Here is a 143,100-nt window from a genome sequence, read left to right on the forward strand (position 1 = left end):
GACATCTCATACACTTTTCGGTTCTTGCCTGGGAATCCGAGGCTGACAACAGGAGGAAGGATGATCCAGTCTGCGGCCAAGGTGTCCTTAGCCACGGGAACTTGAAACCCGAAGGCTTCTCAGTATCTAGATCCGTCCCATTGTTCGAACGCTGTCCTTGATCGGTAGCCGTGGAAGGTTTTTCGAAGGACTGCACGGGTGGGGGAGTTCGGCAAGCTACCACAGCTGCCATAAATCTCTGTGCAGAAGGAGACAGGCGGCCACCGTTGGCAGCAGTCAAAATCCGGTCTTGGTTTTGCTTTGATGTTCGGTTGATGAATGTCTTGAGCTTCTTCGAGTCCACCTTGTTGCCACTGATGTAGATTCTTGAGGCCTTTTGGGCGGCGTCGCGCTCTGCCTTCTGATGAAGCAGCACTTGGACTTGCTTAACTCTGAAATGCTTTTGCAATCCCCATTTGTCGAAGTGAGACTTGTACATCCTGACACTTGAATGTAGGTTAGCGAATATTCTCGACCTTCAATGGCTCTCAGGGACACTGACGTTGCAAAGAACTTGTGCTCGTCCGCCATGATTTTCATCACTTCTTTGAGCGTGTGGCTCTGGTATAGCTCAACCATGGTTCCTCGATGAGACTGCCACATCTCTGGCGTTGCCCATTGACGTTGACCACTACTAGTGGTAGGAATGCCCGGGGGAACCTCCATGGCAAAAAGAGGATCAATCCAGTCAATCAGAGGTTACAAAATCGATGACTTCAGGGGAAAGTGTATCAATAAGAAAAGAACAGAAGGTCAGGAAGCGAAAAGAAGAGCAAAATTGAAGTCTGCGCAGTCCCAATGTGAATGAGGCGACGAGGGGTAAGGCTATGAGGATTGATGTTGCAACGGTTGGGAAAAGTACCAAGATAAATGCCTTGGCCACCGAGGAGGCTTGCATTCTAAAAGAGGGCGGGGTGTAAGGTGTGCTTATTGACCAACAAAAGACCCTCGCATATGTCATGTGTTGGTGTTGCATCTTGGCGACTAGTGACGCCCAAGCAAAATTGGGCACCAGGGTTGGCACAGCTATGGATATTATTCGCCCAGTGTTCTGGTCATGAACTGGCTGCCTGGCTGCCTGGCCCATTGCAATATGTTCAAGGGGGACCACGAGCCCTACGCCATCTATACCGCAATCACTCCAAGGCTAGTGATTGGCTCCTACTGGTGTCCAACATGGTCAGATGCACCGAAAATGGCAATAAAAGGCACTGCAATAGCTGGCTCAAAAGACCCTCGCACACAAAAAGAGAGGGTGGTGTAGCTGGCGAGAAGAAATGGTCATGATGAAAGTGATATTCTAGGAGGTTGGCTACATTGACAGATGTGTATCTCTCAGCAGAGGCCTTTCCTTCATAGTTCGATTGTGAGCCATCCCGCGAATGTTTGCGCACCAGAGGGATGACAACCCGTTGCGTCATCCCACAACATTGCTGGATATAAATTGAACCCATTGTTCATTGCTATCCTCTTTTCTCTTCTCAATACACTCATTATCTTCAAATTACCTTGTTTCATTCATATATCACTCTCATCTACCACTTGTTTGCGATATTAAACTTTATGGTCATTGTGTTGGCCTCATCTCCTGTCATGGATCCCTCCCCTGCTCACACCCACACCCAGTTGTCTACTACCCATGAACAAGAGTACGCTTGTGTTTTACCATCATCTAACATAGGGAGAAACCGATTAGCTTAATATCTATCTAGTCTCAAGACTAGATGCTCCATGCTCGAACTATATATACATAATACAACCTCTTTCCAAGACCGCTTAGTTCAAATCTCGATAGGCATCACCAAGTCCACCACCGAATCCAGCAGCGCCAATATCTATAAAAAGACCTCAAACTCTTAAGCTAGGGCAATGGGAGCTTCATAAGGAGCTTGTAAATCTCACGTTACTTTTCCGAAGTTGGTGACCCAAAGATAGTTTTGGCCTAGCAATCGTTAAAGTCAGACTTTACCAAATGAGTCACGATGGGAGGCTCAATTCCTTCCATTAGTAGTAGCGGTCTCTGGCCATCTACTATCTAGAATTCAATTTGCGTTTCAAGAACAGGTGGCATCTTGTTAATAGCATCATTGATATGTTCCCATCCCACTCCTTGTTCCTTCAAGATCTAGGTGAATGACGTGCCACAGAATCTGTCATTATTGTAAGAGTAATAAACACACATAAACACTCACAATTCTAATCATTATCATACAATGCTCTTTCCAATCGACTCTCTCGACATTCGTCCAAACAACTTCTGATACACTCCAAACATTCCATCCATCCCAAGCCATCTCTCTCCGCACCATGACAACAAGATCAAGCACAAGCTAGACCCGTCCAAGAAAGCACATCGATCCCGTCTTATCAAGGTACAATTCCTCCTCCATAATTCGAACAGTACTCTGCTATGCTAAACTTCTCGCCCGTTCCCCGCTATTCTCCCTTAAGGGTATTTCCCGGACATGATAGGGGTAGCCCATTAGCCTCGCAGGAGACCAACCAATAGTGGCTAAGATCCTTCACCATTTCTTGCCTAACCTTTCCCTTTTAAAGGTTTCACATCATGCTTTCTTCCGTCATCGATGCAGACATGTAGCCCCCGCGATACTTGCTCTTTGTGCGCCATGACAGGCCACACCAATAGAGAACGAAGGGGAACGTGCCCATGATGGCGGAGAGAATGCCAAATGTGATGAATGTCCAGTCTCCATCAAGATCCTTCAGCATATCAAGAATGAAGAGAGGAACGATCCCCGCGAAAGCAACCCGGAAACAAGCTGCTGTCGTAAGTGCGGACAACGTTCCAGCAGGAGGGTAAGCATCGAAGAGATAGGAGATAAAAGAGATGAGAACCATGGCGTTACCCCAGACATAGAAAGCTGTGCCACAGATGGGGACCAAGTAATGAAAGGTGGGTTTGGCCGTGAACGCGACCCAGAAGAGAGAGCCAGCAACAAAGAACGACCCAACCATTGCGGGGATAAGGCGCTTTTCGATGGATTCCACGCCGTGCTTCGCAGATTTCGGGAATAGAGCCTCCAGAGAGCTAGACGATACCAGCGCGAGTACAACGCCGACAAGCGCCGAGAGGAAGGCAAGCCCGGCCTGCTTGACGTCGAACCCGTAAGCTGCATTCAATGCGGCAGGTACTGAAATGAACCATTGGAACAGCACGCCAAAGTTGAGTCCAAGGTAGAGGGTGATAAGAATCACCAAGGGCTCTGTGAAGAGCATCTTGAGGGGGGTAAAGAAGGTGATGTGAGCCATCTCGGAAATAGTGACTCCGCTCTGTGCACATGGCAACCTGATGCCGCTCTTGTTATAGCGAATGCGAGTCCTCAGAATTTCTCGGTTGTAGGTTTCAGGCATGAAAGCACCAAATGCCATTGCGCTCATGGCAAATAGCAGAGTGACCCAAGACAACCAAGCTGGACCTTTGGCCGCAAAAACGAAGCCGCCAACAAGGGGACCTTCAATCATCGATGTCAGCGTGAAATATGGGCAAAGGGGTTGAGATGGGCCATACCTAGCGCGGCTCCCGAATACGATGCGAGCGTAAGGAAGGAATAATATGTCACGGTTTTGTGTGCAGGCCAGACATCAGCGAATGTCCCCTCGATCAGAACCAGGCATGGACCACCGAAAAGTCCAGCGAGGAAACGGAAGGCAAGCAAGGTGGAAATGTTTGAGGCCAGACCGATGACGACGACGCAAAGCGCGAAGAGAGGGAAACTGGTAAAGTAGATGGGTCGACGTCCGTATCTTTCCGAGAGATGTGGTGTGTAGATGGGTGCGAAGAAGACACCATAAAAGGGCATGGTGAAGCCGAGGAGGGCAGTGCGCTGGGAAACACCAAACGCGGCCGGGACGGCGTTGACAGCGGCAGTATATGTTGTTGTTCCGTACATGCTACTTGGATGAGTGGTGTCCGTATCCATAGTAAGTTGAGTGCTACTTACATAACAAACACAAAAGCGAAAGACACGGCAGATACGTAGACCTTTCTGAGGAATGGCCAGGTCATGGGACTATCTGGGTCGGTTGGCGACAAATTATGGCCCGACGACCCAGGCTCGGCCTTGAGGCAGGATTCGAATTCATCGTCGGACATGTTTCGACTTGTGGCGGTATCCATGGCTTAGGTGGAAGATAGATGGTGTTGAGTGAAGATGAGGCTGGATTCAGTGATGAAATACTGTGGACGAGTGTGCAGTGAGAGTTTGTTGATGGTGGATGTGTAATGAGCGAAGCGATAATCTGGGCTTTTATATGCCGAAAAGTTCTCCAATTACAAAAATTCAGGGGCGGTGTAGTCTGCCTCCCAAGCCATCATCAAACGAAGAGAAAGCCAATACTTAGAATCAAGTTGTAGATCATAGTCTTCTGTGGTTTCAGATAGGGATACTACCCCGAGAATAGCTGCGCCTCTCAGCAAGACGGTTTGTTTCGCTTCTGCGAGTTAATGAGGTGAATCATCAGGATTACCCGATTCGGTGTTGTTGCTCAGCCACGTCCTAGCTTGGTAGGGTTAGACCGACCAGTTCCAGTGTAACTGTTCTGCAGCAGACACAACCAGGGAGTGGCTGACTGTTTTGTGGCTTTGTTCAGGTCAGTCATCAAAATCACCAGATACGGCTAGTCGATTATCACCAGCTGAACTTGATTGGCATGGACCCCAGGCACTAAATTAATTCGATGTAAAAGCTAGGCGTGTCTTTCAAGCCACATCCGCCGCCACGCAATTTGGGCTTGATAAGTGGCCTCTTGATTCCAAATGCCACATGCAACGAGTGTCAAAGATTCCGTCTACGTGTGATGAAGATAGGCAATGGATCAGCCTTATCTCTTCTCTTCTCAAGTGCAAACATTGCATCGTTACCGCCCGATTCCAGAGCCTACGTAGTCAGACCATGGCCGAGTCCAGATACCTAGGACGTGTTGAAAAAGCACTAGCACGATCACCACAAGATCAACACTCTAAATCGTATTGCGCTTACGAGGCGAGTCTCAGAACACCGAGCATCTCCTATCAGGTTCGTGGTGTCTGGGTTAATCGCGGGCCTATCCTCCAATCACTTCGCAGCGACGCTGGCCTTCGGCCAACCCAAGAAGCGAGCAATTCCCATGTCTCTCAGATGCAAAGATCCATACAATCGCTCGCCGTAAGATCATAACCCAAAACAACTTTTTCTATCACCATCCTATCCAATGCCTCATATACCGGCTGGCCGACTGGACTTTTCGAGGAAACCAGCTCATCTCACTCGCGACCACAGCAAGCCGCCTTTTGGTCACTCTTTCGTCACCATGCGATAAGGAAACGAAGCACCATCTCAGCCTACCATCCTGAAACTGGTTTCCTGCCTTCTGCCAAGCACCTCCAAAGCACAACCGGGCTATCACATTTGCAGACAAACCTCGGAAGAAGAATGGACCAAGTTGAAGTAGTGGTCCTCTTCATATATCCCCTCCTGATAGCCCATCTCGGCTGTCTCACTCCTCTTCTAGATATAGAACAAGGTTGCTTGAGTCCAGGATCCTTTGGCGTCTATCATGTGGATCCGATGCCATGGGTGATGGTTCTTCCATGCCCAGCTTGAGTAGGTCCTGCGATGTGGCCGGGGACGCAGACGATGTCGAGCCTGCTAGCCCGGATGGCTCTTCCGAACTTGAGTCCCACTCCACACACCGTCTACGGTGTCTTCCGCGGGGTGGATAGTCTTCTTCTCCAGACGACACATCGTCGTCGGTGGACCATCCCATCTCAGCATCGCCGTTGCCTTTGGGTATCTCATCGTTGGTCCGCTTGCGGGGGCTGGGGTTCCGACTCTGAGGATAGGATTGAAACAATACAGCTGCATCCCGGATCTTGCCCGCTTTGAGTGAGGTCTTTGGTAGAGTACTGAGATGTTGAAAGATCATAGACGAGGACTTTGTAGTTCTCCAGGTCCTGGAGGAAGGGGAAGGTTTTGTTATCGAATAGAGACCATGCGAACCGTGCAAACAAGAGTTCTGTTGATATTCCCGAGAGTGGCTGAGGCAAGCGGTTGTGATATAAACTGATAAGCTCGGTCGAGCCTTGCGCGCAGAGGACATGGGTTGCAACCTATAGCGAGTCGCTCTCACGTGGCTATTTGACAACAAAGGTGAAGCGGCGTTGGTCAAAGAGATAGCGAAGATCTCTACGAAGCGTGATCAGGTTCCGGTCGTCGTCAACCTGTTGCGGAACGTCACTGAGACGAGTGTATCTGGTGTAAAGGTGAGCATCCAGATTTTCTCCCGGACAGGGGAACATTTTGTCTTCGGTGTTGTACCTTGCCATCGAGTTGTACTCAAACCAGTAGCCCGATGCACGTGGGACGATGTGGGCGACTTCGGCAGCATCAAGATACCCCGAGATTCGGCATGTCCCGTCCCGACTTAGAGTGGCTGTTTCCTGCTGAAGATTGACACTCAAGCCAGCGGAAGGGATTTTCAAGGAAGACCATGGCGCGGGAATAATGTCATGAGGGAATCGCCAATGGTCAAAGGACGGGACAACGGGATACTTATCTAGAAGCAAGAGCTTGTTGTTCCCAGCTATAAGAGGGGCTAAGGGGCTGAAGTTCATGCGATAAGATATGTCAAAGCGATTAGGAGTACTGTACTTACGTTCTGCGGGGTGCAGGCCAAGGCTGAAGTAGTAAGTAAGTCAGATGACCGGGAACCCGCCACCCCCGCTTTTCCCTTTAACACTATAACCCTTATTAAATTAATCACTTATATAATAAACTTTATATCAAATTAAAGCCAAACTCACGATCCGGTGGCCGCTGTCACACGCAAATGACAACCTCCACATGTGCTCTATCACGACTATGACAGGGACAGCTATCAGGACCTGTAGCGCACTAACTTCACTTGATGGCCGCCTCGCATGTAGTAGCTGATGCATTCGGAAGTTCCAGGACGCTGTCCATATTCCGAGCTGCGACCTGGCCTCTTGGGGACCTCCCGATCCAGTCTTCGTTCCGATCGATACAACATTGGCCGCATACTTTATTGGGTCATAGGCTGCTTGGTTTATATATTGCTTCGAGCTGGGCAGTGACCGCAGAGCACAGCGAATCGACTGGCCAAGGGGGCTGTCCTCGTCCGGGTGAAGGGCAATATCATAATCGACCATCTTAGACCCGACTTTGTCGTAAAAAGAGCCCTCTTTCATCGGGGGGACAAACTCGGAGTTGATGGGGGTAGAGATCAATACGTGTCGACGAATCAGTGGTTCTTTATAGGGGCTTAGGGCAAGCCTGAGGAGGGGCGAATGGATATCAGAGTTCTATGCAGCCTCAGATGCATTGGTTGATCGGCATAGCAGTGCCTCATCCTTGATCTCGAGCAGAGCTTCGAGCTCTCGCTTACCTCCGTCTGGTTCCCAATGCCCATTTGGTGAAAAGTGATGGGGCCGAGTGCGAGGGAGATGCTTAGAAAGCGGCGCCTTGAGTGATGCTGGTATAAAGCCCTCCCGCTCAACAGCTAGGTCGTAAATGTCGCGATAGAGCTGTCTTACTGCGGCGGGAAGCTGAGCGCCCGAGTTGTCGGTACACTCGATATACTCAACTGGCTTCTGGAGCTCTTTGAAAGTCCCGGGCTTGACTGGGACGATGCAATAGATCGGGATTACTGAGAGTTGGAACGAGACGGATGGTGAAGGGGGTATGGAGCGAGAGGGAGCTTGAAAGAGGATGGCGGCATGATGGAGGATGCCGATGACGCGCTTGGTGTCTTTTCGGGGTCATCTGGCCCAAAGATGTCGTCGTCTTTCGGGGCTCATCTTGACGAACACCTCTTCGTCTCTTCCGTGGAGTGGCGATACCAGATGACTGATCCATCGAAGGTGGGAATGTGTTGCCTATGTTGAAAGGCCTCTTTGTTGATCTTCTGGCTTAGTTAACCCATCAAGGGCTAGGCTTTTGGCTTGTTGGGTTCATCATTACGGGAGAAGATGAGATTGAAATTAAAACAAAAATTAGACTCTCATGCTCATAGAATCACACAAGGCCGCCCATGGCCTTCTACCTAAACGCGCCAATGATTTACATGTGTGGGCTAAAACGTGGATTCAATCAACTTCCAAACCTCGGGCGGGAAGCAACCATTGATCCAGTAATCACCCTCTGGCGTGCCCACGATAAATGCTCCATTCCTTTCCAGCATGTTGTTCGGACTGACCCCCTGAACGTGATAGTAGACAGGACGACCTCTAGTCACTGATCTAGGCTGCTCTTCGTTTGCCGAAGAACTCTGGCTGCCACTCCTTTTCGAACCGGCCACGATTGCTGGTTTGAAATCAAGGAATTCAAAGAGGCGAGCTTTTGTCCAGTTGGTCAGATTGATCACAAAGGAGCTGGTGTCTCCAAAAAGCGGGGGCACACCGCAGAATTCCAGAGACTCTCGCGAGAGACGAGCTAGAGTATGGATTGAAGCTTCCGTTGCCTGCTCATCGATAGCCTTCCGCATAGCCTGTGCGACAGGCCCTATAGCATTCTGCTTGTTGCTGGCCATGTAACCAGCGGGGAATAAAGCCCAGTAGACAAATAGGGCGTTCTGCACATAAGAACCTTCGCTTGGCCCAGCAGGGAAAAGTGATGGTGCACGCGTCCGGAGATCAAAGGCATTGCCGATGCTGATTGTTCGAGTCGAACTTGGTGGGAACATGGCCGCTGTCGCCATCACTGACAACCAAGCTCCAATGACATCGCCATCACTAATAAATGGGGTTGGGGACGAATTTGTCGAAATAGAAGATGAAGCCAGAGTCTTTAGTTCCTGAACAGTTTTGCGCGGCAGAAAGAGTGTCCTTGTTTCCATCTTGCGCCATAATAATAGATCCAGAATGAAGCGGAATGCCCAAAAGAAAGCCCACAAGCCTATGACCCAACGTTTTTGAAGTACATGTGGCTCGTTGAATGCAGGATCAAAACCCGCTCGAGCCATGGGATCTTCATCGGCGGATAGCATGGGGGGAACGTCAAATTCCCGCCCCGCAAGCACAAGACTCCAGGCGGCACTGATATCGCGAAGGCTCATCGCATCGACAGCGATATGAGGCCAACAGAGAGAGACCAGAGTTGCATCGGTGAAGGACACGATATGGAGCGTCAGTTGTGGATTATCGGACTTGAGGTAGTCCTCGAGACAGACTGGAGTCCCTGGAGGAACTCCTAAAATCCTGAATGCCGAAGGTCCAATTTGCACTGACGGTCGATCCGGAGTGGCTTGGGGAAGTGTAGATGCCAAGGGGTGTTCATCTATACTGACGTCAAATGAATCATGATGGAAATTCACCGCTGGGCGTTGTGCAGTAAAGGGTTCTGGAACATGAATCTCCAGCTTATCTTTATCCTGCGGTATATCAGCGACCATTATCAACCAAAAGTTCGGGTTGTGGAAACCAACGGTCATCCGAATGCGTCCTCCTAGTTTCTTCCATCCAGGTCGTGCCAGGACTTTAGCCAACGACGCATGGAGCACGTCCGCGTCAAGCACGTCATTGAATCTGAGCGTCCAGCAATGAATGCTGTTCTGGTACAGTGGCGTGCCATCAAAGTAATGGACGGGAAACACTGTGTCGGTTGGGACTGTTGGATAATTTGGTGGCCGACAGGTCTGCCCGAGGACAAGTTTCCGAAGCGTCTGCATTGCTACTCTTGGACAAGAGTCTCCAGGGACGTCTTGGAATTAGGTGAGATTTCACGCAATCAAACAAAAGCTTCCCTGATACTGTAGATGACTTGAGTTGAGTCGTCAGCTCAAGATTCACGCTGCGTGAAAAGATGGAATGCTGACAGGCAAATCTGACTAAGATTTGGCGAGCACCCAAGATCTCCTTGGGTTTAGCGTTGGTCATGCTTACTTCTCGGCTCACTCGACGCCAGCCACCTCGGACGTGTACGTCAGGACCTACTTTTCTTATAATTCTGAGGATGAGACACTCCTATTTTCATGACGCAGATGAAAAGACAAGGGGTTGAGGCCTGAATTTCTTGGTCGGCAAAGAGAGATCTATCTTTGACTTCTTTGTAAGGTTGATCATGAGGCTAATTGCCCAATCTCTGACAAGACTTGCCTGAAATGTTGGTAGAGTTGAAGAACAAGCCCCAGGAGGCAACACTGATGTGGAGTGGAAATATTGACATGGCTAGCGCCTAGACGTAATAAAAAGGATCAGTAAGATAAAATATGTGGCACTGCTCGAAGAGCGAAAAATCTGACTTCGATAATGCTACTTCCTATCGATATCCTTTTGGCCCTTGTCTACACCCTTAAAAAAAAAGGTCACTGTGTTAGCATTGGGATATACTGCTATGATGCGTTGATAATGTGTTCTTGGTAATAGTTGAAGCCCGGCCCTCGATGGGATAACTGAGCCCGAAGACCACCCACACTCTCGTCCGACCATGGACTCGTCAGTTAATATTGCCAGTCAAGTTGTCAACTGTCTGATTATGCATCCTCTTCTTTGGATATTACGATGAAGTCTAACCATCGTTTCACACTACCAACGCTGGACTGACCGGCACCTTGTTTCCTCGGGTCGGTTTGGCATACGCCTGGTAAGCCTGGGGCCGGTCGATGTGGATGAACATGCTGAGGCGGATGGGCTAGCCCAGTTCATGATCCTGACATGTGTCAACATGTCTTCTCAAGTAGGGTCATGACTCATGGAATGCCACATTCTTGCGCCTGGATCGTTGCTTGTTGATCAAGTGTGTTGGTGATTACTTTGAAGAAACCGTCTCCATCTCATGTCGGCATGGGAAGAATTATTCGTCGAAAGGCAGGCCAGTAAGAATTTCTCGCCCATCTACGAATGATTTGAAGGCCGCAGATGATTTGGTAGACACCTATAACGCTGTCGGTAGAACCAATGTTGATTTTGTTCCAGCATACCGTCTTCATGTTTTCCCTCGTTGCGATGACGAGATACCAGCCATGGCCCTGGATGATGACTCCGGGCAAAAATACTGGCAAGGGTGCAGGCTCATCTTCCCGGTCACTGTTGAGTAGGTCCAAGAGCCTCCAGTGTGCTGCTTGCCACACGCTCAGCTGCAGCGTGGCACCATCCCAGCCCTCGCCAGTTCTCTTAGTTTCGATGCTTAGTGCAATAGGTCGATCGCGGAGGGGGTAGTAGTCGGTATGATTGATGACTCCATCAGGTAGCTGGTCTCGACTATTCAGGACAGCTGACTGCGACTCCGCAGGTGGGTTGTCGTCGTCGTGGGCAGGGTCGATGTAGATACAGAAGTCAACCTTCTTGGACACGCTAGACGAGGGCAGATACGCATCGATGAGGCCAGCAGTAGAGCTTCCCGAGGCAAGTCAGTTTTCAATTTTGAGAAGCAGGCCCTCAGAACTTACCAAGGCATGAAGTTCACCATGTGCTCGAACTTTGGCAGGCCAGCTGGTCTAAAAGCAAGCCGCAGGACTTCACTGTGAACCAACATGTTCCAGCCCGGCTCTGCATGGAAGTTTCCCTGGCACTCTGCAGCAGCCTGAAGTATGTCGTTGACGTCCTCTAGACTAGGGGTAGACCCGAGCTGATCTCTGTCTTGAGAGAAGTAGAAATCCGAGTCGAGCTCGGTGACGCTGTCTTCCTGACTCTGCCCGATAAGCGTTCTCATGGACAGCGGCAATATTCCCTGGCCACGAGCCACCCGGCGCATAGTATTCAAAAAATCTTTGAGATCAGGAGCCAAATTCCGAAGAAGGGAAAGTTCGCGAATTTCGATGCCTCTGTCAAGGCGGCCAAGAGCGTTGAATTGTTTCTGTGGTGATTGGCTGCCGGACTTGCGGGAGACTGAGGAGCGAGTGCTGAGGGAATATTCTGACTCAGACCCTACAGTCTGCAGCTTCTTTGCTTTCGGTGTTTGGTCCAAATCTTCGTGACGTTTCTTTTTGGATCCCCCAGCCATCTCTTCGTCATCGGTTGACTCGGGAGTCAGAGGGCGGCGTCGCTTGAGTGTTGAGCGCGAATGGTGCCTGGAGACGGATTGATCAGAGGGAATGCCACGTAGCCACTCTATAACATCGTAGTTTGACATTATCTGGGCATTTCAAGCTGGACAAGGTCAATTGCATTGGTATTGTCGTGGTAGCATCAGCGATTGATGACGTGCATTGGGAGATGTTTTGATAGGATTGGCGGGGTAACGCGAAACGCCGACGTTATTCCGACCACGTCAACCCCAATTCGGTAATCTTCCGAAAAAGGCAGCTTTACCGATACTAACCAGATCGTGAAACCAGCGGTTTTTTGGGGGGCTTAGGTGACATCTTTCCTTCACGAGGTTTTGGAGCTTGTAGTATGTTATTCTGACCACACGGCCTGGACACGGTATATAAGTTGTGAAAAAAAAAATATAGTGCCATTACTGGTAGCGATTAATATCATAGAAAATAGTAAATAATAACACAGGGTTAGAGCCTTGGAGTAATGCTAGGGTTATGCATATATTGCAGACAAATAAGTGCTTATTCTACAAGCCATTATTCTACACTCTTCATTCTTCCTATATATTGTGTCTTTCGCTCAGCAAATGCTCGGAACTATACGTTTAGGTTTTGCTTTATATTCACTCTCTCTGTGTTCCCAGTGAAAGAACCAAACAAGGGACGCTCGACGGTGGATCAGACGCCAACAGACTCACACACGGCGACTATACCATCGGATGGGTCTGCGCTCTTCCTAAAGAACAGACCGCAGCAATGGCTATGCTCGATGAGATACACCCTGACCCCCCCAAGCACCAGAATGATCACAATAATTACATTCTTGGGTCTATTGGCTCTCATAATATTGTCATAGCCTGCTTGCCTCTGGGTAAGATTGGAACCAACCCAGCAGCCACCGTTGCAGCAAGAATGATGAGCACTTTTCCGGCTATCAAGGTTGGCCACATGGTCGGCATAGGAGGCGGTATACCATCCTCAGGTGTCAGATTGGGCGACGTCGTGGTTGGAACCCCTGATGGCATCTACCCTGGTGTAGTTCAATGGGATTCGGGGAAGGCGGAGACCGAAGGCTTCAAGAGAACCGGTGCATTGAACAATCCGCCAACCGTTCTCTCAACCGCTGCGACACGATTGTACACAAAGCATGAGATGCAAGGCTCCAAGATACCTCAGTATCTCGATGATCTCAAGCGGAATTGGCCGAAATTGGCGTCCAGATATTATTGGTCGGCGAGCTTCACTGACCCCCTAGTGCCTGATGGACGACCTGGCAAGCCCGAAGATCTGAGGGTGCATTATGGGCTCATTGCTTCTGGCAATCAAGTCATCAGAGATGAGAAGTTTCGTGACCGCCTTAACCAACAGCTTGGCGGAAGGCTCCTGTGTGTGGAAATGGAGGCTGCAGGGTTGATGAACGATTTCCCCTGCCTTGTCATTCGGGGTATATGCGACTATGCAGACTCTGAAAAGAGTAAAGAATGGCAGGAATATGCTGCAGCTGTGGCCGCAGCTTATGCACGGGAGCTTCTAGAGACTCTACAGCCCGGCGAAGTGATCAGAGAACGTTTTATGGAAGACATACTGAACCAGAGTATGTCACGCGTAATCTCTCTCAAGCCCAAACAAGAATAATCCGCTAACCCGGTTCTAGTCGGCGAAAGTGCATCCAAACTCGAGGCAAAGATGGATAGAGAGCAGAACAGCAAGAGCCTCAATTGGCTTACTTCTGTTGACTACAGTCCTCAGTATAACAACTTCTTGACAAGGGTCCAAAGCGGGACCGGCCAGTGGTTAGTACAATCTCCAGAGTATCAAGCTTGGCTTGGGTCTTCCGGGAAGACTCTGTTCTGCTCAGGGATTCCTGGCGCAGGAAAAACAATGCTTGCCACAATCATCATCAGCGACATCCTTGAGAGGTTCAGACATGACACTTCGGTCGGTATAGCCTTCATCTATGGCGACTTTCAACGGATAGCACAGCAAACACCTGTAGAGCTCCTCTCAAGCCTGCTTGAACAACTAGGAAATGGCGGATTTGGGTTGAAAACCATCCAAGACCTCCATGATCGACACGAATACAGGAGAACACGGCCAGAGCACGACGAAATCCACAGACTTCTCCATTCAGTAGCAAAACACCATGCGAAAGTGTTCATTATCGTTGATGCTCTGGATGAATTACAAGTCTCTGATGGCAGCCTCGCCGTCTTCTTAGATGACCTTTTCAGCCTTCAACAAATGGACAATGTCTTTCTCTTTGCAACTTCAAGAAATAAGCCGTCCATAACGAGAAGGTTCGACAATGGCCTCCGTCTTGAGATTCAAGCTAGGAAGGAGGATGTGGAGAAATATCTTGACGGCCGGATGGAGAAACTACTCCCCTGGGCTCATGAGGATAAGGAGATGGGGAAGCTAGTCAAGAACAAGATCGTCCAATCGACACAGGGAATGTACGAGAAGTCCATTCGAATTCGTGGCGAATCACTAACTTTCATCAAGGTTTCTGCTTGCTCAGCTTCACTTGAATGCGCTTGTTGGAAAGACGACTCTGAAAGGCATTAAAACCTATCTCAACAGTCTGCCAACTGGCTCCGGCCCTCAAGTCTATCAGCACGTGTACGATGATGCTATGAGGCGGATTTCTGATCAGCCGAGCGAGCGGGAAAAGCTCGCCATAGAAGTCCTGTCGTGGCTCACCCTCGCCCAAAGGCCGATGACAACAACAGAGATTCAACTCTTCCTAGCCGTTGAACACAACCAGACTCATATTGACCCCGAAAATCTGCCGGGATCTGATGATATGGTGGCTGTATGCGCTGGATTGGTCACAGTCGACGCTGAAAGCGACGCCATTCGGCTAGTTCATTATACAGCTCAGGAATATTTCGAGACGAGGCTCGATTGGATTGCCACTGCGGAGGCATATATCACGAAGGTTTGCCTGGCATACCTGTCCTTGGATTACTTCGAGGACGAGTTCTGGGACAAACGGGACAGCGAGCTTGTGTCATGGTGGCGGCAGAAGTATTGGGGTGGCTACAAGGACGAAGCCAAAGATTTTGAGCACGACCTAACCCCACCCAGGAATGGCCTCAAGCCAGCGGGCAAAGTCATGGAAGCTTATGAGTACGCCTCGAAATTCTGGGGTCATCATGCTTACAGAGCTAGTGAAGTTGACCAAGACGTCCTTCTTTTCCTTGAGAAGCAGAGTGAAGTAAAGGCATCATGGCGTCTGCTGCACAACCATGGATTATTCACTCCTGCCTTTATTTACGGCGAGGAGGACGTCGGAATACTGGCGGCTACCTACTTTGGACTGGATCGTATACTCAATCTACTCCTCAGAGACTTGAGCAATGGTGATACACCAGCTATCAGTCACGCTACACCTTTAGCCTTCGCTACTTATCATGGCCATGAGAAAGCTGCCCTGGTTCTCATTGAAAACGGCGCCGGCGTCAACGGAATGTCATTCGGTCAACCGGTGCTGGTTTACGCTGTCCAAGGTGGTCACATGGAAGTTATAGTGCTACTTCTTAACAACGGCGCTGACGTTGATGCGGAGACTCCAAGCGGTCGCACACCGCTGACCTTTGCCGTGGAGCAAGGCGACAAAGAAATCGTTCAGGTACTGTTGGAACATAGTGCTAAGCTCAACTACAGTGATAAGGGAGGTCGTTACCCGATGTATTGGACCGACAATCGAGACATGATAGATTTTCTTTTCAAGAAGGGAGCTTGTGGTGTCTCCTTTTTCAAAACGAAGTCACGCAACATCTGCGATCAGTTTTCTATGTGAGGGCATTACTGTCGCGGGTTTCGGCCGATGGCAGAGAATGATGTCTGTTGAGGTCACGATAATAGTCATTGAACCAAGAGAGAAAAGATCAAACTGAGGGCGAATAGCCAGACACCGATAATCGCCAAAGACCAATCAAGGTGCCAAGTCCTCGGACTACGCATAAAGAGCTATCGTCAAAAGCGAGGCCGACGAATGGCGCTCCCACGGTTGACAGAGGGTTCAATAGAAATGCCAGCTGCCGATAGGCGTCTTCTTGTGCAAATGCCGGATACCAGATGCAATAACGACGTGTCTCAGTGTCCGATTCGGGCATCTCATCTGGCTCAGGCAACTGGTTGCTCATGATGAGATGCGCATTCCGGGCGCGAGGAAACCAGGTTCATCTCTCACTTGGTCTGGCAACGGCCTTGGCGAAAACCGGTGAAGCGATGTAGTGGGCAAAAAGTCAGTGGGAGGGGTTTCCGACCAGAGAAGTATTGCATACCAGTTGCCAGTGAAATTCTTGCAGAACTGGTTCGCGTGCTCTAGTTACGAGCCGTTTATCCAAGGGGAAGCGGCGACAGCCCCAAGAACAAGAAGAGCAGGACAGCACGGATTACAAGCAACCAAATTTATTTTTGGGCGTTAGCTTAATAGCTGATACCTCATTGTACCCCCACTGTGTTAGCATTGGGATACGATGCTATGATGGTTCAAGTCCGGCCCTTGATGGGATGACTGAGCCAGAAGACCGACCCTAATTATAGCCGCGGCGAGAGTGACACGTGGTGCACCAACGTCTGTTGGGGCACCTGTCCTGGGTGATCACCTCAGACACAACGACCTGACCTGTTGTGTGGCCGGTGCCGTCCGGAAAGGCGCATGGTTCAAAGCCGATTTCTATGGTTTGCTTGACTCTCCCACACCGGTACTTTCGGACCTCGAGTTTAATATCACACATAGTGTTGTTGCTTGTTTAAATAAGTCTCCAAGTGTCTTGTCGTAATTACCTATGAATGCTATAGAAACTCGGCGCTCACGTAGCGATATAAATATTTAATTTCTTTAAATGATGGCCGTGAATTCTGTGGATAGTCTGTCGGTCGTTCACGCCCTTTTGTCAGTGAGACCGCCGCCGAAAGGCTCGGCCATTATTCACCGCAACTAGCTAACTGTAGCCTGAATGACCAACTCGGCCGCCTACATGGAGCCTGACTAACAGCGTGATTTGACTCGTATCAGAGTCACAGAAAGCTCTAAAGAGAGCCGTGTCTAATTGCCGAGACGCGTTGGTTGGTATCGGATTCACTCTTTTCGAACTCAAGATTGCAGCGGATGGCGCGGATAACACACACACAAATGACTGGGCTTTCAAGGTCCTCGGGGAGCTTGTATTCATCGAGAACAACTTTGCCAGCATCTTGTAGTTGCGTGCGGTGATCATTACTCCGGACTGGGATCGAGGCTTGGAGACGGGAATCGATGGCACGACAAAGACAAGAGACAGGTGCAATGCGATTCCAAGTTTAATATGAAGAGAGTGGCCCTTTGTTTGCCAATACAAGGGAGCATCAAGCCGAAAGAGAGAAATGAGGTGGCACGGGTGATGCTGCGGTTTTAAGGTTATGTAGTGCCACCAACAATGGAGTTCCGTGGGCCCATAGGCGACTACTGGCCATTCAAGAGGCCGAAAACAAGAATGGAAAGACAAGAGGAAAGCAAACAGTGCTCAGGCTAATTGTAGGGGGTAGCTTTAAAGCAGGTAGCTTGAAAGAATGTGTCATTCTACATGACAACCTTCTCCTTTTGAACCGCGGTAGTTTGTTTACCATGTCGGAACCAACAGTCGACAACTTCTACTCCATTCAGACGCTCAGGGGTATGCCATTCCCTACTCGAGTTGCCACGACTGAAATGTGCCAAGACCGTTCAATGACACAGCTGCTCTGCATTCTTATCGGGTAACTGCCAAAGAGATGGGACAACCCACATGGGGAGACAATCTGTGTACATAGGGCTGCATCAATGAGCCGGCAAATGGTAGCTCCGAGGCGTGCAGATGGTGCGCGAATGAGGAACATGAGAAGCTCCCGAGCTGAAGGCAAAAATTGAGGAGGCAAGGCCGAATCTGAGCCTGGAAACATCTCGCTAGCTCCATTACATTCATTTCCAAATGACTTCTTTTCACCATGGAGAGACTTTGCTCTCTTTCACTCTTTTTTTTCTTTCTTTAGCTGGGCTGAGTCTTTCTCAAGCCATCAAGAACGATGACACAAGTTCTACTGACACCGGGCTCGATGGGTTCAACAGCACCGAGCTTGAACTCGGTATCATGCGGTTGGGGCACACCGGCGACCTCCAATCCAATGATTCATGGTCTTCGCCACTCGTAGATGGACGCCCCAAGCTCTATGGTGTCGTTGGCCTTCATCCTTCCAACCTGACCTAAGTACGCGCCCATGGCGAGTTGGCCCGGTGTGAGGAAGCTTTCCTCCTTAATCTCAACATCGATAACCTCGACGATGAGCACCCGACTATTCGCACCTGCGCTGTCACCACCGGAAAGGCATAGTCCAAGCGTGTCCCCTCGAGGAGCAGATAGCCTCTTCCGATAGTTGCGGAGCTGAGAAGACGTCCAAGAAGACCAAGGTGTCTGTTAGCCCATCGAGCCAGCTCAAAGACGTGCCGAGCATCTAAGACAACGTGCAAGACTTTGCCAAGTTGAAGGCCGCCATCAAGACATGTTTAATGGAGGTTGCGTCGATATCCCTCATGTTTCCAACGTTGATGTCAAGCTCAGCGTCTTGACCTCTTCGGTGGGCTAAGACGAGACCACCACCGAGGAGACAAAGCGTCAGATCAACCACGTCTTTCACCAAACCCGCGCCCTGTTTACCAGAGATGAATGCAAGGCCATCCAAACGAGTAACGGAGACAGTTGGACTGCTCTGTCCATCCGGTGCGGCATCCGTTGCGCAGACTTCTTCAAGTACAACAAGAAGAACCTTTTCTCCAACCTTATGCCCAAGCAATGGGTATGTTGCTCTGCTGGCGACCTCCCCGACAAGAAGCCAAAGCCGACCTGGAAACCTTCAACTGGCCCAAGTTTGTGAGTATCCGTGTATATTCAAACCGTAACACAACCAAGCGCCTTTCAGTTGGTCCGCTCAACTGTAAACCTGACCAACCGCCCAGTCTTCTAGGCGCAATTTGAAAAGACGATGAATCTCAGTCGAGCCATCTGATCGAATGCCATGCTCATCAGCATCACTCAGTATCTTATCGATGTATTCACCCGCCGCAGAAAGGCGTAAAATATGCGCGATGGCACGATGAATAGCAAGAAGTCTCAGCGACGGCGGGTCAATGCTTCTGTCCTCAGTAAGATAAAGCTTTTGAGTAACAGGGACATCTTCTTCTAAGCTAGGAGGAAGAAAAGTATCTATACGATACGTATGTCACTAAACGATGTATTCAGATTTTGAGTAAGCGCCAAAGCATTACCAGGTCGGTCAATGTCGACTCCCTTAATCAAGTAAGCAGCTCCGCTATCAAATATATTAAGTATCGCTAGCGCAACTACCTTTGAGGGATTATGTAGAGTTAATCAGCAGGCGACATATTCCAGGCCCAACGACTCTTACCAGCTCCCCAGAAGAACTAAGCCGGGTGAGTGAATGCGGTAGAATGTGTGCCACCTCAAGCCAGGCAAAGCTTTGACCCTTGGTCATGAGGCTCGGTTTCATCATGATGGCGGTAGCGCTGTAAAGCCTCAGCCTTATCGCACTTGCATGATATCACACAGCGATAGCGATCTCTTATGAGACAGGCACCTCTCGGGCTGGCTATCCGCTCTGGTGTCCCAGAAAAGATATGACCCTGGCGCTGGGTTCTCATAACGGCTAAATGAGATGCTACGTAGGCTGCGACAACGGCGTTACATGATCTCTTCATGGGTATCCCTGTCACGAGCCTGCAAAATCATGAAGAGACGAGACTAAAGCCATCAAACGGAAACATCGGTGTCAACATGCTTCTAGTGAAAAAGAATAAAGAAATTGGTGCTTCCGGTAACCGATCACTTTAAGACTAGAAAGAGCCCTCCCGTTCTCCTCGCAGGAACCTCACATCTGGTGAACGTTGCTGCTCTTTGTCCATCGCCTGAAAGTCTTGCCATAGAAGTAGAAGATAGCTCCTAAGCCACACCATAGAACCGTCAGTGCCATGTTAGTCATGAATGCGGGCATGAACCTGCACAACCTGTTAGCTTTAATCATTGTTCTGTGAGTGCAAGTATTGCCTTACCCTGCCTCGATTGTCCATGGAGTGATGAATCTACCCATCCCATAGCCCCAGAGACTCTTGTTTACAGTGATAGCAACAAAGAGTGATCCTGTGACTGGCTTGTAGCAGTCCACTGCATAGGTACTGGCAATACTGGGCAGGGCCGCAACCTGTATGCCCGCCGACGAATAGCCCAGTACAACAATGACTGGCCACGGCCACTGGTTCTCGTATCCAATTGATGTGATGATATTGCCAAAGATCATAATGATCACGTAGGGAATCATGGCCGGCAAGCGCATCTCGGGTTCACGAATACCGCCGTTCCTGGTGGTTGCTTTTGCGGATACCCAGTCGCTGAATGGTCCCGCAGTGACCAGGCCAATCAGAGCGCCGACAAGAATAGCAAAATTGAGGAATCCTATCTCTTGTTAACCGCTACCCCAATGCTTAGAACTTTTTGAGTTTTGAAGCATACCTATGGACTGGGAGCTCATGTTGTATGGAGGAGCCGCAAAAACCTGGGACTGGGTGAGGTTGAGAATCAGGAAGTTGCTGCAACTCCAGCTAACAACAAAAGAAGCGAAAAGGACAATGGGATACACGAAAAGTCTCCACGGAGTCCAGAGGTCGAGCAGAATGCTTCGCAGGGGTGATGAGTTGGGCTGGAACAACAACCATTGCTGCTTCGACGGGCTCCCCTTACCCAGATTCGGATCTAAAACAGATTCCACATGACACTGGTCGGGTACAGTCGTCGACTTTTCAATATCGCCTTCGGGAGCCGAGTGCTTGCCGTCTTGAGTAGGAACGCCCACCCGTACATCGGTGTCCAGCTCAGCCTCGATCGAATCGATGCGATTCCACTTGGTTTCGGGGAACCCAAAGACACCAAGGATGATTGAGAGTGCAGTGACGGCAACATTTAGCCACCAGAAATTTTGCCAGCCTGTACGGTCCGCCATGGGGCCGGCAATGATCGGTGCCACCATCAGTGACCCCATGTAAACAACCCAGTACAGCGCGTTCCATGTTCCTCGATCGTGAAGGAAAAAGATGTCGGCAATAACAGCAGGTTGGAGGATCTCGGACGGACCTGCCCCAATTCCGTTAAGCCTGTAGGGAACTGCTGTCAGCATTCGTCTAGAAACATGTCCTTGGGGATACCCTTACACGCAAGCTACCATAAACGTCCCGTATGTTGAAGCCTTTGCTCGGATTATATGACAAGCCATGCAAATAAGTTGAGATGCAAGGTATACAGGTCGACGACCGAAAGAAGTAGAAATAGGTGCCCTATTCCTTCGTTAGTAACTTATCGTCGTAATGGGCATCGTCATAGAACGGACCAGACGAAGTTGCTGAATCCGAGGATCAAGATAGTCACACCTGTGAATTGGATGACATCTTCAAGGTTGCTGTTATAATCTCTGATCAGGTCAGGAAACATCGGGGCCAAAGCCAGTGGAGCAAATCCCTGCGTGAAAGTCATAGTTGATACACAAACAATTGCAGAGAACTTCCACAAAGGCTTCCAGTTGAGAGGGTCGTGGGGATCCTGAGACGGCTGTGGAACGAGAACTTGATTTGTCTGCTCCGTCTTGACAAATCGGTGTTTGCCAATGTCTGTCATGATCTCGGTTCCTGGAAGAACCTCAATCTGGAGTTCATCTTGAACATTTTCACGTTCCTGGTGTCATTAGGGTCGGGATTAGTCTTCAGTGCTTCTTGCAAGGGACAAACATTCACTAACCGCTTGGCTCTGCATCTTGATTAAATTGAGCAAGGAAATTTCAGCTTAGTCGCAAGTCAAACTGTCAACTTCTGTTGCTAAGGCTACTGGCATGAAATGCAAATGCTGTTGATTTATCTACAGGCTCATCCTATCGTCTTCTTGCCGTATCTTCATGTCGTGAGGGCACTCCGAGGCAGACATGATGCCTCGGATGACTGGAATCAGTCAAGAGGCTTCTTACTATGTCGATAGCGGGGAAACTTCAAGCTATTTCAGTTTCGGTACAGCCTGTCGGCAAGTAGGTCGGCGGTCTGGGGCACCCGTTTGTAAAGAAGCTGTCATCAGGGGAAATGCCTAACCAGGATTGCTGTGTCTGGGGTTGCGGGGTAATAGAGTTTCCCAGCGTCGGCAGTTCATGTCCTTCTGGTCTAGACTTGGACATGATGGGCTATTACGGGCTAGTGTGCCCGAAAATTATTGGTCTGGTTCGGGCTGGCCTCGAATCTAAGTCGTCGTTGGCCAACTGAGTTGCTTATATCTGATTAGCAATCTTCGGCTGAATGATGGACTGCAGAGGGGATCAATTCATGGATTCGGTTAAGTCGGCACTGCTCCCGAGTGAGCCTGGACAAGTGCCGAGATAAGGGATCGATTTTGACGAGCCATTATTTTGTTGAAGTCTTTCTCTTGTCTACAAGGTCAGAGAGACCGGCCGCAACAGCCACCGAAGAACGTCGGCTTCCAAACGACGACGGAAATGCCTGCATCGTCCGCGATGCCATATTGCGGGGAGTATGGAGGAAATTTTGTGACCCATGATCAGCCTGCTCCCTCAGATTATTTCAAGCCTTACTCTGTGTCTCTGGCCGCCTCACAACGCTGCGATGCTTCTCAGGCAGCAGTTGGGCATCCGAAAGCGATGTTTCTCCCCACGAGGCCTCCAATAGAGGTTCAACCAATGGTATTAATGCTGCAGCGGCTGACCAATGTCCAATCTGCCACCTTAGCTCGGCCAAAACACTGTGCATCTAGTTCCGTGCCCATTTGAACGCCCCTCGGTTTGCTCTCACACTTGTAGCAAGAATACCTAGCGCAACCACAAGTCAATGCTATTGTCATCAACCCTTCAGGCGAAGAGCTGTGAGAGTTAATTGCTATTTGATGCGAGATGGATGCGAAATGTGATAAGATGAGCTTGGCTATTCACCAGTCAGTGTACAGGCGACAGGGTTGATATCTGTAAGGTATAGTCGTCTAGATGAGACAAGTTGAGCTGGTTCACATCAGGGAGGTTCGATGAATTTTAAAGATCTTGAGAGTAACAACCTTGCCCATCTCTTTGGCGTCTCGCTACGTTGAGATTGTCCTTTGTAGCGCCTAAACCTCAAACTCAACGGTTAATTAAACTGGTTGATCCACGCTAGATATTCGCTTTCGGTCGCCACATTGCTAGATCATGTAGATCCAAAACCTTCGATTGGTAACGATCATTTTCTACGCAAGTTTCTCTATTCATTTGGGGTGGCATGTTTCAGAGATGACATGTCCCATTATGTGAACACGCTTGTAATTTCCTCTCGTTGGCTTGCTGGCCAAGTCGGAGAAGCAATATGTGACCTGAATTGGGAAATTTGTTCCATCAACGTACAGAGAGATCGCCAAAACTCATTTAAGGCATAAACTAGGTGTTAAAAAATTTAACGGCCATGGTGTGTGTGTGTGTGTGTGTGTTATATTTATCGTCCGACAGGCCGACCACCTCTTTTTAGGCGTCAAAGGACGCGGTAGTGATTCAGGACCTGAAGGACCCACCTGATGCGACGCGTCGTAGCCGCAAGGGGGCTCAGCACGGTCCTGGCTTCTCTCACCCGCTTCCTCCATCCTGCACCCATTCCTGCTAGCTTGTGAGTGTAGGGTAGCATAGGTGAGGAGGCATCGGGAGAGACAGAAGACAGAGGGCATTTGAGGGCAAACCCGCGAATAAATCTGAATATGGTTCTCTTTCTTTGTTCACAGGGAGTTTCGACGGAATCTAACCAACGAAGAAACACTGTATTGCCCCGAGCATGACCCGTGAGCTGACATTTTGTCTACTATTGTGAATGATGAACAACTCTTATAATTCAGTACCAATTGCGCTACTTCCGTAGCACTTCTTGGGCTGGCTGGCCAGTAAGCTAAGAACCATTTGCATGGCTGGTCACTAGGTCTCTACTTAATGCCTGTGTGTTGATACCAGCGAAGCACCTGGAGGGATGATAGCTTCAGTCAGCAGAACAATGCCCATAGCCAGCAATCAAATACTGGTCTCCAATCATGTGCTTACTTTACACTCTATGGCCACTGCAACATGTTCCATAGTGAGCCCCAACGCCACCGCTTCTATCCAAGATGGCACAAATGACGAATCAGGCTGACGGCATTTAACAAGGGTCATATTCGCTAAGCACTGAGGCCCATACTTGGCTAGCCTGACAGAGCCTGACAATAACTTCAGCCAATAAAAGTCATATATTCAAGCCCCCAGCGCTTCCCTTGAGGTCTTGCAGAAGGGCGACTACATTTATTGGATGATTGAGCCTAGGGCCAAGCACTGAACATCTGCCTCGCCCCAAAGTCGGCCTCACATTTTCTAACCCTCGTTCTACGTGATCAACCTCTTCACAATAGCATAGCAGGTACGGTCGATACTCTAGACTGTCGCTGTTTGCCTATTCATTGAGTCTTCCCAGCCTGGTGTCTCGGCTTGTTGCCAAGCATGGGCCGCGACTTGAGTCGCATCCCCACCCGCATCAAGAGACGACTGAACAAATATGGTAGAACGGCCATGGACGAAGGTAATGCGGTAAGGAATGGTTTAATATCTGGCTTTCGATCACCGTTTACTTACACTTTTATCAGCCGAATTCCGTTGATGAGCATCGTGCGCCGACGAATCAAGTCCAGGGAGAGTCAACAAGCCAACTGACGTCCGAATCCTCAAACCAACCAACGCCTGAGTTGACGGAGGAGGTGCTTGAACAATCTGAGTCTGGTTCTAAAGGCCAAGATGCTTCTAACCCCCTTGCCGTCGCTTCGACCGATGCAAATGTGCAGTCTTCAAATCCAGACCCCAAGAGCTCCGATGCTAGCTCGAGGCGCAGTCTATGGCAACAGGTGTATGAAAAACTGTGCACAGAAGAGGACTTTGGGAGTAAACTGCTCCAGTATGAGAAATACGTCCTTGCCCACGCGAAGGTTTCTGCGAGTGGTACGTCGGTATAATTATCAAGCTGATCCAACAAGCTAACAAGGTAGCCGGGACAGGAATCGAACAAACACCACCTGCTTCATACCTCGAAAAAGCCAAAGCCAATCAGAGCCTTCTTCAGGAATGGGTCAGAAAAGAGCTTGAAAACCTTTTGGAGCAACGAATCGTCATTTTCAGACAGGGGAAACAAGTTGTTGATAGAGACAAGATTTACGGAGTCATCAAATTCATTGTCAAGTACAAAGACCTTGTCAAAGCTGGCGTGTCCGCGGACCCGACAGCTGTTTTGGCCTGGGGTGGTGCTATGGCGATAATACCGGTATGTAATATCGCCCATCAAGCTTGGATTGCCCTGTTGGTCGTTGTCTAGTTTCTCCAAAACGTGTTCCAGCAAGATGAAGATGCAGCCACTGGATTCGAGGATATTTGCTTCCTTATCCTGCAGAGCAACGTGGTTGAGCACAGACTGAACGAGCTGCGCCAAAGTGAACAGTGCGTATCCTCTTCCCAGTCTACAGAAATACAGTTCACTTACCGCGTATTAGACACGACTCAACGACCTCCTCTCTTATAGAAAGAATGGAGCAGGATATTGTCAACCTTTATGCAGCCGCTCTCCGTTACCAGATCAGACTTCTGGTGCACTATCGGCATGGTTCCCTTGTTCGTACTGGTCGTGATGCCGTGCAAGCAGACGCCTAGAGTGAAATGTTGAAAGATGCACAAAATGTCAATGCAAAGATCGCGGGCCGCTTCACCACCCTCGGAAGCGACATGACCTTGTCCGAACTTCCGGCCATTTCACAGGGTGTCAAGGCTCTTCGTGAGCAGATGACGGTGCTGATTCTCCCGTGAATGTTGTAGGGAAGTCTACTAAACTCCAGTAGGAAAACGCAGACGATACTCGGCTTGAAAAGCTAACGTGCGTTGGTGCCGCCCTCTTCGACTCTCGAGGGGTGGAAGAACATGGTGGGTGCCTCGAGGGCACCCAGATCAAAGGCCTGAATACAATTCAAGGCTGGGTAGAAGATCCAGATGCTCCCTTCGTATTCTGGCTTCATGGTTTGGCTGGTACAGACAAGTCCAGTATCGCCCTGACCGTTGCTCAACGCCTTCACCAGCGGAAGCCTTTTGCCACTTCAGAACCTCCGCATACATCTCTCGTGCTTGGAGCCAGTTGGTTCTTCAATAACAACGATAAGAATCGAACCTCGGGGACGAATCTTGTCACTACTGTCGCGCGATGCTTGGCATCTGGTGTACCCAGACTCAGGAGTCACATTTCGAAGGCGATCCAAGACAATCTCAATGTCGACAACAAGTCACCTTGTGAGCAGCTTCGCTTGCTCGTCCGCGATCCTTTCTTATCTCTTGATGAGGAGTTGTTTTCGCCCATCTGGTTCCTTATCGTTATAAACGCTCTTAATAAGTGTTCAAACGCCAAAGACATTCTTCAACTTCTTCAAAACCTCAACCTCGAAAAGCCAAAGGTCCAAATCCGGATCCTGGTCACTAGCCAGAAGGAGATTTACATCTCCAAGTCTTTCGAGGCAGTTCTTCGGGGCCTCTATCGTTCGGCCGAACTCGAAAAGATTGGGAGTCAGAGTCATGTCAATGATGGGGACGGCGCATTCGCTGTAGATGGAGCCGAGGTGGTCGGCATTGACGACATTTCCACGTTTCTCAAACACACGCTTTCACGAATTGCCAATACTCAAGAGTGGCCTAAGGAATGGTTAAACAACGATAAGATTGAGAGGCTGAGAAAGATGGCAGGGGGTTTATTCCTGTGTGCCTTTGTAGCTTGTCGATTTCTTGACCATGAGCTGGACGACGAAGATCTCGACGGTTGACTGCAGCTTATTCCAGAGAGTAATGATGAGTTCCAAGAGATCGATGGGCACCAAGTTAATGTCTTCAAGAAGATTCTGGAGTACCCTCACGTTGGACGAAATGCAAAAGAGTAAAGAGGGAGAAGCAGAAGGCAGCGGACGAGATCAAGTTGATTTTAGGAACCCTCGCCGTTCTGCTCAGGCCGGTATCCATGGCCACACTCGGTCACTTCATCTCGAAAGGAGAAAAAGACTTTAAACAGAAAGTCGCTGCATTCGGTGCCGTGGTCAACATTCCCGAGCACGAGAACGGGTCATTGACCCTCATTCATTTCTCTTTCAACGAATTTCTTCTGAGCGAGCAGTGCCCGTCTGAGTTCCGGGTGTGTCCGGAAGAGGTCCATGAAATGATGTTGATAAAGTGCGTCGACTTGATGAAGGATGGTCTCTGCCAAGACACGTGCGGCCTTCAACATCCGGGCGGCCTCGTTGAAGATCTGGCACCCGCTACTGTCGACAGCCGCATCCCGCAACACTTGCAGTACTCTTGCCATCATTGGATTAACCATCTGGAGAATATGGTTGAGGAGAGACGCAGCAGCTTTCTGGGAGAAGCTGGCACTCAGCCTGATGAGGCAGATGCATGCGGCGATCCTGGTGATGAATCGGCTCAATGAAATGACGGGGGTATGTGGTTCCCCGCGAATATATACATACGGGAAAGAACTATTATTAACACTTCACAACGCAGAAAGCGGATTGTCCTGATCTCCATGCGTTTGTCGAAGACGCAAGGCCTCTCTTACGCGAGAACCGTTGGATCATGGAAAGGGCTCCGATGCAAATTTACTTATCGGCACTTCTCTTCAGTCCTGGGCAAAGCATCATACGCAGGGAGTTCTCACAGTTTATCCCTCCATGGATCAAAGTCGTGAGCCCACCGCGGCAGGTGTGGAACCCAGAACTGATGGCTTTTCAAGGCTCCGTTGCGAGCCTTCAAGGCCTGGCTTTTTCTCAAGATAGCACGGTGCTTGCGTCAGGGTTGTATGATGGAACCGTGAGGCTATGGGACGTAGCTACAGGCATCGAACTGCAGAGACTTTCGCCTCACCAATCGATTACCCGCATCAGGTTTTCGAAAGATGGCAAGAGGCTTGCACTTGGAGGACTATCCGGAGATTACTCCCAATGGCGATATGATCGCAGCAGCGACTTCTGATGGGCATGTTGAATTGTGGTCAACTAGAGACGGCTCTCAAAAACGCACGCTCGACCTCGAGGGGGGCCGCACTCGCACATTACAATTCGCCCCAGATGGGCAGATCTTGGTCATTGTCGTCACTACGAACTCCAAACAACATTGCGTCCGATTGTGGGACGTTGCCACGCATGAGTTGAAAGTGCTGCATGTCGGTGGGGATAAGATCTGGGACGTCGTATTTTTGGATGAGGGAAAGACCTTGGCTTCAGCAATCAGCGGGACTGTTGTGATGTGGGATACACAGACATGGGGAGAATCATTCCGATTCTCTCTGGCTCACCAAAAGGAACTGGCTGATATCGAGTCAGTTGTTTTCTCCCCAAATGATGTTCGATACATTGCTATTCAGCTGAAAGATAGGGCCATCGGATTATACCTTACGGCGACAGGCAAGCAGGCTGGTCTTTTCAACATTAACAGCGGTTCTGAACCATTATGTCTTTCCCCGGATGGCCGATACATCGCATCAGCCCCCAAATGGGGGGCGTCTGATTCACATGTGGGGTGTGACACTCGGCATCGCTTCCGAGGACGTTGGCGACCAGGAAGTGCCTTTAGAAAGCCGTCATGAATTTATCTCTGGCATTGATTTTATTCCCGGAGCTGATTATCTACCACATGCCAACCTTGGAAACGGGAAAGAGACCTGGAATTGGACCACCGGTGGGGGGCTGTCCAAACGAGTCTTGCCACCCGTGCACTCGTTCTCCCCAGATGGCCGGTTTTTGGTGACCTGGGATAAACATCAAATTCATTTCTGGGGCACTACTATGGAGGGACAGCCATTCAAAGTATCCGAGATGCCAATCAAGGACAACATCTGGAAGGGTGTTGTTTTTTCGGCAGACGGCGAGTTAGTTGCAATGGCCGGTTCGTCCCAGACCTCGATTGTCAGGACAAGCACATGGCAGAGTGTGTCTCTTTTTCAAGGAGAGGCCTCTGGGCTCGTCTTCTCGCCTGTCAAAGACCGGGTGGGTTGGTATTCCAGGAGCAACAAAACCCTTCACGTATGGGACATTTCCAAAGGCACCCATCTTTTCCAGGGGATAGAAGCCGAAGACTTTACACATGATATCCTTTTCTCGCCTAATGGCGAGTTCCTCTCATACATCTCACGCTTGAATCAGCATCAATGTCGGCTACATCTCGTCAAAGTGGCAACAGGACAAGAAATATGCGCCTTCACAACCACAATGTGGTGGGAAAATCAAGAGTGTTTACAGGTAAACTTTGCTGCAAATAGTGGGTAGATTACAGCCTTTGGATACAGCCGTTGGGGACGAACCTGGGAATATATCGTCCGAAGAACTTCTGATGGGGAAGTGATTGGGCCTCTGGAGATACATGATGAAAACGCCCACAGTGGATTCATAGCAGCTATCTCACCTACTCAAATTTTGGTGCTCTACGTTATATCCGGGTGTGAAAGCCACCTGCAGCTCTGGAATCTGAAAGGGGGAAAACTGTCAGCACTCAATTGCTTCTTGCCGTACGAAAATTTCGATTTTCAGATGATGGCGCTTGTATTGAGACGCGACTCGGGAACCTACTTGTTCCTCGTTTGTCGCTTGACGACAAAAGCTCGTCACTGTCAACACAGCAAGGAATACCTCACGAGTGCATCTTTGCCAATCTAAGGTTGATCGCGTGGGGTTGGGACAATCTTCTTTGGCTTCCCTTGGGCTATCAGACCCACAGATTGACGATCAAGGGTGGAAGGGTTGCTTGTGGGACGGAGAAACATGGTGTTGTTTTGATTGAACTTGATCTCGACAAGTTATCGATCGGAAAGCGATGGAGGAAGTTAAGGTTTGAGGGATGAAAGAGACAGGTGATAGAAGTAAAATTGTTTCAACCAGTGGTGCCTTCAGAGTGAGAGTTTGCACTTACTTATAGGTGGTGGCCGCGGGTCTTCCTAAAATTTCCATTGCCTTGGACACACCAGTTTAATCTGCTTAAGTGAGTGTCATAATGCCACTTAGAGCTATCATCTATGATCTAACCTTGGCCCGCTGTGATGATATTCTCAAGTACACGAGAGAGCGCCTGCTACTGGCGACAGTTTATAGTTCCCGCTAATTTTCTTCCACAGTGATCGGCCATCACAGCGGTTGATAATGTGTTCGTTGTTAGAGTTGAAGCACGGCCCTCGATGGGATAACTGAGCCAGAAGGCCGTACTGCAGGTTGGAAAGTAGAATAAAGCTATTATATCTATTTGGGTTATTGACTCTAAATAGAACATTTCCAAGGAACTTTCCCTAAAAAGTGTTCTGATGTTGAGATATAGTTAAGGTTCAGTTTAGGGAAACATTTTTACCCGTTAGATACCGCTGAACATAACCGATTGAATACAAGTATCTCCCAAGAAGATAATCCATTTGAGTCTCCCAAGTTGATAGCCGCGTCGCGCTAGAAGAGCGCAAGAAATCCGCCTCAAGCTGTTCATGTCTATCAGCATAGTATTCATCAAAGGCGGCCTGAAGAGCCGCTGCATCTGGCTTGGCCTTTACGCGTATCAGTGCCTGTAATCTGTTACACAACGAGACCACATCCTGGACTCCATTGTTAAAGCCCAGACCAGAGTTTGGGGTAAACTTGTGCCATGCGTCCCCGATAAGCACGATACGATGGATGACATCGCCGCTTCCCACGAGAAGACCTCCCGCGAGGCTGCGTCCGCAGAGGAAGAGATCGTTGGCCGTATCGAGAATGTCTCAAAGCCGGAGCATAACTGGATGCTATACCACGATGTAAGGCGGAAACCTCCCTAGCTGTCTTTCTTTGTTCTAATCAGCCCTGAGCAGGTCGACCAGGCGTTGGAAGATGCAATCTCGGCAAATAAGGAGGCAATTGGTATTATCGGAGCTATTATGATGCTTTTCCGCATGACTGAGGAGTTGCAAAGGCCTAATTTTGCTGATGGTCAGGGTGTTACCAGAGCACAGGCATTTCGGGAGCTCGCCACTGCGTCTTCTTACGTCAATGCAGGAGTCGTAGCGCAGAATGTTGGTCTCCTTGTGGGAGCACTGTTCTGGGGCTTTGGCGCCGATATTCTAGGAAGACGGCTGGCGTTCAACCTGACGCTCTGGATCACTTCTGTGGCCATGGTCGTGGCGGGCGCAGCGCCCAATTTTCCGTTTTTGGGCGCCTTTCTCGCATTGTCTACCTTCGGGTCCGGTGGAAACTTGATCCTTGATCCGACAGTCTTGCTCGAGTTTCTTCCAGGCGACAAGCAATGGGTTGTCACCACCCTGGCCGGGTGGTGGGGTTTTGGGCAATCCATCACAGGATTTGTCGCCTGGGGCTTCATGAGTATGGCCATACCCTTGCTGCAGATTGGCACGAATGCTAACTCTCTTGGAAAGCACAAAGTCGCTGGAACTGCTCCGACAGCGATGACTGTGGGTGGTCTAACAATGCTGGTTGGCGATACACTATGTTTACCTGTGGCGCACTTGTTTTTGTTCTCTCGATACTCCGTGTCACGGTAGTTCGCCTCGTGGAGACGCCCAAGTTCCTCCTCACTGCTGGGCGAGATGCGGACTTGGTGAAGTACTACCAAGATCAGGCTCGCAAGTACAATAGGCCCTGCTCACTCACATTGGAGAAACTTGAATCATGCGGGCAGGTTCGCTTGACGCAAAGGGAAGGAAAGACATTTATCCTCAGCGATATCAGGGGACATGTGGAGGGCCTCTTTGTCTCGCGCAAGATAACTTTGAGCACCATTTTGATCTGGTTGTCCTGGGCCATCACCAGACTGGCTTATCCGTTGTTTTACGTGTTCTTACCGTGAGTAAATCTCGCTCTCTTGCATAGGGGACAATGCTAACCGAGTAACAGGGCGTATCTGACAACTCGAGTGCCCGGTAAGCCTGTCTCGCAGTTCGAGACGTACCGAAATCTGACACTGACAACAATTTCTGGAATTCCCGGGTCCCTTATTGCCGGCTACCTCGTTTCGACAAGACTGGGACGTAAGTACACTATGTTCATTGGCGCCCTTGCCAGTATGGCTCTCTTTTTTGGCATCACTGGGATTAAGACTGACGCCTAGAATGTGGGAATATTATGTGCTATTTGTAAGTTAATAATCTTTACTCGCGAAACATAAGTTGTTCATGCAAAGTTTGTATTCTAACTTGCGGCATAAACATCTACTACAGCACTTTCTACGCTTATACCGCCGAGGTCTTCCCCTCGGCACATCGCGCGACAGGGAGCGGGATCGCAGTGGCCTTCAATCGGCTCATGGGCATCGTGTCAGCCTTTGTGGCTTCATCTGGCAACACTGCTACAGCTGTGCCGCTTTACGTGTGTGCAGCTTTATTCGGTAGCTTGGCTTTGATCGCAGCTGTGTTCGCCTTCGAGCCGAATGGGCGCCGCAGCTCTTGATCTGTGCCTTGTTAGCAATACAGGGAATATTTGGCTAGATGGAATATATCCTAAGGGTGGTAGATAATGGAGATAAGAGTTTTCTTAATAATATAAATTGAAGGGCTTGGAATTTTATGAGAGTAATTCTCTGCTATGTTTGACTACCAGCTAGGAAATAGTTTAAAAGAAAGAAAACACTAACTGCTAATGTATAGACTGCTGATCTATGAGTCTCCGTCCTCGCTTCTCTTGCTCCACCAATCCTTAACGCCCCCGAGGCTGAAATAGACGCACCCATACTCACCATTATCGCAATATCTACCACCATAAGTCTCGTCCTCTGTTTTTCCCCAGTCGCAGCTCGTGATTCTCGCAAAGCCCTCCCTGCAATAGTCACCCAGTTGCATGTCTTTCTCGGGCTGACACCCCTCCGTATCGTTGCTGAAACCTGCCGAAAGGATCAGCTGAGCCCCGTCGCTTAGCGACGTGTTCTAGGACTTCCACGTGTTGTTTCCAGCCTCTATCACTGAGTCGTCGCAAAATGCATCTATCGCCGCTTTCTCTTCGTCTCTGGAAAAGGACGGAAAGATATTCCAAGCTCCATCGTGGCAGACGTAGTCTTCCAACTCTCCTTTACCGGCCACCAGAGTTGGGCTAAGATCGTTGCCCATCCCGAAATAGTAGCTGCTCTAGTTTATGGTAGTGGAAGGCGTGACTGGCGCTGTGGTGGACGGCGCAGTGGTTGTTGATGGAGGGGCCGTAGTGGTTATGCTGCTAAACACGGCGTCGATCCTGGACTGGGCAATCTCGGCTGCTTCTTCGTAGTCCTCGTCTGTTCCGTCGCTGCCCTAGTATTCCCAATCAGCCATCACTCCTGTGGCTTCTGCGGTACTCTCGGTTGTTGCGCTGGTGATGGTTACGGTGGCATCAGAATCTTGAATGTCGCATCCGTAAATGGTCCCGTATGTGGCAGTGGTGCTGGTCGTTATCGTCTCGGTCGTAGATTCACCGATGGAGATGCCAAAAGAAGTGCTCGTCAAATACATCTCGGCGCTTTTTGTCTTATATTCGTCATCAGGCTTTGACGAGAAGGTAGGGATGAGGTCAGGGCCGATATTGTGAAAGGAAGTTAACAATTGTAACTATATGGCGGCAGGGCAATGAGACTCTTACGTGTACTCTGGCCAGTCTGGAATCTTTCCATTAATGTCAATGTTGATGTGAAACTTTGGATCGATGGAAAGCATAGGAGGCCCCCTAAATGTTATTAGATATTTGTTCTTGAACGTAGACGTGATGTAGTAGCTTACGGTGGGACAATTCGGCCAGGGGGCCCAGTGATTCCCCATCCTTGGATGATATCGATGCAGGCGAAGAAGAACCATATCTTGCATGAGATCTTTGACGGTCCTGGTTCTGAGACCGGAGTAGTTATGGGATAGATAACAATATTATCTTTAGTTATCGTAGATGCAGGTGGCTTGGTGACCGAAGGTGATTGCCCCGTAGCGTCAGTTGGATTTTGTGTGGGTGTTGGGCCGTTGGGATTGGTAGTTACGCCTTCGCTCGGGATAGCTGTGGTGGAGCCAACTTGGCCATTGCTGCTCGTCACTTTAGACGGCATTGTGATAGTCTCGGCATCAGTTGAGGGGATTGAAGGCGTTTGTTCAGCACTTGAAGTAGTTGATTGCTTAGCGTCTGAAGGAGCTGACTGTTCGGCATCCGAGGAGGTGGTCTCCTTAACAGGTGCTGTGGACTCTTTGGTGTCGGTGGGCTGAGTTGATGACATACCACCAGAGTTCTCGGTCTCAGAAGTCGCTACATTAGAAGTCGGTGTGCCCGTAGAAGAGCCCTCTGTAATAAAAGTAGAGCTAGTAGACGCATCTATGGAAGCATCCGTGGACTAACCATCATTAGATGACACGCCATCGGTGGTGCTAGTCAGGGTAGTCTTAGTACCGGTAGAGGTCGAGCTAACCTGTGTTCTGGTGGACTGACCGCTGACGGTTGTCTCTGTCCGAGGTAGTTTGGTTTTAGAAAGACTCTGGGTTCTAGTTTCGGTTTCGGTCAAGATGCCAGAAGTAATATCCGCTGATGATCTAGTTTTAGTACTAGTGGAGATACCTGTATCTGTGCCAGATGAGAACACGACGTCGGTTGGTACGATGGTAGTCTGCTGTCCGCCTGGTCCTGTTGTCACAATCGCGGTCCCTTCACTTGCGGTAACTTGAGTTGGTATAAGTGTCGATACCTCACCGTCTGAGCCAGTGATGACCGTTGGAGTGCCTTGACTTGTCGGAGCGTCGGTTGGTGTCAGAGTTGTCACCTCTCTATCCGAGTTGGTAACGGTGCTCACGGCGTCGGTTGGTTCAAGGGTAGACACCTTACCACCCGAATTGGTGATGATGGTCACACCGCTGGTTGGCTCTAGCGTGGATCCCTCTTCGCCCGAGCTGGTAACGTCGGTTGCTCCTGATTCAGTGCCCGTCGGGTTCCCATTATCCGCCCAGGAACTTGAATCAGACAACGTAGCCTCGGGAGGAAGGATCGTTGACTCCAAACTATCTGAGTTGGTGATGGCAGTGGGGACACTGATATTGGACTTGATGTTCTGGGATGTATGAGGGTCGCTGACTCCGGTCGAACCTCCCTTAGAGGAACCAGTCTGAGTTGGGATGATTGTTGTGACTTGCCCGTCTGAGTCGGTGACGGTCGTTGGGCTGCCAGGGTTTGTGTCGGTAAATGCAGAGCTTGCGTTAGAGGAAATGGGCTTGGTAGGGAATATGGTGGAAACGTCGCCGTCTGAGTTGGTGATGATGATGAAATCTGAGCTGGTATTGGCTGTCGTATCCGGGTCTCCTAGCGCCTCAGAGCTACGTGTTAAAACAGAAGTCTCGCCAGTGGTTCCCTCTCTTGGAATAATTGTTGAAACCTGACCGTCAAAGTTGGTCACCTCAATGATAGAAGTTGCCCGGGATACGGTTTCGGAGCCTGGATTAGTATGGTCGCCAGACTCAGTCTAGTCAGAAAGAGTCAGAGTCGATGTTATTTCAATCTATTCAAGCAGAGATTAGATAAGCCCATCGTGATATATCCCGGATCTACTCACTAGCGTTTGGCTAGTTGGAATGACCGTGTAATCCGTGCGAGTACCTGAAATTTCGATATCCGTGGTAGGGGATATGGGAACCGGTTTCGCGATGGTGATGATGGTTGTGAAGTAATTGTCCTGTTTGGACGAAGTAGCCCGAGGTGGAGGATAGCATATTTCGTTTGACCCGCACTTCCAACCTTGGCGGCAGCAGCTAAGGCCACAGCACTCCTTATCTGGGTCGCATTGTTAGAGGCTATGTTACAGGGAAGTGTAGGCTATGGGCTAAGGGAGGCATACCAGGACCACAGATGTGTTCCTCATTCCCATTCTTGGCTAGGCAACAAGTTTGGTCATCCTGTATAGAAAGGCATTCACCCCTACAGAGGCAAGACCCAGGGCGACACTCCCATTCTGAAGGGTATGAGGCTGCGGCACCCAAGGATGTGCTCAGCAGTAAAAGCAGAGAGGGAGATACGGGAAACCGCATTGCAGTAAAGAGGAAAACGTGAAATCGTAGACAGTAGAGGCAGACTAAGGGTGGTGACCATGATCAAGGAGCAGAAGAGATAGCAAACAGGAAAGAACTTGAACTGGGAGAAAAGACTTAAAAGGATACGACCAGGGCTGGGAGTGGCGGCGTTCTTGAAGAGACGCAAGTATGGGGCCGTAGGTCTTGATAAGTTATGTTCCTCCCTAGGCAGCCTTTGATAAACCAACTTGGCTCAAAACTGCGTGTACTATTCCAAGGTTACTTCTCAGGCTCATGAAAGTGGTGCGTATTGTAATATCGCAGGTCAGCTCACAGCCTGCAGGGGACGGCCAACATCGTATCACGATGCACAATAGGACATGGCAAATGCCGCACTGCCCGTCTGAGCCATATCTCTGAAACACGGTGTGTGGACGCTGACCAGCCCAAGCTTCCTGCAAGCACAGGAAGATCAGCAGGTCACGTATTGAGAGAGAAAAGCTGGGTCAAGGTTCTTCAATGGGCGAAAAGAAGCGCGAAGGATCAATCCGGCACGCTATGTTGTCTGGTAGACCTGGTAATTAAGATTACAATTGAAAGGGTTCCATGCGTTGGCCAACATACAGGTTTCACGATCAGCATTTTATGCAGTTCCAGAACCAACAGGTAAACCGGACAATACTTTCGGTCGTGTTGGGTGGGTCTCAAGCCTATGTCGATTGGAGATTAGCTCGTTTGAGATCAATGAATGACAGTGCATCTGCATCGCCCTGGTCTCATACTTGACCATTGTTCCCCGCTATCGATCCTTTACCCCTCTTCTTTTATCTACGATTGGATGTGATACACACTATATCTCGAGCCGAGCCGTGCGAGTCAACAAGGGTCCCCGTCGATCATGAGCCATAGCCTCGAAATATCGGAGGGTTAGCGTCATCCTGAATAATCAATCTACTGCCGAGTCTTGTATATCATTTCCCTTGCTGCAAGCTTTCAAGAGCTGCGTCTGACCACTCGCCTCGTATTGCGTAGGCTTGGAGTACTCGCCTCTCATCCTGCAATTTATTATGCATGTAGCTTCTTTTTGACAGAGCCAACCAGCATGGAAGGGCCCGATGGGACAAAAGGCCTCTCTCGTGTTATCCCTTGGCCAATCCTGGAGGATCAGAGCACCGCCCGTTAAGTGACGGGCTGTCTGAAGCGGCATTTATTATATGCTAACGTCCGGCAAATATGTATTGTAGGTAGTTACCTAGTACCTCTTTTGTTCCTCGCTTAGTCTCTGTCCTCCTCGGAACACTTTCTTGAGTGATCAAGGGCCGTTAGCATGCTGTCTTAGCTACCCTCCTTATTCTCCATCACTTCGTTAATCTTGAGCCTCGTCTTCTTTGGCCAGGCTGAATGCACTACTAATAAAGACTCTAAAATCACCGATATCTTCTCGGTAAAAGCAGGCGAAGCTGGAGGTGGATGTGATGGATTCCCAATGGAACAGTGGTTTCAAGACGCAAAGCTCCTAACCAACCGCGCATCAGAGGCCCTGTACCTTGCGATGGGTCTCAAAAAGCCCGAGGAGGTTAGGGTCAAGATTAGCAAACAGGAGGCCCAAGAGCTCGTCTTGGTCTTTTTCAACATCAAGCCGGGAGATGACACAATAGACGTTCAATGTAATTTTTCCCTATACAACTATCTCAAGGAAGCCGTGGAGCTTTTACTAACCGACAAATATAGATGTCATCAATGAGTTGAATCTCTTCTTGGTTGAGGTTGGCCGCCTAGGTCAAGATCCATGGCCAGAAAATGTCAAGCCGCGCATCTTTTGCAATAGTGGCTGGCTCGAAAGTAGGCAAACCCCAGCTTATTCTTGTCGTTTCTCAGACTTACCACGTTGATACAGAGAAAGATTGGGATTCAATCGTGCTCAACGAGGACGGAAATGAAGACGAGGCCGGGACGACCGTCAAGGAGCACTTCCTTAAGCAGTATACCGAGAAGCGACTGGCTCGTCTTAGTATGTGGCCCCCTCTTGATGAAGTCTCTTTGTATTTATTTGAAGCCTAACTCATTTCTTAGCCCCGTTCTGGGCGCCGGATTTCGGAGAGTATCTTCTCGATGAGCAGAGCACCAACTACTGCTCGCGGCGGGGTGCCGCGGCGACCACTCAAGACTAGATGTCGGTGCAGACTATCACCCTCTGCGCGAGGTCTACTAGGTGGAAGGCTTCGGAGCCGCAGACTTTATCAGAGGTTGCAGCCGTGACAGAAGAGGGAGAGTCTATTGCTAAGCGCCAGAGTCACTCCCTCTACCTATTCCACGAGGCATTCTACGTTGCTCTTGGGAATGACGATACGCCCGATCACACATGTACCGTAACCCATCATCCTTCTTTTTAGATCATGGCTAATCTTGCTCTAGACGCCCTGAAGGTCATGCTCGCGGATAAGGACCACCCGGCTCGTATATTCGGAGGCAATAGTGTTGAGAAACGGGGGTACTTGCAGGCGAAGGAGGCTGCTTAAAATCCTGAGTCGTGGACCTTCTTTGCGATGGCCGTTTATCTTACACATGAGAATCCAGGTTTCTCCTTTACTAGCACTATCTCAAAGAAGAGAGAGAGCTGATCGGCCAATGACTCTTCACTATGTAGATGGTTGGGATAACTGAATTTGGGGATCCATGTTGGTTAGAGGAGTTGTGTTTCGTATTGTTTTTGAACATATAATGGCTATGGCTGTATTGATATCTTATTGATGATTTGATGGCGTCTCGTAACTCTTACCCATCAATGTGCTCTTTGTTATAGTTAAATCCCGGCCCTTGATGGGTTAACTGAGCCACAAGATCGTAACTCTCACCCACATCTTGACTTGCCACAATAGACTGTCGTCAAGCAAGTAAGATTCAATTGATACTAGTAAACTGTAGGTTGGGGTCGTAATGCATCGCCTTTTGAATACGGAAAGGATCTAATCCAACGTCATTCGTTGTTTCATGGTGTACGGCCAAATCTGTCAGTGCCTGAGGCATCTAACAATCCATGCCATCCATATATAGTTCCTCTCGCCTACTCCCGGTCCCACTATGTCATCTCATCTCATCTCTCACGCCTCGGTCACCTCAACTTGGACCACACATCAAAATGAGCAGTCCAATATGTACATGGACCACATTCGAATTCCCCGCTTCCGAGCCTCTTGACAATTCCACCTTTGAACCCCTCGTCACAAGAAAGAGAAACTATCGCTGCTTCTATCACGGTCGCATGGCAGAGTCGACGGGAGAATGCGTACTGATGGTAATCTGGCATACATCTAAAGCCTATGACGCGTTCAAAAGGTCGGCCGAGTACCATGAATTGGTTGTCAACTTGACAAAAGGCAACCAAGCAGGTGAACCAACCACGCATATCATCAATTTCCAGACCAGCATGTTTTGGAAGAATATGGGAGCACCGAGGAACGAAGTCCGAACCGTCTACTTTCCTGCATCTACGTCACCAGAGACCAGGCAAGAGGTGACTCGCGTCAAAGGCCTGGTTTCTTCCGTTCACTGGGGTATCGATGGGAGTATGGATTACATGTATCACCACCAAGGGACCCCGGACTATGGTTGGGTAGAGGGGACTCAGCTCTACAAGGGGAAAGAGTCAATGGCTTGTGTATGGGTGAATCACTGGAAAAGTGAAGAGGCCGAGGCGAAGTTCAAGACTACTGAGAGAAGGCGGCTGGAGAGCGGGGGACCTGACCCGCCGCCGTTGGCTTTGGAGGATTTTGAGCAGAGGTTGAAGGGCCTGGGAGCGATTGGGTGGCAAGACTATTATGTTGCATTTCAAAGGGTATTTGGATCGGGACATATGATGATGTCTGAGGATTAAGAGGCTGCCATGGGTGTTCTTGATTCTCTTTAGACGTTCATCTATATCGAGCTCTAGTAATCCGCTCTATAGGGTACTATTCTTGTTTAATAGACATAGCGAAATGTCTTTCTCTTCTCCCAGTCGGTCAAGTCATCCATACTCTCCTCCATAGCGAGGTCAATAGCATAATCCTCTCCAACTCCTTATCTCGCCTCTTGTTCTCCCACTTCACTCCGCAATAGTATACTGCCATCAAGGCCATAGCACTGGTTTCAAAGCCCAAGATACTGTTGTATCCGCTCGCGTATCCTGGGGCCTCGCTGGCTCGGAAAGTCTGAGGGGCGAGAATATTAGCCACACAGTAGGCGAGGAAGACCATAGCATTGACCGTGATCTTCTTCGTGTGGCCGCTAGTATTAGCCATGGGTAGACTAAGCGCGATAGCATAAGGGCCCCAGAAGAAGTAAAAGAAGTAGTACGCTATGAGTAGGCCGCCCTGATTGGAGTCAGGCAACTTCCGAATGACAATGCTACAGACGAGAGGAATAATGCAGCAAAACGCAGCACAAATGCACCGCGTATCCTTGATGTAGCGTGGAGGGCGGCCAAGATGGAAGCAAGGGCCTATATGACACCCGTGGGCATGCCAAGAAGCATCGTGTTCAGACGGCTGAAGCTAAAGCCAGAAACTATTTGGGCCGAGAAGGTGTTAAGGCCGCCATTGGACATGTTCATACACAGGAAGAAGAGGCAGATGACCCACGACTTCCAGTCGATGAGGGCCTCCTTGACCTGGTACCATTTGAAAACTTGCACGTGGTGCCGTTAGCTTATCCAGAGTGCGAATCTGGGTGGAAAGATGATTTGAAGACTCACGTTATTCTAGATGCCGGTATTATCGTCCTTCTTGCGGTGAACCGCAATAAAGGCTTCCTTCTTAGAGAGGAACCGACCCTCGACAGGCTGATCAGGGAAGAAAAACCAGACCAAACAGGCGAAGATGCAGCTAACGCCGCCCAGAACAATAAAGAGGAGCCTCCAAGAAGCGATGGCCAGCTTACTATTGCCGAGACCGTAGGAGATAAGTCCGACGTAGACCTATTAGGAAAAACGTAAGTACATCAGTCAAGATCTAGAATAAGGCAACCGAAGAGATAGCAGTCACTTACGGAGGCAACTATAGAGCTCCATATAGCAACGCGCATGGGCTGCTCGCGGATCCGATACCACATGGTGGTAGCGAGGGTCAAGCCCGGCAGGGCAGGGGCCTCGAGGGCACCCATGAGAAAACGTAGAGCCATGAGGCCGGCAGCATTATGAGTCACGGCCATGAGAAGTGTCGTAGCCGCCCATCCGAAAGCAGTGACAGCAAGAAATTTGCCGAGGGGGAAATGAGACATGAGCTTCACCGAAGGAAACTGGGCAACGAGGTATCCAAAATAAAAAATGGATCCGACTGCAAAGAAACCATTAGATCGAATGCATGTCAAGGGTGGTAAATCCACTTACCCCAGCTATACTCCTAACCTTTCAGTTTATTATCATCCAGCATTCCGTAAAGAGCCGCATTAGAAATAATAATTTTCTACACATTACAGTTAGGGGAGGGTCAGACGATGCAAGAAAGAGGTCTTGGAAACACACATCGACGGCTGACAGGACCGCATAACCCCACAGGAAGGGCATCAGCCGCCAGTCGATCTTGCGGAGGAGCTTTTTCATTTCATCATCGGTATAGTCGATATACTCCTCCGATGTTATGGCAATGTCGCCATTGGCACCTTTCTGTTCCAAGTCGTTGTCTGTTTCTTTGTTGCCTGAGTGCATTTCGACGGGTTGCGAAGCCATGCCGCACGTTTTGTCGAGAAAAGAGGAAAATGCCGTTATTGTCGTGGGCGTATGTCATTAGTGGAGGGGTGGAGAATAAATCGTAGGGAGGTCCAATGCTATTATTTACCCTGGCTATTGCTAATGATCGCTATCACCGATAGGGTAGATAAGATATGAAAACTGCCAAGAAAATGGAGTCGGCCTTGTCGGTGCAATGTCCGACAATGATGCACTGGCCCATCGTCCGCACCTTAGAGGCTGTCGGTCTTGGAACACCCTGTTCTAGAACGGCTACTCGAGTCAGGGCATCGCACAATCTAGTTCGGACTCCGTGCGAGTTGTGTCCGTCGCTTCCAGTCAGACAAGTCCTCTTCCGATGGGCTAGACAAAATTAGGCAAGCGGCCTTGATCAAGACGGTCAGGCCTTGCCAAGGCCGCAGGCTCTCAGCCCTTTATTTTCTACTCCTAGTTGGCTATAGTAATGAACCTGGACCCTGGATGCTTTGAATAGTCGATATTTTCCCATTCATCCCCAATACGCAGCCAGTACGGCAGGGCATCGTGGTTTGAGAAGGAATGGTCATACTCGAGACTTAGGCAAGGCAGATATTGTTAATGACAAAAGCGTTTGTATGGCATGATTTCGGCTTCTTCTCACCATATTCCATCATGAGCTCCGCGCCCACCTTAGGGGTCTCCCACCAGGGAACGACAGAGCCTCTGGGCGGTTTACCACAGAATTCAGTCAAGAGCCTATAGGTCTTGTCCAAGACCGCTCTCTGCTGTTCGACCGTCATCTGGCATGGGTTCTCGTGGGGGTACCCATGTAGACCTATTTCATGTCCTGCGTCCCTAATCATGGCGCATTCCTCTGGAAACGTCTCCGGACTGTGGCCGGGGATGAACCAACTGGTCTTGATATTGTATTTTCCGAAAAGCTGTAACAGACGACGGACACCAACAGCGCCGGCAAAGTAACCTGGAATATAGTTGTGTGAGTCTAGCAAGTTTATTGATCTCTCGACCATAACCACTTTCCCACGGTTTGGACCGATACGCACCTCGGGAAATGTCTGAAACAGACTCTTCGCCACCATATGATCCGATCCAACCACACACGGCGTCAATATCGACAGAAAAGCAGCACAGAGCCTTGGGCGGCATGATGTCCAAAGATGAAATGTTGCTGGACTCGAAGAAGGTCAATGTTGTCTTTTGATCGGCTAAGTTCGATAGTAAGCAGGCACAATAGTCCAATGAGACATCACCATCGAACATCGTCGCACCAATAATTATTTATACAACAGTATTATGCTTTCGGTTAATTCTTATCACCCAGCTTCCCTCCAGTCTTATCGGGTGGGGCGATCCTGTCGGAGTTTGTGATGGTTGTCCGACAACTGTTTCTCCAGTCACTCTGGGTGTGCTGCCGTCCATGCTCAGGGCCGAAGACGGGCTCGGAATGCAGATGTCTGCTGAGGAAAGAACTTTGTAAACCGCGATATGTTATAAACGACATGGCCAGGACTACGTTGCATTGTAAGTTTGCTTAATATTGGCCGATATGTCTGTGAATGCCAGAGACATTGTGAATCATTGGAAATGGGACCTACAGCTGAGGCTCTCGCCGCTCACCAATTCATGTACGACCATGCAAGATGCAAGTCTCGACAAGCCGCTTGTCGACTTCTTGCAGAGGTTCTATACACTTTCAGACGACCGCGATAACGCCGACGCCTGGGCAATGTGCTTCACAGAGGTTGGCGTGATGAAGAAAGCCGCGACCAACGTTCAAGGACGCGCCAGTACGTCTTAAAAGGTTTCCTGCTCCGATGAGCGCTCCTCGTCCAAATACAATCATGGCTAAACAGTTCGCCCGCCGCCAGCAATTTCCGAGGTCAACAAGAATTCGTGGAATGGCCAGGCTTCTAGAAAACATACAGTCTTCAAGGTCTTCTCGTTCAACCCCGGAGAGCCCGATGAAGTCATGCTGCATGGCTAGAGCGACTACATTTACGAGAACGGCGCCACAGGTGGCATGGGCTGGGCAGCAAGATTGTATTTCACCCGGTTCCCTGACGGAAATATTCTGATCGACGAGTACCACATCTTCCCGGTGAGTATCAGGACTGTTTGCGTCTTAAAGATGACTTTGCGACTGATAATTTATAAGAGTGCTCCCCCAAGGGCCACGTGAATTTTATGCGCTTGATTGGAACAAGATTGGGTTAGGCTACCAAGAAGAAGAACAATATGATTGTATCGATATGTTTGGCCTTGATTTTGCCCCGTATAATGCCGCAAACCGCTAGTTAACACCTACCCATCCGCGAATTGACACACCGTACCAGCATGAAGGCGGGTTTGTTTAGATAAAGAATCGTGTTTAAAGACTTTTTGAGGTGCAGCAGAGCCATTGGATGAGCCTCTTCGTAGTTGTCCCATGGATATATAACATTTCAAGATGTGGCTCTCGCCCTACGGCTGGTCGACGCTTTGCAGGGGAGGTTCCATGGCTCCATTGTACCTCGGTCTTGTAGCTCAGGTATCTCATCAAGGGACAGGATTCAGTTATAACAAAGAACGCATAATCAACACATCATGGCACCATATCCCAATGCGAACACAGGGGCCTTTCTATTGCACCTCTCACCATGGACAAGTCTTCTCAACCCCCATCCTTGCCACACCGTTTACCCTCTCTCTCCAATTAAACGACTTTTCGTACGCATAGCCTAATTGCAGGAGCGTTGCCTCCGAAAAGTGCCTCCCAACGAGCTGCACGCCGACCGGCAGCAACACACTCGCATCGTGTCTGCTCATGTCGGTTCTCAACCCTGTGGGGATCGACATTGCCGGGTGGCCTGTCAAGTTGAATTGCATGGTATTCAATGTTTTCCCAAAGGTAGCTGAGATCTTCTCATAAGATGAAGCTATGTTCCGGTCAAAGAGCGGAGGCGCGGTGAAAGGCACTGTGGGTAGCAGTAGCGCATCGAACCTCTCCAAGATCGCATCGTACTCTTGGCGAACTGTCGAGGCTGTCAGTTTCTTGATCGTGTAGGGAAAGGCCCAGAACTTACGTTTCAGGCTCAAGTTCATACATTTGGCGTACAGCACTGGGTAGTGACCCTGTTCGTATACGCCATTGATGAACTCATTTCTCATGGCGGCTGGGAGGCGATCCCATTTCTCCTGGTCCCATGGCAACATGCTTCGCAACAATCCGAGTGGGTAGTAACATCGTCGACCGATTGGATTTCCCAGGGCACCGCTGAGCAAGGAATGTCGGCACATGCCCATTCAGAGCGACGCGCCTGTGCTGTGCCAAGGGATGGAAACCACTTCAATCTCGGCACCTAACTTGCGAAGCTGCTCGGAAACACCGTAAACCTCGTCCTTCATCTCGGCCTTCATGTATACCGTGTCCATCGCCTCCTGAACGATAGCGACCTTCTTGCCCTGCAAGAGTTGGCTTCCATGTTGGGCGACTGCCTCTGAATACTAGTCCAGGAGGGCAGAAGAAAATGAGAACTCTTTGTGACGGCTGGCTCCGACCTGGCGGTCGTCGATCGAGTCAGTCCCCGCAATTGCCTCAAGCAGCAGTGCCGTATCCCAGACAGTTCGGCAAATCGGACCGACATGATCCAAAACGGCACCCCGTCAATCAAAACCATATATAACTCGCAAAAATGGCGCAAATCACGCTTTTACTCTGACTTCGCTGATCCAGTGGTGTACCATCTCTCTTTTACGAGACCAGGCCAGAGCGTGCTCAAACGCTACGTCGGGCCTTCTTGCAGGCCTTCTCTCGAGCGAATCTCGTTGTCATGATGCCTAACATCTTCAGCCGTATCGATAAGTTTCTCCACAATCTGGATGAGTTTGAGGGGGCAAACAAACCCCTGGAGGCGTACAAGCGGACGCGTTACCTCACAATCGAAGTCGTCAGTGACTATTAAAAACATGCACGAATCAACTTGTCAAGAGCTTGATCTGGCTATGCCGAAACTGCGCAACCGATATGGGATTAGCGTTACCCTCGAGCGTCTCGAGGCGGTCTCATACCTTGAATGGATAGACAAGGAGATGCTGGGCACACAGCTGACATTACTGTCGTTGCTTGAGCGAGTCGTGCCAGCCCAGGGTGCACAAATAGCCGGTTTCCATGTTCCAGGAGGGAGCGGCATTGGCATGAGTGCATGGTCGATGAACAAATCGCCCGATGCGTATCCCGAACCGCTGGCCTTCCAGCCCGAAAAGTGGAAGGAGCCAATTTTGGAGATGGCGGCCACGAGGCTTACGTTTTCAGCTGAGCCACACGCCTGCGTTGGTCAGAAGATCGTGAGGCATCTCAACTTCCAGGGCAAGCCGGCGGAGGACAAGACGTTTCTCTTATTTAAGAGGACGCACTGAGTGCATATTAGTGGTGCATTTCAGGGAGATATGAAATACCAACCATGGCTTTCTTCTCATTTGCGATGAGAACATGTACACATGCTAACAACCACCGCTACTCACTTGACGACTCTAGGAAGAACCTCTTTCCATACCCTAGGCCTGATTCCAGTTGCTTTTCCGCCTTCATCCGACTCAAACTCAAAGTCGTCAATGCCAATGCCGCCGTACTTGAGAGCGTCCACGCCGCCCCATGACATGCAAAGATCAACCCAAGGATCGACGCTGCTCGGTATAGGCACCTCCCTCTCGTTTTCATAAACACCTCTGAATCTAATCTTACCGTTTCCTTCTAACCCCGAGGGGTAGAGCCGAAGCCCGCCGGACCTCATGCCGAGAGCCGTCTCGAACGTCTTCAGAACGTCGACTTTGCCTCTGGTCCAGCTCCGGACTGACAGACCTGGGAGTTCCTTGTCAACTCCAACCTCCAATTTTCCGCTTGCGCTCTTGTACGAGCCTGCAAATCTTTTTTTGGCCTCTTCCCTTGCGGCCTCCTCGACGGCAGGGAGCAACGTGTCGGTCATAAGACTAGGTAGAACAGGCCACATGTCAAGGCCCGAAGATTCACTGGCAAGCAGAATGACAAAGCCAAAGTCGTGATCGGGCGAAAGAACAAAAAAGGCACTGTAGAGTCCTAGCATGCCGTTTTTCGTGTAGAGGTCGACGACGCGAGTCTTGTTGGACTTGGGAGATGTGGGCAGCAGTACTCGTCGGATCTCCCACGGCATTCCGATGGACATTTGCAGCTCCGAGGTATGTGAGAGAGGTTTGAGCCAAGCCCGGGTTTCGTTGGCAGGGAGGATGGACGAGCGAAGGATGGATTGTCCAAGGGTTGTCAGGTCGGCTGCCGTCGAGAACATGCCACCGTAACTACGGGGTGCGGTTAGAGCCTATGCCGTACAAGAATCTGATCGAGAAAGAGCAACACTTACGGGCTTGCGCCGGCCAAAGTCATATCCCACCACGAGGTGGTCTCATTGCCGGGAATGACGGCATTGCTCTTGTTCTTTGGCGCCTCCAAGGATGTGCGGTCCAGCCCCAGCGGCTCAAGCAGCGATGAATGGAGAGATTCTTCAAAGGTTTTGTTCGTCATGGTCTCTAGGGCATATCACAGGATCTGGAATGCCGCGTTGGAATAGATGGGAGTGTTGGAGGTCGATGTCAACGCCAAAGCATTTCTGTTGGTGATGCCTTGGAAGAATTCTAAAGCATCATAAGTTAGACATATTCCAGAAAGAATGTTGAGATTCTCTATTAACCTTTTCGAGTGCAAGCCTTGTGGCCAAATGAGAGATCGCAACTTGGTAGATCTTGGACCTTGAGAGCTGGCAACCCGAATTCCTCAGGATTCGCGCCCGAGGCCTTCACCAAGAGGCCAAAGTCGAAAAGTCCAACTTGTGAGAGTGTTAGTTAGTTGTTATGAAAATTCAGCTACTGGGGACTTACGATTTCGTTCTATTCCTGACATATGGCTAGCGAGTTGGCCGATAGTCATCTCATTCCATCGTGGGCTCTTAACCGGGTCGTCTCGATGATTCATGGCCCTGGCCAGTTCAGGAACCCATCTGGTGACAGGGTCGTTGAGCCGTTCCATGCCAACTTCAGCCAACAGCGCGTAAACAGTGATAATTTTCGAGACGCTCCCGATACGGAACACGGTGTTTTCATCCAGAGTCCCCGATGTCAACGAGCCAGATGTGCTTGGCGGGGCGTACCCATAGCCGAAGATCTTGTCTGTCCCGGAAAGGCCTGGAGGTACAAGGTGGTATCAGTTCCTTTTTTAACAACCTCGTTCAACTCGTCTGTCAGTCTTGCAACTGCACTCTTCACGGCTGCAGACTTTGCCAGGCCTTTTTGAACGGGAGGAAAGACAGGGCCAAGGAGCGGGCATGTTGAGTTGGTCTGGCCGAGTGTGCCGCCTGCTAGAGCCAGTAGAGCCAATGTGACAGTACTCAGAAGCATGTTGTGGTGGGAAAGAGTGGGAAAAAGTAGATGGTGAGTCCGGAACTGGAGAGAATCATCGTCGACTTTTATAAAGGATCAAATCCCATTCTGGCAGAGCCTGGTCCGCAAGACTCAGGTGAGCATAGCCAACCAGAGCCGTTGAAGATACAGGGAATGCTGTGATTGGTAGGGTCGCAAAGCTGTAGTTAGCACAGCCGCTTCTAGTAGGATCCAAGGCTGAAATGAATGAGCTCCGAAACCTCATCTTGGGTTAGTGTCACTAGGATGTCTAGAGATAGGGAACCAATCAGCTTCTCCTAGCGTCGGCTGGAGCTTATGATTGGTCGGGTCGTACAATGAATGACGCACGCCGCCTCACGGCCCTAACCACAGTAAGCACCACCTCCAAGACAAATCTCGGGGAAGGGAAGCCAAGGACGGGCACAATTTTGCTACAACAGTTGCCATGGCCGAAAAGAATGACCATCCTGGCACAGAACCCAAGAGACGAGCTCCTCACAAAAAGGTCCGGACTGGGTGTGTCACCTGCAAGTACGTTCTTCCACCGAAGGCTCGTTAGAGAAGCTTCTGACCGCCACATCAAGGATCCGAAGAGTACGTTGCGATGAAGGGAAACCCGAGTGTCACCGCTGTCTCTCGACTGGGCGCAAATGCGATGGCTACGCACCCGCTTCTGGGTCGACCAAGAGAGACACGGCAGACTCGCACCTAGCTGCCGACTCTAGACTTGTCCTGCCGCCAAAAAATCTTGAAGAGATAAGAAGCTATCGTTTCTTCATGGAAGTCACCGCTCCAGCTATTGCCACCACCTTTGACTCTGAGTTTTGGCGGCTGGAGCTCCCGAGGATATGTCAATCCGACCCAGCCATCTGGCACGCCGCCGTCAGCTTCGGGTGCGTCCATGAGAACTACCTGTCTGCATCCCCGGATCAACACGCCAAGAGCACCTTTGCTGTGCAGCAGTTTAATGCCTCTGTCAAATGTCTAACGGCCCCAACCTATACTGACAGATGGAGAGCCCTCGTCGTCAGCGCAATCTTTACGTGCGTCTGCCATTTTGAGGGACTTCAAGACCACGCTCGCATCCATCTCAGAGCTGGCTACAAGCTGCTCCAAGAGATTCAGAAGGAAGAAGACGCCCGATGGAATCGGAAGAGTCGATCGAGTTCGTCATCCGAGTCAGCAGCAAGCATCAGCCCGATATCACTGTCATCCATTAGCTCCATTCTCACGGGCTTCCAGATCTCGGATCAGGCACTCAGTCGGGGAGGCATCTCAGACATGCCGATGCTGATATCAAGACATGATAGCTTCACTGAGTGGCGGACGTACACGGCACCATCCAAGACGCCATACCTTACAGTTGAGAACCTGACGCAGGCTAGCCGAGCATCCGAGTCGTTGTTGAATGGGCTCGTATTCTTCATGCAGAGGCACGCTAACCAGATCAAGGACATTTTCCTTGGTACTGGCGATGTTGGTTTGATGGAGTCAATTGCCTTAAAACAGGAGCCTGAGATTCGTTGCTTTGCTGAGATCTCCCGTGCCATCCAGTCATTCCAGAATGAAGTGGATGCCAGAGAAACCGAGGCATCGGACTATCTCGCAGACTCCTGGGTCAACAAAACCCTGCTTACTTTGAAGCTATACCAGGGAACCAACCGCTTCATCCTCTTGAAAGACCCAGACGAACCTGACCTGGTAAAGAGACATGAGGGGTTACCTGCGGCTGGTATGAGACTTGCCGAACTGGCAGAGGAGATCCTCAACCTCGGTGGAGAGAGTCACGACAAGCCTCTGGTACCGAGTCCTCCAACGTCTACCCCTCTATTCATACTCGCCCACTCTGGGCTCACACAGGAGATCCGGCGACGTGCGATTAAGCTCCTCAAGCGGCCAAAAATGGTTGGTATGTGGGACACTGTCCTGTCTGCGAGGATTGGAGAAGCCATTATGGAAAGGGAGAAGTCGGCCGCATACGAGGACCAGTTGAGAAGGGTGGAAGAGGGGACTCTGGCGCTAGAGATGATGGAGAGGGATGCCGACTCACCGGTAAAGCCTTTGCATCGCATTTTCAACATGACCTTGGTCATAGAGGGCAAGAGGAGAGCCAGGCTATCGTTGAGGACTTGGCAGGACTGGATACGGGGACAAGCCGGCGAGCAGAGAGTGACAGAATGGTAAATGACCTTGCTCATAGCATTGCCAACCGGAAACGACATTCGACAAACTATATCAGGGCTAGAAAAAACTCTTCTCCTTCTTCTTCCTCTTCCACTCAGTGGTGACGTCTGTAGCTTTATTACCTACCACCTTTCTTCATCTTGAGATTTCTCACAGTAACCCTCATTTCCAACCCAAGCCTCACAGAAATGCCGTCCCGTGGATACAAGGAAGAGGAAAGATAACAGATATGGATTTGCAGATCCCGTTGGAGCTCTCACGACATGTCAAACCTCCTTATATGTGCGAATTCCTCGACGCTCGATTATGCTGTATAGTGTGTGCACCTAGCGCGCAGTATTGCACTTATTCCAATCGCAGGGCTTGATCCAATCACTACAATTTCTTCCTAATCAATCGTCATGGTGAATATAGGTCTCCCATTCGTCGTCTTAGGCAGCTACGAACCGAATCAACACCGGCACTGAAAAGCCTGCATCACATAAAGGGCCGTCAGTGCATGAGAAGACGCCCACTACCTAGCAATGCACGCTATGGACATTCTCGTCTGGCTTTCTTATAGGGGTATATCTGTTTCATAAGCGCATCGTTAATGAAGAACACTTGTCGATCAAATATAACATTCCAAGATAAAAGAAACGCGGCCCGTCTTTCTCACGTGAACTCCACTCCCCCGTGCTCCACTTCCCGGGTAAAGTCCCGGACCCCCCCCCAACCTCCCGACTACCCCACTCAGCACGGAGCAACTCCGGGGCCCATTTCGGCTTGGCGTCACTTCGATGTTTGTGTTGTGGGTGCCTGAGGCACCAAGACCCACAACAGCCTGAGCCCACCTCACAGTCGGGTTATCCAGACTTCCGTAATTCCTACAGGCCACATAATCACACACCCGAGCAGGCACAACCTACAGTTTGCTCCACAAGGAGTATCTGGGCGGATTGGATGCTAACTAATAGTATAGTATCGCCATCCATCAAACAGCATCAGACCTGGCTTTAAGTAATAAATTGGGGAATATGAGAATTGGTTACTGAAAGTCAAACCCCTACCCGGGAGCCGGGAATTGGTGATGAACCTATCGATAAGAGAGTGATAAGATAAGAGAACCCTGCCAGGACATGGCGGTGGCGGGGGCAGAACCGAGATTTAATAGGCCCTGTTCATATCTGAGCGCTGCGGATTAACTCCTCCGCTTAGATATGATTGGCCGGACCTCGACCTAAACTGTGGGTCCTTATTTGTTGATCAATCTGGGGTCTGACCCCTTTCCTTTGCAGAAGAATCAGGCTCTTAACCCCATTTTCAACGTTTGCTACTGTGAGCGCTCTGTTTAATACTTTCTTAACACAATACGGCGATGAACGGCAGAATCGCTCCGATTGTTGGCAATATCACTCCACAAGAGGGTCAGGGGATAGGACAAGGAAAACCTGCCTGGCGACCATAGATGACCCCCTGGGCCCCTTCAAGCGGGTCATTAAGAATGATCAAACATACATAATAATGAGATAAACTATTTCATTAACTATCAGATATCCCTCTGGCGTTTTGACAGTAATATGATAGATCAGGCCCCCGCCTGTGCAGATTCTGGTTTCTGGCCATGAAAGGCGGTTCTGCGTTACACCTCCTGTCAATATAATATACTGTGATAAAGAAGAAGTCAAGGATAACCAGGGAGAGCTTACACATGGAGATAGGCATGGATCGCTGGGTCGGTTAGTTCCTTGCGCATGTTTGCCAGAAACAGCTGTGCATCCTCGTACTTCCACTAAATCACCACTTATCAGGTTCCATATCTCACTATTGCACTGCGCGGAATAGAAACTTACCCCTAGCATCTCGGTAAGACCGCGGATAGAAAACCCTTCGAGACCCTGTAACAGAAACTGGCGGTTCTAGGCACCCCACTGCTTGAGCGTTTTATCTTTAGGCCAGGTCCCAATAGGAACCTTGATCACCCGGCCCGTGAGATTAATGAAGCCTGCTTTTTTGATAGATTCGGCCATCTTATCATCCCAGAAGAAGGGCTTGCCAGTCAGGCTCCCTATGCTTTTGAATATGTCTATCCATGTGTATAGGGGCGAGTCAGACTTCAAGGTATCATCATCGCACTTGGCGGCACCCCAAAGTTCAACACTCTCTACCCAGCCGCCAGGCAGGGTATGTCTATCAAGGGTTAAAACTCTTCACCGAAATCATTGCAGGAATTGACAAACTTGAAGGCCTTTTCGAATAGCTCCGTCCAGTCGGGGATGCAGCCCATCATGGCGCGGATATGAACAAAATCAAAGTGGTTATCCGGGTGACTCCACTCTTGATTGATATCATCGACCTCAAACCTGCAATTCGGTGGCACAAAGGTGGGTTGGATAGGTGAAAGATCAACACCAAGAACGTCTGCAGATGGGTGCAAATCGGCAAATTCACTGCGGTCATTAGAATCTCAACCAATCTCAAAATCACATTTCAAACACTCGCATGGCCCAAATTCCAGTGCCACAACCCAAGTCCAAGACCCTCCAGGCCAGTATTTAGACGGCAGGTTCATGTGATTTTGGGATGAACGACTCACTTGCGGATTATCGCCAATGGGAGCCTCATAGAGCTCGTTTTTCAGGATGATTCTATAAACCTCGTGCCTAACCAAACAAATACATTAGCGAATTAGAAGCAGTAGACGAGTCTAACTCACATGAGGTCTTCAGCTTCCTGTTGGCGATCATCATTCGGAGCCCTGGGTGTTTATGTGAGTAATCCGGTCGTAACACCGTGAAGAACCAACCACAGTCTCAAGAGTGCTCACCAATAAGACCCGTCTTGATAAGAGTGATACCGCCGTCCATTCTCCCACTTATAATTAAGAATGGAAGACCTCAGCGACTCAGTATCAGTGATTCTAGTCATTCAGCAGTTGAGCCATCATTCCTCGTGTATCTTGATTTTCGAGATTCAGCTTACGACAGAGAGTAAGAAGAGTCTTCATCCTATTACCCAGTAACGCCGTGGTGAGCAAGGATAAGCCATAGAACGATCGTGGGTTGACCCTACAACTTCAATATGGCCACCCGCTGCCTGGGCCTCGGTTACCTCAGCCAACGCGGCAGGCGACTGATGGCTCGGGGGGGACCGTGAGGTCGGCGAGTTGGACTGCCGTGACTTTGGAGAGGACATGATTCCTCAGGCTACTTCTCGTAGCGTGTAATAGTAGATGAAGTAGGAAAGTTTCTTGAAATGTTACGGCCCGAGGAGTAGAACTGAGTTGAGGGAGAAAGAAAATGCCGCCTTAATGTCTCTTTGAGGGGGTCTCCACAGTAGGACCCCTGTCGAGGACATATAGATGCATATGGTCTTTGCAATGGGCGGTTGGTCGGGTTACATGATGTGGAAATGCCTGACAGGGTGGTACTGAGTACATTACATAACTGGGGGTTAAATAGTCATTCTCGTTCGCTTCTATGATTGCATACATTGAAGCATTACCCCACACGCGCTATTTCTTAGTATATGGCGGCGGCTTGCAACAGGGCCGATTTATAACAATTCTGCCGATGGCGTGGATCATGGAGATAGACTATGGACCGCAACTGGATAGAATTAACCTAGGCCCTGGGTCATGTAGGGCCGAACCAGTGGTAGGCTCGGTTGATGATGGCTATCAGTATCCCGAAGCGGATATCCAGGCGGGAAAGGTCGGCAAGGGAATAGAAGCAAACGAGAAGTCCTTGACATTTTTAACCACTGGCTGACAAAAAGAGAAGTGTCGCCAATGCCAATAATGAGTCTGCCTATCGTTGTGTTTCAGGTCTCCTCCCGGCGATCGTTCTCAGGCTTAATATATTCCCAGTGTCTCAGGAGCAAGCTCTCCATCATCAAGGGGCCGCTCATAGTCGGGTGCGAACCCTGCTAGATTGCCGTCACATGCAATTCCAAGCAGAGAGAAGAATCGGTCTCGCGTGAGCGAGGACTCCAGGCGGAACCTTTCAAGTAGCGAAAGGATCGACCAGCGCTTTGGATGGGATTCCCAAACCCGCATCTCGACGAGACGGGAAAAGGAAGCAAAAGCGGTGCATACAGCCTCGTTGAGTTGCTTTTGATGGCTCAGATGCCGCAACCGGCTGAAGAGGTCGTCCCAATCGACAGCGCATCCGCCGCAGACAAGCTTAACGCTGCGTGAAGCTACGGCTTCTTGCATTATCCAAGCACGTCGAAGCCACGGGTCTTCGAGTAGGTCCGTGACATGTGACCATGTAGCATCTTCCGCCGACGATGTGTCATCCCTCCATAGCATCTTGATAGCATCGTCAAATTGGCTACCAGATCCTAGCATGGCCATGGTGCAGGTGGCTTCCCGGAATCCGTGTGGCATGAGCTTGACCTGCTGTGCTTCTCTCTCGTTGTTCTGGTTGATACTTATCGGCCCTTGCGTAAGAGCCGTGTTGACTTTGTTCTATTGTATTATTTATAGAATTTATCTACTTACTTATTAACCCTTAGCATTGCTTGCAGCTGCCCTGATCACGTCAACTGTGCCAGCATCGACTTATGGTGCTGCGGATGTGAAATAAAATGTTCTCTTTCTCATAGGCAGCATCTGGTTGGGGTCTGATTGGATAATGAATAGCGTTGAGGCTGGTAGTTGATGACGACCTGCATGACTCTAGTAAGAAATTAGGCAGCAAGGTGGGCGGCCAAGCGACCTTTTTCCGGGCTAAGAAAAACCCGAGCGAGGCCTCACTATTCCGTTTAATTTTCCCAAGCCAACGACGCTGGCGCCAGTTACCTAGTATCGGTTCTCTCGTCCAACGCCGACACCAACCCGCCCGACCATTTCTTCATCTGGTCTCTTGCATTCACTACCTGCGATGGATACTCCGCAAGATCAATATCACTACACGTCCTTGCCTAGACAAGGATGGTTCCGGCTGCTTACCATCGAGCCAGCAGAGGCCTCACAGGTCATTTCATGCAGGCTTGACCACTATGAAATAGACAGCTCTGCCTCATATGAAGCCATGTCATATACTTGGGGCGACGAGAAGTCGACAAAGTCCATGCTCGTCAATGGCAAGCGGTTCCATCTCCGACCAAATCTATTCTCAGCTTTTCAGGCCATGCGTAATGCCAACACCCCGCGCATCATTTGGGTTGACGCCATTTGCATCAACCAAGGCGATATCTCGGAAAGAAATAACCAAGTCCGGCAGATGAACGACATTTACTCCAAGGCCGAGGTTGTCAACGTCTGGCTTGGCGAGTCAACAGAAAGCTCAGATATCGGCATCGACTTCCTGAAAAACTTTCATTCGCTCATGTATCAAAACCGAAAAGAACGTATGCCAATTGTTGGGTCCACACTCGAGCCTGGAGCCAAGTCTTCTGCCTATCCTCGCTCCATCGAGTCATACAGCGAAGTTTACGAACCCATTCTAACCCATGACTGTCTTGTCTCCGGTTTAGACCACGCAGTTGCTCTTCTATCCAGACTCTGGTGGAAAAGGATGTGGACCTTGCAAGAGAGCGTCCTCTGTCCAAGAGTATTATGCTGGTGTGGCACAGAAATATTTCCGATTCATTATCTTTATGACCTATCATACTTTATCTACTTCTCTGTCAACTTCAATTGCTGGAAGGGGTCTGCGATTGACCCTGAAGTTTCACTAAGAGCAGTTTGGAGAGCTGCAGATCTCAGTCAGCGTCTGAAGACCAGAAGAGGCATTCGAGTGGCTTTGGCTCTCGATTCCACTTGGAATCGAGCGGCATCGGATCCAAAGGATAAGGTCATTGGACTTTTGGGTTTGGTAGGTCGTCGCCCTGACCTCGAACCTGATTATTCTTGGCCTGTTGAAAAGGTCTATAGAGTGGCTATGCGAGCGGCATTGGTCGAAGATGGAAACCTTGACTGTCTTGGATTAATATCGGAAGACAGACAATCGAGGAATGAGAAGCTCAACTCTTGGGTCCCGGATTTTGGGGCTCACAATGAACCACTCTCCGGCTACATAACCTCGTTAACGAAACCCATCTTTTCACCACGACCTTATGACGCGTCGCTTCGCGACAACTTCTCGCCCTCCATCAGAACAGAAAACGATGATTCGACTCTGGTGTTGAAGGGAGTAGTTGTTGATTCAGTCCAGAAAGTTGGCGAGAAAGCGCCAGGTTGGAGGGGTCAAGACAGCAGCAAGTGGGCAGACTCCATGCGCTCCGTGTTAGGCAGATGGCGTTCTCTCTTACCTGGCGCTGGTTATTATCCCACTAGCGAGGAATATCATGAATCCTTTTGGAGGACGGTCCTGGTAGACCTCAAGCAGGGAGAGCATCCGAACCCGTCAAGTGCCATCGGGCCGCAAAGACTCGGTGATCTAGACAAACAGGAGTTAATTCGGCTCGACACGTCTGAAGGGCTTGAAAATCTTCTGAACACTTGGGCCGCTTGCATTCAAATTGAATATCGGCAGCTGCGTCTTATTGAGCAATTTAACAGGCGATTCTTTATCACTGCTGCTGGCTACTTTGGCCTGGGACCGACTGAACTCGAGCCTGACGACGCTATTTGCATTCTTCTTGGTGGGGGAGTTGCGTATGCTCTTAGGGAAAATGGAGATACCTGGCGCTACATTGGTGAATGGTAAGTCTGGCACTTGAATTTATTGGATTCGTTCTGACGACTTAGCTACGTTCACGGGATTATGGATGGGGAGATTATACAAGCCATGACTGTTAAGTCATTTCGGGAGTTTAGAATTGTGTAATAATAGTCAACGGCGACGAGACGAGGAGTGGCGCATGTGCTGTGATGGCGAATAGCGATCCGGACTACGGCGGTTTCCCTATCACCGTCATCAGCCCAGCAGGGAGGATGATAGCGGAGCTGGAGGCTTATCACTTGGATGACGGGGAGTAGCCTGTTAGTTAGATCCGATTTCCCCACAACTCGTTTTCTCTTCTCCGGTTTCTCGGCCGCCTCATCTAGCTTGGCAGGGGTTTCCAGTAGCCTTAGTGCCTTGCTCCCTACAGCATTGTGCCATCGATTGTTACAGGACAGGGCCTGGACTCTGATCTTTTGGTCGGCCGCATGGCAAAGTTATCTCCGTGTCGTGGGAGCCACGCCGCGCCATCCTGCCCCGGTCCTGCGGCAGCAAACAATCACGTTATCGTGAATCTCGCCTGTTTTTTCTTTCTTTTTAGGCTTTTCCCGCGGAAGTCTGAGTTTGAAGGTGGGGGTGCCAAGTCCCGGAATCAGCATGCCCCTGTCGGCCGACTTTGCTGGTTGAGTCTAGTTTCAAGATTAGCATTCTCCTGGCTCAAGGCCCATGAGATAAGAAGCGGGCGTAAGCTGGATGAAAACCACCCCCGTCAAGCGGGTGATAGAAAACAGGGCCTGTTTACACACACACTTTTCTATGTGACGACCGGCCTTGTAATCTTTCACCCGTGGTGCCGTTTTGGGCCTGCGCTCGTAAATCGACAACTCGGACGCGTTCCCTTGAGCCGCTTCGCGACTGGTCCAGTAGCCAGGAGGCGTCGAGGCTCGACTGATAACGAGGTATGGGCAGTGAAGATGTGGCGTTTTGCTAGAATTCAAATATCTACGTAATGCCCTGTTGCGTTAGACGCCGTGGCGAAAGCTATCCAATGCTTCTCGTCAACCATGACCATTCCAGTGTTCGCCAATGTTGATCGGCGTATAGCGCTGACTATGCCGACGGATAGGAGCCAAGCATGGACTCAGAGTGTTGTGATACTCGTCGTGTCGTTACTGTCTTTGCTTGGCGCAGGGTGGATGATACTCAGTTTCTTTGTACGATGGCCCGTCATGCTTACGCACGTCATGCTGACCCGGTCCTCAGTGCCTCAAAAGTCTGAGATCATTTCGTCACCAGCTTATCCTGTGAGTTGACTGCCCGCCTCTGCACGATGAGATTGTAACAATAGGTAGCGGATTAGCGCTCAGCGACTTTCTGATGGCTGCCAACTTTGTTTTGTCCACTACTTCAAACATTGCTGGGAGAGATATTGCTGCGCCAGAGCAGGCCGCCCTGTGCTCCTTCAATGGGTTCATGACCCAGGTGTTCGTCATCCAGACCGACTACTGGGTATTTTTGATATCCCTCTGCACCTACTTCATTCTAGCAGGCTTCAAGACACCCTCGTCCTGGGTACAGGATAACCGCGTGATACTCGCAGCTCTGCCATGGGTCTTGTCTGTCACCTGGGCGGGCATCGGGCTGGGAACAGCGGGCTATGGCAACATTGGTGCCTGTACGCCCTCGCTCCGACATTTCCATCGACACTTACTGATCATTGAGTAGGGTGCTGGTTCACATCCGACGAGATTCGCCTGCTAGTCAACTTCATTCCGCGGTGGGCCATCATCTTCGCGATACTGTTCATGTATGGCAACCTTTACTACATCCTTCATCGGGCACACAGGCGCACACTGTCGTTGAGATACTTCTCATCAGATGGTGTATCGAGGCAACGCAATACAGAAGGGCTTCAACAGGATCAAGAACGGCCTGGGCCTTCAGCGAATCCACAGCCGTTGTCGAATCCTGCCGAGCCAGAAGATACGAGCAACAAGATGAAAAATGTACGTGATGGTTATGACCCATTTTCAAGACGTTACTAATTTGATGCCAGCTTGCACGGCGTATGCTCCTATATCCTCTGGCGTACATGCTTGTTTGGTCATTGCCAACAGCTATTCGAATTTACCAGTCGACGCGTGGTGTTGCTGCTCCCTTTGCTCTACAGACAGTCGATAAGGTGAGACACTAAGGCTCTTGACATGACCCAAAGTGCTTGTGGTTAACATTCGCCACATAGGCATGCATCGTCCTTCAGGGTTTCATCGATGCTGTCATTTACGGCGTCAACGAGTCATCTCTAGCTCATTGGCGTAATTTAATATTCCACAAACCAGATGAGGAGATTGAGGAGATACAGTTAGGATCCAATAACTACGGGTTCCATAGCAGAACGGGTTTAAATTCAAAGACTTCGCAGCAGATCGAAGTGCGGAACAACTCATTATCGACTCTTGAGACAGACCAGTTCGATAGAGCTCCAAGGCGGCCGGGAGACCAGGGACATGATGGCGTGGGGACTTTAGCTAACCTAAGTCAGACTACGCGAGGATCACAGTGGACTTGAGTTATATAGAGGTTATATAATAGTAGTTATTGTTGAAATTACTGTTGAAATTACTGTCATTCGCACATTCACACGAGCCAAGATGTAGGCATCATGCATTTGACCGGATGGGTTTGGTCAATTGAACCTATAGACTTCCATCTGCCGCCGAGTCCGGCGCCGACTCTTTTTAGGTTTGAACTCCGACGCCGACTCCAGGAACCGATCCCTCCGAAACCTATGACGCCGATAACCGACATTTCCCAACACAGTTGCGCCTACAGCTACGTAGCCAGATCATGGCTGGCCATAAGACTTCTTCGATCCTCTCATTTAGCGTTGCGGAAGGTATTCACGCTTATGACGAGGGTCATGGCCCACGCTTTGTACTGGTTGTATTATAAGTCCCTAAGGAATCTATCTTCTTCGCCGACGGGAGGGTCTTTTGCCTTAAGCCTCTTTTCAAGAGCCACTAATAAAGAAAGCTCTCTTTTAATGAAGTTAGACCTACTATCTATATTATAACCAGGTAGAAAGAGGCTAGGCAGAAAGAGAAGAATATTATAACCGAAGATCGCGAGTTTAACCAGCATTAGATCGCTAAGCGGCATACTTATCTTAATGCTGCGAAGGTCTTCGTCTATTATTATTACTCGTAGCCTATTATGGCTGCTTTTCGCGCCCTTGCGAAGCTTACAGACCTCCTCGGTAAGGTCATCTTAGTCATAGAGGAAGGCATACTAATAGGCATTAGCCGCGCTGCTTTGATCCGCTAGTTGAAGGTCTCTGTGGAAAGCCATCATGATCTCTTTAACGTATTATTAATGAATTAGCTGGTCGTAGATTAGTTGACTAGTTGGTTCTGGTTATTGTTGGTTGTGGTTGAACCTCCTCCTCTCATGAGGATAACGGAAGCGATTTTAACCTCTTTAAGTAATCGAGAATTATAAGGGTAATCAGAAGGTTGACATTAGAGGGGAGAGCTGCTATGTGAAAGGGTTAAATTTTAACCTCTTTAGCTAGTTAAGATGTAAGCTATTTATTATGAGTAGAGCTGGTTTTAGCATGTCATTAAAGTTATTGATGATTGAGTAGATAAACCTTATTAATTTAAGCCCATTAAGACCTTAGGCTTTGGGTATAGAGCCTTTACTATTGAAATTATTGAGATATTAATTGTGATACTTTGATCCCCATTTTGGTTGGCATAAAGTCATAGAATAATATAATAGTAGACTCGATGTAAGCCAGAGTCCGAGAGACATGTGAAAAGCCGAACATGCTGACAGCATAAGATCCGAGTCAAAGATCCAAGGGCTTCGAGTAAGTAAGTTTCCGCGATTCTCCCTTTTCCCTGCTAACCTGACCACGTTTAGTGAAATTCTACGAATTCTTGAACATGACACTGGTCAAGAAACTTGAGTTTCCTGATAACAAGTCCGACCTTTACTTCCTCGGCTTCGATGCTCCAGGAGCAGCTTCCCACGGGAAGAGCACCTTTGATCGCCAAGGATTGGTTGAACTAACGCATAATTACGGCACCGAAAACGATCCTGAATACAAGGTTAACAATGGCAATATGGAACTCCACAATGGGTTCTCTTACATCTGTCCCAGTGTGGACTCTCTAGAGGCAGCTTGCCAGCGCTTGGAGGATGAAGGTTACAAGTTTCAGCCTAGGCTAGCCGATGTATCCACGGACTTCGCCACTGTGATGATCCAGATGGCTCACCACGACTGGCCAGGCCGCAACTGACTACAATGGTGACACGTCCCGAACTTGGGACATTGTCAACGAGAACTGCCTGAACGAGCACAGTGGGAAACCGGTGTCGTACAAGCTGGTCAGCAGGGAAACCATGTGGCTCAAAGTTCTGGCGAACCCTCCAGAAGCCTTTCTGAGTGAATTGGCGATGGTACTAAGTCTATTGAGAATACTGATATTGTTCTTTGGCATACTTTTGGCATTACGCACTTTCCATCTCCCGAGGACTTCCCTGCCATGCCCGCGGAGCCTATCACGTTGCTTCTGAGACCTCGTCACTTCTTCTCCTCCAACCCTGTGATGGCAGTGGTAAGCCACCTGTTATCATTGGTACTGTTATATGAGAACAAGACGCGGAGGCGTCTCAATCACGTTTGTAGCCAAGATGTGACATGCTTATCATAGGCTTCACTCATCTTAGGCTCGGGCCGGTTCCGCTCTTTAGTGGACACACTAACCAAAATTCTCATTACGCTGCCTAGCAATCTCAAAAGCAGAGACAAGAAACTTGTTTCAAGTGCAGTATCCAACCCTGATGCAACAACATCGCCTCAACAGAGAACTGTAGCGAGAGAACGCGTTAATACTGCCATTACAATTATTCTTGATAATTCCACTTGTTTTCCGTTCCAGTTTCCCCCAAAAGAGAGGAAGTTTTAGGCGCAGCGAAGAGGAACACAGTCATGGACATGATGATGGCATTACAACTTAACGCGGTGAAGTACTTTCATCATGACATCTTGAAACTATAACAAGCAAGCCTTTCCGAAAGGGCTCGCCCTATCACATGTATCGGGAAGATGACTGAAAACATAAACGCCATGGTTAGTCCGAAGCAGTAGTGGTGAACAAAAGGTAAAACCACCAACCTATTCAGTGCCCTCAACACAGCAGCACCTCTTTCTACCCCAACCACAACTCTGCATGTATTGGAATCCACCGTAGCCATCACAGTGGTACTCGCATTGGCCGGACTCAAACCAACCGCACTCGCCTGGGTGATTGCAGACCTCGCGAGGTGAAACAAGGTTGGTGCCGTGAGGGAAAGGGGTGGCGAGAGCCCCAGCAACCAGGGCGGAGATCAAAGCGCCGACGGAGAGCTTCATGTTGGCTTTTCCAAGGTGATATTTCTGAGGAAAATGCGATGAAAGAGGATAGAGAAAGATGTTTGTTTGTCTAACTAGTGGTGTCGTGGGCAATGAAAACATGCGGCACTGAGCTACTTGTACTCGCGAGATTAGAGCTTTGCCACCCAAGTGTATTACTTTGTGTGAATCAATATACAAGAACATGGCTATATCAGTCTGCCAGTCTGAAGCCCACCATGAAACACGCATTGATAGGCCAGTAGCCCTTCATCCGAAGTTTCGCGATGAATACGAGCCGATGTTGAGAAAGTGAGTTGGGATCGTCATGGGGCTGAGCCCAGGCTTCCAATTTCTGGCCCCCAATTCTCAAATGCCGGCCCGATCAGCGCGTGGTATACTTTTAACTACATGCTGCGGGACGCTCCCCATGGTATGTCTTCCCGCTCACATCAGCCAATAGTCGTCCGCCATGTCGACCCTTGAGGTCTATTCTTGTGACGATCCAGCTTGGGTTGCTCCGTCTGACACCGGAGAATGAGACAAATCCCTCAAGCAATCAACGCGAAATGATTCCACCTCATCATGTCATTGCCGTTTATTTCAGGCTTGGAGTTTCCCTTCGAATCCTTCGCGCCCGTCAATCCGTCGGGATTCAAGGGTTCTCTCTGCTCAGCTCGGCCATTCGACGTCAGTTCCGGTCGATCGCCCGACGGCAGAACTGAAATGATCCACCAAGGGCTGTTCAGCCGCTTTCTGATACACCTGATAGGCTGCTTCGGGCTTTGAGACCGGCCGTATTACAGAAGATTTTCTGTAAGATGCTTGAAACACGGTAGGTTTCTTTCGAGTCAAGTTTAGCATGACGTATGCATAACCAAGTCTCTAACGCCTCCCGAAATATCCAGGGCAATGCTCGGTAGCATAGCTGCATAGCATATTTCCATACCAAACCCCAGTGCGCGGATCATAAATATTTACCTACGCGCCCGCCAATGTCCCTCGGTCGTCACCCTGCTAGTTACGCAGACTTCTTATCATGCAACTCAGCAAATATTTGCTACTCCTCTTCCCTGGCATATCCATTGCCGAGGGGCTTGACCCCAGCGCCAAGCAGGAGGGCTTTTTGAAGCTGGAGAAGAGAAAGGGCTGTAGTGGCAACCGACTGAACAGGGATGAATGTCAGGGCAATAGGATCAGGGCATTCAACTCGTTCCACAACTGGTAAGCTGGAGTCCGACTGGGGGGCTTGCTAAAGAATGGCCACTAACTCCCCGTCGCAGCCAATCTGCTGGTGGTCACTGTTGTGCTCTAGAAAAGACACGTGAATATGGACTGGATGTGAGAAAGGGGCTTGGCCGGGAGGATTGCGGATACTGCTACACAGGCTACTGTAAGTCTGTTTGATTTGGGGGTAGAAGTAGCTATTCATATATTTACCACCTTATTCAATACATATCCTTGTGACACTAACGTTTGGACAACTATTTGTTCTCTTTGGGTGCCTTCGTCTCTGCTGACGCCTCTGGCCGCTTTGGAGGCACTCCGTATTTGGGCCAAACTCTGCGGACATTTTCGCGGCTACCGTGTAAACTCCATTACCGACCACTCCGCTGTAGATTGTATCACCATAATGTGTTCTTTGTTATGGTTGAAGCCCGGCCCTCGATGAGATAACTGAGCTAGCAGATAGCATTGGCAGAGTTTTTTTTGACATGGATGAACAGGAAGCTGCTCGCTGGTTGCGAAATCTTGGCTCAGTTTTCGGGGTTCCCATTGGCATCTTTCATAGGTTGTTCAGCCATCCTGCTCGGGAAATGATACTCCTCCCTTCAAAAATGGTGGCTGAGAACATTCCTCGCCATCTCCAGTATGCTCGCCTTTTTTTTTTGTTCACCATGTCATTGCAAGTCCCAAGCTGGTGTCAAGAGAGGCTTTTATTGGTCTATTTGAGGCAAATTTCAACGCCACTAATTGCCATCTCATCTGATGGGCGAACTATGGCTGTAGCTCATTGGGTGTGAATTTCCCTCCGGGATGCCGGGACGGGTGTTGTCAAGCAAGAGTTGGATTCTACGGCGTCGCCTTTTCTACAGAGCCTGAGCGCCTAGTGTCATGCTCTGGCAATGGACTGATACAAAACGCCAACTGAGGCGATACCAGAAAAACACTACTCAAATTTCTGCAAGTTTTACTCTTCGCTTGCCAAATCTTTCACTTTTATTAGTTAAAGAGTCAGACAATTCAGGCAGAGAACACAGTCTTCAGATTAAATTTGGCATTATAAGCCTAAGCAGTCGTAATCCCAGATTCCAACTGCAACTATAGGGGAGCTTAAGGAGGGAGTCCATCCACAAACAATCACCTATTCTGCCTTATATATCGGTACCTTGTAGTCATCAAGCCACTTATCCTTTATAATAAATAGCTGGCTGGCCTGCACTTTTTTGAAGTAGTCATCCTCAGGAATATCTTTGTAGTCCTCCCGATCGACATCCATAAACCCTTGTTTAGCAATCGATCGTGGGGTGATCATGAGAGAACGGCCTGGTCCCATTAGTGACTCCCTAGAATAGGATAGGCAGACTTACCGTTGATGCTCTTATCAGTGGCAATTCTTAGCATGCAGCTTGCTACGTCTTCTTGTTCGCCAAACTCGATACCGTTGCTAAGTAGCCATTTCTCGTACTCTGCCGTGCGTATGGCGCTCCTGATCCAGCAGGGGGCAACGTAGTTGATACGTATGTTCTGCTCATGGCTGGAGCGTCTGACCGTTTTCATGAAACCACGTAGGCCATACTTCGTTGCTGTGTACTCCCAGTTGGCCTACAATGGTAGGTTGTGGTCAGAGCATGAGTCGTCATGAGCAGCAGAGGAACATACTGGTGAGTCAATGTACGCAACCATGCTCCCGGTGATGATGAAGCAGCGATCCCGGTCATCGTGAACTGGTTGCTTGCGGAAGTAGTGTACGGCAAGCCTCCAAGTATAAAAGGTACCATCAATGTTGACTCGGACAATGTTGAGGTCTGGCTTGGCTGGCTCGCCATCTGGGTCTGCAGGTATCGAATGATAGTCAGAGTCGACCTCCCTCGTGTGGTTGAAAGGCCCTCTGACTCACCGTCCAAGTTCCAGAGACTATCTCCAGAGCTCCTGCTGATGCCAGCGTTGGCAAGAACAACGTCAACACTGCGACTTGGACTGTTGCGCTTTGCCTCTTCAAAGACAGTCTTTTGCTGGTCCCAGTCTCGGATATCGCATTTGACAAACAAGCATTTTCTACCATCAACGTTAAGGTCTGCTTCGATAGATCGACCTCGTTGCTCGTTGACGTCGGCAAAGGTGACGAAGGCACCAGCAGCGACGAATTCCCGCACACAGGTCTCACCCATGCCATTTGCACCCCCTGTAATGATGACTGATTTGCCTCGGATGGCGTCCAGCCGCGGAGGAGCTGTATGGTCTACGGGGCCACTGTAGCTATAGCGATCGAGACTCATCTTGATTGATGTGTGAGTGTGTCAGCTGTCGGACTCCTGATGTCACTTCTAAATACACAAGTGGAAGAAGAGAGGGCGAGAATGGCACGCTTTTTCTTGATCAAGTGCGGCTTCTCCTTTGGTCCCCGCCTTTGAAGCCAGGGTTGAGTTGACAAGCCGGTGCTCGGCTTTGGAGTTCGGTTCTGTCACAACGACCGGTAATGCCTATTTGGGATAACCGGTCGATCGCAGAGAGTGTGGGGATGCCGAGCCAATCAGAGACGCCATGAATGTTGAAACCCGAAGCCATTGCCGGCTACCCTGAACACGTACTACCTCTTCCTTTGACAGGTTAATTCATTCTCATCTTTGATATACAACTGCACAAGACGTCAGGTGAAGGACACATTACATCCAGATGCTCCTGGACATCAACGCCTTGAAATTTGAAGAAAAGTCGTCGGGAATCTCCTCACCCTACTTCACACACTAGCTACGATGCCTGCCCTCACTGAGACACCGATAACAACGGCGCGCGTGGTGCCCAAGGCCGCCGATCTGTTGCAAACTCCATCGACGGAACCTCCTGAGGTGGCTGGAAATAGAGACAAGTTTAGGCACAGTGCCAACGCGGCAGCCTCAACCAATGGCCAAACAGAGGACCCCTTCAAGCTCAGCTCCAAGTTTGCCTACACGCCGCGTAGGATCAAGGTCATCACCATCGGCGCTGGCTTCTCTGGCCTGCTCATGGCGCACAAGTTTCAGCACCGCTTTCCCGAGATGCAGGATATTGTCGCCCACACCATCTTTGAGGCTCGGAGCGATGTGGGTGGCACTTGGTTGGCTAACCACTACCCTGGCGTGCAATGTGACGTTCCCGCTCACATCTACGTATGTTTCCCTGTGGAAATCCCTATACAAAGTCCGTTCTTATAGCAATGACCAGGCGTTTCCTTTCGATCCCAACCCCAGCTGGGAGAGATTCTACGCCAGCGGAGGTGATATCCTGGCCTATATCAAAGCCACAGTCAAGAAGTGGAATCTCGATCGAGATTTGCAGCTCAACACTCGCGTCATCGGGGCCCAATGGCAGGATGATTTGGCGCAGTGGAAGGTGACTGTCGAACATGCAGGTTCTCAGAGGGATGAGTACTGTCATATTCTTATTTCCGCCAAAGGAGTCCTTGTGTAAGTCTAAAGTCCCCTCTTGTTCATTCTTGACAAGGCCTAATCCCGCTGGCAGCCATGAATCGTGGCCCAAGTTTCCTGGACTGCAGGATTTCAAAGGCCACATGACTCACTCGGCCGACTGGAACCACAACTATGACTACTCAAACAAGAGGATAGCAGTCATCGGCAACGGCTCTTCTGGAATCCAGATTGTTCCTCAAATGGCCAAGCTCCCCGGCACAGATGTTGTCAACTTTGTTCGTGGTCCAGCTTGGGTTTATTATCGAGCACCACCGTCAAAACACCTCGGCCGAGAGGATGACGACCCAAACCCACGATACTCGGAAGAAGACAAGGCTCGGTTCCAGGACCCTGAGCTTCATCTTGAGCATCGAAAGGGCATCATCTCCCGAACAAACAAGTCGTTTTACATCTTCCGAAAGGGCGAGAATAATGACGCAGGCATGAAGATGGCCGCTGCACAGATGGCTGAAAAGCTCAACCACGACCCTGTGCTATGTAGCAAGTTGATTCCAAAGTGGGAACTGGGATGCAGGCGTATTACGCCAGGTCCAGGCTATCTGGAGTCATTCCTGAAGCCACACTGCCGTTTGACAGATAGCCCTATCACGAAGGTGACGGAGAATAGTGTGTGCACGGCCGATGGCGAGGAGTATGAATGTGACGTCAGTAAGTAAAGTTGCAACCTGTTTGACGCGAGAGTGACAAGCTGACTATTATCCCAGTCGTGTGTGCAACCGGCTTCGACGTTTCCTTCAGGCCTCGCCATCCCATCATCGGCCTCAAGGGTGCCGATCTCAGGGAGAAGTGGAAGGAAGATCCAGAGTCGTACATGTCGGTCGCAGTCCCCGAGATGCCCAACTACTTCATGATGATGGGGCCAAACTGTCTCGGTGGACATGGCTCCCTCGTTGAGTCACTGAACTGGACGGGCGATTACTTTGTCAAGTGGATCAAGAAGATTGCCACCGAAGACATCAAGTACGTTGTCCCCAAGCAAGACAAGGTGGATGACTTCATCAAGTACTGTGATGAGATCCACAAGACGCTTGTCTGGAGCGGAGGATGTCGCAGCTGGTACAAGAGAGGTACAGTCGACGGGCGAGTCACGTCCTTGTTTGGCGGCAGTGCTCATCTATTCAACCGCTTACTCCAGGACATTCGGGCAGAAGACTTTGACATCACGTATAACACGGCAAACTCATTCCGGCTCATGGGAAATGGCTTCACGGCTTTTGAGATGGACCCGGAGAGCGATCTGTCGTGGTACGTAGAGAAGGCGGAAACTCTTTCAACCTAGACTTGGAAGTTGGACGCTGAGAAACACATTGGATGAGGAACGGGATAGCTAGAAGTAGGTCACCATACGGGGATTTGTTTTTGAGTAGTGATGAATGGAAACAAGGCCTACGCTTTGAAAGAACGTGGCATATATGCGACTTGGAGTAATTGGCTTGAATGCTGAGGCATAGGTGACGGCCCGACATCTCTTTTTCTTCGGCGGTGGACAGGGTTAGTGAATTACCCAGTAAGAACACAAATGATCTTGACGAGGCTACAGAATCACAAAAAAGCGAAGGGAGGCCGCTACAACTGTACCCTTCGGACTCAACAAGACTCAGTAGCGGAAGATTGCAGCACCCAGCAAGTAGATTGTCATTGCATTGTTATTGTTGATAAGTTTTATGAAGTCTCAAATCCCAGGGTGGAAAAGTCAAATGTGTAGTCGACAAATGGTTCTAGGAGATCCTGATACCCTTCGAGAAGATCATGATGAAAAACACCATTCTCGGGTGATGGAAGTGCCGTTACTGCAGTGCCAAGCTCTTTATCAGCAATCAAGTCATCAGCGATCCTGCTTGTTGACCTGGTTACAAAAGGGAAAAGCAGAATCCAGTTGAATTCGTCAGGCAGGCCATCCCCGTGAGCTGCCGCAGGCTTTGGTCGACCAGATTGTATCATTGTTCGTGGCAGACTGCGTAATCGTTCAAAGCCTTGCCGGATGACGTTTGCAGAAGCCCACATCTTTTGTAGCTGGCCGACCGCTTGTTCCAAGATGTCTAGGCCCTCTTCTGCCTCTTGCGAGAACTGCTTGATGCGACTGGCTTGAAGCAGCGCAATGAAGGCAGTGCCGCAGTACCAACAGGTGATGGCCATGAGAAACCGGGCATTACCACGTGATAGGATATCCCTGAGGATCCTCGCAATACACGACGCGGCTAGTATCGCCGGTGGGAGAGCTTGGGGCAAGTCTGGCGCCGTCCTTTGTAGGTGGATGATGATAACAGTAGTGAGGTATGGCAGATGGAGCTGATGAACATCTCGATCGAAGGATACTGTTCGGCTGGAGCCAATCGAGAGCTGGAGGTCTGGCGGTAGAGTCTGCACCCAGTTGACGAGTTCTTGTCTAAGGTCCGCAGGGAAAGGAGCGCTGGAGGACTGAGACAAGACCTTGGAAACCCTGCCGATGATGGCACACAGTCGAACCCAATAAAGGAAGATGCGCCCCTTCTTTTGAGAGGTAGCATCACACGGGAAGTCTTCCGGCTGTGGCTCTCTGATGTTCATATCTTCTGGGCAGATGATGCAGGGCTTGCTTTGGCAGAGCGAGGTGAGACGTTCTCGTGCCTGTGAGGCGATAAGTTAGAGTGTGCAGTACTGCCCAGCTTTGGGAGGTCCTTACGAATACCGTCCACCACAGCCGCCGCCGAAGGCCCAGGTCTATTCCCGCCACCTGTGCCGCTTCCTCTGTAGGCTCACGATGTATGTTCATCTGTTGAGCGTGTCTGATGATGGCCGACGTCCACCACCAAGAAGAATGACGATGTGCTATCGAGGGTGGCCGGGGAGCCCACCAGTAAAATAGTGAGATGGCCTTGAGTGCAGTGAGCATATCTGCCTCCTCGTCGTTGTAGAATATCATGCGAGCTTTCTGATAATACTCAGCTGGTCCCTCATGCTTGACCAAAGGTGGCTGAACATGACTTGCGGCGAGTGCAAGTGCATTGGCTAGCATAGGTGACCTCTCTAGATCCGCTTCCAAGGCGTCGCGGTCGAGCACGGGACACCATGGATAGCAGTACTTAAAGTAGGTCTCTGAAAAGCTCTGTTGGAGTTCTTGCTGCCGAGGGTCCGATGACGGGTTGTCCATGTCTAGGCTGGCCAGAAGCTCTTGTTGCTCCGCGTCGAGCTGGTTCTCGGGCCCATAGACTTGTAGAAATCCGGTGTCGACATCACCACCATGGCTTCGCCCGCCACCCTCAGTGGGCGACGCGCTTGGCTGGGTTCCTTGGTACGAGCTTGGTCCAGGGGGGTCCTCAATCGCTATCGCCGTGTACGGTATCTCTGGCTGAGAGGCTCTAGCAGAGGACGGAGTTGGGACCATGGCCTGGTTGCTTAGATCGTTGCCAGGGGCTGCGACCATGGGCTCCGGTGCATCAACTTGGCCATCGTCTTGATGTTGAATGTCAGCAATAGTGCAACGTGACCATCATGAACAAATCGGGCTCACCAATAGTCGCCAAATGGTCAAGCTGAGCTTCACTCTCATCCTGGTTCTGAGCCGTCACCCTCTGGCGCGTCTTCCCTCTCCTCGAGGGCCTGAGATGGCAGTCCTGGTCCTGACCCTCACAGTTGGTACATCTTGCTTCCCCCTTGGTCCTTCGGCCCTGAAGCAGCAAATTAGCACACTCGGCCGTGCCAGAAGATCCCACTGAACTCACCTGCAAGTCGCACTTGATCTTCTTAGAGTGGCAGAAGAAGCAGACGACCTCAGCACGCTTCCGCTTCGGCTGATGAGCTGCAAAGCGGAGCCACTTGTCTGACATTGCCGAGCACGGTGAAGGAGTCGGTCTTTGGTGGAGGGTTGATGGATGATGTGTTGCCGGAATGGACGGTTGCATCCAAGGTAGATTGCCGAGAGGAATGCGGGGAAACCATAACGGGGGAAAAACATAACCGCATCGAGGTACGTAGCGCTACGTAACTAGGCTAGGTCTCGGCAACGAACTCTGCGAATTGAATGAGGAGGCGGTGTTAATCCTTGGCATAAGTGCTGGCCGGACTTCTGCATTAACCTCGGTTACGTGGCTTATATTAACGTATTTCTCGCTGAAATCACACGATACGAAGTGTCACGGAAGCATCAAGGTTGATTAATGCATGCGGAACTATCTACGAATTTCCCGGTTGAGCCAGGCAACCCAGACCACCACAGAAATGACTCCAAATTCCATCCACCAAGTCGTCGCCCGCCATTCAGAGAATGTATCGGAATTGCATGTTCTGACTTGTTAGCCTGCTTCTGTATGGGATGAATACTTCAAGACTTGCCTTCTTATCAGTAAGATCGTCGTCGTAGGCATGGTCGAATCCTTCCATGACCCCAGCGGCATCACGCTTGCGGTTCGACCACACACATAGAAACCGGTAGATAATGGCGAGAACGGCAGCGGCAAGAGCAGTAACAACTACAACAATAAACCCCGAGGTATAACGGGGGGCATCTTCTTTCTTGAAGACCAGAGGACCAACGAAATTGCCTGCAAATCGCACATGAGCGTCCCATCCGTCTTAGCTTGAAAGAGAAGCAACTCACCCAGGCAATATCCAATGTAGAGACCAGAAGAAGCGACAGAGCGCTTGGTGTAGCCGGCAGTGTTGGCAATCTGCTGTCCCATGAGCACCGCATAACCACCGCCAACAGACGGCAGGATGTAGCATGCAAAGAGCAAACCACCTGTTGCCGACTGCGGCAGCTTCCACAGCAAAAGAGCTGCAAAGGTCGTGCCCAGCTGTGCCGCAAAGACTAGGTATGATCTGATGTTCATGAATCGGTAAGCCAGGTAAGGCATGACGAGCATGAGAGTGCCGGCATAGGCGCCAGCGGGCATCGAGATGAGTAGGGAGTTGACAGTGCTGAAGCCGAAGCCATTGATGATGATGGGCACAAAGGTCGAGATGGGTCCGTTGGCAATCATGGAAAGGAACGCAATGGCAAACACGACCCAGAATTTGCAGTCTACCAGGAGCTCCCAGATCTGAGAAACCTTGAGATGAGTGTTGCGGACGCCAGAGTTGTTGCTCCTCAGTCTAGCCACGAGGATGTACCGCTCTCTCTCGTTGAAGCCTCTCGCGCGGACGGGGTCTGGGGGGAGAACAAGGACAAGGAGTATACCCCAGGCGATGGTTATAGCGCCGGAAAAGTAGTACATGTATCTCCAGGACGATTTGCCTCCATTGATGAGACCGAGGCCATAGTTGACGAGGGGAGAAAAAACAGAGACGTATCCGGTGCAGGAATACCAGATGCTGCGACGTGTCAGCGTGTACAATGGACAGAGTACAGACGACGCTTACCCCATGCGCATGGCTTGCTCATTCTTCTTGTAGAAGCTTCCCTGCGTCCGGTCAGGAACCCAACACTTGACGACTGGGGTTCACGTGTACTTACAACGATGAGCATGAACATGGGACTGATTCCACTTTCTAGGAGCCCAAGGAAGAACCGCTGAACGTACAGAGTCTTGTAACCAGTACAGACAACCGTGAGGATGAGGCATATCCCCCAGAGGGTGACGATGCCCGAGGCGACTCGTTCGATAGGGTAGCGCTGGGCAAGCACCATGGCTGGATAGGCACCGACAATGAACCCAAGATAGAAGATGGAGGCCGAGAAGGAATACCTGCTGCCCGTCAGGAGATCAAGATCTTCCCTCAGACCAAAGAGGGCCTGAAGCATGGTAAGATCAGCAAACGGGTCACGTCACTGGTATGATCAAGAATCCCAATCGCAACTCACCGCTTGGCCCAGCATGGCCTTGTCGTAGTATTGAAGCCCGTAAGTTACACACAGGATGGGCATGAGTTTCCAGTCAATCTTCCTGCGCAACTTCTTTTCTTCCTCGTCGCTCCAGCTTTCATCTCCCTGATACGCCTGCAGGACGCGGAGGGCCTCGTCTCGGTGGAGGGTGTCGACGGTCTGGGTACCCTGTATAGAGCCATCGTCGACGCTCTCTTGGTGCTTGACAGGAGCTTCTTTGTCCGACATTGCTGCTGCTGATGCTTGCTTGCGATGGCTTTCTGATGGTTGATAAGAGCTCCCCCGGAGCGGTTGTTGTTACTTATGTACATGAAAACTCGTCCCCATGGGGAACAATCTGGGGTAGCCTGGGGTACAGGAAGCTGCAAATTGCAGGGCGCACCGAGCATCCGGGCGATTGGGCGACCTTACCAAACTAGGATTGCCGAAAGAGTAACCGATACTTGAGTGAGGGGTTAGGAGTCTGGGGCCTGCACTTTGCACCAACTGGAGGTCATCTGATCTTGAGCTCACATTGGTTGGTTGATCGTTTGTAGCTTGTTCACTACATAGAAACACCTCGCACCCGTGTCTGTACATCAGCTTAAGCCGTCATCCGTATGCGATAAGACTTCGAGACTTTGATTGGGCTCAATCGCCCGAACAAATTGACGCCAGCAGTTCTTGACGCCATGTCGAAAATCCCGCCTGTCATCTTCATCCCTCAAGGAAAGGCACTACAAGCAGTCAGGCTCATAAACCCCGTCAATTTCGGGCCTGCAGTCATCAAGCGATTCATGGAACCTTCCGTCCCGGGTCTTGAGACATTCAGATCGAGCCCTTCCCTCTCTTTTCTCCTCGAACATCACTCGGGAAGAAAGCTAGTCTTTGATCTTGGCATCCGCAAAGACTACGAGAACTACTCTCCCACAATCGCCAAGTACATTCCTACGACCAACTACGAGATTGAGGTGGCGGGAAACGTGGCAGACATACTGCAAGACGATGGCGTGTCCCTCGGAGATATTGAGGCCGTAATTTGGAGGTAAGCGTGGACATCATGATGCTTGAGACCAAGGTCGATTTTGCTCATCCTATCCAGCCATTGGCATTGGGATCATATCGGTGACCCTTCAACATTTCCAGCCACTACAGACTTGGTAGTCGGACCTGGCTTCAAGAAGGCGATGCTTCCGGGTGCTCCCTCAAACCCAGAGTCACCCATCCTGGAGAGCGACTATGAGTAGCTACCCTTGACTCGTAGATGCCGAAAAGACTTTAACACTCATCAGGGGCCGAAATCTTCGTGAGATTACCTTTGATCATGATTCACCGAAAATCGGCCAGTTTCCCACCTTTGACTACTTCGGCGATGGCTCTTTTTACCTTCTCGATAGCCCCGGGCATGCTGTAGGGCATCTTTGCGGCCTTGCCAGAACAACTGACAATCCGCCCACGTTTGTGCTCTTGGGCGGTGATATTTGCCACTACGCGGGCATTTTCAGACCATCCAGCTATCTCCCAGTCCCTGATCGTATCACCCCTCATCCATGTCACGCAACCAAGGATACTGTCTTGTGTCCCGGAGAAGCTTTCGACAAGCTGCAAAAGTCACGCGGAAGAGCATCGATCGATAGCCTGTTCGACTTGACGTTTGGCCAAGATATCGAACTTGCAAGGAGGACGACTAGGCAGCTGCAGGAGCTTGACTGCGATCAAGACATCTTTGTCATCGTAGCTCATGACTCGACCATTAGGGATGGGGTGCCTCATTTTCCGAGGAGCCTGAACGACTGGAAGGCAAGGGGCTTGGGAAAGGGTCTGAAGTGGACGTTCCTACGCGATCTTGAGAATTATTGGAGATCGGAAGGACTTTACTAGTTATCCTTGACGTTGACTACATTATTCAAAATCCGTACATCTGTTCTTGCAGCATCAACTCTGACTCATGTCCTGGTCTCGCCCTCCCCCAAAGGTCCGTCAGCTAGCTCATCTGCCCAGTCCCAAAGCGGCTAACCGCCGAACCGACCTGAGGTCGCATGACGAGAGCCGTTCAGCCTCCGGGCGGGGTTTGGATGCTCGGCAATAAAATGGTTATCCTCTTTCGGGATAAGCGAATGTGGAGAGGTAGCCTAGGCTGACAGTCTTGAGGACAAGGTTTCCGGGGGATCGACAAGTAGAGCAGGTTAATTAACAAGCCTTTGAATCGATCTTGATGCTCCATTGAAACAGCACTTTGCCATCAAGTCCAACTCATCTGTGGGCAGTATTCTCTATCTCTCAGTTTTCACACCTACGCCTTGTCAAGCTTTCGCAACTGAAACAGTCTCACCATGCCTTCGGCGTTGGGTATCAATGGGGAATCATCCACATTCAATGACTCTAGTCTCGGCTATGATATCCTCATCGTCGGCGCTGGACTCAGTGGCATCTTGAGTTTATACCGCATGCGTGAACTTGGCTTGAGAGCACGAGTGCTTGAGGCTGGCCCAGCTGAAGGTGGTACCTGGTTCTGGTACGGATAGCGGCAGGTCTAGGTGTACTGAAGCAGCTGCTTACACTGACCCAGGAATCGATATCCCGGAGCTCGGTTTGACTCGGAAAGCTACTCGTACATCTTCTCCTTCTCTCAGGAGGTTCTTGATGAGTGGAACTGGACAGAGCATTTTGCCCCTCAGCCAGAAACCCTCCGTTACATCCAGTTCCTCACCAACAAGTTTGACCTGAAGCGCGACATGCAATTCGACACGCAGATCAAGTCAGCCCACTTCCAGGAAGAGACCTCCTCGTGGCTGTTGGAAGACGAAGAGGGCAATTCTTATACCAGCCGATATCTCATCACAGCCATGGGCATCTTGAACAAACCAACGCTTCCCAACATTCCAGGCGTCCAGAAGTTCAAGGGAGAGTCCTGGCATACAGCGCGATGGCCCAACGATGCCTCCAGCCTCCAAGGGAAGCGAGTCGGCATCATTGGTACTGGCGCAACTGCCATCCAAACTATTCAGGCCATCTCAGACAAGGTCGGGCATCTCACCGTCTTCCAGAGGACGCCAAACTGGACCGTGCCTCTTCGCAATTCCAAGATCAGCCTGGAGGAGATGGAGGAGATCCGCAAGAGCTACCCTGAGATATTCCGCAAATGTCTCGAGTCATATTCATGCTTCATCCACGTGAGCGACACCAGAAGCGTCTTCTCAATGACAGAGGAGGAGCGGCAAGCACACTGGGAGAAACTGTATTCTCTTCCAGGGTTTGCCAAGGTTCTGAGCATCTCCTCTGACGTCGCCACGAACTGCAAGGCAAATGAGCTATACAGCAAGTTCCACGCCGACAAGATTCGAGCTCGCGTCAATGATCCAGAGGTTGCTGAAAAGCTGATTCCAAAGAATCATGGGTTTGGAACCCGGAGAGTGCCCCTTGAGAGCGGCTACTTTGAGGTTTTTAACCAACCCAACGTTAACCTGGTTGACATAAGGGAGAACCCCATCTCTCAGATCACTGAAACGGGTGTTGAAACTGGCGAATCGACTCACGAGTTGGATATCCTCATCTATGCCACCGGCTTCGACGCCGTCACTGGGTCTTTCAACGCCGTGGACTTTGAAGGCCGAAATGGGACCAAGCTCAAGGATGTCTGGAGCAATGGTATCAGAACCTTCCTGGGCCTTACCGTCCAGGATTTCCCCAATATGTTCATGATAATGGGACCTCACCAAATGTTTGGCAACATTCCACGGTATGCTCACCTTCCGCACTTTTATAGCTATCAACTCTGACCTACTGACTCTCAAAGCTCGATCGAGTATGCCGTGGACTGGGTAGCCGAGTTTATGCGACACGCCCGAGACACCAACATCACCTACGTGGAAGCCACAGAGAAGGGCATGGACGAGTGGACGGAGCATGTCCATGACTGTGGCAAGGGACTGCTGGCAAACGAGGTCGATTCGTGGATGACTGGAGTGAATAAGAATCTGGCCCACAAGCAGAAGAGATCGATGACGAGATACAATGGGCCAGCGCCTGGGTACCGCAAGAGGTGCGATGAGGTCAAGGCGAGGGGGTATTCAGACTTTGTGATAAGACACCAGTAGGGTAGAAATTTATTGAATTGCGGATAAGCTCAAGATTCAAGTCATTTGCAAGCAAGATAAGACAAAATCTGTACATCAACTTTGAATCCTGACCTTCCCAGACGGATCAGGCTTTGACAACGCCCAACGGATTCCTTCCTCCATAACCTTGTCCCATCTTTCAGACTCGGTCAACTGCTCACCGAATCGACGAAAGCCGTGAGGTAGCCCCTTAAAGACGTGGACATCTGTGGGAACTCTGCCCCAAGTGACAGTTAGCAAATGGTTGAACCCTTGAACAAGATAGCTCACCCTGCCTCGGCAAGTTTCTTCCCATACAACAGTCCCTCGTCTCGTAGCGGATCAAGGCCTGCTATGCCCAGGACTGTCGGGGCCAACCCTACCACCTGCTGTTTCGAGGCATTTCCAGGATTTAGTCGAAGGTCTTGGGGGTTTGGTTTTGTGATCTTGAGCAGCTCCGTGAAGAATTTGGCTGTCTTGATGGGAAGAATTGGCGCATTTTCATTCTCCAGATACGATGAGACCGAAGGATCTCTCAACTGCTCGAGCTGTGGCTCATAGCAGTCCATATGGACAAGACATGGAATCATTAGAACTTGGCCAGCAAGTTTGGGCCTCAACAGATCATTGGGTGAAAGGTTTTGCGCAAAGGTCAAGGCTGCCGCCAGCTGAGCCCCAGCCGAGATGCCACCAACTACAACCTGGCTGTCATCTCCGACGAGCTCGTCAATATGGTCGTGAACCCAGTGAAAGGCATCTTCCGCATCATTCCAAGCCATTGGATAGGTGGCCTCAGGCGTGTGGCGGTAGTTGACGTTGATGACGATTACCATGGCACCGCTGGCGATGCGAGTACAGATGGCATCTTCTGAAGACAGCGATCCAAACAGATATCCACCGCCGTGCAAATGGATGTAGATGGGAAGACGCGCGGCGTGATCTGCTGAAGTCGGTCTGTAGCCTCGAGCTTCAACCGTAGCGCCGTCTCGTGTGTCAATGCGGTAATCCTTGATGTGAACAAGATGTGACAAAGACTCCATGGCTTTTGCCGAGATTTCTTCCCTTCCTTTGTTGACCACCCTCTTCCGCTCAGCGAGGCTTCCAAAGGTAGGAGGAGGTGGAAGAGTTGCTTCTACAGCCAACCATTCGGGAGACTTGCCGCCGTACTCGGAAAAGTCGCACATTCTTGTTGAAGCATCAACTTCAGAGTATCGTTGGGGTTTCGAGTAACAAGGACAGTCAAAAAGGCCAACCCTCAACTCTACAACCAATACCTAGGAGACGTGACTGAGGTCGGCCATTGCTACTGAACTGCCTCGGCTCATCTGCTTACCCCGCAGGTACGTCCGATCGCCATGTCGGTCTACCTGATTAGGTTAACCAGAAGGCTACCGTCATTGGACAAACTAATAATCACGGTGTTGCTGCTCATCTAAGTGTACTTATGGTATTGTGTCAAAAAGTTACTCAGTTTATTGGTTCAGGTAACAAACCTCCCAACAATGTCGCCTGGTATCCCTGTAGAACCGCCATCGCGATCTTTGGCTGGAAAAGTCGCCATAGTTACAGGCGCTGGCTGCTTTGGAGATGGAATTGGCAACGGCCGAGCAATCTCAATCATGCTAGCTGACGAGGGCTGCAATGTGGTGTGTCTCGACATGAGCCTGGAATGGGCATCAAAAACGGCCGAGATGGCTGTCCTTGGACGCAAAGGAGTCTCGGCTGTCCCGATACAAGGAGACGTCACGAACTCTAGCGACTGTGGGAAGGCTGTCTGTCTGGCCTTGCACACGTTTGGCCGTCTGGATATTCTCGTCAACAACGTTGGGATAGCGGGTGCTCGAGGAACAGCAACCGAAGTCGACATGGAGGATTGGTCGGCAGGTCTGAACGTCAATGTGTCGAGCATGGTGTTGATGGCCAAGCATGCAATCCCGGCAATGATGGAGAACACGGGCGAAGCCAAGGGTGCCATTATCAACATGGGCAGCGTGGCTGGGCTCAAGGGCGGGACACCACATCTGTTGTATCCCACCGCCAAAGGCGCCGTCGTCAACATGACCAGGGCAATGGCAGCTCACCACGCCAAAGACGGCATCCGAGTCAATTGCGTTTGTCCTGGGGTAAGTAACCAGCAATCTTTGGTGAGCTCTGCTGACTGCGTCCAGATGCTGTACACGCCAATGATGTACGCTAAGGGCATGTCCGAGGAGGCGAGGGAAGCTAGGAAAGCCCGAAGCTTACTGGGTACTGAGGGAACAGGATGGGATGCTGCCTGTGCCGTTGTTTTTCTCGCAAGTAACCACGCCAGGTGGATCACAGGAGCGATATTGCCGGTGGATGCTGGAGCTACCGCTGCAGTTGGAATAGGCATGCCGGCAAGCGCCAGTGTCAACGGATGAATATTGACCAATGTGAAGGATGAATCTTTAATAACAAAGACGTTTTGTTGTGTAATGAATCTTGCCTATTAAGCTCTTCATGCTATGCTGCTCTGATTCCCTTCTTCAACCTTCATCGAGCCGAACCAAATGCGTCATGAAGCTCTTTTAACAGTAGCTAATCATGGGTCAATGCTACACGCGCTCGAACTTCGCCGCTTACAAGAGATTCGAGGATTCGAGGAAACTCGGCCAGTTTCGACATTTCGACTTGGGGTGTGATAGACCCATCGGCAATCAACTGCAAGACCTCTTCAAGATCCCTCACCTGTCCTCCGTAAGAAAATATGTAGGTCAGCCGCTTTCTTGTGCCAATCTTCATGTGAATCGTGTTCTCTGTGTCGAGGCTTCCGATGCAGATCAGCTTCCCTCCCCGTCGAACTGATACATGCCCTCAAGTCAGTTCAGGTTCTTGGTTCAGCGTGTCTCCGACTGTTCCTTACCGATGTGTTGAGCATCTTCGAAAGTTTGATGAGTGCCAACAAAGTCCAGTACCGTATCAATCTTCCCATCAAGTTTAGCTCCGGTGACGAACTCTTGTGGTGATGCCCCTATCGGGACAATGTCACAAGGGGGTATCCCTAGTTTCTGGGCCTCGTCCAGACGCCCCTGTCTGATATCCGATACAATGATCCTGGGTCCTATATGCAGGAGGATTTGCAAGGCATTGAAACCTAACCCGCCGAGGCCAAAAAGGAAAATCGTCTCGTGGGCATTGACCTCTGCCCTTCTCCTTATGGCGTGGTATGCGGTGTTGACAGCGTCCGTAGCAACCGCTGCTTGCGCTGGAGTGACGCCTGTCACAGCATGGGTTAGCACAACTCAATTTGTTCCATTTACTGACCAGGCCTTGACGTTACTCACCTGAGGGCACCTTGACTACACCTCGAATATCAACGGCTGCGTACGGTGCATAGAATCCATCCTGTCCTATGCCGGAGTGATGACCCTTCTCGCATAGCTGGCTCAAGTCACGGGAGCATTCAGGGCAATCATGGCGTCCGCAGCCAGGCACAGCGTGAAGAGCAACAATATCTCCCTATATGGAAGTCAGCCTGCTCTTGTGGAGGCCGTGGATGGAGATTTCTTTACCACTTGGAACTTGTCCTGATGAACCGCTGAGCCAAGCTGAACAATCTGCCCACACCCTTCATGGCCCTGAAATTTCGTGATTAGCTAAAGGCCGGATGAATTTGTGTTCCTTTGTCGAGTTTCTCACCAAAGTGTACTTCTCCTCAAACCAAGATGCCTGTTTGTCGATGGTAAGTAGTGAATGGTCGCTTCTGCATACTGTGGCCCAGTCAGAGCTTAGTATCTTGTGTCTAGTGTCTCGTCTTACCTCCGGATGCTAACACCTTGCAGAGAACACCCGTAGGTGAGACTTTAGGCAAGGGAACCTCTTCAAAGACCTCGTTGATTGTCAGCGTATGACTTCGTCACTGCTCTTGGGCCACTTCGTACTGGTTTACTACTTCCTCTATGCTTCCTCCAAGCCAACATGGTTGCGGGTAACTGCGTAGTGGCCATGGCTTGCTGCATATGGTACCTATCACTGTTCAACAGACTATCACTTGAGGGCTGGTTTGCTTTCCTCTCCCTACAGCGCATGACTCAGATATTAAGCTACCCAGGAGGTGAGCTCTCGGGCGCCTATTTCCGGGATGCCGGCGGGGTTGCTCTCAACCGGCTTCATGCTCGGCTATCCCCAACCGTCCTAGCGCTTCCATCCTCATCTGACTGGCGGTAAGACTCATGACGCTTTATCAAGTATGATTTCTCGTGGCCATATTGTTTGCTTCCTTGGTATTTACCATACCTGTCTCAAGCCCTCCCAGTCCCCTTCAAGACGACGTAGGCCAGCGCCCTTGTCAACATCATGGTTTTCCATCCTCCCAGCTGGGTTCCAGAACTCCCGGTTGGTCAGGGCCCTAAGCCAAATCTGTGACATGACGTTTCTGCTGACGCACTTCTAGCGCCTCCGGATTCGATTCCCATTGTAGAGTTCATGAGCAACGAAGCATATGGCCGCCGTCCACTTTCTAGGAGCAGGCACCCTTTCACCTGTGGTATCACTGGTCGCACATACTCGGCCACTGAACTGTTTCAACGTTCCGAGTGTGTGGCTAGGTCGCTAGCTAAGAGACTTGGCTGGGAAGTGAATCAAGGCACGGCGTGGAATAAGGTACTGGCCATCTTCTCGCTCAATACGGTACGTAACAAGATGACGACTTGATAGGAGGAGCTCACTGCTGACTCGCCAAGGTCGATTTCGTAACGGCGATATATGGCGTTCATAGGCTATCCGGAATTGTTACTCCAGTCAACGCTGCAAGCTCGGCTGCTGAATTGGCACATCAATTGAAATCATCAGGGGCCAGGGCTCTGGTCACTTGCGCCCCTTTGGCAGAGACTGCTTTCACGGCTGCCCGGAGTGCATGCATACCCGATGAGAACATCTTCTTGTTCGACATTCCAGGCATGGAAACATCTTCGCAACTCACTCACAGGACGTTTGAGAGCCTTGTCAAGCAAGGTTCTGACCTTCCCGAACTTGATCCACTCAGATGGGCCCCGGGACAAGGAGCTCGGCAGCCCGCCTTTCTTTGCTATTCGAGCGGAACTTCAGGGCTACCAGTAAGTGCTCTACCTCATCGCGGAGAAGCCACGGCTCACGGTACGGGCAGAAAGCGGTCATGATCTCCCACGCCAACGTCATTGCAAACGTGTTGCAGCATGCTACCTACGACTCAGTTGGCCGAGCCAGGAAAGGTGTCGAAACGCAAGCAGTATCAGGCTTTCTGCCCTTCAGCCATATCTACGGTTTGGTGATTGCATGTCATACTAGTACTTGGAGGGGCGATCAGGTCATCGTTCTCCCCAAGTTTGAGCTAAAGGCTTTTCTCGAATCAATTCAACGATTCAAGATTCGTCAGATTCTACTGGTAAGCTTGGCTCAATCAAGCCATCCAGTCTACTAATAAGTCAGGTCCCGCCTATCATCATCAGGATGCTGCAGTTGAAGGATATTTGCGCAAAGTACGACTTGAGCAGTGTCAAGTTTCTTTACAGCGGAGCAGCACCTTTAGCCGAGGAAACTATGCAACAGCTGAAAAGCATCTATCCTGGATGGACGGTTGGCCAAGCATATGGTCAGTTTGATGATGGCATCTCGTTGAAGGTTACTGACTTGAGAGCTCAAGGCATGACGGAAACAGCAACGGTGGTTTCATCGCCGAGCGAACACGACATCTTTATGAAGGCATCTGGGTCCTTACTTCCAGGAACCAAAGCTAAAATTGTAGACATGGTGGGCAACGAGATCACTAGCTATGATTGCTCGGGAGAACTTCTGGTCCAGGCGCCTTCTGTTGTGCTGGGCTATCTTAACAACGAGAGAGCAACAGCTGAGACGTTTGTTTTTGATGCTGATGGTCGTTGGATCCGGACAGGAGACGAGGCTCTCTTTACTCTAGCCCCGTCTGGTAACGAGCAACTCGTGATCGTCGATCGAATCAAGGAACTCATCAAAGTCAAGGTCAGCCAGATCAGCATGTCTTGGCAATACATCCTAACAAGCTACAGGGTCATCAAGTTGCCCCTGCGGAGCTCGAAGCGCATATCCTCTCGCATCCTGCTGTCTCAGACTGCGCAGTGATACAAGTACCCGACGGGCGCTCTGGGGAAGTGCCCAAGGCTTTTATTGTGCGAAGCCCTCTTGCGGAGGCAATTGTCCAAGAGGAGCTTGTACGGGATATTAGCAACTATGTGGCGGCTCATAAAGCCCCGTATAAACAACTGAAAGGTGGTGTTGAGTTTCTAGACTCTATTCCAAAGAGTCCAAGCGGAAAGATCCTCAGACGGGTCTTGAGAGATAGGGAGAGACGCCGAAGCAAGATATAGCGAAGGACTTTTATCTGCATCACTGGAGGCTGCAAGGTAGATGACGGAGCACGGCTCGACAGGATGCAACAGGCCGGTAGTGGAAACTCCCTATTACCTAGCAGAAACCTCGGTTAAGCTATTAGGCCAGGTTAGGCTTGGTTCATTTAGCAGATAAAAAGAAGGGTTAGAGAATTTTGCGCACCGACTTTGGAGTGTATCATTCCATGCGTCTTCGATCTCTGGCGTTAGCTGCCCTCCGGAGATGGATTTCTGGGAAAAGGCATTTTGGAATGTTTGCCAACAGTGGTGAACCGCTTCGAAAGCAGGGGTGGGAACAAGCGTCACCGGTCAGCTAACAGCTACCTCCATCCAGTACGATTGTATACTCTTAGACCATGACGACATGTTCTTGACGCATTCAAGGTTCGACGACTTCAGCCCTTCGCAGGGGAGAAAGATTACCGTAAATAGAATGATGAAAATAACGGAGAGATTAGATAAGGTCTGCTTCTGCAGCAGCATTGTAGACATTTGGGTTGGGCAAGGTGATTTCAAGATGATTTCAAGTTGACTTGAAGGTGGAAGTCAGAGAATGTGTGCCAAAATCCCTCTTACACCTAGGGAATGCCAAAAACCCTAAGAACTTTGCTCTGAGCTCTGAGCTTGAGCTCTGTGGGGGTACGTTGGTGTCGCTACTGTATCTGCCTGCCGTGCCGCTCACGTCACCAGCATTTCTCGGCCTAAAATACCAGCGATTCGTTGACATTTCTTGCTGAACTAGCCGCGTAGGTGCTATTACTTTGCAATGCAAGTTATCTGCACTGCTACTGCAACATCAAAGTGAAGTAAAAGCCCGTACTCTGCATTCTGTTGTAAGCGTTATGGGGCGCTTACATTACGTGAGACAATCTGAGGTTAGTTGCCCGCATACGCTCGGAAGGTTGAATACGCGGTGAAGAATGAATACGCTCTGGAGAATGAATGCGCTTTGAGGATTGAATAAGCTCTGATAACTCAATATCTAGAGGCTTGTAGATGAAAGTGCCACGACTGCAGATATATAAACTAAGGTTCATATCATCTAAGAGTATTGCTTCATTCACCAAAGCCAAACAGTTCCCAACAGCATTAAAACCATTCTTTCAATCTTACATTCAAGAAAAGCATTCTTGGTACTTTGAAGATCTTTGAAAATGCATTTTTCCAAGCTGCTTATCACCGCCGCCGCCGTCTTGATTCAAGGCAGTCTCGCAGTTGGCGTCAAGACCTACAGCGGTCGTGACTGCACCGGCGTGGAACACTCTCAAGGTCGGTAATAATGCAGCCTCAAATCCTGACACCCAACGATTCCAGTCTTACAAAGAAAACGGATGGGGACCGGGCAACGGGCAGAGAATTGCGTTCTATTCGCAACCTAGTTGCTCTCAAGGGTCGTTCATATATGACACGTACTCTCGTGATGGAGATTACTTCCACTCTAAGCAATGCTACAATATCAACGGCCATTCGCCTGTGAAGTGCGCTCAGGGTATGAAACTCTATTAGCGGGGTATGTTGGCATTTCTGCTCCCATAAACTAACTGAAATAAGTTTCTAACTTGGCCCTGGGGAAATAGGCATTGCGCGGCTTAACTCCTCACACATCTCACACGCCTCGCTTATGAGGCCTTCGAGTACGGACGGAAGACGAAGGCGAATAAGACGAGTGGAACGAGCACAGCAGGTAAACGGGACTGAGACCTACAGATTAGTTAGTAGTAAAAGGGGGGAGGGAAAAGAGCAGCTAGTGGAAATATATATAGGCTGAATAGAATTATATATAATACTTATTTTAGCAGATAACTAGTAAGAAATAATATAGAAATAAAAGATAAAAAGATAAAAAGAAAAAGAAAATATTAACTTAAGGAATAATAAGGCAATAAGAAAATAATATATAATAGTATATAATTACTTAATAATTAAAATACTAAGATAAGTTTTATAATAAGAAGTTTTAATTTAATTTACTTTTAGCACTAAGAGATACTAAATTATATAAAAAAATATTATATATAATAAGAGAAAATATTATATATACTATAAGAAAACAATATATATAATATAAGAAATTACTATATTTAAAATCATATAATATTATATTATTTTTTAAGTATTTTTTATTACTTAATTAAAATACCTTATAATTTAAGTACTTTATATAATATTTTTAAACTTAAATATAATTTATCTAGATAATTAATTAGTATATAAAAGTAATAATATTTTAAGGGTTAAATCTATAATTAAGATTATATTTATAGTTTAAAGAAATAAAACTAATAAAACTTTAATAATTAGAAATTATATATAATGTTTATAAAAATATAAAATTAATTTAATTAATATATATATTAAATAAATAAATAAATAAAGAAATATTTTATATTTATTAATTAATTATTCCAAATATTAGTATTACTTATATATTTATATAAGCTAAGATATAAATATTATATATTTAATTTATTATTAAGTTTAATATTTAGCTATAAACCTTAATATTATTTAATAATAAGACTTTTTTAAATTTTTTTATTAAATATTAAAATATTAATATTTATTATAAGATTTATATTATATATTATATATTAACATATATGTATAGTAAGTGAACTACTTAAGCAAGTATGCCACTTTGAAATGTCTTAGTATTTATACCTAATTTAAAAAGTATTTAAAATATATTTAGAAAAATCATACTAACCTTAAAATAGCTAAAACTAAAAAGTTAAATTAATAACCTTTTACGTATTTTTTAAGAATTTTATATAAACTCTAGGGTAAGTGCTTTATAGATATCTATAAAATACTACTATTCATACTATATAAATAGCTATGTCTCTATAAAGGAATTTTTTAAAAAATCTAAAAAATTTATATATAATTTATTTACTAGTTAATAAGCTATTTTAAGCTTTTTTAAGTTCCTAGCTATTTTTATGCGGATTTTATTAAACTTATAAATATTAGGTTTTAGTGCATAGTATAGGTGGTTTAATTGCTTGAGTGGTTTACTTGCTATGCATATATGTTAATTATTATTTTATAAATTTCTAAGGAATATAATTCGTTTATTAGAAATACTTTAAATTTTTAATTAAAGATATTTTAATTTTTATTTAATTTTTATTTAATTTTTATTTAATAATTTCTTAAAGTTATTAATAAAAATTAAATTATTTTAAAAAGCTAAATCTTATATTAATATTAAATAAAACTAAAAAAATATTAAAAGAAAAATGAAATATTATAATTAAGAATTTAGTTAATATTAAATAATTAAGATTTATATTTAATATATTTATTTAAATAGCTTTCTTTAATATTATTTTTAAATAATAATATTAAATACTTTTAAAACCCTTACAAGGTTTATAAAACTTCTAAATATAAGTAACTTAATTATATTAAAATATATATTAATTAATCTTAATTATATTACTTTTATTATTTCGTTAAAAGTATTTAGAAAATATAATTATTATAATTTTTATAATATATTATTTTATAATTAATTAATTTTAAATTAATTAAGTAATTAATTCTTATAATTATTATTAATTTTAATAGAAAGATATTTTAATTTACTTAAGTAATTAGGAGTTATAAAAATAATTAATAATTAATATTAAAAGAAAAGCTATTATATAAAAAGGTTATATTTTAATATTTTTATATAATTAAGATATAAATATTTAATTATAATAAGATTAATTCTAATATATTACTAGACCTACTAATAGTTATATAAATAAACCGTACTACCCTAAGCTTATTTATTATAACCTAGGACAAGGCCTAAGCTATATAATAATATAGCCCTATTATACCTAAATACTCTAAGGGGAGACTAGGGCTACTTCCTCTTATAGCTATAAGTTAATTTATAGTACTTACTAAGACTATTATAAGTAGGCTTACCTAGCTTACTATAACCTTAGTAAGCTATCTAGTATATAATATATAGCTAATTACACTCTCTTATATAGTAGCTACCTTAGCGATTAATAAACTTAGTTATACTCTATACCCTTAAGTATATTACTAAATATAATACCCTATTGTTTAAGCACTATATAATTAGTCTCTTTGCTAATATAAACCTAGCATAACTAGTTTATCTCTTAGGAAGTATAAAATTATTATATTATTAAGACCTTAGGCTTTAAGTTTAAAGGCTTTATTATTAAAATTATTAAGATATTAATTAAGATATTTTTATTTTGACTTTATATAATATAAAATAATAAAACTATAATATAATATATAGAATTTTATAGATATAATTTAAGTATAAAGCTTAATTAATATTAAATATTAATAATTAAATATTTAGTATTAAGTATTATTTTTAAATAATTTTATTATATAACTTTAATAAAAGATTTATATGTTAAAATTATTTTTAATACTAAAATATATTAAGAATAAAGTTTTAAAGGTTTAGTATATTAAAAGAAAGTAATATATAATAAGATATAAATAAAAAAAAATCTCTATTAAATTATTAAACTATAATATATTATAAATTAAATTAATATAAAACGAATTAAGAAATTATTATACTATAAATCTTTTTAAATAATTAAATTTAATTAAATAAATTAATATATTAATTTTTTTATAATATATACTTAAAATACCTCTTTAGTTTTTAAAATTATTATAACTAATAAGATTATTTTATAATATATAATAAAAGCCTTAAAGAATTACTTTTATTAATTTTTTATTAATTATATTATATATATGTTTTTTATATTTTATTATATATTAAACTTTTTTACTTATTATAAGCTTTTTATTTATTTTATTATTTATATTAATATTTATTAATTATTTAAATTACTATGAAAATTATTATTATTTATATATAAACTAAGATATATATATTATATATTTAATTAGATATATTTAATTAATTAAACCTATAGACCTTTATTTACCTCTATAAAATATCTTATTTCTAAGAAGGTCTTTTATAAATAAAATTCTAGACAAATACGCTTATAAGATATAAGCCTAGAATTTTATTACCCTATACTTTAGCTCATGCGCTTTCTTATAAAGAGCTTACCCAAGCAATAGCTGCTTAGATAAGCAAGATATAAGGGAGTGTCAATATTGCCCTTTCTGGGCTTATTTCCCTTTTAGGAAGGTCACGTGACTTCGGACTTAGGGCTTTATCATAAGCCTGATAACGCCGTTAAAGCCGTAACCTTCCATAGGGTATTTCCTATCCGGTTTTAAATCTCTTAGTTTAAAACCTTTAAGGGTTTCAGCTTCTTCCAACTATAGCCCGGCTTCTAGTTACCCGTTTCTAGCAGAACTAATAGGGTTTTAAAGCCCGGAATTAGAGCTATCCGATGGTATAACTTTTGTCCAAATCGGGCTAATAAATTCCGATCAATTAGCTATATAAGCTATAAACCCTCTCTTAGAAATAGCTTCCTAGATCTATAACTAATATAGACACCAAGAACACCAATCAGAAGCTGGTCTTCTCTATTCTAACCCTATCTTACTTTTGACCCACTTTTATTGCTCTATGATTCCTTACCTAGCTAATCAGCTTTATATAAGGACTGATTCCACTGCCTATTCACCTCCTATCTCTATCACCTACCCTATAGTCTTTGAAGACTATATTTCCTTTATTTTTCAGTCTTTTACAACCTGTAAGTCTAGCGCTAAGGCTTAGCGCTAACTCTTTTTAGGTTTATAAAACTCTAATACTAACTCTAAGAACTAATCTCTCTAAAACCTATAATACTAATAACTCTTATTTCTTAATATAATTATGCCTATAACTATATAGCTAGATCCTAGCTAGTAATAGGATTTTTTTAATTTATATATTTAATAATATAAAAAATCTATATAGTTAATATAAGTATTATAACCTATGCCTTATATTAAGTATTATTTTTTAAATCCTTAAGTAATTTAATATTTTTATTAATAAGATATTCCTTTTCTTATAGTTTCTTTTTAAAAGCCTTAAAAAAAAAAAGTTTTTTTTAAGGAAATTAAACCTTTTATTAATATTATAATTAAATAAAAAAAGGCTAAGTAAAAAAAATAAATATAATTAAAGATTATAAGTTTAATTAATCCTAAATTATTATATTATATATAAATATTAATATTTTTAAGGCTTTTATTTAATATTATTATTTATAGCTTATTATAAGTATTTCTTATATCTTTATAAAGCTTATAAATCTTCTTACTAAGGTTATTTTAGTTATATTAAAAGGTATATTAATAGATATTACTTATATTATTTTAATTATTTAGTTATAAGTCTTTATAAAAAATAGCTATTATAATCTCTTTAATATAATATATATATTACCTAAGTATAATAGTTAACTAAGTATAATAAAGATCCCTTAACCTCTATTCTTACTATTTAATTAATTAATTCTTAATTACTTAGTATATTATAAGGTTTTATTAAGGCTAGAATTCTTTTTACTCTTTAAACTATATAAAATAACCTATAGTTAAGCGTTTAATAAGCTATAAGTATATATAATAGTTTATTATTAAACTTTATATTATTAATAAAAAGGCATTTAATCTTAATATAATCTTATTAATGAATTATATTAATTATTTAATTTAGAGAAATATGTCTTTATTTAGTTTCTTTTTAACTTAGATTTATAAAAATTCCCCTCTTAGTTATATAATATAAAAAGAATAATTAATTAATTACTTATTAATTATAATATATTATTAATATATATATTAAGTTTTAAACTTTATTAAATAATACTTAGAGCTTAATATATAATTTTTTTAAAATATACGTATTAAAGAGCTAAATATAAAGATTTAATTAATATTTATAATTAATTTATTTTAATTTATAATAAATATAATTATAAAATATAATATTTAATTAAATAATATTTATAACTTTAATAAAATTAACTTTTATATAAATATAATTATAAATAAAATAATTATTATAAACCTAAAAAGATATAAAAAACTAAAATTAATACAACTTAAAAATTAAAAAGAAATTATAAGTATTTAAGTAATTAATATAAAAAGCTAAGTAATTTAATTATTTATTATTAATATAAGCTAATATTATTTTATTAATTAATATTAAAAAAATAACCTCTTAGGTAATTAAATAATTATAATAACTTAAAATAACTAAATTAATAATAAAATTAATCTTAAGTAACTTAAATACTTTAATTATTATATAATTAATTAATTAATTAATTTTTATTATTTTTTAATTTTTAATAATTAAAAAATTATTATTTTATTATATTTAAGAAATATTATAAAAAAATAAACTTATTAAGCTTTATATATTACTTTATTTATTTTAGCCCCTTAATATTAAATACTTTAAGCTACTTAAAAAGGCTTATAATTAAAAAATAAAATGTTTAATATAATATTTTATAATTTATATTTTTAAGATTAAATTCTTTTTAATTTTTTATATTATATTTTAAGTTATGATAATAAAGAAAAATATTAAAATAGCCTCTAAAGGGACTAAGCTTATTTCTCTTAATTTAGAAAATATAATTTTAAAGTTTAATATATAGCTATAAACTTTATTATTAACTAAGGAGGTAATAAAGCATTTAACCCCTTGCGTTTTAAAAACTTTAAAAATTATACTTAAGCCTAGATTTTAGTTTAAAGATCTTAAAAATAAATTAAAAAATATAAAACTAGCTTATTAAAGTTAATTCTTAAAGCTTTATAGTTTCTTTCTAAGGAAATAAAAGCTATTATATATAAGGTTATTTTATTAATAGCTAAGATTAAAGACCTTTAAGAGATAAATAAGATATTAAGTTAATATTAAAAAATAAAAAAGATTAAATTATGAAAAAAAAGTAATAATAATAAAAAAGAATAAATAAGAAATTAATTAAATAACTATTAATATATAAATAATAACTAAATTATTAATATAATAATTAAGAAATATTAATATAATTAAGGGTTTAATATTATAATATGTATAATAAATATATTTATAATATAAAAACTTATTAAGTATTAATTAAGATATTTAAGATAAAATATAATAAGTAATTTTAATTAATTAAATAATTTATAATATTTTTATAAGTATTTGTATTAAAAAAGTTAAGATTTTTATTATACTTAGTTAATTATTATACTTAGGTAATATATATATTATTATTTATTAGTTAATTAATTATTAATTAATTAATTAGTTAGTTATAGTTATTATTAGTTCTAATTAAACCTCTTCTTATAAGGATAATAAGAGTATAATCTTTTAAGATTTTAATCTCTTTAAGTAGTTAAGAATTATAATTAAAAGGTTAATATTAAAGGGGAGAGCTATTATATAAAGGGGATTTTAAGCTTTTTAGTTAGTTAAGATATAAGCTATTTATTATATATAGAGCTAGCTTTAATATATTATTAAAGCTATTTATAATTATATAGATAAGTCTTATTAATTTAAGCTTATTAAGACCTTTAGCTTTAGGTATAAAGCTATTATTATTAAAATTACTAAGATATAAATTAACATACTTTAATATTTATTTTAAATAATATAAAGTTAAGTTATAATATTAATATTTATAATATTTTATATTATAAAAAATAAAACTAAACTTATATATAAATAATAAATTATTAATTATATTATATTTCTTAATTTTTTATATAACTTAATATAACTTATTATTATTAGTTTAATAATTTAAATTTATTTTTACTATTAAGTATATATATAAATTAATTATTATAGCTATTAAATCTTTTTATTATATAAGAACTTTACTTCTAAGTATACCTAAATATAAATTAAAATAGCTTAGTTAAAAAAATATATTTTTATAATATATATATATAGCAACTATAATACTTACCTAAGTATAATACTTAAGAATTTATTAGTATTTATATCTTATTTTAAATTTAGTTTAAAAAAATCTTAAAAATTTCAAATATGCCTAAAATAGCTAAAACTTATAGAATATACTTATAAGCTTAAAATAAGTAAATAATAAAGTTTTTTATATTCTTAAAAGCATTACTTAATAAGTTAATTAAAAAAAACATATTTATATTATACTATTTAAATTTTTTATTTTTAAAACGTTAATTATATTTTTTAATATTTTAAAGGAAATACTATATAGTTCCTTTTTTAGTTAAATTATAAGAAATAAAAGTTCTAAGGCTTAAGATACTTTATAGCTATTTTTAGAAATCTTAATATTTTACTTTTTAAATATATAACATAAGTAAATTATAATAATTAAGATTTTTTAATATAAAAACTAATATTAAATAAGCTTTATAAATACTTTTATATTTATTACTTTACCTTAAGAAGTATTATATTATAATATATATATTATAAATTAATGATAAGTAAAATAATTAATTTATATTTTATTTTAATAATAATTTATTATTATTATTATTAAAGAATAATTTAACCTAAAAATATATATAAATATAAATTAAAATAATTTAATAAAAAAATATAATTTTATATATAATTATGCTATTATATTTAATCTCTTTTAATTTTTTTTAAAGTATACTTTATAAATAATTTTATACTTAATATTTAACTTAATAAACTTTATTTTATTAAAAATATATTATTATGTAATAATAATAAAAATAATTAACTTACTTTTTATTTTAATACTAATAAGTTTTTATTAATAAAAATAATTTAATATAAAATAATAACTTTTATATAAATTACTTAATATTATTCTTTTTATAATTTTAGCTTAAAAATAACTTAATATAAGATTATTATAATAATTATACGTTTCCTAAGAGATAAACTAGTTATACTAGGTTTATATTAGTAAAAAGTACTAGGCGTAGTCTAAGCAATAAAGGATATAAGTTATATCTAATAATATACTTAAGGTATTAAGTATAATTAAGTTATATTAATAGCTAAGGTAGTTATTATATAAGAAGTATAATAAATATATTCTATATATTTATAGTTAATCTTTAAATTAATATTCTCTAGGTTTAGTCTAAGGTAAGACTAATGTTTTTAATATTTAGTCTTAAGACTAATATAAATAATATTTAATCCTTTTAGTCCTTACTTAATTAAAGTATTTTTATTATATTTCCCTACCTAGCTTATATTATAGCTATAATATAAGGTTTCTTTTTTATTAATTTTATCCTTAAGACTAGTTTTAATAACTAAGTATTATTAATAAGTAATTCTAATTTATAAAAATCTTTTTTTTATTAATATAATATTAAGCTAAGTTTCTAAGTATATTTCTTTATAAAAACTTTTTAAAATATAAGGTTTTTTTATTTATATTAAGGCTTTTAGTTTTAAAATTATATTTTATATTTATTATTTGTATTAAGGCTTATCTTATAAGGTAATTTTTAATTATTTTAATTATTATTTTAATTATATTAATATAAAGGTTATATATAATAGGGCTAATATAATTTCTTTTTATAAGTATATATTAATGCCTTTTTATAATTCTTAGCTAATCTTTTATAATTATAAAAAATATCTAGGAGTATAAGTATTTAGAAGATAAGGAGGCTAAGGTAAAAGCTATCTTAGAGGAGGTAATAGCTAAGCTTACTTATATCTAGAAATAAAAAAGGTTACTTAAGGCATATAGTAATAAGGCTTTTAAGCGTAATTTATATATCTTAGAGGAATTAAGTAAGCTCTATGAGGAGTTATTTATTATAGTAGAGATATATTTCTTTAGGGCTATTAATTTAATTAATTAGAATACTATTAGTCTTAATAAGTCTATATTTATTATTATTAGTAAAAGTTCTTTAAAAGATATTATATATTAATAAGGTATTTTAGGGGTTTTTATATATTTTCTAAGTCTAAGTAGTCTTTTTATTTAATAAAATATATTATTTTATTATTAATTTTATTTATATTAAGGATAATTTTTATAATATATTTCTTTAATTTATTAACTTTTATTTCTAGTTTATTATTAATTTTAATTTAAATAATATTTTTTATTAATTTAAATAATAAAATATAAAAGATTTAATAAAGCTTAACCTTAGGTAATAAGTCTAGTTTATAGTTATATTTTGATATTTTTTATTTAATTTTATAAGGTTTAATATATTTATAATTAAGTTTTTTATTTTAGTATTTTATTTTAATATTTTTTATTATAAAATAAATTATATTTTTTTCTATAAAGATTAATCCTTTAATTTTTTTCTTATTAATATATTGTATTATTTTATTTTTAATAAATTTAAGTTTTATTTATATTTCTTTATATAGGTTTTTTAGTTAATTATTAATAAAAATTATCTTAGGATTAATAATAATATCTTATATTTATTAATATATATTTAGTATAAATCTAAAATTAATATAAGCTAATATAATTTTTATATTTTTATTTATAGCTATATTATAAGCTAATTATATAGCTAATAGCTTTTTAACTTAGTTAATTTATTTATAGTTAATATAATATTAAAGGTATTATTTTAGTATTTAGTTTATATATTTTATTTATTTATTTATTTCTTTATAGTATATAATAAAGAGTTTATAATTAATTCTTAAGTATTTTATAAGGCTTTATTAGAATTTTAAGGTAAATAATAATCCTTAGTTTATAATAATTTTAAGTAATATATTATATATTTTAATAATATAAAAATAAAAAAAATAAATAAATTTTTTTATTATTATTAATTCTTTATAGGGTATAAAATAAAAAAATTTTATAAATTTATTTATAATAATAAGAATATTATTATAAAAATTTCTAATAGCTAATTCTTTTAATAAGGGTAATTTAATAATAAAATCTATAATAATAAAGTCCTATAGTTATTATATAATTAGGAGTAATTATAATTTTTTATAAGGTTTATAGTATTATATCTTAGTTTTTATATAAAAATTATATTATTTAATAATTATTAAAATAGTTTTCTTTATATTAGGGAAAATATATATTATTTTAACTTATTTTAGGGTTTTATTAATTCCTTAATATTTATATAATAAATAATTATATATTTTATATATAAGTTTATAATATAATTTATCTAAGATTTATTATTTATTAGTTTTTTTATTATCTAAGAGTTATTTATTATATTATTAGATCTATTCTAAGAGTAAATTATTTTATTTTATTATATAAGTAATTATATTAATTTAATAAAGTATCCCTATAACCTTATTATATTTATAGATTAATAGTTTCCCTTATCTTTAGATATATCTATAAATAATATAATCTTAGGTTTACTTATAGTATTTTTTTAAAAAGTTTCTTTAGAAGTACTTATTAATATATCTTATTAATTATTCTAAGTATTTATAGTTTATATTATAAAATTATTTAATAATATATTTTTTATATTTTTTTTCTAAGAAATAGATTTATTTTTAGCTTATTTATTTAGCTACCTTATAGTATTTCTTATATTAGAATATTTTTTTTTATACTTTATATAAGAGTTTATAATTATTATAATACTATTATATAGCTTAGGTTATTTTTTCTAGGTTCTTATAATATATAACTTAGTAATAATAATAATTAAAAATAATTTAAAATACTTTTTTAGGAATAAAAAGTTTCTCTTTATAGGTTTATAATTTATTTTCTTATATTAATATTTTTATATATAATTAATAAAGTTTATAACTTATTATTTATATTTCTTAATAAGTATAAAGTACTTTAATAAGGGTATTAACTTATATATTTATTTAATAAACTTTTATTTAAGATATCCTTTTAATATAAAATATAATAATTATTTTTTAGCTTTAATCTTTTTAATATTTAGGTTAGGTTATTAGCTAATAATATTAGCTTAATTATTTTTTATTCCCTTAATATAAATAATAATATAATTAAATTCTAAGAGGTATTTAATATATTATAATTATTATTTACTAAGTTCTTAGGTTTTTATAAAATAAGTAATATTCTTATAGTTTATATATACCTTAATCTAATATTTATTTCTAAGGAGATAATATTAGAATTCCTTAAAGGTATTAATAATTATAAGGAATTTTTTTTTATAAATAAGGTAATTAAGTATTATTTTATATAACTTATAGGAATAAAATATAATTAAGTATAAAAGTCTTTTATTATTTTATTATTTAATTTAAGCTCTTAGTATAAAATCTAAGGTATTTATTTTAAGTTTTATTAATTAGGATAAATTAAATATCTTAAGTATTAATTTACTTAGGATAAATTTTTTAATTATATAAAAAGCTTTTTATATTTTATTTTTAAATATAAATATTTTATCTTTCTTTATAAGATCTATTAGTAATACTATGATTTTCTTAAATTATTTAAAGAATCTATAATAGTAATTAATAAAACTAAGAAAGGCTTATATTTCTTTAATATTAATTACTTTTTTTTAATCTTTAATTACTAAGACCTTCTTAGGGTTTATATATATCTTATTATAAGAGATAATATACCTAAGAAATTCTACCTTTAAGGTATAGAACTTATTTTTCTTAGGTTTTATTAATAACTTAGTATCTTATAATATTTATAATACCTTATAGATATATTTTATATATTTTTTTTTATCTTAGAAAAGATAAAGATATTATTTAAGTAATATATAATAAATATATTTAGATATTCTTATAATATATTATTAATTATTTATTAGAATATAATAAGTATATTTATAAGTTTAAAAGGTATAATAAGGTACTTAAATAGTTTATATTTAGTATAAAAAGTAGTTTTTTATTTATATCTTTTTTTAATTTAAATAAGGTTATAGGCTCTTTTAAGGTTAAGTATTATAAAATATTTTATTTTAAAAAGTTAATCTTTTAACTTATTAATAAGAGGTAATAATATATAATCCTTAATTATAATAATATTAAGTATTTTAAAATTAATATAAAATTAAAGCTTTTTATTTTTTTTTAAAATAAATATAATAAGGTATTTAATAAATAATTTATTTTTCTTAATATATCTTTTTTATAATATATTTTTAATATATTTCTTTAATATTATTAATTATATTTTATTAAGTAAATAAAGTTTATTAAAGCTAGGTTATTTTTTATTAATAAATTTAATTTCTAGGTTATAATATATATATTTAAGTAAACTTATTTTAAGTTTTTTTATAAAGAGTTTTTTATAGATATAATATTATAATAAAATATTTTAGAGTTATTTTTCTTTTAATATTTTTTTAATATATTTAAGGTCTTTTTTTAGCTTATAAAATTATTATATAATATATATAATTATTTATTAATTTTATTATTTTTATTTATTATAGTATTTATATTATATTTCTTTAGGTAGAAAAGTATTTTATATTTATCTTTACCTAACTTCTCTAATATTTTTAATAAAAGTTTAAGATCTTATATTATTTTTTAAGTTATTATTTATTATAAAAGGTACTTTATTATTAAAAAAAAATACCTAATTAATTCTTTAGTTAAAATATAAATTAAATTATTATAATTATAAGTACCTAAGTATAAGATTATATTATTTATTTAATATAATATTAAATAATATTTCTTAATTTTTTCTTTTAATTAAAACTTTAAGGTAATTAATCTTATTATTAATAATATTATTATTATAATTAAAAGGGGTTCTTTTTAAATTAATAATTAAATAAGGTATTTATTTATACCTCTATAATAGCTTAAGCTTATTTATTATTATTAGGTTAAAGTAATTTTACTTAGTTTTATTATTTATTAAAGTATTTAATTATTTTTTTTTAATTTATACTTTTAATTCTAAGTATTCTTATTTATATACTTTATTTATAAAATAAAGGGTCTTTTAGGGTAAATTTTTCTTATATTTATTTATTTATTACCTTATATTAGATAGGGTATTTAGTTTTTTAATATTATATAGTTATAATAATTAAATTTATACTTATTATTTATATAGGCTTTATAATTATAATTATCTTTCTAGTTATTAATTTATTCCTAATAACTTTATTTTATAGCCTTATTATTATTATAAGTATAATCTAATTATTAGGTTTCTAAGTAAACCTTATTAAGGTCTTTATATTAGATATAATTAGTATATTCTTATAAGACCTTATCTATAGGTTTATAGTTTTTTCTAAGGTATAATTAAATGCCTTTATATTATTTCTTATTAATAGTATTTCCTTAGTATATTAAGAAATTAAATCCTTTTTTTATTATATATTTTATTTATTTATAAGTAACTAAGACCTATTATTTATATTATAGGTATATTTCTTTATAGTATAATATAGCTTTTATATTAAGGTAGTTTTTATTAGGTATTTTCTCTTATTTTATTATAGCTTATTATATTATAATAATAATCTATTATTCTAAGCTAATAATTCCCTCTTTAGTAAGATAGAACTATAATATAGTAATATTAAGTCCTTTATATTATTTCTTTACTTTATATTAGAAGGTTTTATAGGCTAAGTAAGGCTTAATATTAGGTTAAGATAGTTAAATTAGAAAATAATTATTTTATTATTTATCTATAATATATATATTATAATAATAATCCTTATATAATACCTAAGAGACTTTTTTATATTATAAGTATATAAATATTATATATAGGTTATCCTATAGGTTATAATAGGGTTTAGGCTATCTTAGGTTTATAGCCTCTTCCTTATAGTATATTTATATATAAATATCTTTTATATTATTTATATTTTATTATTTCTTAGTTAGTTAGATATATTAGGTAGCTATATTAAGCTAGTAGTATTTATTAGTTCCCTCGCGGATTAGTATCTTATAGTTATCTTCTTAGAGTGCTATATATTAATTATATTATTATTAATAGATTTATATAATATTTTATTCCCGCTATGCTTATACTCCCACGGAGTATTAGCTATAATTAATAGGTTTATAATATCTATTTAGCTAAGTAATAGTAATTATTTATTATTTATTAGTAAGGTTTTCTTTTTTATTATTTAGTTTTAATAGGGGTTTTTATATATCTAGGTTAATAAAATATAATTAGTAAACCTTTAGGAGTTTAATTAGTTTATAGAGTTATTTTTTTATAATATTATTAATTATATAGTTATTAGTAGCTTATTTCTTTATTAAGTAAATAGCTTAATAGGGCATAATAATTTCTCTTTGCTATGCGCTGGTATTATTATATCCTATTTATATTATTCCTAGTATCTTAGCGGTATAAATAGCTATCTAGGGGTTATTATCTTAGTTAATTATATTTAGGTATTTCTTATTTTCTAAGAGGTTTTATTATGGCTTAGGTTAATAATACCCTTTTTTAATATCTTATTATTTCTTTTAATATTTATTAGCCTTATAGCCCTTTTTATAATAATAATAATATTTAATATCTTTATTATTTTTTTAAGCTACTTTAAGTTCTATAGGTTTTATATAGGTCTTATAAGATATATTACTTTTAGCTTATTTTTTTTTTTAGGATTAATTAATATTATTTTTATTACCTTAAATTTATCCTTTATTAGATTTCTTTATATATTATTTAAACTATTAATTATTAATTTTAATAGCTATATTAATATAGTCTTAGAGGTTATTAGGTTTTTTTATTTTATAGAATTTATTTTTAATTTTATCTTTAAGTCTTTTATAAAATATAATTTAAAGGGTATTTATTTCTTTATTAAAAAATAAAGTAATTTATATAAATTTAATTATATAAGTTAAGGCGGCTTTTATTTATTATAAGTTCTTAAGTTTCTATATAGCTTATTATTTTTTATTAATAATTTTAAAGTTTTATTTAATTATTTTTTTAAAATTTTTATATTTTATAAAAAGAAATTAGGTTTTCTTAGTAGGCTTATTTCTAAGAAAATTATATAACTTAGGCTTAAACTAAGTAAGTATATTACTTATAAGATATCTATTAATATATAAGACCTTACTTTTAGTATTAGCTATTTAGGTAAAGAAATATTATTAATATGCCCTAAGGAATATAAAGAATATCTTAATATAAATAGCTTATTTATTAAATAGCTTTAGGTCCTTAGGCTTAATAATCTTATTAATATCTTTATAAGTTATATTAATAGTATTATATTTAAATATTAAGTTATTAAGGTTATAGACTTATTATTATATTAGATTATTTTATTATATTTAAAGTATAATAAGTTAGTTAATTTAGTCTTATTATTTATTAATAGTTTATTAGTATTATTATTATTACTATTTTATAACTTAATAGAAATATTTTTATATATTATTTATAGATATTTTTATACTTATAAGTTATTTCTAAGTAATCTTAGTATTATTTTATATATTATTTAAGAGGTTATTATACTAAGTAGTTAAGTAGTTATATTTATTTTTAAGTTTATAAACTTTATTTTTATATAAGGCTAAGATAATATATTCCTCATTATTATTATTTATATCTATTAGGATATTAGGTTTTTTTAGCTTAATTATAAGCTATCCTTATTAGGGGGTAATAAGTAGTTTATTGCGGGAGATAAAAGGTAATCTAGTATTAGGTATTATAATAATAATATTACTTAGAGTATATAATATATTACTAAATAAGAGCTATTAATATATAATAATTATATATTTCCTAAGAGATAAACTAGTTATATTAGGTTTATATTAGTAGAGAGTACTAGGCATAGTCTAAGTAATAAAAGATATAAGTTATATTTAGTAATATACTTAAGGTATTAAGTATAACTAAGTTATATTAATAGCTAAGGTAATTATTATATAAAAAATATAATAAATATATTTTATATACTTATAGTTAATCTTTAGATTAATATTCTCTAGGTTTAGTTTAAGGTAGGACTAATGTTTTTAATATTTGGTCTTAACACTAGTATAAGCGATGTTTAGTCCTTTTAGTCCTTGCTTAGTTAGAGTATTTCTACTATGCTTCCCTGCCTGGCCTATGTTATAGCCATGACAATTATATTCTTATACCTTATTAATATATTAGCCTTATTAAGGCTAAGTCTTAAAGCTATCTTAAATTACTTAAAATAAATTAACTTAATAAGACTATTAGAATTTAAAACACTTCTTATAGCCTTATAACCTTTATTAGACCTTTAAAGGGTTTATTTAATAGCTTTTAATTACTTTTTATTTTAATTATAAAATACTCTTATTAATACTAAATAAGAGTTTATTAAATTTTAAAAATAAATTTTTTATAGCTTTATTAATTATATTAATTATATTTATTTTTTATGTATTTAAAAAATTAATATTTTTTATAACTTTATAATATTAAGAAATATAATTTAAAAAGCTTTTTTAATTTATAAAATAAATTTAAATAAAATCTTAATAAATAAAAAGTTTAATTTATAAGTTCCTTAATAAATAAAATAAGGTTTTTAATACAAACTTAATAAAAAGTTTATTAATTTAATTCTAAGTAAAATTTTAAAATATACTAATAATAAATATAATAAGTAAGCTAATTAAATTAATAGGAATAAATAATATATATAATAATTTTATATAATAAAATATCTTACCTAAAACTAGGTTTATTTTAATTCTTATTTATAGTTAGGGCCTAATAAATAGCTAATATATCTTATATAGTCTTATTATTAAACTGCTTTTATATTAATCTTACTAGGCATTTAGTAACTATATATATAAAATTCCCTACCCTAACTCTTAATCTCTATTAGCTCCTACGCGACAATATTGCACTCATATCAGGCTGGTCCCATAGCTGAGGAATCATAAGGAGACTCTTTAACATACAGTTATATATCCAGGTCAGTGGAAAATTACTCCTAGACTAATTAACGTAAATGTCTCAAAATGTTTATCGCACTAGAGAGAAAATAAACAGAAGAACAACTGATCAATCTAAAGTGTTATACAAACAAGGAAATACTAGTCCCGAATCTTGCCGCGATTTATCTTCCATGATAAGCAATGGAGGTAGTGCCACCACGTCCCTGTTGCAACAATCAACTTGACCTCGATTGCTTGGAGGGCTCGGGGGAAGTGATGCCCTTTGTCTTGCCTGTGTCTCCATCTCGAGCGTCCTCGCCAGTAGCATCTTATCCGCGGCGCGACACTCAAACAGAGCGACGTCATCAAATGCATCACTCTCCTCCTCGTCTACTCGTTCGCCGCGCCGACGATGTGACGCAAACCGCAACGGTGTCTGTAAAGGCTTGACCTTGCGTACAAAGTCCCGTCTCCTGGAGTGATACCTCTCGGACCTGGCGCTCCAGAAATCCTTGGCCATCTCGGCCAGCTCCTCAGTTCGGGCGGCCGCGAGGCCGGCTAGGCTGACATCGAGGCCGGCCTTCCAACTGCCCGGGACATAATGGAAGCTGGGGCTGCAGACCATAGCCATGATGTGGTTTCGAATTCTGGTATCGAGCAAGCCCCCCCAACCAGGCAGCGTATGATCAACCAAGCCCATATCCCTAGCTTCGTATGGTGATAGGGGTAGCATAGCTCGCAACAGGTGCTTCGAACCCGCGGCGCCGCACCTCCCTAGGTAACTCAAGGAGTGGTATTCGGACCCATGGAGACCCAGAGCTCGGTATGCGGGATTGAGCACCGTCTCAGAGCCTGCAATCACTACATCGCATGCTGTAGCCATGGCCACTCCTCCTGCGGCGCAGTTGCCCCGAATTGCGGCAACGGTCATGATGTTCCGCCTCGGAAAGCCGTCGAGCAGTACATGAATCACATCATCAATACGATTGATGTTCCGCCAAGATTCAGCAGCAGGGTCATCACTAGCCTCCACGACGTTTAGCGCGATGCCGTTGCTAAAGTACGAGCTGCCACCCATGAGGACGACGGCATTCAGAGGGTTGCCATCCGTATGGGTAGAAGAGACCCATTCGAGAGCCTCGATAAGTCGAGAGCATTGATCGGTGCTCATAGCGCCGTTGTAAAACTCAAAGTACACGAAGGCAACGCGACGGGCGTTGGGGTATGAGTATGCCGCAAAGTCAACCCAAATCTCTTGGTGTGTTGAATACCTCGCCTTGGTCCAATCGGTTGTGAGATGCGATTTGAGAGTCATGGTCAGAGTGGCATCATCCAGAAGGCCAAGAGCACGCAAGCCCGATACGGCAGGGACTTTAGGCCATAGCATCGGATCGACCTTGCGCTTCACTCGTCTCACATGACTAATCCAGATGCCGAGGGCATCACAGGTGGCAATGCAGACAGCGCCGTCCTTGCATGCAATGATGCGACCCGCAGGGACTCCTTCCGCCAGCCCCGGGCCTTCCTCGATGGTGCCACCGTAGACATATAGGCTTATCCCACCGAAAAGTTTGGTGAGGCAGCCTGGCTGCGAGTCAGCAGACCGGATCCTCCGTGAGATGGCGCGGGCGTTGTCGGAGCCGATATTAAAGTCGCGATGGATGGCCTTGAGAAGAGGTCGGCGATGAGTTGCGCCACCGAGGAAGGGAAGATGCTGTGTAACAGATGCAACACTATATGATGGTTCTGCTAGGAGGTTGGGGGAGATGCCACTCCCACAGGCTATCGAAATCGCGTCTGTCAACGAGTATGACGGCAACATTGGAAGCCCTTGATGCAACATGGCTGACAGTTGGTTCCTCTCAAGTCCAGCCGGGGGTGGCGGCGTGTATGTATCATATGGCGTGGGCCACCTTGCTGCCATTATGATGCGGTCCAGGGCAGCCAAGGTGGCCTTGATGGCAGCGCGAGTGACGGGGCCACGATACAGAGTCGACTTGGTGACTCCAGGTGCATCGATATCCAATTCAAACTGCTCGAATGCCCAGATTGGGCCGGCGTCGAACTCTGCGGTGGCTTGCAGGACCGTCACGCCCCAGTGGGAGCGGCCTGTCGGGCTCCAGATCCGTCGTTCGAGGAGTTGGCCGGAGTCCGAGACCGAACCGTCGTCGCCCATAAGGACCCAGTCTATTGCACTTGGGCCGGAATCCCCTGGGGGCCCGGGATGTACAATGAGGGTAAGGTAGTTGGTGTGAACCTCATCGGGGACGCGAGCGGTCAAGAAGGGACAGATGATGAGGTCGGGCTGGGCGAGCGCCGCGGCCTCGATCATGGCCGAATCGGAGACGGCATACTCAATGGTGACCGAGTGCGTCTGACGCAAGGCCAGGAAGAGTTGCTGAGAGAGAGAGTTGTGCGTTGTGCAAAGAAAGAGGATCTTCATGGTTGTTGTAGAGTCAGAAGAAGAATGGCGGGAAGGGTGACGAATTGTCCTCGCCCACTCGCGGGGCACTGGAGACAGCTCGCCATGATGTAGACGATGACATTGTACTGATGACATTTCTTGTTGCTACCGCAGATTTGTGCTCTAGCAACAAAGAGCAATGCCTTAGCGTCCATAGACTTGGATGCGAGGGCATCTGTCGGGTGTTAAAAAGCAACCCAAGACTCCCACGCCAAGACAGGGGGTGTGGTCTGTTCGACATATTGTCGACTGGTCACATTGCTCGCACGGGCTGTAATTTTTGGTTTCTTTTTGCCATTCGGTGACGAACCTGTAAAGGTTGCGATATCATGCCATGGCGCCGTGAGGCTTCGCCTGATGGGCACGCAATTTATATCAGCTCGCCCTGGTCGACCAAGTCCCGACGAGGAACCGCTGCACGGGCCTCTTAAGCTACTGAGCCAAAGCCCTGCAACCAGTTCCACTTGAAGCGACAGCCAGCTAGTACTAAAAACAGCTGGCCAATGGCAGGTTATCTCTAGCCGAGAGGGTGATAGCGGCGGTTGAGCACAATTGCCCGAGCACCACGCCGCCTAGAAATAATGACGTAGCTGAAAAAATATCTGTCAAAGGGGTAGGATATTGTATATCAGTTACATAGTAGTTCCATTGTGAATTAAGAAAGGGGACTTAGAAGTTAAGTAAGGGAGAGTTAAGTAATAGTATATTTAATAGTAATAAAACTATTAAAATTAAGGCTAATTATTCTTATTTCTTAATAATATATAATATTAAGAATTATTAAATATTATTTATATTTCTAAAATATAATATTATATTAAAAAAATATTAATTTTTAATATATAAATAATAATTATTTATAATATAATTAATAATATTATAAAAAAAATTATTTTAATATTTTAATAAATTTTTATTTAATATTAATAAAAATATTTTTTTAATTAAAATATAAATTAATTAAAAATTATAAAATAAATTTATAAAAAATTTAAAAAAATATTATAAAATTATAAAAAGTTTTTTAAATATTAAGAATTTTAATAAATAAATATATTATAATATATTTAAAATAAAAATAAATTTAAATTTAATAAAATTAATATATTAAGAAAATATAATAATATAATTATATATTATATTATTTTTAAATTTAAAAAAAAATATATTATAAATAATTAAAATTAAAATTATTATTATATATTATATTATTATTATTAATAATAAATTATTATTAATAAAATAAAAAAGAAATTAATTATTTTTAATATTATTAATATAAAATATTAAATATTAAAATATATATATAATATATTAAATATTAAGTTTTATATTAAAAAATATAAAATATAATAATAAAATGATATATAAAATTAAATTTTTTTATTAAATTATATATATATATTTTAAAATATATTAAATTAAATTATTTTTTAATATATAATTTAATAAAATAAACTATATATATATTTCAATATAAGTTTTAATATTATATTATTATTATTAAAATAATTTTTATATAAAAAATAATATATATTATTTAAAAAAAAATATAAAATAAGTTATAATATAATATTATTTTAAAATATAATATTATTTTAAATTATATATAATTTTATATTTAAAATATATTTATATATTATATTAAATAAAATAAATATTTTGAATTTTATATAAATATTTAATTTAAATTTAAATTAATATTAATATAAGTTATTATTTAAAATTAATATAAATAATATAAATTAAATATATTAATTATAAAATATTTATTTTTATTTAATAATATTAATATATTAAAATTATAATATAATAATATAATATTATATATAATAAATATATTAATTATATAAATAAATTAATTATTTTTTATTTAGTATTAAAATTACTATTAAAATTATTATTATTTATATATTTATATAAGCTAAGATATATATATTATATATTTAATTAGATAAGTTTAATTAATTAAACCTATAAACCTTTATTTACCTCTAAGTTTTAGTCTAATACTAAGCCCTAGCGCTAACTCTTTTTAGGTTTATAAAACTCTAATATTAACTCTAAGAACTAATCCCTCTAAAACCTATAATACTAATAACCCCTATTTCCTAATATAATTACGCCTATAACTATATAGCTAGATCCTAGCTAACTATAAGACTTCTTTAATCCTCTTATTTAATAGTATAAAAGGTCTTTATAATTATTATAAATATTATAACTTATGCCTTATATTAAGTATTATCTTTTAAGTCCTTAAGGAATTTAATATCTTTACTAATAAGATATTTCCCTTCTTATAACTTTTTTTTAAAAGCCTTTAATAAAGAAAGCCCTTTTTTAAAAAAGCTAAACCTTTTATTAATATTATAATTAAGTAAAAAAAGACTAAGTAAAAGAAGAATAATATAACTAAGGATTATAAGTTTAATTAATAATAAATTACTATATTATATATTTATATTAATACTCTTAAGGCCTCTATTTAATAATATTACTTATAGCCTATTATAAGTACTTTTTATATCCTTATAAAGTTTATAAACCTCCTCGCTAAGGTTATCTTAGTTATATTAAATAGTATATTAATAAGTATTAGCTATATTACTTTAATTATCTAATAATAGATTTCTATAAAAAGCTATTATAATCTCCTTAATATATTATTTATTAATTAACTAGTTATTAACTAGTTAAGTAGTTAATTAACTAATTAGTTATAATTAAACTTTCTCTTATAAGGATAACAAAAGCGATTTTAACCTCTTTAAATAATTAAGAATTATAATTAAAAGGTTAATATTAAAAGTGAGAGCTATTATATAAAGGGGATTTTAATTACTTTAGTTAGTTAAGATATAAGCTATTTATTATAAATAGAGCTAGCTTTAATATATTATTAAAGCTATTAATAAGTATATAAATAAACCTTATTAATTTAAGCCTATTAAGACCTCTAGCTTTAGGTATAGAGCTCTTATTATTAAAATTACTAAGATGTAAATTAAGATACTTTAATTTATATTTTAAATAATATAAAGTTAAATTATAATTATTTTTTATATTTTTTTATAATATAAATTATAATAAAAATATTATAAATTACTTAATTAATTAAAATACTTTATTAATTTTTTTTTAAATATTTTAATTATTATTTAATAAGTTTTTTAAATATAATTAGGCTTATTATAAATATTATAATATTAAATAATAAATTAAACTTATTTTTTTTTAATTATTATTTTTTAATAATTTTATTATTATTTATATATTTATATTTATTTAATTAATTATATATATTTTTTTTATTATATATATATTTTTTTTATAAAAATTTAATTTTTTTTATTTTATAAGATTAAATTAATATTTTATATATTTTATAAAAATTTTAAATTTTAATCCTTAATAATATAATATTATATATATTATTTTTATTATAATTACTTTATATATAATATAAAAAACTAAAATAACTTAATTTATAAAATATGTATTATATAATATTTAATTAAAGATTTTAATGTTTAATTATAGGTTTTTTTAAATAATATAAAATAATTAATATTAAATAATTAAAATAAATAAAAAATATAAAATAATATATAAAATTATATAATTTTTTTATATAATATTTTATAAAATAAATAAATTAATAATTTATATAATTATTAAAATTAAAAAAATAATTAAAATTTAATTAATTAATTAAGTATATATTAATTAAAATAATTAAGTTATTTAATATTAATTTTATTATTAATATAATTATTTTAAGTTATTATAATAACTTAATTATTTAAAATATTTTTTTTTAATATTAATTAATAAAATAATAATAATATATATAAATAATAAATAATTAAATTACTTAGCTTTTTATATTAATTATTTAAATAATTATAATTTATTTTTAATTTCTAAGTTATATTAATTTTAGCTTTAAATATTTATTTAAACTTATAATATTAATTTTATTTATAATTATATTTATAAAAAATATATTTTTTAAGCTTTAAGTATTATTTAATAAAATCTAAAGCTTAATATATATTAATTAATTATATTTTTAATATTATAAAATTAAAATATAAGTATTTATAAATTTATATTAAAAATAAAATATAAAAAAATATTTTTTTAAATTAATTAATTTATATAATTAAGAAATAATATAAATTTAAATTTATAAATTATTATAATAATTAATAAAAATATTATAATTAATTTAATAATTTTTTATAATATATTAAAAATTAAATTTTAATTTATTATAATAAATTTAAAATATAAAAAATAACTTAAAAATATTAATAAATAATAAAATATTAAAATATTAAAAATTAAGTAATTAAATAAAAAAAATTAAATATAAAATCTTTAATAAATTTATTATATAATATGATTTTTTTATAAATTTTTAAAAAATTAATTATATTAATTTAAATTATTTTTTATTTATTAATAAATAAATAATTAATAATAATTTAAAAAAATATTATATTAAAATATATAAAAAAAAATAATATTTAATAATTTAAATAAATAAATAAATATAAAAAATAAATTTAAAATATAATTTTTTTTATATAATTATAATTAAAAAATATAAATATAATAAATATTTTAATATTTTAAATAAATTTAAATAATAAAATAATAATATATTTTTTTTAAAACTTTTTAATAAATATATTATAAAATAAAAATAAAATAAATAATTTTATTAAAAAATTAAAAATATTAAAATATATATTAATATTTATTTAAATTATTTATTTTAAATATAAATATATAATTATAATAATTTATTAAATATTATATAAAATTAATTAAAAAAATAAATAATTTATTATAATATATTTAATATATTAAAATATATATTAAAATATTTTAAATATATAAATATTTTAATATATATTTTAATATATTAAATATATTATAATAAATTATTTATTTTTTTAATTAATTTTATATAATATTTATAAAAATTAAAATATATTATTATATATTTAATATTTTATAAATTTAAAAGATTTTTATTATAAAAATATAATAATTAATATAATATAATTTTTTTTTTAAAATTAATATATAAAATATTATTTTAAATATTTTTAAAAAATTAAAAATTAATTATTATAATAAATATATAATTATATTTTATATAAAATTTTTTTTAATTTTAAATTTTTAATTTTTTTTTATATAATTTTAAATTAAATAAAGTTTTTATTATAAAATAATTTAAAATATATTTTTATAAAATATTTATTTATTAAAGATATTATATTTAAATTTAAATTATATTTTAATTTTTTTAATTATAATTTAAAAGATTATTATATATATTAAATATTTTATTAATTAAATTTTATTTTTTTTTAATTTCTAATTTATATATATTTTTTAAATTATAAGAATTCTTATATTTATATTTTTTATTTTATATAAATATTATAATTTATAATTATATTTAATATTTTTAATAAAAATATATTAAATTTTTTTAATAATAAAAAAAAAAATTTAAAATTAAAATAAATTTTATATAATATAATATAATATTTATTATAAAACTTTATATAAAATATTTATAATTATACTTTATATTATTTAAAATATATATTAAAATATTTTTATTTATATTTTAGTAATTTTAATAATATAAGCTTTATATTTAAAAATATAAATCTTAATAAGCTTAAATTAATAATAGTTATTTATATAATTATTAATAGCTTTAATAATATATTAAAGCTAGTTATATTTATAATAAATAGCTTATATCTTAAATAATTATAATAATTAAAATTTAATATTTTTAAATAATAACTTTTTTTATTAATATTAAGTTTTTAATTATAATTTTTAATTATATAAAAAGATTAATATAATTTTTAATATATATAAAAATAATAATTTAATTATAATTAATAATATTTATAATTAATTAATTAACTAATTAATAATTAATAAATATATAAAAATATATTAAAAAAATTAAAATAACTTTTTATAAAAACCTTTAATTAAATACTTAAAAAAATATACTTAATACTTATTAATATATTTCTTAATATAATTAAAATAACTTAGATAAAAAAATTTATAAATTTTATAAGAATATATAAATTACTTATAATAAGCTATAAGTAAAATTATTAAATAAAGGCCTTAAAAATATTAATATAAATATATAATATAATAATTTATTATTAATTTAATTTATAATTTTTAAGTATATTATTATTTTTTAAGTTAGCTTTTTTTTACTTAATTATAATATTAATAAAAAGTTTAGCTTTTAAAAAAAAGCTATAAAAAATATTTTTTTTATAAAAATATTAATTTCCTTAAAAACTTAAAATATAATACCTAGCATAAGGCATAGGTTATTATACTTATAATAATTATAAAAACCTTTTTTATTATTAAATAAAAGAATTAAAAAAGTCTTACTATAGCTAGCTAGGATCTAGCTTTATAGCTATAAGTATAACTATTATAGTAACCTTAGGTTAGGGAGTTTATATAAGGGGATAAAAAGTAATAAATCTCTTAATATTAGGAAATAGGAGTTATTAGCATTATAAGTCTATTATAAATAAGTAAAAAATAATATTAAAATAAAAATAAAAGCCTTAAAATATACTTTAAGGAGATTAATTCCTAGGGTTAGTATTAGAGTTTTAATACTAAACTTAAAAAGAGTTAGTACTAGGGCTTAGCGCTAGACTTAGAAGTAAATAAAAGTTTATAAGTTGTATTAATTAAACCTATCTAATTAAATATATAATATATTTATATTAGTATATATAAATATATAAATAATAATATTCTTAATAATAATTTAAGTTATAATTATATTAAATATAAAAATAATTTAAAATTTATATAAATAATAATTAAAAAAAATAATATATATTTTTTTAAAATTAAAAATTAAATATAAAATTATAAAAAATATTTTTAATTTAAATACTTTAAAATAATTTTAATTCTTAGTTTTAATTAAATTTAAATATTAAAATAATAAATTAATATAATTTTATATTAATTTATTTTTAAATTTAAATTTTTTAAAAAAAATATATATAATAATTTATATAAAAATTAGTATTTTATATTATATTATTATTAAAATATAAAAAAATTTATTATTTTAATTTTTATTAATTAATAATATATTTTTAAGAAAATAATATTTAATAAAATAAAATATTTAATATAAAAATATTTATATAATATATTTAATTTATTATTAAAATTATTATTAAAATTCTTTATATCTTTATATAAACTAAGATATATATATTATATATTTAATTAATTAAATTTATAAATTTTTATTTATTTTAAGCTTAATATTAAGTTTTAAAATTAAATTCTTTTAAAATTAAAACTTTAATTATAATTTTAAAAATTAATTTCTTTTATTATTAAAACCTTATTTCTTTTTTAAGTTTTTTAAAAGCTTTTAATAAAAAACATATTTTTATAATAAAATTAATTTCTTTATTAATATTATTATTAAATAAAAAGAAATTAAATATAAAAAGAAAAATATTATAATTAAAAATTATAAGTTTAATATATTTTAACTTATTTAAGTTTTTATTTAATATAATACTTTAAAGAAAGGTATTTAATATTATTTTTTATAGCTTATTATAAATATATTTTTTAGTTTTATAAAGCTTAGAAATATCTTAACTAAGGTTATTTTAATTATATTAAAAGCTATATTAATAAGTATTAGTTATATTACTTTAATTACTTAGTTAAAAGTCTTTATAAAAAGTTATTATAATAATTAATATATTATTAATTAATTAATTAGTTATAAATTAGTTAATTTATTAATTAATTACTTAATTCTAGTTATTATTACTTATAATTAAACCTCTTTTTATAAAAATAATAAAAATATAATTTTTTATAATTTTAACCTCTTTAAGTAATTAAGAATTATAAGAATAATTAAAAGGTTATTATTAAATACAACAGCTATTATATAAAAAGGTTAGATTTTAACTCTTTTAATTAGTTAAGATATAAGCTATTTAGTATAAATACACCTAGCTTTAATATATTATTAAAGCTATTAATAATTATATAAATAAACCTTATTAAGTTAAGCCTATTAGGACTTCTAGCTTTAGGTATAAAGATTTTATTATTAAAATTACTAAGATATTAATTATAATACTTTAATTCTTATTATAATAATTATATATATTTTAAGAAATAAACTAGTTATATTAAGTTTATATTAGTAAGAAGACTAATTATATTATACTTAAATAAAAAAGGTTATAATATCTAGTAATATACTTAAAGGTATTAAATATAACTAAGCTATATTAATAGCTAAGGTAGCTATTATATAAAAAACTATAATAAATATAGTTTATATATTAATAGGGTTTATTTAGATTAATTATAAAATACAATAATATTATTTCTAAACTAATATTATTTTAATATAATATTATTTTATATCTAATAGGTCTATAAGGCCTAGGGATTTATAGAAACTATATAATATAGCCGCAGTAGTTATAATACTAATTTTAAGTAATATAAAATTAAATAATAAAATATATTTAATATTAATTTTTATATTAAATAATATTAAATATAATAATTTCATTATAAATAAAATTATATTTATTTAGAAAATTATTTTAATTTATTTTTAAATATATTATAAAATAAATTATTTTTTAAAAAATACATATATTAAAAAGAAATAAATATATTTTTATATTAATTTATTTTTAACCTTAAATTATTTAATAAAAAATATATTTAAATTTTTAAATTTTTATTTTATATAATATTATTAATATTATTAATACTTAAATATTATTAAAATATATATTATATTATTTATTTTATTATTATGTATTAAATTTTATTTTTTTAATAAAATAAAATATATTAAAATAACATATTAAATATAAAAATATTTATAAACTATATTTTATATTTAGTTTTATAATAAAAGATATTATATATAATAACTTAATTATGTATAAAATTTATTCTTTATTAAGCTATTTAATATAATTTTAAATCTATTATTAAATTAAATTATATATATAATATTAAAAATATTATACTTTAATATATATTAAAAAAATATCTTTAAAATAAATTTTTTTATTAAAACTTTAATAATTTTAAATATTATATATTAAATATTATAAATGTATATATATATAACTTTTAAAAAAAATATAATATAATTATATTTATATATTTATAAATTATATTTTTTAAGAAATAAATATAATTAAAAAAAATATTATTTAAAAGTTTATTAAATTAAACTTAAATAAGACTTATATATATATTTTTAATCTTATAATTATTTATTTTAAAACTATATAATTAGCTTTATATAATAAAATATCTTATAACTTAATTTTTATTTTAAGATAATTAATATTATATTAATTTAAAATAAATTTATTTATCTTAATTTTTAATTATAATTAAATAAGTTAATTATTTCTTTATTATATAATTATTAAGCTATTATTATAATATTAATAGCTAATAAGAGATTTTAAGATCTTAATACTAGGGTTATAGTTAAACCTAGGGAACTTACTTTATATTTTTAAAATTTATTTAAAAGTATACTAGCTCATCCAGGACATACTGTCCAGCTGAAATCGCTATGCCCAATCCAGAACGCCTTCCCAAATATTAATTCTTAGCTATTAGCATGCGTAAAGACGACTTAGGAGGCTTTTCTAGAACAGTCAACGTTACTTTCTAACCCCGGCGACCTGATATGTTTAGATGTATAAACGGCTGAACCGCGCCAAGACCAAGTCCCGTATATCCACGAATCGGTAGCCCCGCCGCTACGAGCTGGTCGGGAGATCTCCTTGACTGCGCGCGGGCTACCATTGGGTATCTTGCAGGGATCTAATCCAATAGAAGCCAGTCTTTTATTCTTCGCACCAAAACTGTAATACAGCATTAACCCCATATCACTAATCCTCTTAGCGACTCAGATAGTGCTCTAACGGTGGGGACAGATACGCCATGGTAGCCCGCGCGCAGTCAAGGAGATACTACCTGCGCATCTCGTCAACTCCGCCGTTTCTCGAAATCCGCGCCATGGCAAAGAGCGGATATCTGCGTCGGCCCCCACTTGACCGATCTGCGAAGCCCGTGCAGGCATGCACGATCCCCACCCCGCCTGACGTCACGCTGACTATAAAGCTCACACCAGCCGGGGCTATCTAAGGGACATGCACGGCAATGTGAAACTCACAGAGCTGGGGAATGTATACACGAGTGATAAGAAAGGGGGAATAACAGTTATTACACATACATAATTATCTAATGCATCCCCGAGCAATGATTGACGATAGCTATAACGTCCACTTTTAGGAGAGCCTATCTAAGACATATAATACATCACAATCTGATATGAAGAGGTCTTTTATTACCTTCACCTAGAATGAAAGCGCCTTCTCCTGCGAAACCATCCCTTTGCGAACCGCTGCTGCCATGGTGCCAAGGGTATCTCCGACGATAACCAGCTTGCAAATTTTCAGGCTTTGTTGCCCGCTAGAATCCTTTAGCAAGGTAAGACGATAGGCTCTCGGAATCTAAATCATAGTTAGTAGTTAGCTGGTGGCTCGCATATCCGAAGCGATAGACTGACCCGCAGCTCCCACTTAATTCCCTCGTTGTCCGAATGTTTCTTCTCTCCCGGCTCTATAAAGTTGGTGTATATATTCCCGTACACCATACCATCATATCCGTCTTCGGTATCCTGTATAAAGGCTGAGAGGGGCTCCATTGAAAATTTATCGTAGAACCGAGTCGTATGAACCATCCTCTTCCAAGCCTCCTCTCCTCTAAGAACCTGGCCAGTTTGGGTTTGGAGCTCGAAGTCCTCGGTGAACCATTTGGTATGCGGCCCCGGATGTGCAACCTTGGTCTCGCAGAAGTCGGTGTTGAGGGTCTTCAAGTATTGCATAGCCGGGTGTTTCAGGGCCTCATTGTCCCAACCCTTGAAAGAACCGATAAAGCATGGCTTGGTTGGGTAAGACATGGCGATGGGGAGTCTGAATTTGGTCCTAGTCGAGGTGGGAAGGCCTATTTGTTGCTGGAGATAGATTTCTAAACACAGAAGAGGCGGAGATGATGGCAATCTTGGAGGACTGGGAATCATGATTTTAATCTATATCCCAGAGAGACCGATCACATGCATCTGTTCAGATCGTATTTCCATTACCCATCTAACAAATGTTCTCAGGACCACTATTAAATTATTATGCACGGGATATACTTTCTCATTACGTGTTTCACAGCAATGCCTTCCCAGGTATCTATTACCTAGTCATCTCCTCATTATGAACATTTGATCTACTCTAAGAGGAAGAGCCCTTCAGCCGTATTTTGGATAATAGAGTGACGGACTTCTAGGTATTCTTGACATGTTCTTGCCACTGAAAGAGGTAAAACCACCAGAACATAACTGCCACTGATAACCGAGATAGTCCGCGTCATTACCTGACCATTCTCCCAAGCCACTAACCCTCACAAGGGTCCCCACTCCAGCCACCTGACGTATCGGTGATTCCAATGGCGGATGAAAAGATTTGAGGTTTGCACGACAGAGGTGGTGGTATGATGACGCAACAAGGCGTTAATTGGACGCAAAAGGAGCCAAATATAATGGGTGCTAATATCTAGTCTTAGGCTGGTTAGAACCAGAGCAATAGGAGACACGATGCTAAAACTTTTAAATTGCGGCTATTACAATTCTTATATGGACGTCTTTGATTGAGAGCCCGCGCACAAAGGATGAAAACTAGGATGCGTGTTGGCTGTCGGAAGTGCGAGGGGACCGACTGATACCTAGTAGTCGACTTGGAGGCACGCGCAGATGACCCGCGCGGTTCTTGGGAGGAATGTCAATTGTGGTTATGCTGTATGATATTTCTGTCAGGGCCTGGCCCAGGAAGCGCCAGTATATTCTTATACTCTGCTCCTTACCTCGAACGCGTCCGTAAACGAACGGAAGTCAACCGGCCCAGGTGTGGGTGTCAGAGCGCATGCATGCGGCTGAGATTGACTCAGAACGAATAATGATCGCACCCAGTCATCTTCAATGACTTCACTTTTACATTTCACTATCGCCTGCCGACTCCGTACGCTTCACTATTTTCTGCGGCAAGGTTGGAAGAAAGTGGGAAATTAGACGGCTTACGTATCGCAGTGATAAAGCAGTACGGCGATAGTAGAGAGTGTTATGAAAAGGTCCTAGTTACATGTGTCTTAGAGGAACAGAGCACCTTGCACGGTATGTATATCCTAGTCACGAGTGGATTAAATTATCTTAGTTATATAGTTTTAATATATAGATATTATAAAGCTATAACATATATAATAGGCAAGCATCGCAATTAAGTAAGCATTGCACTTTTTCCTCTAATACCTTGCTTTTTACTTAATTAATTAATTCTTAATAACCTAAGATATCTATTATTACTATTAAAGTTAAAACCCTTCTTACTCTTTAGGCCTATTAAAATAACCTAAAGCTAAGTATCTGATATACTATAAAGACCTATATAGTTTTTAAATATTAATTATATTACTAATAAAAAGGTATTTAATCTTAAGATAATATTATTTAGAAATTATATTAATTATTTAATCTAAAAAAATAAATCTTTATTTATTTTATTTTTAACTTAGATTTATAAGGATTTCTCTCTTAGCTTTATAATATTAAGGAAATAATTAATTAATTACTTATTAATTATAATATATTACTTATTAATATATATTAAGCTTTAAACTTTACTAAGTAATACTTAGAGTTTAAAAAATATTTTTTTAATAAATATAATTATAAAAAAGCTAAATATAAAGATTTAATTATTATTAATAATGAATTTAAGCTTATAATAAATATAATTATTAAGTATAATATTTAATTAAGTATTATTTATAACTTTAATAAGATTAATTTATTTATAAATATAATTATAAATAAAATTATTATTATAGGCTTAAAAAGGTATTTAAAGCTAAAATTAATATAACTTAGAAATTAAAAAAAACTTATAATTATTTAAGTAATTAATATAAAAAGCTAAATAATTGAATTATTTATTATTAATATAAGCTAATATTATTTTATTTATTAATATTAAAAAAATAATTTCTTAAGTAATTAAATAATTATAATAACTTAAAAGAACTAAATTAATAGTAAAATTAATCTTAAGTAGCTTAAATACTTTAATTAATATATAATAAATTAATTAATTAACTTTTATTATTTTTTAATTCTTAATAGCTATAAAAATTCTTAATTTATTAAATTTAAAAAAATAATAAAAAAAAATATTTAATTTTATATATTATTTTATTTATTTTAACTTCTTAATATTAAATACTTTAATATATTAAAATAAGCTTATAATTAAGAAATAAAATATTTAACTTAATACTTTATAACTTTTATTTTAAAAACTAAGTTCTTTTTAGTCTTTTATATTATAAATAAAGCTATTATAATAAAAAGAAATATTATAAGAGCTTTTAAAAATACTAATTTTATTTCTCTTAACTTAGAAATTATAATCTTAAAGCTTAATATATAGCTATAGACTTTAATATTTATTAAAAAAAAAACTAAGCTTTTAATTTCTTAGGTTACAAGGACTTAAAAGATTATATTTAAGGCTAAATCTTAGTTTAAATACTATAAAAAATAAATTAAAAGATATTAAAATAATTCCTTAAAGTTAATTTTTAAACCCTTAAGGTTTATTAAAAAAAATAAAAATAATTATATATTAAATTATTTTATTAATTATTAAAAATAAAAACCTTTAAGAAATAAATATAATATTTAATTAATACTAAAAGGTAAAAAATACTTAGTTATAAAAAATAGGGTTATAATAAAAAAAATATTATTAATTAAATAAATATTAATACATAAATAATACTTTATGTATTAAAAAATAATAATTAAAAAAGTTTAATATAATTAAGGGTTTAATATTATAATATTTATAATAAGCTTAATTATAATATAAAGATTTATTAAATAATAATTAAAATATTTAAGAAAAAAGATAATAAATAATTTTAATTAATTAATTAATATATATTATTTTTATTATAACTTTTACTTAAAAGGCTAAGAAAAGTATTATATTTATTTAATTATATTACTTCCTTATTATATATATTATACTTTAGTATATTATACTAAACTAAGTGCTATATATGCCTTTATTAACTAAGTAGTTATTAAATTTATATTTATAAATATATTATATTTTAGGTTTTAAGTATTATTTAATAAAACCTAAAAGTAATTATATATTAATAAAGTATATATTATATATAATAACTATTAAACTATATATATTTAAATTATTATATAATATACTATAATAGTTTTATTATACTTAAAAAGTAATATAATTATATTAAATATATATTAGTAAAAATAATATTAATATTATTATACATATAATACTAATTATATTTAATAAGATATATAAAAATATTATATATACTTAATTTATATTAATAATTAAAATACTTTATACATAATAAAATATCTTATATATATTTATATATTTAAAGATTTAATATTTAAATATTATAGTTTATAATTTAATTAAAATACATCTTAAATTAAAGTTTTATTTTATTTAAATAAATTAATTAATTAAATATTAAAAAAACTAATAATAAATTTATAATAACTTTTAATTATTTATATTTAAGGCTTATATTAATATATTATAAAAATTAGTTATTTTAATATTAATAGTTTTAATATATAAATCTATAATTATATATTTAATATTATAATTTAATATTTAATATAATTAAATTATAATAAAATACATTATAAAAAATAAATTAAAAGTAATTCTTATATATTATATAATATTATAGTATAATTATTATATTATTTTAATTTCTTATATAATATTCTAAGAATTATTAAGATATAAGATACTTTAAAAGACTTTTTAAGAATTTTAAATATATTTATTATTATTAGTATTATATTAGTTTTTTATATTAATTTTATTATAATATTAAAATAAATTTAAACTTAATTAATATAAAAAAGAGTTATATAAAATTTAATAATATATAATAAACTAAATAACTTATTACTTACTAATATATAAATATATACTTATTCTATTTAAAATAAGTTTTATATAAAAAACTAATTTTATTTCATAACTTTAGATTATATAAAATAAGAAGTAAAATATTATAATTAATATCTTAATACCTTTAATAATAAAGGCTTTATATTTAAAGCCTGGTATCTTAATAGGCTTAAATTAATAAGATATATTAGTTTAATTATATAACGCTTTAATAACATACTAAAGCATAGCTTTACTTATAATAAATAGCTTATATTTTTATTAATTAAAAACGTTATAATCCCCTCTATATAATAGCTCTTCTTTTTAATATTATCTTTTTAATAATACTTATAATTATTAATTACTTTAATAACTTAAAGTTACTTTAATTATTTTTTTAAGAATATATTTAATAAAACTAATAAGAACTATAATTAATTTATTAACTTATATGTAATAAGTTAATTTATTATTAATATATTAATATATATTATAATAATTTTAATAAAAACCCTTAATTAAATATCTAAAGTAATATAATTAATACCTAGTAATATATTTATTAATATAATTAAAATAACCTTAATAAGGAGGCTTATAAGCTTTATAAAACTATTAAAAATAATTAAAATACATTATAAAATATATTCATTAAAGCCTTTTAAAATCTTATATTAAATATACATAAACCTTAGCTATTTAATATAAATTAAGCTTATAAATATTAATTATATATTTTTATTAACGATTTTATATTATTATAATATTAATAAAGAGTTAATATTATTTATTAATATCTTTTTTTTATTAGATACTTATTAAAAACTTTTAAAATATAAATAAGACTTTATTTATTATAATTATAACTTCTTAGGTAATATAAAGCAAGGTAGGCTTAATAGTTATATTAAACTAAAGCTTAGTATATTATAATAATAGTATTAATAGTAAGATATAAAGAATTTCTTTATTAAAAAGTAATTTAGTCTTATAGTATACCTAAAGGTAGATTAAAATAACCTACTTAGAGAAATATAGTTTTATATATAATTAAGCTATTATACCTATTATATTTTAATATAGGAGTTAATATTAAATAACCTTTATAAATACTTATATACTTAGTATTTTACCTAAATAAACTTTTTTTTATTATATTAATAAGAATAGCTTATTTTTTATTTAAAATTAATATAAATAATATTAATTAATTATATTAGTTATTAGGTATATATTTTTACTTAATAATATTAATATATTAGAGCTATATTATTATAATATAATATAATACTTTTATAATTTATTTATCTTATTAGGGTTAAATCTTTAAAAGGTATTATAATAACTGAAAGATATTAGCCTATTAAGGCTATTAGACCTCTAGAGGGTTAATATAGTTATTTTTAAGTATTTCTTATTTATTAATAAAAAAATATTTAGTAATAATACTAAGAGATATTTTATTAAGGCATAGGGGAAAAAGCTTAAGTGCCTAGTAATATAAATTAATAATAGTATATTATAAGACTAAAATATAGTATTTCTAAATTAGTTATAATATAAAGAGATATAATTATAAAAACTTCTTTATTGCTTAGAGTAGGTCTAGATAATAAGCTAATACGTAAGAAAAAGGACTTATAAGCTCCTTAATAAATAAGCTATAAGATAGGGATAAAATAAAATTAAGGTTTAATAAAAAGTTTAGTAATATAATTCTAATTAGAGTTTTAAGATAAAAAGATAGTAAATATAATATATAAATATAATAAGTAACTTAATTAAATTACTAGGAAAGCATTTCTTTATATTGCCTAGCTAAAAGGGCTAGGGTATATAAACTTATTATTTTATAGGCTTATATAAAGCTATAAAATATTATTATTAAAGATGCTAGATTTCTTAAGGGCTTATAAGATAATAATTAATATAAGGCATAAGTTATAATATATATATTAAATATAAAGACTATATATAATACTAGATAAAAAATTTAAAAAACGTCTTATTATAATTAGTTAGAACTTAGTAATATAGCTATAAGTATAATAATAAGAAATAAGTATTATTTATATAATAAGTTTTAAAAGAATTAATTTTTAAAGTTAATATTAGGGTTTTATAAATATAAGAAAAATAAGTTTTAAGCCTTAATATTAAATAGAAACTTAGTAAAAAATAAAAATATATAAGTATAATTAATTAAATTTATTTAATTAGATATAAAATATAAATATTTTAAATTAAATAAAGAATTTAAAAAATACTAATTGCCTAGCTATAAGACCTTAAAAAACCTAAAAGAATACTAAAATAAGACTTAGTAATAGTAGTTTATTTACCTATAATAGCAAAGAGAATATATACTAAGTGCATCGCGCTAATAAAATTAATAATAATTAATTAAGAAAGAATAGTGCTTAAAGAAAAAATATATTAACATATATATATAGTAAGTAAACCACTTAAGCAAGTATGCCACTTTGAAATTTCTTAGGATTTATACCTAATATAAAAAGTATTTAAAATAATTCTAGAAAAATCATACTAACCTTAAAATAGCTAAAACTAAAAAGTTAAATTAATAACCTTTTACTTATTGTTTAAGAATTTTATATAAACTCTAGGGTAAGTGCTTTATAGATATCTATAAAATACTACTATTCATACTATATAAATAGCTATATCTCTATAAAGGAATGTTTTAAAAAATCTAAAAAATTTATATATAATTTATTTACTAGTTAATAAGCTATTTTAAGCTTTTTTAAGTTCCTAGCTATCTTTATGCGGATTTTATTAAACTTATAAATATTAGGTTTTAGTGCATAGTATAGATGGTTTATTTACTTAAGTGGTTTACTTGCTATGTATATATGTTACTTAAATTATAAGTAGGCTGTACTTATATTAATTATACCTATTAAAAATATTTAATATCTAAAAAATATAAAGTATTAATATAAATATAAAAATAAATATTATTAATAAAATCATAACTTTAATTTAAAAGAATATTTTTTATATAATTAAATTAATTATTTATAGCCTTATTAATATATTAATAAGTTATAATACGTATATTAATAAGTTAACTAATAAAATATTAAATTATAAAATTATTAAAAAAGCTATTAAGGAAGTAATATATAAATAAAAAAGTAAAGAAGTAAATAAGTTATTTAAATTAATAATTTAATAAATATATATTCTTATAATAATAATAATACCCTTAGACTAGGCCTTTTTCGTAGTAAAATTAGTCTCCTTAAGATATAAATAAAGTTAAAATCTAAGTAAGGGATTACTTCTTAGAAATAAAAAATTAAAGCTTAAAAAATATAATTATAATAATAAATAAAGCTATAAATTTAATAATACTATAAGATTAAAAAGACTATAAAATAATAACATATTATTTATTTTTAAGAAAAATATAAAATAATATATAAAAGACCTGAGCTAAATTACCTTAGCTTTTAATAAATATAGTATAATTAATAAATAAGCCTATAATATAATAATTAAAAGCTTATTTATAAAAATAATAAATAATAAATATTTTATACAAAGAACTTTATAGGAAAATAATATTAATATTATATTATTAAAATAAAATATACTAAGGTATATAAAAGCTCTATAAATAAACCTTATTATTAAAATAGTCTAAATTTAAGATATAAATAAGCTTTATAATTATAGCTTTATCTATAGAGCTATAATATATTATAATAAATTATATAATAGAAAAATTCGGCTATAGTAATATTACTAATATTTTAAATATAAATATATTAGAAAGTATTATAATAACTAAGTGAGATATAAATATTATATAGCTAGTATATACCTAGAGGGTAAAAGCTTATATATTTTTCCCCTAATTAAATATCTCTTATATAATAAAAAGTATAACTCCTAGTTAAGAAAATACTTAAAAGTTAAGGAGATTTAAAATAAAATACAAAATTATTGTATTAATAAATTAATATATTTTATAAATAACCTAAGGGAGAATAGCTTATATAAGATATTACTTATAAGAAGAGTCTTTATAGATATTTTAATTATTATACTAAACCTAGCTAGAAAAATATTTAAATACCCTCTAGGCTTTATAATAACTAAGAAATAATTAACCTAGATTACTAAGAATATACTTAATATATAAATATAAAATATAATAAATAAGTTATTTATGTAAGAAATAAAGAATATAATATTAACCTAAATAAAAATATAAAATAACTTAGGTATTATCTTATAAACTTAATAATTAAAGTTTTTTATTAAAATATATAAAAAAGAAGTATTTTTATATATTTAGTGCTTAATAAGAAACTTATATTTAACATAAGAATATTATAAGAAATATATAGAAATATATTTATAGATAAACTAGCTAATTTAAAAAGAGGGTAATATAAATTTTTTATAAGAAAAGGTATATAAGAATTTAAATCTATAAGTATTATATCCTTAATACCTAAGAATTAATAAAGGGCAAGAATTAAGTAATAATTATATTAAAAAAAACTTAAAGTATAATCTTTTTAATATATATACTTCTAGATAATATAATAATAATATATATACTAATAGAGATTAAAGAGTATATAAATAAAATAAGAAATAATATAATATTTATAAGGAACTTTTATTAATATTCTTTATTATAAAATAAATATAAGAGATATACCCTAAGTAATACTATATTCTTAGTATTAATAAATTACCTTTAGCTTATATGTATTATATTAAGAAAAAAACTAATAAAAATATTTAAGGGCTAATAAAGTAATAAAATTAACTATTATTTTTTTAATATATTATAAAAATATTATACCTTAGATTAAATAAACTAAAAGAATTTAATTATACTTTATAGATAGTTTACCTAAGAAATGCGTTAAATATTAAAAACTTAGATTAAAGTTTATATTAGAAATTAGTATAATAAGTAAATACTAAAAGAAAGGCTATATTTTAAATATATATTATAAGAATTATAATATTAAGCATAAAAGACTTTAAATAAAAATTATAATAATTAATAATTAAATTCTAATAAATAGCTTATTTTATAGCATTAAAAAAAGAAATTAAGATATAAAGTAAAATTATAATAGATAAAAAAAGTTAAAATAGCTATAAAAAAATAAATTAATATACAAGAGAAATTTATAAGAAATCTTTAAATAAAATATAAATAAATTTCTAAGATATATAAAAAAATAATAAAAGGTAATTAAGAATATAAGATAGAGCTATTAAAAATAGATCTTAGTAATAATAAAGATAAAAAGTAAATTATTATAAAGGTTAATAAAGTAATTTAAGACTTTTATATAAAGAATATAAGTAATATACTTATTAGACCTTAAGAAAAGAGATAAGAAATATATAAGAATATATTAAGAAAAAGCTAAGGTATTAATAAAGTATTTCTTCTTAAAAATATTACCCTTAGATAAATACTAAGATAATAATAAAAAGTTTAATAAAATCCTAGCCTTATATATAATAAACATATATATTAATATTAATAAGGTTTATTATATCTTATAAAAAATAAAATCTTAGAAAGCCCTTAATAATAATAATATCTTAATAAGACTTTTTAAAATATATAAAAGCATTATATATAAAATATTAATAGAAATTATAATACTAAGTCTTAAATTAAGATATTACTTAATACATTTAAAAAAAAATCAAATTATTACATTTTAAAAACTTAGTAAAATAGTGGCTAATATAAAAGTTATAAGAGCTTATAGATTAATTCTATTTCTAAGTATAATAAGAAAAGTTATTAAGGTAATAATATAAGATTAAATTATAAAAATAATAAAAATATTTAGGCTTTTATAAAAAAAAATAAATAAAAAATAAAGAAAATAAATTAATAAAATATATTATTTGTATAATTACTAAGGCTTTAAAGAAAGTATTAGCCTAGGGAGGTATATTAATATTACTCTAGCTTAACTTTATAATAGCCTTTAATACAATAATATATAAATACCTTAAGAAATATAAAAGAATTATAATAATTAATTTTACTAATAATATAAATCTTTTAGCTATTAATAATATATAAAAAGAATATTATAAATAGATTAAAGAAATAAAGCTAGAAGATATAATATAGGTAAAAAAATATAAGATATTTTATAATATAAATAAAATAAAATAAATATATTTTACAAAAACTAAAAGAGCACTAATAATGTTAATATAATTTATAAGTAAAATAATCTAATTAATATAATTTATAAAAATCCTTAGAATTATCTTAAATAAAGAACTCTATTAATAAGAATAAATAAAAAAACTTAGAGATAGAAATATAATTATAATATAAGGAATATATAAGCTTATAAAGTCTATATAGGGCTATAACCTTATAAAGATATAATACCTATATATAATAATAATCTAATTAATACTCTTATATAGTATTATAATATTTTATATAATAATATAATAAGAAAAGCTATAAAGAATTATAATTAAAATCTATAAGAAATAAGTAAAATACCTATAAATTATAACTAAGATATATAAAGCTATATTAATAATATAGCTAGAGGTAAAAAGTATAATTACCTCTTTAGACTTATATTAAAAAAACTCTAAAAAATATTAATTAAAAAGATAAAATAAATAAAGACCTAACTAATAATAAAATAAGTTAGTATATAAGTAGCTATAGTATTAAAGAGATATAAGAAATATAGCTATATATTATTAAAATACTATAATAAGGAAATACTATTAAGTATAAAAATAACCTAATATTAATTAAATACGGAATAAGAATAGAAATGATAAGGCTAATAATATACTATAAGAAAAGAATAAAAAAGACTTATAGATAACCTATTTAATATAGCCTTTTTTTACTTATAAGATAAGGCCTATACTACCTTTTATAAGGGGCTCTTGAAATATTAAAGCTTAATAAGACTATAAATAAAAACAAAAAAGATTAATTTATAGGACTTCCTTTTTATAAAGAATATACTTAGTATAAAAATACCTCTTTATAGCTATAAAAGAAATAAAGAAATAATTTATTATATTATACTTTAATTTCTAAAATATAATAAATATTAATTTTATAAAGTTAATATAAGAAATAAAAAAGACCTAAATATAGCTATATTTTTATGTCTTAGAATAACTAAGGTTATAATATAATACCTATAAAATATAAGATTAGCTTAACTTTAACATATAAAAGTACTATAAAGAGAATAAGGGATTACTAAGGGACAAATAATTAAAAAACGAATTTTAAAAATAAAATAATAAAGCCTTTATTATAAGACTTAAAAATATAAAAAAAGAAGATATATTAATACCTTATTAATACAATATTATTTCTATGTTTTATTTTATTTTTAATATTTTTTAAACTTATTTTTTTTTAATTTTAAATAAAAATATAATCTTAATATAAAAAGTAATAATATTAATTGAATTCATAAGCTAGGATAATTAGTATATAATATTAATAGTCTTAGAATTATAGGTAGATAGAAAGCTAAGCATAGGTAAAGCGCTTATAAAATAGTAAGTAATAAATAAGTAATAATCCTTAATATTAAAAATTAAGGCTATATATTTATAGTTTATAAATTAAAAAGCAAATTAAAGATATATATATAATATAAATATAAGATATAAAAAAAAGTAAAGGGCTTATTTAATAAGTCTAATTAGAGATAATTTACTTCTAAGCCTCTTAGTAGAGGTAAAGAATAATAACATTAAGCTTAGAATTAAAAGTAATAAAATTAAAAGCCTAAGAAGAATTAGCTAAGAGAGAGAAATATAAAAAAAAGATACTTATATATTAATACTTTTTATTATTATTTATATCATAAGCATAATAGTATTTATAACCTATAGGTTAATGATATACCTAATTAGGAGCTTTAGTATTAGCTATTATAGAAATATAAAAGAGATAAGGCTTATTAAAGAGAGAGTTTATTAATTAATAAAATATATATAACCTAAAGATAATAAGCATATTTCTTAATTAATATTTATCTTTAAGGCTTTATAACCCTAAGGATTATTATTATTATTAGATAAAAGAGGGGGAAATAAAGGAAAACCCCTAATATTAGCTATAATAGGTATAATATATAAAGAAGAGGCTTTAAAAAGAAAAAAAGAAAAAGTAAGATGAAAGTATTATATAAAAAGGTCATAAATAAAAAAAAAATAAAAAAGTAATAAAAGAAAAAAGAAAAAAATAAGAGAGAGGTATAAGGCTAGCTTTTCATTTTTCCCGAAGAAATAAAAAAGCTATAATTTATAGCTAATAAAATAAGCCTAGGTATGATATTAAAAAGAAAAATAAAAAAGAATTAAAAAATATTATATAAAGAATAATACTATAAAGGAGCTATAAGGGAGTAATATATATAATATATATAAGATTTAAATTTATATCCCTTAGATACTCTTAGAAGTAAGGGTATTTATAAATATTAGATTTATATATAAACCCCCTTAAATTAATCTCATACTTAGGTAAAAATTTATTTTTTTATAATAAGAGAAATATATATATTATATATATATAATAATAAAGAGATATATAAAGTCTTTTTCCTTATAAGAGTTTTTCTATATAAGTTTAAATAAAGAGGCACTATAGGTCTAGTAAGGTAAGTAAATATAATATAATATTTATATAAGATAATATAATATAATATAATATAAGTATTTTAATTTTTATAAAACTTTAAATTAATATTTTTATTAATAAAATAATATATTATTATAAATAATTATATAGATTTAAAATTTATTTTTATTTATAATATAATATATTTTAAAAGTAAGTTATTTTAAATATAATAATATTTTTTAATATTAAATATAAAATATAAAAAGGATTATAATAAATTAATATTTATTTATATATTTTATAAATAAAATATTAAATAATAAATAATCTTAATATTATAAATCTATTTAAAAAGATTTAAATTTTATAATTAATATTAAAATTTTATAAATTTAAAAATTTTTAATATTTTTATATATTATAAAATTAAATTAAGTATATATATAAATTTAGAAATTAAATAAATTAAAGATTAAATATATATATTTAATATTATAAAAATAAAAAGCTATTAAGTATTTTAATAATTTTACTATAAATAATAAATTTAGTTATTTAAATTTAAATATTAATTAAGTTTTTAAATAAATATTAATAAATTATATATATATATATATATATATTAATTATATTTAAGTTAAATATTATTATATTATTTTAATTTTAATTTAAGTAATAAATTTATTATATATTTTATATTTATTTTATATAAAATAAATGAAATAAATTTTTAAATTTTTTAATCTTATAATTATTTTATAATTACTTTTATATTTTTTTTTAAAAAGAATTATACATAGTATTTTAAATATTAATTCTTTAATATTATTTTATTTAATTTTAATAAAAAATAAAAGTTTTTTTAATTTAATAATATTATATATAATATATAAAATAAATATTTTTTATTATTTATAAAATTTATATAAGTTATATAATATTTTTTATATAAAAAAATATATTATATTATTATTAGTATTAATTTAATATTATAATATTTTATAATATTTAATTATTATATTTAATTTTTTAAATTTATAATATTTTTAAAAAGTTTTTATTCTTAAAATATAAATTTTAATATTAATTTAAAAACCTATATATAAATTAATCTTTTAATTAAAAATTATATTTAATAAATATTAATTTAAATAATATATTTATATAATAAGTATCGTAATTAAATAAGTTTTTTAAAAATTTTAATATTTTTTTAAAAAAATTATAATAAAAATGTAATAAATTATTTAATTTATTAAAATTATTTGTTATTTTTTTTTCAAATATCTTAATTATTACTTAATAAGTCCTTATATTATAACTAGGCTTACTATAAATATTATAATATTAAATACTTAGTTATATTAACCTTTTTTAATTCTTACTTTATAATAATTTAGTTATTACTTATATATTAATATTTATTTAATTAATTATTTACCTTTTTTTTTTTATTATTATAACCCTTTTTTTTATAGCTACGTTTTTTTTACCCTCTAGTAATAACTAAGTATCTTATTTACCTCTTAAAGGTCTTTATTCTTAATAATTAATAAGATAACCTAATATATAATTATTTTTATTTTTTTTTCTAAAAGACCTTAGGGCTTTAAGGATTAACTCTAGGGAGCTACTTTAATAGCTTTTAGTTTATCTTTTAAGGTATTTAGACTAAGATTAGGCCTTAAGTATAATCTTTAAGGTCTTTAAGGCCTAAGAGGTTATTTAATTAAATACCTTCTTAATTAGTATTAATATCTATAGCTAAATATTAAGCTTTAAGCTTATATTTTCTAGGTCAAGGGGAATAAGGCTAGTTTTTTTAAAAAGCCCTCTTAATATTCTTTTTTATTATAATAGCCTTATATATTATATAAAAGGCTAAAAGAAATTTAGTTTTAAAATATAAATAATAAAATATTTAATTAAGTATTTTATTTCTTAATTATAAGCTTTTTTTAATATATTAAAATACTTAATATTAAGAGGCTAAAATAAATAAAATAAATAAAATAATATATAAAGCTAAATAATTTGTTTTTTCTTATAATATTTCTTAAATTTAATAAATTAATAATTTTATAGCTATTAAGAATTAAAAAATAATAATAATTATTTAATTATTTAGTTATGTATTAATTAAAATATTTAAATTATTTAAAATTAATCTTACTATTAATTTAATTATTTTAAATTAGTATAATTACTTAATTACTTAATATATTATTATCTTAGTATTAATTAATAAAGTAATATTAGCCTATATTAATAATAAATAATTAGACTACTTAGCCTTTTATATTAATTACTTAGATAATTATAATTTATTTTTAGTTATTAAGCTATATTAATTTTAGCTTTAAATACCTTTCTAAGCTTATAATAATTATTTTATTTATAATTATACTTATAAAAATGCTAATTTCATTAATATTATAAATATTATTTAATTAAATATTTTATAATTTATAATTATATTTATTATTAGCGAAAATTAATTATATATAATAATTAGATTTTTATATTTAGTTTTTTAATAAAGATATTTATAAAAAAAAATATTTTATACTCTTAGTATTATTTAATAAAGTTTAAAGCCTAATATATATTAATAAGTAATATATTATAATTAATAAGTATTTAATTAATTATTTCTTTAATACTATAAAGCTAAGAGAGAAATCCTTATAAATCTAGGTTAAGAATAAAGTAAATAAGGATTTATTTCTCTAAATTAAATAACTAATATAATTTCTAGATAATATTATATTAAGATTAAATGCCTTTTTACTTATAACTAAGAGTCTTTTAAGAGACTATATATATACTTATAGCATAGTAAAGACTTAACCTTAGGTTATTTTAAAGGGCCTAAAAAGTAAGAAGTATTTTAGCCTTATAATTAAATTATAATATATTAGGCGGTTAAGAATTAATTAATTAATTATAATACTAATAGTTAAGGGATTTTTAAGATACTTACTTAACTAAGATACTTACTATATATATATATTAAATTTAATATTAATATATTTATAATTATTTTATTTTATATAATTATAATAATAAATATATATTCTTAATTATTAATAAATTTTTTTAATAAATATATATAATTTATAAATTATATAAATAACTCTTTAAATCTTATAAATATTTTTTTATATATAGGTTTTTTATAATTAAAGTTTTAAAAAAATAATATTATTATATATAAGCTTAGAGTTTTATTATTATACCTTATAGCTTATATATTATTTTATAGTTTACTTACCTAAGCTATATATATTATAATAAGTATATTATTAAGGAGTTATAATATTTTAGTTTTAGGCTTTAATACCCTTTTAGAAAAGGTTATATATCTTTAGACTTAGGACTTTTATTAAGCTTAATAAGGCTAATAAAGCTATGCCTTTCTATAGGGTATTTTTTATCTAGTTTTATATATCTTAGTTTAAAACCCTTAGGGTTTTAACTTGTTTATTTTATAACTTAACTCTTAGCTATTTATTCTTAATAATACTAGAAGGGTTTTAAAGCCTAGAATTAGAGCTATGAAATAGTATAACTTTTATTTAAATCAGGCTAATAGATTCTAATTTATTAGCTATATAACTTATAATTCTTTTTTTTATAATAGCTCCTTTAATTTTTAACTAATTTAAGTAATAAAACTACTTATAAAAACCTAGTCTTTTTTTAATAACCTTATTTATTATTTTTCTTATTTTTATTATTTTATAATACCTTACCTAGCTAATTAGCTTTTTATAAAAACTAATTTCTTTATTTATTTTTTTTTTATTTTAATTACTTATTTTATATTATTTTTAAACTTTATAATTTTTATTTTTTATTATATATTATATATCTTAAAGCTAAAATTTTATAAAAGTAATAAAATAAGTTATTTTTAATATAAAATATAATAAATAAATATATTAATTAATTATAATTTAATATATTTTAAAATATTTATATTTAACTATTATATTCTTTCTTACTTATTACAACTCTTTTAATTTAATTACCATTCCTATATATAGTTATATCTATTAAGCGCATTAACCTATAATTAATTAGATTTATATTATTAGATTAAAACCTATATAATAGTTTAAAAGGTAGGCACCTGCCTTCCATAGCCGGCTAGGTAATCTCTGCCTCTACGGCGGACTAAGCCCAATTAGGAAAGCCACGTCGCGGCCCAAAAGGGAAAGAGGGAATTATTATCAAGAACAATAATAGCAGCAATACACGCAGATTGAGGTGATCCACACGGATAGCCCTGATTTGCAACACTTATACTAATAGCATACGCCACTGCAGACTATCTTCTACTACATATTCAGCTAACGCCAGTCACGTTATTAAAAGTCCTAGGCCGATGTCTAATCGCCGCATTTCGGCGGATGTTATAAAAGTGCTAATAATAGAAATTATATTACGGGCGAAGTTAGCAGTTAAGAACCATATTATTAAATACGGAACAAAGTAGGCTGTCTATATATAGACGTTATTAATAAGCTCTGCTAAGGTAGCCAGACCAGGCTCCAACCCTATACTCATAAGGAGGCTTAGAGATATCACGGCAATGGCAACAGTGACTTATCACACGGTCACCCTGTATTTTCTCCTCTGGTGGAGTTGACGGGCAGGGAAGCATACGCCGTTATATCTGGGGGGACTAGTCTGTGGCGGCCCGGGCGGCTGCAGAGACGAGGGGGAAGTAAAACTCGTCAAGTAGACGGCACAAAAGACCCGGCCTAGGGTGCGAGAGTACTTAGAGGCCAGCTCTACCCCGTCATGGCGGACGGCGCAAACCATTCAGCAATACTCGACACGGTCGGCAACATATTGTGCGGAGCGTTAGAAGCTCAGCAAAGAGAACGAGACGCCGATACCCCAAATCCTCTGGCTCAGCGATAGGGAGAACGGCATGGCATGCGGATCGATGGCGGTATACGTGACGGAAGCACGGAGTTGACGCGATACAACTCTGGGAAGAGTGGTACTCTCACCTGGTAGGAAGAGCCGGCCAATACGAGCATCTAGAAAGGATACCATCACATCCAAGGCCATGCTTTGGAGCTGAAATGCCTCACCTGCGAGCAACCGAACAGGCTTCAGCTGGAACTATAGGGCACGAAATCTAAAAGGTAATGATACTAAATCTGAACGTATGCAAGAGAGGTGCGCTATATGCAACTATCATAAATAATTAAGATCTTTAATATTATACAGTCTTGGAGATTGCTAAAATGCACTTCCGAATGATGGCGGCGCAGTAGTGGCAATATCAAATAGCCACAACAATTAGATTAAGAGCACAACACGTAATGGCCAATCTGTAGCATGCTATATTTAGCGAAGCATGCTATACTTAGTGACACGATCGATCAACCTTACATTTGGCCTCTTATGGTTTGCTTATGCATGTTTCGTTGCTCACGGTTCCGTTGCTCTGGCTGGCTACTTTTGTGGTAGGCATTATCTACCGACAGTCCTGCCTTACTCTTTGTGAAAACCATAATATCTCCTGGGAGTGCCTGGGGTCGCGGAGTCCCGCGAGAATGATGAAGAGCAGTGCCCCCCTGCAACATACACCGAATATCACCTTGGAAAATTATACTATGAAGCTTACTTGCCCTCCTATTATTACCCTTTGACCCATATAATCAATATCTCTATCTTCCTTCTAGACCAATAAGTATACTATGCGATATAGTGGTTTATTTTGGTAATATACTAACTCCTTCTGGGAATTTACTATATAAAGTCCGTAAATACTACTATTAGCAAATATCAGCTATGTAGCCTTCTATTATTATAATCTTCAATAATAAGTCCACAAGAAACCGCCAGCCACAACAGCAAATAATAGAACCTTCTATAAGTAAAGCCGCGTAATAAAACCTTAATCCTTGATTTAAGCTTCCCGTAAAGAGAGGGCTTAGAGGAATATATTTCTATATATAGCTATACATATCTATATATATCATAAGTAGAAACTAATAGAGGAAGTAAGGTACCCGTATGTATAAATATTAAGCAATATCTTCCTAAAATCTTAGATTGGCAAGAAGCCTAAAGGGAAAACAGAAGCAACCACCACTCCCGCCGGTGCAACTACCTTCGGAGTCTGAAGCTCTCGCCACTCACATTATAATGCACGTCCCTGCCATTGTCTCGGTCCTTGTTCTTGCGGCTGCCACCGTAAAAGCTGTCCCAGACGCAGGCATAGCTGATGACGGTGCCGTCGAAAAACGCCAAGTCAACAACAACATTCAACTCTTCAACGGGCCCAGCTTCCAGAACCCCATATTTCAGGGTTCCGCTAAACTAGGAAGGTGCAGGAACCTACCCGGCAGCGCCGTCAATAGGGCTGAGAGCGGCAAGGCCAAACAAGGCCTCCGCTGCACGATTTTTGACCACTCCAATTGCCAAGGTGCTAGCTACACTATCATCGGGAACGACCCCAAGTTCTGCAGATTGAGGAACAAGGCGAGCAGCTGGAAGTGCGTCAGAGATTAGGCTGCATTTTCACGACACCGTTTGCAAGAGCAGTGAGATTTTTGCCGCCGATCCCTGGATGAAGTAGGGCAAGGGAAATTTGATGAAGGACCGAGCGAGGAACGCGTCGTGGTGGTCACGTATCGGGCGGTCTAGGCAGCCGGGTTGACCTGGTTGCCGAACATGAGGGCGGGATGAGGAACATAGATGCTTTGGTCAGGAAATGGCGATCAGTCATATTTTCTGGCGCCAACCGGAGGGATAATGAGCCTGAACCTAGGTTTTCCTTGATATTTAAGGAGTTAGGCGCAGTATTTGGAGATTGTTGTTAAGAGGCGATGTTTCTTCCGCTTTTCGGATCGGAATATGAGCTTCTCTTAACCCCTAGCACTGGTTTTCCCACAGGGTTTTCCCAGTGTTGTCTCGCGAATGCGGGGGGTTTGTTGTATAGTAAATAGATGAAATTCTATCTTACTCTTGAAAATTTAGACTATTTGATTATGAATGCGAATATTGCTATGAGATGTTAACTGCTATGATGTATAACTAACTTAAAGATATAAATTTTTCTTATATTTAGTTTAAGGAACTAGGTAGCCCTAGGAATAAGGCTATTTAAGTACCTTAAGGAATATATTAAAATAAATAAAGAATTAAATAATTAAAGGTTTTTAAGGTTTATTTTATTATAAGAATAAAAAATATAAAGCTATATATTATTATTTCTTAACTTAAGTAATTTATTTTAATTAATACACTTTATAATTCTTTATAAGTTTTTTATATAAATACTTATAAAATATATATAAGACTTTATATATTATAAATATAATATAAGAAATTTAAAGGTAAAGTAATATTTATTATATTTAAACAATTATTTAAAATAATTTTATAATAATAATATTAAGATAAAAATTTTTATATTATTATAAGTTTATATATATATTAAAATATAATTTAACCTTATAATATATTTAGAAATAAATTAAAATAACTTAATGAAAGAAATATAATTGTATATATAATTAAGTTATTATACCTAATACCTTTTAATATATAAATTAATATTAAATATACTTTATAAATAGTTTTATACTTAATACTTTACCTTAATAAAACTTATCTTATTAAGAATATATTATTAGCTAATAATAATAATAATAATTTACTTTTTATTATTATAATAATAAGTTATTATTTAAAATATTAATATAATATATAATAATAACTCTTATATATATTAATTAATATAGTTTCTCTTTTAATAACTCTAGCCTAGAAGTGACTTAATATAAGGTTATAATAAATAACTTAAGTAAATTACTAAGACATATATATAATAAAATAAGAAAATATATATATATAAGTTATATTAAAACTAATAATTTAATTAATAAGATAATTAAAGAAATACTTTTAATTTATTATTTTATAATATATTTTTATAAAATACTATATTTTAATATTAATATATAAGGTTTAGCTCTCAGCTATAACATAAATTAATACATATTTTAATACTTAAATTATAAAAATCTTAGATTATTTAATATTATTACGTAATTATAACTACTTAAATTATAATAACTAACTTAATATATAATATTTTTAAAATATTTTATAAAATAATATAAAATATTTATAAATATTTATCCTTTTAATTATTTTATATTATTATAACTAATTTCTTCTTAGTAATTATATTAAATGGTAACTATTATAGGTATAATTAAGATTAAATTAAATATAAAAGTTATATTTATATTACTATAAATACTCTAACTTGTTAAATCCTTATAGAGGCTTAAATTAAATTAGGTTATAAGGCCTCTTAGCTTATATAACCTTAGCGGGTTATTATTATGCCTTTAGTAATAACTAATTAATTCTTTATATTTTTATAAATCTAATTAGATTACTTATTATATTTTTATATTATATTTATTATTATTATTTTTAGAAACTTTACTTAGAATTAAATTACTTTATCTTTTTATAATAATTATATATTTCCTAAGTGATAAACCTAGTTATGCGGGGTTTATATTAATAGAAAGTACTAGGCATAGTCTAAGTAATAGTAGGTATAAGTTATATCTAATAATATACTTAAAGGTATTAAGTATAACTAAGTTATATTAATAGCTAAGATAGCTACTATATAAGAAAGTACTAATAAGTATATTTTATATATTTAGCTTTTATAAGTAAAGCTAATTATACTAAGGCGCGATATTATTCTAAGACTAAAGTAGTCTAGGGATAATATTAGTCTTAGATATATTAGTCGTATTATAATTAATATATAAGAGTTAGGTTTTATAGAGACTATATAATATAGCTGCGAGGGTTATAATATAATATCTCCTCTCTATTAGGCCTTATCCTTAAGACCTATATACCCTTACTTCTCTATTTCTAGCTTAATTTATCTTAACTTAGATCCTTTATTATTATATTATATAATATCTAATTATATCGCTAAATAGTCTTCCTATAAGGATAGAGAAATTAATACTTTTACCTTATTTATTAAATTTATTAATAAAGAGATTAATATGCCTTATATTTATTACTTTTATTTAGGTAAAAACTGCCTAATATCTATAAACTTTACTTATTATAATAAATATATTTAAAATAAAAAACCTTATAATAATACCTATATAGTAGCATCTTATATATTTAATTATTTCTTTTATTATAACTTTTATTTCTAATAATACTTTATAATTATTAACCTAATAAAATAAAAAAGGAAGTTAAAATAAAATAAGAGTAAAATAAGTAATATACTTTTAGTGCTCTATAAGGAGATAGTAGAGATTTAATCTCATCTAGCTATAGCAGCTAGTCGCTTATTATGCATTTATAAGATTTAAAACCACGTAGAAGTAAGGCATTCTAAAGCAACTTATTAGGGCCTTTAGGAAGTTAAATAAAAAAATACCCTATTATTTATACTAAATACTTATAAAGGTATTATAATATAGGATCTTTAGGTAGATTATATTCTTAATAATATTAATTAGGTATCCCTTAGTTTAAGTAATAATTTCCCTAATGCTTTGCTTTTATTTAATCCTAGTGTTATTTATAGAAGTTTTTTAAAAGGTATTATGCGCCTATAAGGTATTTAGGTAATTCTTAGGTATTTTCTAAGTCTAAGTAGTCTTTTTATTTAATAAAATATATTATTTTATTATTAATCTTATTTATATTAAGGATAGCTTTTATAATATATTTTTCTAATTTATTAATCTCTATCTCTAATTTATTAGTAATTTTAACTTAAATAGTATGTTCTATTAATTTAAGTAATAAGATATAAAAGATTAAGTAAAGCTTAACCTTAGGGAATAATTCTAATTTATAACTATATTTTATAATTTTTTACTTAATTCTATAAGGTCTAATATATTTATAATTAAGTTTTTTATTTTATTATTTTATTTTAATATTTTTTATTATAAGGTAAATTATATCTCCCTTTAAGAAAATTAATCCCTTAATTCTTTTTTTATTAATATAATTTAGTATTTTTAATAAATTTAAGTTCTATTTATATTTTTTTATATAGGTTTTATGGCTAATTATTAATAAGAATTACTTTAGGGTTAATAACTATATCTCTTATTTATTAATAGATATTTAAGATAAACCTAAAATTAAGATAAATAAATATAATCTTTATACTTTTATTTATTGCTATATTATAGGCTAGCTATATAGGTAGTAGCTTCTTAACTTAGTTTATTTATTTATAATTAATATAGTATTAAAGGTATTATTTTAATATTTAATCTATTTATTTAGTTTATTTATTTATCTTTTTATAATATATAATACAGAGTTTATAATTAATTATTAGGTATTTTATAAGGCTTTATTAAAGTTTTAAAATAAATAATAGCTCTTAATTTATAATAATTTTAAGTAATGTATTATATATTCTTATAATATAAAAATAAAAAAAAATAATAAACTTTTTAATTATTATTAATTCTCTATAAAATATAAAATAAGAAAATTTTATAAGTTTATTTATAATAATAAGAATATTATTATAAAAGTTTTTAATAATTATTTTTTTAATAGGGATAATTTAGTAATAAAATCTATAGTAATTAAATCCTATAGTTCTTTTATAATTAAGAGTAATTATAATTTTCTATAAAGTTTATAGTATTATGCCTTAGTTCTTATATAAAGGTTATATTATTTAATAATTATTAAAATAATCTTTTTTATATAAAGGAAAATAAAGATTATTTTAATTTATTTTAGGGTTTTATTAATTCCTTAGTATCTATATAATAAATAATTATATATTTTATATATAAGTGTATAATATTATTTATTTAAGACTTATTATTTATTAATTTTTTTATTATTTAAGAGTTATTTATTATATTCTTAGATATATTATAAAAGTAAATTACTTTATTTTATTATATAAGTAATCTTAAGGCTTTTTTATTATTTTTAAATATATTAATAAATAATATAGCCTTAGGGTTATTTATAGTATTTTTTTAAAAAATCTTTTTTTTTAACAAATTTATTAATATACCTTATTAGCTTCTTAAGGTCTTTATAGTTTTTATTATAGAATTAATTAATAATGTATTCTTTATATTTCTTTTCTAAGAGATAGGTTTATTTCTAAGATATATATTTAGTTACTTTATTATATTTTTTATAATAAAATATTTTTTCTTATATTTAATATAAGAGTTTATAGTTTTTATAATACTATTATATAACTTAGGTTATTTCTTTTAGGTTTTTATAATATATAACTTAGTAATAATAATAATTAAAGATAGCTTAGAATATTTTATTAAGAATAAAAAGTTTTCCCTTATAGGTCTATAATCTATTTTCTCTATATTAATATCCTTATATATAATTAACAAAATATATAACGTCTTATTTATATTTCTCCATAAACAGAGAAAGCGCTGCTGGAGCCGCTCAATCGGGCGGAAATGTCGGATAAACCACTGCACCAAAAAAAAGGTGCCGCACCAATAGTTAGGCACATGTTATAGTTCCCTTGGCGCTGGTAAGGGATCAAGTACTGCTGAAAGCGGCAGGTAGATAACTGGCCCTGGCAGCTATCTGGTCAAAAGGAAAGATAAGGCACAATGTAAAAGGCATATATAAAGATAATCTAAAAGTCTGAGTTAATTCCTATCTAATGGCTGTTAGATCTGACTAAAGTAGAGCTGGGTTCGTCACGTGGGGTACCCCTTGTGGTTTCGGCATGTAACAACTAGCCCAAGGACTTGACTGAAGACTAGATCTTCTAACGAAGGATCCAATTTATTGATCTCATAGCGGCTCTTTATCGCAAAAGAGAGATGGTTAAGCGCTCCCGCGTCTGATAGAGCGCTAAAGCCTACCTATCCATAAAGACCAAGCCTCTCGAAGCAAAACACAAAACGTTGCCTAGCCCTGATTGATTCCTTCTGCTCCTTTACGCTGCCTAATGTCCTGATTGCATCGGTGATGAGCGGCTCTCTCGTGAAGAGCGCACCTTTATATATTGCCGCCCGACTATTATGAACGACTATTTCGATGACTAACATCTAGTTAGACGCGAGTAAGCTGAGCGGAGTGGTAAGAAGATACGGTGCGAGCATCCTAAGTGTCGAGATCTCAAATTCCAATATCTCAACCACTTCCAGCACCACGTTCAGGAAGTCCATGGTATTATGCTATGGACGTCAGAGCAAGTGAAGTAGAGGCAACAGCGCAAGGTAAGGCGCCGCTAGATGGCCAGGGGAAAGCGCCTATAGTAGGATAGAACCTAGAGATAGAATAGGCCAGAGCCAAAGTCTCTTCCTCTATGCCATAGATATAGTAGAAGTAGCCTATGCCGGAATAGAATGTATTAAGGAAAGGAGTCAAGGTGTTTTCCGTGAGTTTAACCCAAGGTGATAATAGTCGGTATAGGAAGTGAAGTAGTTCACGATAGAGGCCATTGAATTCTGCCAGCCCGTTCTAAAATACCCATTCTCTCTTTGAGCCAACGCCCTGAACACTAGAACGAGAACCTAGATATCCACGTCGATACTCTACTATCCCAAATCTCCCATGCGCCTATCCCCGGCTTCACGAGGGTGTATCTCCCGCCATCTTTTTTCCAGTAACTCTTCTTGGTAGGCCAGTACCATAAAAAATCGCAGCAGAGCGCTAATATTCGCTGCGGCCGCCCGCGCGCATCTCAAGGGGCCAGCCTTCTCAGCAATGAGAGCATTCGATGGCAGAGCGGCGGGGGTAGATATCTGTGCTTCTCCACGGAGGGAATCTTCACGACTAGGAATGAAGAAATCTGGAGGAGACGTCTGCAGGTGAGTGCTAAGCAGAGTTGGTCTATGGGATCGGTGACGTTAGAGAAGAGGTTGAGGGGCAACTCGGATGGAAGACGGACGAGAGGCAGTGATTCGGGGTACTGCAATTAAAAGCTGTTCATCCATTTATTAGATAAGTCGATCTAAGTATAGGAAGCGTATGCTTACCTCTTATGGAATGATGAAGTGGACCGGGTTATGCAACGTTATCACTAGCTCTGAGATTGCAGTTAGCATGTTGCGCAGTCAGTCCCTAATAAGTCTATACTCTAGACTATGGTCCCTAGCGTGAAAATAACGGCGACGGTCTTTACGGAAGAAAGAATCGTCACCGACGCGATTAACTTGCGTGGCTTTGTATAGAGCTGCGTAGTTATTATATACCTCGCATCGGCGTATTGGCGTTCTCCCTATCTAATGGCTATGGTCGTACCGAGAGCACCCGCCCCTAGGAATAGGTGCTAAAACTACGCAATAAATTTATTACAAGGCACCTACGCGAAGGCGAAATTAATAGAATTGAATTGATTGCTAGCCTGACACGAATAGACCGACGGCTAACAACTAATTTAAAACGTTTCGTGGTTATGGGAAATAGAGCAAGTTAATACTGAGATTAAGAAAAACATTTAAGCGTATTAGACCCATTCCGAGCTGCCGCCCCGATAATTGCTTCGCTAATCTTAATATCGCCGCCGCGCCTATCAAGTAGCAGCTAAAGCGTATTAGACCCGTTCCAAGCTACCGCCACGATAATTGCTTCGCTGATCTTAATATCGCCGCCGCGCCTATTGAGTAGCAGCTAAAGTATGCTAGACCCCTTCTAAGCCGCCGCCTCGACAATTACTTCGCTGATCTCGATATCGTCGCCGCGCCTATCAAGCAGTAGCTAAAGCCTATTAACCCCCTCCCGAATCGCCGCCACGATAATTACTTCAGTGATCTTGATGTCATCTCGGCCTCGTTCTACCACTAACTCCATAAGGTTGATGCTACTTTTATGCGCAGCGTTAATAATTGCTTCGGTGATCTTAATATCGTCGCCGCGCCTATCGAGCAGCAGCTCGAGCGTATTAGACCCCTTCTGAGTCGCTGCCACGATAATTGCTTCAGTGATCTCGATATCGTCTCGGCCTCGTTCTACTACTAACTCCATAAGGTTAATGCCACTTTCATGCGCAGTCTTAATAATCCCCTTAGTGATCTTAACTTCCTTTCCTCGTCTATTGAGTAGCAGCCGAAGCGTATTAACTCCCTTCCTAGCTGCCGCCACGACAATTGCTTCTCTAATCTTGATGTCGCCGCCGCGCCTATCGAGTAGCAGCTGAAGTGTGCTAGACCCCTTCTGAGCCGCTGCCTCGACAATTGCTTCAGTGATCTCGATGTCGTCGCCGCGCCTGTCGAGCAGGAGCTCTAGCTAGTCAGAGCCCTTTCGAACCGCCTTAATAATGAGTGGTTCGGTGATCTCGAGGTCGTCTCGGTTCTGTTCCACCACCGACGCCATAAGGTCGATGCTGTTCTTATGCGAAGCCTCAATGATATCCTAAGTAATTTTTACCTTCTTTCTTCTTTCTATAAAGGATTTCACGGTGACTATTCTTAGCGAGTTAGTTATATTAAGAACGGGGCCTATAGTAATATATTCTAAGGCGGCTTTATTCATTAAGTAGTCTATTAACGCTAGACTCACGCAGCGGGTGTAAGTAGCGGCAGCTTCTAATAGCTAAACTATCGTGTTTTGCCGTTAAAGAAACTCTTTAATGCCTTCGATCCGTATTCCACATAGT

At 38.0% G+C, this 143,100-nt stretch overlaps 26 protein-coding genes and 3 pseudogenes across 29 annotated transcripts, besides 3 other annotated features; 15 read left to right on the forward strand and 14 right to left on the reverse strand.

The window, feature by feature from the left end:
- Positions 1-2,598: 2,598 nt before the first annotated feature.
- On the reverse strand, positions 2,599-4,177 carry NCS54_01509900 (MFS domain-containing protein; the record flags this gene model as incomplete). The annotated part of the gene is made up of 3 exons (XM_053160209.1): positions 2,599-3,512; positions 3,569-3,951; positions 4,002-4,177. The coding sequence occupies 3 exons, from the start codon at positions 4,175-4,177 to the stop codon at positions 2,599-2,601; spliced, it is 1,473 nt and encodes a 490-aa protein (XP_053016184.1).
- Positions 4,178-8,130: 3,953 nt separating this feature from the next.
- On the reverse strand, positions 8,131-9,723 carry NCS54_01510000 (Hypothetical protein; the record flags this gene model as incomplete). The annotated part of the gene is made up of 1 exon (XM_053160210.1): positions 8,131-9,723. The coding sequence occupies one exon, from the start codon at positions 9,721-9,723 to the stop codon at positions 8,131-8,133; it is 1,593 nt and encodes a 530-aa protein (XP_053016185.1).
- A 1,104-nt stretch (positions 9,724-10,827) lies between these two features.
- Positions 10,828-12,125, reverse strand: NCS54_01510100 (Hypothetical protein; the record flags this gene model as incomplete). The annotated part of the gene is made up of 2 exons (XM_053160211.1): positions 10,828-11,389; positions 11,443-12,125. 2 exons carry the CDS (start codon positions 12,123-12,125, stop codon positions 10,828-10,830), a joined length of 1,245 nt encoding a protein of 414 aa, XP_053016186.1.
- Positions 12,126-12,789: 664 nt separating this feature from the next.
- NCS54_01510200 (PNP-UDP-1 domain-containing protein) lies at positions 12,790-15,835 on the forward strand (the record flags this gene model as incomplete). Its single annotated transcript, XM_053160212.1, has 3 exons — positions 12,790-13,627; positions 13,688-14,486; positions 14,536-15,835. The coding sequence occupies 3 exons, from the start codon at positions 12,790-12,792 to the stop codon at positions 15,833-15,835; spliced, it is 2,937 nt and encodes a 978-aa protein (XP_053016187.1).
- A 4,106-nt stretch (positions 15,836-19,941) lies between these two features.
- NCS54_01510300 (MFS domain-containing protein) lies at positions 19,942-21,869 on the reverse strand (the record flags this gene model as incomplete). Its single annotated transcript, XM_053160213.1, has 6 exons — positions 19,942-20,068; positions 20,123-20,522; positions 20,580-21,217; positions 21,275-21,397; positions 21,451-21,791; positions 21,855-21,869. 6 exons carry the CDS (start codon positions 21,867-21,869, stop codon positions 19,942-19,944), a joined length of 1,644 nt encoding a protein of 547 aa, XP_053016188.1.
- A 2,725-nt stretch (positions 21,870-24,594) lies between these two features.
- On the forward strand, positions 24,595-25,660 carry NCS54_01510400 (NACHT-N domain-containing protein; the record flags this gene model as incomplete). The annotated part of the gene is made up of 4 exons (XM_053160214.1): positions 24,595-24,681; positions 24,738-25,086; positions 25,134-25,405; positions 25,457-25,660. The coding sequence occupies 4 exons, from the start codon at positions 24,595-24,597 to the stop codon at positions 25,658-25,660; spliced, it is 912 nt and encodes a 303-aa protein (XP_053016189.1).
- Positions 25,661-25,794: 134 nt separating this feature from the next.
- Positions 25,795-26,939, forward strand: NCS54_01510500 (NACHT domain-containing protein; the record flags this gene model as incomplete). The annotated part of the gene is made up of 2 exons (XM_053160215.1): positions 25,795-25,923; positions 25,974-26,939. The coding sequence occupies 2 exons, from the start codon at positions 25,795-25,797 to the stop codon at positions 26,937-26,939; spliced, it is 1,095 nt and encodes a 364-aa protein (XP_053016190.1).
- A 3,869-nt stretch (positions 26,940-30,808) lies between these two features.
- On the forward strand, positions 30,809-32,576 carry NCS54_01510600 (MFS domain-containing protein; the record flags this gene model as incomplete). The annotated part of the gene is made up of 5 exons (XM_053160216.1): positions 30,809-30,931; positions 30,986-31,493; positions 31,547-31,973; positions 32,025-32,158; positions 32,269-32,576. The coding sequence occupies 5 exons, from the start codon at positions 30,809-30,811 to the stop codon at positions 32,574-32,576; spliced, it is 1,500 nt and encodes a 499-aa protein (XP_053016191.1).
- Positions 32,577-40,122: 7,546 nt separating this feature from the next.
- NCS54_01510700 (Allantoate permease) lies at positions 40,123-41,804 on the reverse strand (the record flags this gene model as incomplete). Its single annotated transcript, XM_053160217.1, has 6 exons — positions 40,123-40,473; positions 40,611-40,786; positions 41,039-41,075; positions 41,147-41,433; positions 41,487-41,499; positions 41,622-41,804. 6 exons carry the CDS (start codon positions 41,802-41,804, stop codon positions 40,123-40,125), a joined length of 1,047 nt encoding a protein of 348 aa, XP_053016192.1.
- A 4,517-nt stretch (positions 41,805-46,321) lies between these two features.
- Positions 46,322-47,730, reverse strand: NCS54_01510800 (Beta-lactamase domain-containing protein; the record flags this gene model as incomplete). The annotated part of the gene is made up of 4 exons (XM_053160218.1): positions 46,322-47,132; positions 47,195-47,360; positions 47,522-47,656; positions 47,709-47,730. The coding sequence occupies 4 exons, from the start codon at positions 47,728-47,730 to the stop codon at positions 46,322-46,324; spliced, it is 1,134 nt and encodes a 377-aa protein (XP_053016193.1).
- Positions 47,731-48,672: 942 nt separating this feature from the next.
- Positions 48,673-50,411, forward strand: NCS54_01510900 (Zn(2)-C6 fungal-type domain-containing protein; the record flags this gene model as incomplete). Its single annotated transcript, XM_053160219.1, has 2 exons — positions 48,673-48,758; positions 48,812-50,411. The coding sequence occupies 2 exons, from the start codon at positions 48,673-48,675 to the stop codon at positions 50,409-50,411; spliced, it is 1,686 nt and encodes a 561-aa protein (XP_053016194.1).
- Positions 50,412-52,309: 1,898 nt separating this feature from the next.
- Positions 52,310-54,747, reverse strand: NCS54_01511000 (Hypothetical protein; the record flags this gene model as incomplete). The annotated part of the gene is made up of 4 exons (XM_053160220.1): positions 52,310-52,580; positions 52,631-52,840; positions 53,107-53,148; positions 54,527-54,747. 4 exons carry the CDS (start codon positions 54,745-54,747, stop codon positions 52,310-52,312), a joined length of 744 nt encoding a protein of 247 aa, XP_053016195.1.
- A 574-nt stretch (positions 54,748-55,321) lies between these two features.
- Positions 55,322-57,166, forward strand: NCS54_01511100 (annotated as a pseudogene). The gene is made up of 2 exons: positions 55,322-57,042; positions 57,088-57,166.
- Positions 55,322-57,166: a sequence feature.
- Positions 57,167-58,065: 899 nt separating this feature from the next.
- NCS54_01511200 lies at positions 58,066-59,516 on the forward strand (annotated as a pseudogene). The gene is made up of 6 exons: positions 58,066-58,215; positions 58,265-58,305; positions 58,354-58,676; positions 58,727-59,007; positions 59,058-59,183; positions 59,244-59,516.
- Positions 58,066-59,516: a sequence feature.
- A 1,432-nt stretch (positions 59,517-60,948) lies between these two features.
- On the forward strand, positions 60,949-61,305 carry NCS54_01511300 (Hypothetical protein; the record flags this gene model as incomplete). The annotated part of the gene is made up of 1 exon (XM_053160221.1): positions 60,949-61,305. One exon carries the CDS (start codon positions 60,949-60,951, stop codon positions 61,303-61,305), a length of 357 nt encoding a protein of 118 aa, XP_053016196.1.
- A 2,133-nt stretch (positions 61,306-63,438) lies between these two features.
- Positions 63,439-63,806, forward strand: NCS54_01511400 (Hypothetical protein; the record flags this gene model as incomplete). The annotated part of the gene is made up of 2 exons (XM_053160222.1): positions 63,439-63,623; positions 63,683-63,806. The coding sequence occupies 2 exons, from the start codon at positions 63,439-63,441 to the stop codon at positions 63,804-63,806; spliced, it is 309 nt and encodes a 102-aa protein (XP_053016197.1).
- Positions 63,807-64,764: 958 nt separating this feature from the next.
- On the reverse strand, positions 64,765-65,899 carry NCS54_01511500 (Hypothetical protein; the record flags this gene model as incomplete). Its single annotated transcript, XM_053160223.1, has 4 exons — positions 64,765-64,946; positions 64,991-65,225; positions 65,283-65,455; positions 65,521-65,899. 4 exons carry the CDS (start codon positions 65,897-65,899, stop codon positions 64,765-64,767), a joined length of 969 nt encoding a protein of 322 aa, XP_053016198.1.
- Positions 65,900-66,376: 477 nt separating this feature from the next.
- On the forward strand, positions 66,377-68,369 carry NCS54_01511600 (Hypothetical protein; the record flags this gene model as incomplete). Its single annotated transcript, XM_053160224.1, has 4 exons — positions 66,377-66,769; positions 66,825-67,066; positions 67,122-67,738; positions 67,795-68,369. 4 exons carry the CDS (start codon positions 66,377-66,379, stop codon positions 68,367-68,369), a joined length of 1,827 nt encoding a protein of 608 aa, XP_053016199.1.
- A 383-nt stretch (positions 68,370-68,752) lies between these two features.
- NCS54_01511700 (Zn(2)-C6 fungal-type domain-containing protein) lies at positions 68,753-70,896 on the reverse strand (the record flags this gene model as incomplete). Its single annotated transcript, XM_053160225.1, has 4 exons — positions 68,753-69,697; positions 69,753-70,522; positions 70,581-70,737; positions 70,792-70,896. 4 exons carry the CDS (start codon positions 70,894-70,896, stop codon positions 68,753-68,755), a joined length of 1,977 nt encoding a protein of 658 aa, XP_053016200.1.
- Positions 70,897-71,326: 430 nt separating this feature from the next.
- Positions 71,327-73,118, reverse strand: NCS54_01511800 (MFS domain-containing protein; the record flags this gene model as incomplete). The annotated part of the gene is made up of 5 exons (XM_053160226.1): positions 71,327-71,610; positions 71,667-72,379; positions 72,428-72,468; positions 72,522-72,800; positions 72,870-73,118. The coding sequence occupies 5 exons, from the start codon at positions 73,116-73,118 to the stop codon at positions 71,327-71,329; spliced, it is 1,566 nt and encodes a 521-aa protein (XP_053016201.1).
- Positions 73,119-73,561: 443 nt separating this feature from the next.
- NCS54_01511900 (Lactamase-B domain-containing protein) lies at positions 73,562-74,750 on the forward strand (the record flags this gene model as incomplete). The annotated part of the gene is made up of 3 exons (XM_053160227.1): positions 73,562-73,914; positions 73,972-74,112; positions 74,162-74,750. 3 exons carry the CDS (start codon positions 73,562-73,564, stop codon positions 74,748-74,750), a joined length of 1,083 nt encoding a protein of 360 aa, XP_053016202.1.
- Positions 74,751-75,202: 452 nt separating this feature from the next.
- On the forward strand, positions 75,203-76,966 carry NCS54_01512000 (Hypothetical protein; the record flags this gene model as incomplete). Its single annotated transcript, XM_053160228.1, has 3 exons — positions 75,203-75,384; positions 75,439-76,608; positions 76,666-76,966. 3 exons carry the CDS (start codon positions 75,203-75,205, stop codon positions 76,964-76,966), a joined length of 1,653 nt encoding a protein of 550 aa, XP_053016203.1.
- Positions 76,967-77,041: 75 nt separating this feature from the next.
- Positions 77,042-78,150, reverse strand: NCS54_01512100 (Abhydrolase-3 domain-containing protein; the record flags this gene model as incomplete). The annotated part of the gene is made up of 2 exons (XM_053160229.1): positions 77,042-77,204; positions 77,258-78,150. The coding sequence occupies 2 exons, from the start codon at positions 78,148-78,150 to the stop codon at positions 77,042-77,044; spliced, it is 1,056 nt and encodes a 351-aa protein (XP_053016204.1).
- A 318-nt stretch (positions 78,151-78,468) lies between these two features.
- NCS54_01512200 (Hypothetical protein) lies at positions 78,469-79,368 on the forward strand (the record flags this gene model as incomplete). The annotated part of the gene is made up of 2 exons (XM_053160230.1): positions 78,469-79,089; positions 79,135-79,368. 2 exons carry the CDS (start codon positions 78,469-78,471, stop codon positions 79,366-79,368), a joined length of 855 nt encoding a protein of 284 aa, XP_053016205.1.
- Positions 79,369-79,525: 157 nt separating this feature from the next.
- On the reverse strand, positions 79,526-80,934 carry NCS54_01512300 (PKS-ER domain-containing protein; the record flags this gene model as incomplete). The annotated part of the gene is made up of 7 exons (XM_053160231.1): positions 79,526-79,788; positions 79,851-80,204; positions 80,272-80,446; positions 80,500-80,565; positions 80,627-80,697; positions 80,747-80,816; positions 80,869-80,934. The coding sequence occupies 7 exons, from the start codon at positions 80,932-80,934 to the stop codon at positions 79,526-79,528; spliced, it is 1,065 nt and encodes a 354-aa protein (XP_053016206.1).
- A 328-nt stretch (positions 80,935-81,262) lies between these two features.
- On the forward strand, positions 81,263-83,307 carry NCS54_01512400 (annotated as a pseudogene). Its single transcript has 6 exons — positions 81,263-81,326; positions 81,381-81,616; positions 81,670-82,041; positions 82,092-82,349; positions 82,394-82,942; positions 82,990-83,307.
- Positions 81,263-83,307: a sequence feature.
- Positions 83,308-102,254: 18,947 nt separating this feature from the next.
- On the reverse strand, positions 102,255-104,687 carry NCS54_01512500 (Sensor protein hoxx; the record flags this gene model as incomplete). Its single annotated transcript, XM_053160232.1, has 2 exons — positions 103,861-103,909; positions 103,978-104,570. 2 exons carry the CDS (start codon positions 104,568-104,570, stop codon positions 103,861-103,863), a joined length of 642 nt encoding a protein of 213 aa, XP_053016207.1.
- Positions 104,688-115,078: 10,391 nt separating this feature from the next.
- NCS54_01512600 (Hypothetical protein) lies at positions 115,079-115,683 on the reverse strand (the record flags this gene model as incomplete). Its single annotated transcript, XM_053160233.1, has 2 exons — positions 115,079-115,234; positions 115,291-115,683. 2 exons carry the CDS (start codon positions 115,681-115,683, stop codon positions 115,079-115,081), a joined length of 549 nt encoding a protein of 182 aa, XP_053016208.1.
- An 18,848-nt stretch (positions 115,684-134,531) lies between these two features.
- Positions 134,532-134,972, forward strand: NCS54_01512700 (Hypothetical protein; the record flags this gene model as incomplete). Its single annotated transcript, XM_053160234.1, has 1 exon — positions 134,532-134,972. The coding sequence occupies exon 1, from the start codon at positions 134,607-134,609 to the stop codon at positions 134,970-134,972; it is 366 nt and encodes a 121-aa protein (XP_053016209.1). The 5' UTR covers positions 134,532-134,606.
- Between the last annotated feature and the right edge of the window lie 8,128 nt (positions 134,973-143,100).

The sequence above is a fragment of the Fusarium falciforme genome, chromosome 14, assembly GCF_026873545.1.
Source record: "Fusarium falciforme chromosome 14, complete sequence".
In the NCBI taxonomy this organism is placed as follows: Eukaryota; Fungi; Ascomycota; class Sordariomycetes; order Hypocreales; family Nectriaceae; genus Fusarium; species Fusarium falciforme.